The sequence below is a fragment of the Erpetoichthys calabaricus genome, chromosome 5, assembly GCF_900747795.2.
Source record: "Erpetoichthys calabaricus chromosome 5, fErpCal1.3, whole genome shotgun sequence".
Taxonomy (NCBI): domain Eukaryota; kingdom Metazoa; phylum Chordata; class Cladistia; order Polypteriformes; family Polypteridae; genus Erpetoichthys; species Erpetoichthys calabaricus.
Window position 1 is genome coordinate 194929897 of NC_041398.2, and position 117688 is coordinate 195047584.

At 38.1% G+C, this 117688-nt stretch overlaps 3 protein-coding genes across 6 annotated transcripts; all 3 read right to left on the reverse strand.

Annotated features, from left to right (window-relative positions):
* Nucleotides 1–14091: 14091 nt before the first annotated feature.
* On the reverse strand, nucleotides 14092–27540 carry wu:fa19b12 (uncharacterized protein LOC560551 homolog). Its single transcript, XM_028802356.2, has 2 exons — nucleotides 27108–27540; nucleotides 14092–14734 (listed from the first exon to the last, which is right to left on the reverse strand). The coding sequence occupies exons 1-2, from the start codon at nucleotides 27432–27434 to the stop codon at nucleotides 14570–14572; spliced, it is 492 nt and encodes a 163-aa protein (XP_028658189.1). The 5' UTR covers nucleotides 27435–27540; the 3' UTR covers nucleotides 14092–14569.
* Nucleotides 27541–34696: 7156 nt separating this feature from the next.
* carnmt1 (carnosine N-methyltransferase 1) lies at nucleotides 34697–77690 on the reverse strand. Its single transcript, XM_028802357.2, has 8 exons — nucleotides 77449–77690; nucleotides 71755–71950; nucleotides 64290–64456; nucleotides 61969–62109; nucleotides 52930–53108; nucleotides 49810–49923; nucleotides 46565–46668; nucleotides 34697–35118 (listed from the first exon to the last, which is right to left on the reverse strand). Exons 1-8 carry the CDS (start codon nucleotides 77598–77600, stop codon nucleotides 34933–34935), a joined length of 1239 nt encoding a protein of 412 aa, XP_028658190.1. The 5' UTR covers nucleotides 77601–77690; the 3' UTR covers nucleotides 34697–34932.
* A 9418-nt stretch (nucleotides 77691–87108) lies between these two features.
* On the reverse strand, nucleotides 87109–112944 carry LOC114652142 (alpha-1-antiproteinase-like). Of its 4 annotated transcripts, XM_051928460.1 has the most exons (6): nucleotides 103440–103456; nucleotides 96826–96938; nucleotides 95659–96344; nucleotides 89263–89530; nucleotides 87975–88122; nucleotides 87109–87667 (listed from the first exon to the last, which is right to left on the reverse strand). In XM_051928460.1, the coding sequence occupies exons 3-6, from the start codon at nucleotides 96326–96328 to the stop codon at nucleotides 87476–87478; spliced, it is 1278 nt and encodes a 425-aa protein (XP_051784420.1). In that variant the 5' UTR covers nucleotides 96329–96344; nucleotides 96826–96938; nucleotides 103440–103456; the 3' UTR covers nucleotides 87109–87475. The 4 variants fall into 4 exon arrangements, with proteins under 4 accessions (XP_051784420.1, XP_028658191.1, XP_051784419.1 ...); XM_028802358.2 differs by lacking the exons at nucleotides 96826–96938; nucleotides 103440–103456 and adding an exon at nucleotides 112813–112944; XM_051928459.1 differs by lacking the exon at nucleotides 96826–96938 and having other exon boundaries at nucleotides 103440–103556.
* Between the last annotated feature and the right edge of the window lie 4744 nt (nucleotides 112945–117688).

Genomic DNA, 117688 nt, shown 5'->3' on the forward strand with positions numbered 1-117688 from the left:
TGTTCAGCATACATAGACTTGTTCTAGTCGTTACCGTGAGACATGTCGAATGTTATTTGGCCTGCAGTGAACTCTGTATTGTCCTGCAATTATGTGACAAAAAAAACAATGAAGATTAAACTGTCATGACTCACAGCGGCCAGACTTTGAATGGTAATTTACCCTGTTCAAACATAAGACCCCACACATTTGGCCTCAACCTTTCTAAAGTACAGTATGTGTATGGCAGCTCTTATTATTTTAAGAATGGAAAAGAAGAAGAGTATTTGATATTGTGCACCATTCGTAAAAACCATCAGCTATACAATGCAATGCAGAAGTCATGTCATTGCCTTATTCCATTACAGAACACCAAATCTAAACTTCGTTAATAAGTATATTGGGTATAGGCATTCTCTAAAGATCAGAGTCTTCAGAGGAGTTTCTTTAAAAGGTGTGAGACTACAAAGAAGTGCGGAATGTGGGCAGCTTGTTCCACCAGCAAGTCTGTTATCAGTTATTATTGTTCAAGATGTTTTTAAACTTGCATTGTTCGACCTGTAAATCTATGGAATTCCTCAGTTGATGGTGGCTCTTTATTTCTGCTTTGGGAAGACAGTCCATAATTGTGTGCATGCGTGTGAGCAGATATTGCTTCAATGTTAGGCACACTTTTATGATCGCTTTGCTGATATGTGTGACATCTCCAACAAGAAAATAAAAGACAGAAAATGTCTATGATTTACATCGATGTCAGCTAAAAGCCACAGTGTATGACCCTGAACATGTCACGTTTAAGAAGGTTGCTCACATATATAAGCCACAGATGGAAAATGATAACGAGCAGGCCAGAATGTCTGATAAGGGTCTGATTACGTTTTGTTTTTTTTTGTTCTGGTCAGAATTTAGTGCTGGAGTTGTGCTTCTGTTCCAATTGTTCATTTAGGAAAAGGCACAACATTTTTTAACATTTCGTTGGCTTCTTCTCATTCTTAAATAGTACAGCTGGGATCAGTATTTCTTACAGGAAATTTATGGACATTGATCTTATGATTGGATGCTCTGCTACGTAATTACTGCGACCTCAAAGCATGAATCCTTCACGTTAAACCTGAGCAGGTTAGTTTCAAAATATTGGTTGCCCCAATAACAGAGCAAAATTTTGTCAAAATCTTTCTTTCTGGAACAGGCAAATCTTGAGCCTGTTCCAAAAGGCAAGAAGAGTGAATTATCCACATCTTTGACGTCACGTAATTCTGGCTTTAGCTTGTTCCGGAAACACAGGTTTGGCTAAATCCAGATTTTCCATGAATCCTGACTTACTTTAACCGGATGTCACACTAATCCTTCTTTCTGGAACAGGACTCTGACTCAATTTTTCATTGCTGTGGGTACTGATCTCGTAACAGTTTATCTGATTCTCTGGATCCCCTCAGTCTTCTGTCAGTTCTGTAAGTGCTCCTATGTATAGCCTTCTCAGTTGTCAGAATACCTGTGGTGTAGCGGGTCCACAGCTCAGATTGAAAAGGACAGTTTTTTAAATAGATTATCGCCGCACTCACAGCTTAAAGAGGGGGCGTGGTAATGTGGCTGGAGCGGTTCCCGGGCGCTTCATGATGCGAGCGGCCCTCACTTAAGTGCACAGGTGAGGAGTTCTCCACATCTGTAATTGATGCCGGGAGCTGCTAATCGCCACACCTGATCCACGACACGTCCCCATTAAATTTAATAGGATCACGAGTGTGGAGGGGGGAAAAAAGAAAAAATGAACGGAGATTAAGGGAGAAGAAGGCAGCTGGAAGAGACAGAAAGCGAACGCAGACTTGCTGATGTTTGCAGGCAGCTAGGAGAGGCGAGCCTAACGGGGTGTTTGGCCAACACCCGGAGGCCAACGGTAGTGGTCGCTCCTGCTGAGCGCTGGTGGGGAGCAGGAGTGACTGGGAGAAGGTTGGCTCGCCACAGCAAAGGCAGCGGGAGTCGGAGATCTGGAGTGGAACCCCAGAGTGAGTTCCTGGCCGTTGGGGGAAGCAAAGTCTTGGTCTGGAAGTTGGCTGAATGAGGCCAGGGACCGGGAGGCCACCAGATCAGCCAAGTGGAGAAGGTCAGCTGCAGGTAGGGTGACTCCCCTGGTAAATAGCTTGGATGGGAGAAGCAGGGGAGTCGCCAGTAGAAAGAAGGCATCGGCTTTGTTTTTAAAAGGACTGCTTCCAGTCATTGTTTTTACCTCGTTTTAAAAGGATTTATTTATTGGATTTTAACCTCCACAGTTCACTTGTTTTAATGGATTATTTATTTAAAGAATGTTTGAGACACTGCACTATTTATATGGACACTGTTTTTGGTTTGTTTTTAATAAAGGCATTGTTGCACTCTTTGCACCATCCCCTTGCTTCGTTGATGTCTTCACTGTCCAGCTCATCCTGTTACATTACAGACGGTGTCGGGTTCAAGAGCTCCCAAACTGGGAGCACATCATCACAATACCACGTCCTGACAGTCTGCACCTGATATACACACGGCCTGACCACATACACAACTTCATGGCAATGGTATTCCAAGATGGCAGTGGCATTTTTCAGCAGGATAATACACCCTGCCTCACTGCAAAAACTGTTCAGGAATGTGACAAAGAGTTCAAGTTGATCTCCAAACGCATCTGAGGGATGTACTGGAAAAACTAGTCCTATCCATAGAGACCCCATCTCTCAATTTACAGGACATAAAGAATCTGCTGCTAACATATTGGTGCCAAATTCCACAGGACACGTTCAGAGGTCTTGTGGAACTAAGAGCTGTTTTGGCGGAATGAGAGGGATCTACGCCAAATTAGGTAGGTGATTTTAATGTTGAAGCTGCATACATACATACACTCAACTGCTTGTTAACTTAAATATCTAATCAGCCAATCACTTAATGTATTTAAGCATGTAGATAATGTCAAGACGACTTGCTGAAGTTCAAACCAAGCATCAGAATCAGGAAAAGGGTAATTGAAGTGACTCTGAATGTGACATGGTTGTTGGTGCCAGACAGGCTGGTCTGAGTATTTCAGAAATTGCTGATGTACTGGGATTTTCAACCATCTCTAGGGTTTAAAGAGAATGGTCCAAAATAGGGAAAATATCCAGTGAGTGGCAGTTCTCTGGGAAAAAAATGCCTTGTTAATGACAGAGATCAAAGGAGAATAGCCAGACTGGTTCAAGCTGACAGAAAGGCAACGGTAACTCAAGTATCCACTCGTGACAACCAAGGAGTGCAGAAGAACAACTCTGAATACACAACACATTGAACTTTGAAACAGATGGGCTTACAGCAGCAGGAGACCACACCGGGTGGGTGCCACTCCTGCCAGCTAAGAACAGGCAACTGAGGCTACAACTCACACAGGCTCACCAAATTATGTCTGTGTTATTAAGCAAAGGTCTATGGAGAAAATGTTTCACATATCTGGAAACTGATTAGGAAAATATATATACACACACACACATATATATATATACAGTGCATCCGGAAAGTATTCACAGCGCATCACTTTTTCCACATTTTATGTTACAGCCTTATTCCAAAATGGATTAAATTCATTTTTTTCCTCAGAATTCCACACACAACACCCCATAAGGACAACGTGAAAAATGTTTACTTGAGATTTTTGCAAATTTATTAAAAATAAAAAAACTGAGAATGCACATGTACATAAGTATTCACAGCCTTTGCCATGAAGCTCAAAATTGAGCTCAGGTGCATCCTGTTTCCCCTGATCATCCTTGAGATGTTTCTGCAGCTTAATTGGAGTCCACCTGTGGTAAATTCAGTTGACTGGACATGATTTGGAAAGGCACACACCTGTCTATATAAGGTCCCACAGTTGACAGTCCATGTCAGAGCACAAACCAAGCATGAAGTTAAAGGAATTGTCTGTAGACCTCCGAGACAGGATTGTCTCGATGCACAAATCTGGGAAAGGTTACAGAAAAATTTCTGCTGCTTTGAAGGTCCCAATGAGCACAGTGGCCTCCATCATCCGTAAGTGGAAGAAGTTCGAAACCACCAGGACTCTTCCTAGAGCTGGCCGGCCATCTAAACTGAGAGAGAAGGGCCTTAGTCAGGGAGGTGACCAAGAACCCGATGGTCACACTGTCAGAGCTCCAGAGGTCCTCTGTGGAGAGAGGAGAACCTTCCAGAAGGACAACCATCTCTGCAGCAATCCACCAATCAGGCCAGTATGGTAGAGTGGCCAGATGGAAAGCCACTCCTTAGTAAAAGGCACATGGCAGCCCGCCTGGAGTTTGCCAAAAGGCACCTGAAGGGCTTTCAGACCATGAGAAAGAAAATTCTCTGGTCTGATGAGACAAAGATTGAACTCTTTGTTGTGAATGCCAGGCGTCACGTTTGGAGGAAACCAGGCACCGCTCATCACCAGGCCAATACCATCCCTACAGTGAAGCATGGTGGTGGCAGCATCATGCTGTGGGGATGTTTTTCAGCGGCAGGAACTGGGAGACTAGTCAGGATAAAGGGAAAGATGACTGCAGCAATGTACAGAGACATCCTGGATGAAAACCTGCTCCAGAGCGCTCTTTACCTCAGACTGGGGCGACGGTTCATCTTTCAGCAGGACAACGACCCTAAGCACACAGCCAAGATATCAAAGGAGTGGCTTCAGGGCAACTCTGTGAAAGTCCTTGAGTGGCCCAGCCAGAGCCCAGACTTGAATCCGATTGAACATCTCTGGAGAGATCTTAAAATGGCTGTGCACCGATGCTTCCCATCCAACCTGATGGAGCTTGAGAGGTGCTGCAAAGAGGAATGGGTGAAACTGGCCAAGGATAGGTGTGCCAAGCTTGTGGCATCATATTCAAAAAGACTTGAGGCTGTAATTGCTGCCAAAGGTGCATCGACAAAGTATTGAGCAAAGGCTGTGAATACTTATGTACAGTACATGTGATTTCTCAGTTTTTTTATTTGAATAAATTGGCAAAAACCTAAAGTAAACTTTTTTACAGACAATTCCTTTGACTTCATGCTTGGTTTGTGCTCTGACATGAACTGTCAACTGTGGGACCTTATATAGACAGGTGTGTGCCTTTCCAAATCATGTCCAATCAACTGAATTTACCACAGGTGGACTCCAATTAAGCTGCAGAAACATCTCAAGGATGATCAGGGGAAACAGGATGCACCTGAGCTCAATTTTGAGCTTCATGGCAAAGGCTGTGAATACATATGTACATGTGATTTCTCAGTTTTTTTATTTTTAATAAATTTGCAAAAACCTAAAGTAAACATTTTTTCACATTGTCATTATGGGGTGTTGTGTGTAGAATTCTGAGGAAAAAAATGAATTTAATCCATTTTGGAATAAGGCTGTAACATAACAAAATGTGGAAAAAGTGATGTGCTGTGAATACTTTCTGGATGCACTGTAAATATTGCAAATATCCAACATTAAAAGATAACAAGCCAAATGCAACTGTTCGTTTGGGCTTTGTAAAACTTTTATTGTCAAGGAAAAAACATTTAGCATTCAACTTTATTATTACCTATTAAAAGACACTAATTTCACAAGACACTAGCTCCCCCTGCTGGAAACACTTCCAGTACTTCCAGAAACTGCACAATTTCAACTGAAGCAATTTCTACAAGGTACTGTCAAAAAATAAAATAATTTTAGCAATGCTGTATTTACTTCAAACCGTGAAGTAAAAAAATATATTGGGCAGTTAAGTAAATTATTTATAACAGAAAATGCATTTACCAGATATTTTCTGTATGCATTTATATCTATATACTGTATCTACCTACATCTATTTATCTATACAAAGTATATTACATTACATATATACAGTATATATATTGTCACAGGCGGATGGGTGCCATACCCAGCCGGGACGCCTTTATAGCGCCGCTGCCAGGAGAGGACAGCCTCCCTGGTTGCTATGGGGGTCACGGAAAATGAGCTGGGAAGCTCAACCCTATAGGGGCCTGTGGCCACCACCACGGGGTGGGTGCTGGAGCCTGAAGCCCTGGAAGGAACGTATTCCAGGGTCACCCAGAGTGCTTCTGGTTGCTCAGCCGGCACTTCCGCCACACCAGGATGTGCTGGCGGAAGTTCATCAAGGGGCACCTGGAGCATATCCTGGGATGTATAAAAGGGGCCGCCTTCCAACAGTTGGGGAGCTGGTGTCAGGAGGAAGGAGACAAGGCTTGGTAGAGTAGAAAGAAGGTGGCCCGAAGAAGAGCATTGGGAGGCTCAGCAAGAAGGGTGATTGGTGCTGGAAGCATTGTGTGCTGTGCAGGACTGTTTATGGACTTGGCATTTGTAAATAGTTTAATAAATCGTGTGTGGTGGACTTAAGATGGTGTCTGTCTATCTAGGGTCGGGCTGGCTTCCACAATATATATATGGTAGAGTGGTAAATGATAAACTGCCAGAGGTTTAAAATATTTAGGTTAGAAAAAACTGAAACATTTCAGACCCAGACAAAAAGGTCCAAAACAAATAATAAATAATACATTTATTTAATAACTTAGATGCTTTCTGCAGCAATTGAAGTAAATTAAGCCTTGGAACAATTGCTAAAGGTGCCCCAACCATTGTGGATTACTTACAAACCCTCAGTATGTATAAAAACAGTGTTGGAACAAACTTTGTTTCTACACCCTCTGTAGTATTATATGGACAATATTGCACAGTAAATTATCATAATGCTGAGAAAAAGGTGATTAACAAAGCAAGGCAGATAGGCCATTATAACCCTTAAAAATGTGTCTTTCCTTTAGTGAAATCGCATAGAAAGTAAAGTTTCCTACACCACCAAAAGGAACTAGTAAAGTTTGGCAAATCCAAAGCCACAAAAGGATCAGAACATAAATTTCTAAGAGTCTACACCCTGTGTGATCTGATCCTCACAGGACAATTTATAAATAAAACATATCAATGAAACTTTTAAATTCAATTTATAATAACCAATTATATATATAGAATAGCAGCATCTAACATTTTATACTTGAGAAGGAGGATTTTAACATCAGTTCTAAACTGAAGTAATTTAACACCTGAAGCTATACAGTTATACTTTGTACTTTAATTTTGATCCCTACTGCCATGTTTTGATTTAACTATATAGACTAGTAAATGAATTATTTGAACAGCCTGACAATAAAACATTACAGTAGTCATTCTGGGTTGAAACAAATAAACAAAGTACATGCCTTTAAAATGTATTCACTGCTGGAAGATTTCTCATTTTATTGTTATACAACATTGAATCACTGTGGACTTAATTTTTCTTTCTGATATAATGATCAACAAAAAAAGACTCCTTAATGTCAAAATGAAAGCAAATCTCTGCAAAATGGTCTAAATTAATTTCACATGCAAAACTAATATTTGATCTCATAAGTAAAGTATTCACCAAACTTAATATGACACACCTAAATCATCACTGGTACAGCCATTTGGTTTTAGAAGTCATAGAATAAATTCAATGGAAATCACCACTCTACAGTACAAAGGCATCTTATCTGGAAGGTCCAACTTGTGATGAGTCAGTATGGTGGCCTAAACTAAACAATGAAGACAAAGGAACGCTAAATTGCCTCTGTGAAAAGGTGATTAATAAGCAAAAGTCAGGGCATGGAGATAAGAAAATATCTGTGTCACTGAATATCCCTTGGAGTCTAGGAAAGTCAACCTGTAGGAAATGGAATGTGTGGCACAGCGGTAAATGTGCCTAGAACAGGTTGTCCATGAAAGCTGAGTGATCACACAAGGACACTAGTGAGGGAGGCCACTAAGAGACCTCTGAAGGATTCACAAGCTAAAGTGGCTGAGACTGGGGAAACTGTGCAGAAAACAACTTTTACAGTAGTGCTTCACCTGTCTCAGGTTTATGGGAGAGTGGCAAAGTGAACAAAGACAGATGAGATCTCAGCTTGAGTTTGGAGGCTTTAAAATCAGCTGGAAGGGGATTCGATGGCCTGAAGAGACCAAAATTCAGCTTTTGGGCCATGATGCTAAATGCTATGTCTTCCATAAAACAAACATGACACATCATGAAAAATACACCAACCCAAGCATGATGAGAGCAGCATCATGCAATGGGGATGCTTCCCTGCAGCAGGCACTGGAAGGCTTGTGATGGCAGAGGATACAATGAATACAGGAAAAGACAGGGAAATCCTGGAGGAAAACCTGATACAGTCTGCAAGAAATTTCCACCTTGAGAAAAGATTTTCAGTCCAGCAAGACAACGACCCTAAACCATATAGCAGAAGCTACTGAGGAATAGCTTAAAACAACGATAACATCCTGGATATACAATATGTAATTTACAGTTGGTGAAGTCTTTACACACAGCACCACTGAATAAGCAGTATACTTAGGGCAATAGCTTTAGATTATTGTATTTTGCAAAATCTGAAAACTCTTACTTGCTTATTGCTGGATGTAAAAGTGTCAAAGGGTTTACCCTCTTCCTTGCTTCCTTTGTCATTACAATTGAACATTTTCAAGTTTACAGCTAATGTCTAATATTCAGTATAGGGCACCTGGGCTAACTCAATAAATGACAAAGGCAAAGAAAAAAATCACTGTGGTGTCTGTCCATTCAGGTAGCCTTTCTCAAATATTAGACTTTAGTGTCTTCTTGTTCTTCTTTCGGCTGCTCCCGTTAGGGTTTGCCACAGCGGATCATCTTCTTCCATATCTTTCTGTCCTCTGCATCTTGTTCTGTTACACCCATCACCTGCACGTCCTCTCTCACCACATCCATAAACCTTCTCTTAGGCCTTCCTCTTTTCCTCTTCCCTGGCAGCTCTATCCTTAGCATCCTTTTCCCAATATACCCAGCATCTCTCTTCTGCACCTGTCCAAACCAACGCAATCTTGCCTCTCTGACTTTATATCCCAACTGTCCAACCTGAGCTGACCCTCTAATGTTCTCATTTCTAATCCTATCCATTCTCGTCACACCTGGTGCAAATCTTAGCATCCTCAACTCTGCCACCTCCAGCTCTGTCTCCTGCTTTCTGGTCAGTGCCACCGTCTCCAACCCATATAACATAGCTGGTCTCACTACTGCCCTGTAGACCTTCCCTTTCACTCTTACTGATACCTGTCTGTCACAAATCACTCCTGACACTCTTCTCCACCCATTCCACCCGGCACTCTTTTTTCACCTCTTTTCCACAATCCCCATTACTCTGTACTGTTGATCCCAAGTATTTAAACTCATCCACCTTCACCAACTCTACTCCCTGCATCCTCACCATTCCACTGACCTCCCTCTCATTTACACACATGTATTCTGTCTTGTTCCTACTGACCTTCATTTCTCTCCTCTCTAGAGCATATCTCCACCTTTCCAGGGTCTCCTCAACCTGCTCCCTACTCTCACTACAGATCGCAATGTCATCAGCAAACATTATAGTCCACAGGGACTCCTCTCTAATCTTGTCTGTCAACCTGTCCATAACTACTGCAAATAAGAAAGAGCTCAGAGCCGATACCCTGATGTCATCCCACCTCCAACTTGAATGCATCCGTCACTCCCACCGCAAACCTCATCACTGTCACACTTCCCTCGTACATATCATGTACAACTCGTACGTACTTCTCTGCCACTCCCGACTTCCTCATACAATACCACAGCTCCTCTCGAGGCACCCTGTCATATGCTTTCTCCAGGTCCACAAAGACGCAATGCAACTCCTTCTGGCCTTCTCTAAACTTCTCCATCAACATCCTCAGAGCAATCCTCACTTCTTAACCTAGCTTCCACTACTCTTTCCCAAAACTCCATGCTGTGGCTCATCAATTTTATTCCCCTGTAGTTATTGCAGTCCTGCACATCCCCCTTATTCTTAAATTTCGGCACCAGTACACTTCTTCTCTACTCCTCCGGCATCCTCACTTTCCAAGATTCCATTAAACAATCTGGTTAAAAACTCCACTGCCATCTCTCCTAAACACCTCCATGCTTCCATAGGTATGTCATCTGGACCAACAGCCTTTCCATTTTTCATCCTCTTCATAGCTGTCCTTACTTCCTCCTTGCTAATCCATTGCACTTCCTGATTCACTATCTCCATATCATCCAACCTCTTCTCTCTCTCATTCTCTTCATTCATCAGCCTCTCAAAGTACTCTTTCCATCTGCTCAACACACTCTCCCTGCTTATGAGTACGTTTCCATCTTTATCCTTTATCACCCTAACCTGCTTCACATCTTTCCCAGCTCAGTCCCTCTGTCTAGCCAATCGGTACAGGTCCTTTTCTCCCTCCTTAGTGTCCAGTCTCTCATACAACTCATCATACACCTTTTCTTTAGCCTTCACCAGCTCTCTCTTCACCTTGCACCTTATCTCCTTGTACTCTTGTCTACTTTCTGCATCTCTCTGAATATCCCACTTCTTCTTTGCCATCCTCTTCCTCTGTATACTCTCCAGTATTTCCTCATTCCACCACCAGGTTTTCTTTTCCTTCTTCCTCTGTCCAGATGTCATGCAAAGCACCCTTCTTGCTGTCACCCTTACAACATCTCCTGTAGTTTCCCAGCTGTCTGGTAACTCTTCACTGCCACCCAGTGCCTATCTCACCTCCTCCCTAAACTCAACCTTGCAGTTTTCCTTTTTCAACTTCCACCATTTGATCCTTGGCTCTGCCCTCACTCTCCTCCTGTTCTTGATCTCCATTGTTATCCTACAGACCACCATCCTATGCTGTTTAACTACATTTTCCCCTGCCACCACTTTGCAGTCTTCAATCTCCTTCCTCCATTCTTGTACGTCACCCTATGTTCCTCCCTCTTCTTAAAATACATATTCACCATCCTCTGCCCTTCTTCATTCCTCTCCTTGACACCATACCTACCCATCACCTTCTCGTCTCCACTGTTCCCTTCACCAACATGCCCATTAAAATCTGCTACAAATACCACTTTCTATCCCTTGGGTACACTGTTCATCACTTCATCCAACTCACTCCAAAAATCTTCTTTCACCTCCATCGCACACCCAACTTGAGGTACATATGCACTAACAACATTCATCATCACGCCTCCAATTTCCAGCTTCATACTCTGCCTGACACTCTTTTGACCTCCTGTTCCTTCAGAATAACTCCTACCCCCATTTCTCCTCCCATCCACACCATGATAGAACAATTTGAATCCACATCCAACCCACCTGTCCTTACTCCCCTTCCATTTAGTCTGTTGCACGCACAATATATCAACCTTCCTTCACTCCATCATATCTGCTAATTCTCTCCCCTTACCAGTCATACTGCCAAAATTCAAAGTTCCTACCCTCAGTTACTCTCTTTACTTTCCTCCTCTCCTCCTGCCTCCGGACATGTCTCCCCCCTCTTCTTCGGCCAACAGTAGCCCAATTTCCGCCAACACCCTGTTGGCTAACAGTACTGGTGGCAGTCGTTGTTAACCCAGGGCTAGACCGATCCGGTATGGAAATTTGTATTGTTGTCCGCATATTGATTTGGCAAAATTTTACACTGGATGCCCTTCCTGCCGTAACACTCCCCATTTATCCGTGCTTGGGATCGGATTGGATTTATTGTTAGAAATATTAGACGTTAGTGTAAGACCTGAAAATGTACAGTGTCAAAAATCAGTAAGAACTGAGGAAATCTGCAGGTAGGGGTAGGTACAAATACTTTTTTTTTAGTACTTGTGTGACAATAAATCACAAAAACAGATAAAGAGTTGGGCCACTGTGTAAATCCTGTATAAATGGCAGATTGACAAAAAAAAACTAACATTGAATTGTGTTTTCAGACGCAAGTCTCCATATGATTGGCTCCAAGAATGTGTCAGAGCCGGTTTTCACTTGAGAGGACATGAAATGGAGGGTTCAGGAATTTGGGAACTGGTAGTGATGTCATCGGTGTTGCAAAAGTCAATCACTGCTTCTGCCAAGGTAGGACGAGAAAAGGCAGCGCCCACACCTGGCTGGGAGTGAAATTACATTTATATGAGACTTAAAAGTTGTCTCCCAAGTGCACATGTGTGAATTAATCTGATCAAATTTTCATTATGAATTCATCCACACCAGATTTATTTTCATTATAATTATTGAATTATAATATTTTCTTAACAGTTCTACAAAGTTGGTTTGGTTAAGTTCATACAAATAAAACACTAAACAAAACGTTAGAATAACAGTAATCATCATTCTTTAACAGCTCATAGACAACCACAATAAAACAAATTAGGACAGAAGACTTAAAATCAAGACCAAGTTGTGTTTTCCAGCTTGTATGTAGATATTATTAAATGTGTAAACTATTTTTAATAGAGCTAAACCAGACACATGGTAGTAAATGGAAGAGGGACAGGATTAAACAGTTTACACAAACCAGTTACTGCTTTATGTTTCATCCATAAAGAGAACAAGTTCACAGTCCTTATATGGTTTCAGAAGTACTGCACATACTGTTCTCAGTAGCTACTGCTGGTGCTCATTTTTATTGACCACACAACACGCTCATGGGGAAGGTCCAAATCAATTTCAATAACAGACCTATAAAAGGGCCACTGCTACAGTAACTCATGAGACTTCATTAATTTGTCTCAGAAGTAACAACCTATTCTGATCAGAATGTAGGTGCAGACTTCCCATATTAGGAAGGTCTGAATGGTGGAGCCCAAGAAGCCGAGATTCTCCAAAAGCTCTCCAGCCTCAGCACGTAAGTAGAGCAGTGAGAGTGTTTTATTTTTTTTTTGTGCCTTGCCTAAATTCCAGCACTAAATCATTTTATTGAGATTTAATTCTGTCATTAATACTTACTCTAATAAATATAGTACAATACATGAAGAATCAGCAAAAAAGGCAGACTGTATAGATTACACTATCAATGATGAACGAAATTATTTGTGCAAGAAGAAGTGCTCAAACTGCAACAATGAAGAGGCACTAGAAGTGTAAATCATTAAAGTAGCAAGAACAGCTGCAGAAAGAATGAGCTCAGAGGTTAATAATCTTTATGTCATAAAAGTGTAAAGCTGGTTATTAATTTCCTAAAATTAGTTTCCAATTGCATCTTTTTCAAACAACTTAAAACATGTTAAATAAAGAATCCAATAAAGAAACAACACATTGTTATAATTTTGACATTTCTGTTATAATTTCTGGATTCTAAAAGTCCTGTCTTATCTCAAAGTCATAACTTCAAATGAACAGTGTTGAAACATAACTTTTAGCACTTAGTTTTCCTTTTTTAAGCAGGTATCAGGACTATTGCACTTTTCCTGACACTTCTTAAAAGCAGTTTAAATGGTAAATTAATTAATGGTTTACAAAATAGGGCGGCACGGTGGCGCAGTGGGTAGCGCTGCTACCTCGCAGTTGGGAGACCTGGGGACCTGGGTTTGCCTCCCGGGTTCTCCCTGTGTCTGCGTGGGTTTCCTCCGGGTACTCAGGTTTCCTCCCACAGTCCAAAGACATGCAGGTTAGGTGCATTGGCGATTCTAAATTGTCCCTAGTGTGTGCTTGGTGTGTGTGTGCGTGTGCCCTGCGGTGGGCTGGCGCCCTGCCTGGGGTTTGTTTCCTGCCTTGCGCCCTGTGTTGGCTGGGATTGGCTCCAGCAGACCCTCGTGACCCTGTAGTTAGGATATAGCGGGTTGGTTAATGGATGGATGGATGGTTTACAAAATACAAAAGCATAAAACTTGAAGTTTGATTATTTTTACAGATTAGAATAAGAAAGGTGAGGCTTCCAAGAGTAAGTGGGAGGCTGTCCAAATATGATGACATTGTTCAATAGTAAGCAGACAACTTTTTTTTGGCCACATGAAGAGAATTGATTTGAAATGTGGCTATTATGACAAAATCCAAAGGTTTTATCATATGACAGCAACATTTAACTTTATCATTTTTCAAGTTTCTAATAATACTTTTATTAAAACAAACATTTGTCTTTGATGTTTAAAAGACAGAACAAAGCAAAAGTATAGAAAATGTTGAAAGTAGTATCAGTTATGACTTTCCATCAGAGATAAAATTATCATCCTTGTTTTTTCACTTTAAATAAGAGAAAAATCTATCAACTTTAAAACTGCTCACCATGTCAAAGTGCATATGAATAAACTAAAAAAATAAATGACAATCTTTAAATTAGAAGGATTTATTTAAAAAAACCAACACAAATACAACAAATTGGAAAAACATACAGTATGCTGATTAAGCGGTAACATCCAAAATTAGTTCTATGTCTGCAGTACACTGAACATAAATCTAAGAAAAATCCTGTCTTCATATTAATAAATACACGGTGTATTCTTTATGCTTTTTTATTCTAACAAGTCAAGAAAAGATAGTCCATAATAATGTAAAACTCTGCAATAGCATAAAAAAAAAATATGTTCTGAAATAATACACAAAAAAGTATTCCTTCTGGTCCAGTGTTAGTAACCTCAGATTTTACACCATCCAAACCCTCTTTTGTCAGCCACATCGCTCAACTTCATTGTATTACCAACGCTTGAAGCTAGGAGAGCAAACCTTTCGCCAGCATTATGCTTCTCAAACATGCTGTAGAATCAAACAAATCTTTAAAGATCCATACTTTCCTTCAGGTTTCCATATCAACATCTGTACATTCCTCATTTATCATTGTTGTTTTACAAGTTTTATCAGAATCTAAATCCTGAAGCTCAGATAAATCTAATTCTGGCAGTGGAGCTCTCCAGTACTGAAATGTATTAAAACATTCAAGATCTTCCTCTTCTGAAATTACCTACAAATAAAAGAATACAGATATTAAACTTACACAACTATTTTCTGAAAAAAAAAAAAAAAAAACTTAGAGTATGTAATGTATTCTTTTGAAAATACAAAATATATTAACACATTGTTGAATCATTATCATTCCTTCATGTTTTAGAATCAAATTGTTAAACTATTTTATATCAGGAACAATAAAAATATAAAGATGACAGTGTGTTTTATAATATTATGTTATCAACACATAATATAAAAAGACCTTGTTTACCTCAGCAATTTATAGAAACTATCTGCATAACAGAAATGCAAATACAGTAATTCAGAAAAATATACTGTATATTAATTTAAACAAAACATATGCTTGATGGCCTCATTAATTATCAAATCTAACCTAAGCCGAGTACAAATAAATCTACACACTTTCAACTGCTTCACTGAATAACAAGTAAGAAAGTGTAAGCACAGTGTAACATTCAGATGCATCTGGAGACTTGGTTAGTTGGTTTGAAGGTTAAAATTTTCTAGTCTTTTTATCCAAGAGTTTGAAATTACAATTATTTTTTATCATATATTTTTAAAAATATTGAGCCATATTTAAATATAATAGAACAGAAATATAATTAAATATATTAGTAATGAACAAATGTTTTTCTAATACCTTTAACAATAAATTGCTTTCACGGCAGATTCCAATTCAAATGCTGAGAAGATTCTCGTGATGTTGTTAGTTGTTGGATGTGTAGGGTCTGTGGATAACTGCTTTTCAAGTTTCTTAAGCATAAAACTTTCCAAATAAGTACCTAATGAAAAACTGAAGTCTATGCTGGCATCTAGCTGCAATTGTTGGCTACATCAAAACATGATATACAGTGGATCATTGTGACATTTTACCAATAATTTATAGTGCCAGAGAAATACTGAATCATTATAATATGTACATAATACAGCTGTGAGGTTGTTTTGAGATCGGAAATACGGAAGTACATGTTTAGTCACTGTATAAAGTGTCACCGAGCAATCTTTCATAAAATATAAGTTGCTTTAATCTTTTGCTTACATGGACTTTAAACATTATGCCTCTAATAGGCTTCGCATAAGATGCCACTCTGCTGCAGAAAGAGATGCATGGGATGGGGTGGAGGCAGAAGTCAGTCTATTAGCATATAACAAATCCTACCCCTGCATCCTAGTACACACTGTAAAAAGAGAAAAAGGGCTCTTTTTGATTTAATGTAATTTTAGTAGTTGTAATGAACTATATTAATATGTTTGTTCCCTTAACGTAATTTATTTTGAACGTAATTTATAATTGAACTTCTTCTATATTCTTGTAATGCAGGGGTGGCCATACCTTTTCGGCTTGCGAGCTACTTTTAAAATGACCAGGTCAAAATGATCTACCTACGTTAAAAATGCTATATTATATATACAGTAATCCCTCGCTATATCGCGCTTCGACTTTTGCGGGTTCACTCTATCGCGGATTTTATATGTAAGCATATTTAAATATATATTGAGGATTTTTCGCTGATTCGTGGGTTTCAGTGGACAATGGGTCTTTTCTGGTACATGCTTCCTCAGTTGGTTTGCCCAGTTGATTGCATACAAGGGACGCTATTGGCAGATGGCTGAGAAGCTACCCAACCAGAGCGTGTATTACGTATTAAATAAAACTCCTCAAATATATTGTGAGCACGGGGCTGTTCGCACCCCTAGACAATACGGACGCTCGTCTAAAAATGCTGAAAGATTACCTTCACATTGCTCCCTTCCTTGCTGGGGTTCCTTGCAGCTGCTTTGTCAAGCGACATGCTTCCTGCAAGGTGCTTCGCATACTTAAAAGCTTGAATGGCACGTATTGATTTTTGATTGTTTGCTTTTCTCTGTCTCACTCACTCTCTCTGACATTCTCTGCACCTGACGGAGGGGGTGTGATCAGAGGGGCTGTTCACACACTGGCATAGAGGATACGGACACTCCTCTAAAAAAAATGCTGAAAGACTACCTTCACATTGCTCCCTTCCTTGCAGCTGCTTTGTCCGGCGGTGCATTGCATACTTGAAAGCCCAAACAGCCCTATTGATTTTTGATTGTTTTTTTTCTTTCTCTCTATCTGACATTCTCTGCTCCTGACGCACACTCCTTTGAAGAGGAAGATATGTTTGCATTCTTTTAATTGTGAGACGGAACTGTCATCTCTGTCTTGTCATGGAGCAGTTTAAACTTTTGAAAAAGAGACAAATGTTTGTTTGCAGTGTTTGCATAAAGTTCCTGTCTCTCTACAACCTCCTGTGGTTCTGTGCAAATCTGTGACCCAAGCATGACAATATAAAAATAACCATATAAACATATGGTTTCTACTTTGCAGATTTTCATCTTTCGCGGGGGATTCTGGAACACAACCCCCGTGATCGAGGAGGGATTACTGTATGTATATATATATATATGTATATATATACACATACATACATATACACAGACACATACAGTATATATACAGTGATCCCTCGCTATATCGCGCTTCGCCTTTCGCGGCTTCACTCTATCGCGGATTTTATATGTAACCATATTTAAATATATATCGTGGATTTTTTGCTGGTTCGCGGATTTCTGAGGACAATGGGTCTTTTAATTTCTGGTACATGCTTCCTCAGTTGGTTTGCCCAGTTGATTTCATACAAGGGACGCTATTGGCAGATGGCTGAGAAGCTACCCAACTTACTTTTCTCTTTTTCTCTCTTGCGCTTTCTCTGATCCTGACGTAGGGGGTGTGAGCAGGGGGGCTGTTCGCACACCTAGACGATACGGACGCTTGTCTAAAAATGCTGAAAGATTATCTTCACGTTGCTACCTTCTGTGTGCAGCTGCTTAGTGAAGCTTTGCATACTTAAAAGCTCGAAGGGCACGTATTGATTTTTGCATGTTTGTTTTTCTCTGTCTCTCTCTCTCTCTCTTTGCTCCTGACGAAGGGGGTGTGAGCTGCCGCCTTCAACAGCTTTGTGCCGCGGTGCTTTGCATACAGCCCTATTGATTTGTTTGCTTTCTCTGTCTTTATGACAGTCTCTGCTCCTGACAAGCACTCCTTTGAAGAGGAAGATATGTTTGCATTCTTTTAATTGTGAGACAGAACTGTCATCTCTGTCTTGTCATGGAGCACAGTTTAAACTTTTGAAAAAGAGACAAATGTTTGTTTGCAGTGTTTGAATAACGTTCCTGTCTCTCTACAACCTCCTGTGTTTCTGCGCAAATCTGTGACCCAAGCATGACAATATAAAAATAACCATATAAACATATGGTTTCTACTTCGCGGATTTTCTTATTTCGCGGGTGGCTCTGGAACGCAACCCCCGCGATGGAGGAGGGATTACTGTATACACACATATACACACACACACATATATACACTGAGTATACTTTATACATAAAATATATGTTGTCGTACCTTGCATAACTGAATAACCTCTATGGCACAATAACAATTCAATACTATAGTATTTGGATTTAATAATCTTCATGTGGGAAAAGGCTGACTCGCATAAATAAGTAGAGCTGAATAATGCAGTCAAGGAGGTAGCACATTTCCTCATGTTTGGGTACTTTTCCTCTGTGAGTAAGTTCCAAAACTGTCCAAGAGCCCCAGACTTCAGCTGAATGTCATCCTGTAGTGTCACAATCTCATCCTCCACTGTACAGGAGTTTTAGGTGAAACAGTGTTGCAATTTTTGATGTGGGTGAATCACCCTCAACATCTTCCCTAAATAGATAGCACTTAAATGTAGCAATTGGCTCAAGTAAAGCTGAGTCTTGAAACCGTCTGTCAAAGTCTGACTTACAATTTTCAATCTGCTCTATGTAGCGTATGCTGTCAAGTTGCACACACGCCTTTCATTGCGTCTTCCGCTCTGACGCGAGGTTTTGGATGTTCCCCAAATCAAGGCGCTGAAGCTTTGAGGACAAATGTTGCATTTTTCGTTTAAAAGCATTAACTGAGCTAATCATATTGACCATGGAGTTCTCTTTTCCTTGCAGCTGTAAATTAAGCTCATTCAACATGTTGGTCACATCGGAAAAAAAATGCCAAGTCTAGCGGCCATTGATCGTTATTAAGTTGCTTGTATTCTGCATGTTTAATGAAAAGGAGAAACTCCTTTTTTCTCCAGCCAGGGATCTTGAAATCTCAGCAGGAATTTCTCCCTAGCCATCTGTCTCAACGAAGACCTCTTTTTATCATCTCTCCATCTTGGAAGGACTTCTTATGCTTAATGATCGAGTGACTCACCCGGAACGATGCTTCGGTGTGTCTGCCTTTGCTTTTGAATTCAGCCGAGTGAAAAATGACGGCTGTCCGATTAACTGCAATTTTAGTTCCCTCTCCTTTCTCCTTCTCAGAAGGAAGTCAGTTGGTAGTTTTTATTAACAGTTCGAAAGTGCCTTTCCACATTTTCCTTCTTTGGAATAGTAATGATAGATTGGCAGATCAGACAAACTCGCTTCGATTATGACATTGTGAGAAAAAAATCCTTTTCCAATTCCACATCAGCCCACACCCTCCCCAAACAATTTTTTTTTTTAAATCCATTCTTTAGTCGATATAAATTGGAAGGCTAACTAGATCACAGCCGGAGTTTTGCAGTAGCTTGCGCGTTTGATCATTCTTGCGGGATGACCAGTGTGTTAGAAGAAAAGAGATCTCAGACTGGCCGCCCTGTATGTCAATCAAGTGGCAAATGCCATAGGGAGGATATATGATAGACTAACGTTTAAAAAATTTCTTTTTTGAATGCAACGCGATCTACCTGCACTACCTTTGCGATCTACTGGTCGATCGCGATCGACGCATTCGGCACTCCTGTTGTGTTGTATGCAAAAATGGCTCGGTTTAAAATGGTAACATAGCGTGTCCTTTTATTTCTTATTTAATCGTTGCACTTGCCTCATTTGTTTCTGGACTGACGTGAGCAAAATATAAAATTACTATAAAGTTTGTTGCAGCACCCTCATTTCTGAGAGTTCAACTTTCAAGTTAAGAAACACATTCTAATGAGTTTTTGTGAAGATTTAACGCAACTAATCATCATCGTTATTTATGTTAAGTGCCATAACGTTAAAAATGTAGTTTTTTTATTCAGACTGAATCAATATGCCCCGTCATTTTGGTGTTATCCTACTCCATTTAAGGTGTACAGGACTAGCTGTATACAGTGCTAACCGGGGCTGTTGTGGTGACTTCTTTTCCACCCTCGCGATTACAAGCAATGTTTTCTTTGAGCATGGTGGGGTTAGGGTATCCCTGTTTGAATATATAGAATGCTGATATGCATATTCTGTACTGAAGAGTTGTTTGAGGTTAATGGGGTTGCCCTCTTAACGGTTAGAATGTGATGTTTCAGCAGCTGAAACTGGAAAATGTCCGTATGTAGTACCAGTGCGTACAGGCACACTGCAAACCCAGGTTTTAAGTATTAACCAGATAGAGTATCAATATTATTAAGTACAATAATTTAATACAATAATGGGCATATATATATTGCCTTGGTCATTCTAATGTAATCAAAATTTATTTTTGTTTTGTTAAAATTATTTGTTTTATATAAATTGTGCAAAAAGTATTAAAAAAAACATGGTTTCAGTCCAGTAATCCAGGAATAAATTTAGAAGTTCATCAGGTCATCATGAATATAGATGGACAGAAATGTATTTGTCATTGGGGGAAATTTGGCTTCTTACAGAAGTTCTTTAAATGAATAAAAACAAATAGGTAGATAAATTATTAAATATATAAATAGGTATGTAAATAAATAAATATACACAGACAATTTGGACTAAATACACACCAGAATGACTATAAAGCATAAAATTGAAAAAAAAAATGCTGACTTGGTTGTCACACTCACAGTGAGGCATTATACACATGTATTGCTGTTGGTATCAGGGTATAGTAACAATAACATAAACGCATTTATGTTGAGTAGACAATAGTTGCAAATGTTCAGTAATACCTGATGCGACTCTGATGTCTACTTTAGAAAGTGAAAGCGATGGCCTCCACTTTTCAAAGTGAATGAGGTACAGTGGGGCAAAAAAGTATTTATTTATACACCAATTGTGCAAGTTCTCCCACTTAAAAAGATGAGAGGCCTGCAATTTTCATCATAGGCATACCTCAACTATGAGAGACAAAATGAGAAAAAAAAAATCCACAAAATCACATTGTCTGATTTTTGAAGAATTTATTTGCAAATTATGGTGGAAAAAAAGTATTTGGTCAATAACAAAAGTTCATCTCAATACTTTGTTATATACCCTTTGTTGGCAATGACAGAGGTCAAACGTTTTCTGTAAGTCTTCACAAGGTTTTCACACACTGTTGCTGGTATTTTGGCCCATTCCTCCATGCAGATCTCCTCTAGAGCAGTAGTATTTTGGGGCTGTCGCTGGGCAACATGGACTTTCAACTCCTTCCAAAGATTTTCTATGGGGTTGAGATCTGGAGACTGGCTAGGCCACTCCAGGACCTTGAAATGCTTCTTACGAAGGCACTCCTTTGTTACCCGGGCGGTGTGTTTGGGATCATTGTCATGCTGAAAGACCCAGCCACGTTTCATCTTCAATGCCCTTGCTGATGGAAGGAGGTTTTCACTCAAAATCTGACGATACATGGCCCCATTCATTCTTTCCTTTACATGGATCAGTCGTTCTGGTCCCTTTGCAGAAAAACAGCCCCAAAGCATGATGTTTCCACCCCCATGCTTTACAGTAGGTATGGTGTTCTTTGGATGCAACTCAGCATTCTTTCTCCTCCAAACACGAGGAGTAGAGTTTTTTTCATCTAACCATATGACATTCTCCCAATCCTCTTCTGGATCATCCAAATGCTCTCTAGCAAACTTCAGACGGGCCTGCACATAATAATTCATTACATTTATATAGCGCTTTTCTCAGTACTCAAAGCGCTATCCACACAGGAAGGAACCGGGAAGCGAACCCACAATCTTCCACAGTCTCCTTACTGCAAAGCAGCAGCACTACCACTGCGCCACCTGTGAGGACTGGGAGACACGTCTGGCACTGCAGGATTTGAGTCCCTGGTGGCATAGTGTGTTACTGATGGTAGCCTTTGTTACTATGGTCCCAGCTCTCTGCAGGTCATTCACTAGGTCCCCCCATGTGGTTCTGGGATTTTTGCTCACTGTTCTTGTGATCATTTTGACCCCACGGAGTGAGATCTTGCGTGGAGCCCCAGATCAAGGGAGATTATCAGTGGTCTTGTATGTCTTCCATTTTCTAATAATTGCTCCCACAGTTGATTTCTTCACACCAAGCTGCTTACCTATTGCAGATTCAGTCTTCCCAGCCTGGTGCAGGTCTACAATTTTGTTTCTGGTATCCTTTGACAGCTCTTTGGTCTTGGCCATAGTGGAGTTTGGAGTGTGACTGTTTGAGGTTGTGGACAGGTGTCTTTTATATTGATAACGAATTCAAACAGGTGCCATTAATACAGGTAACGAGTGGAGGACAGACGAGCCTCTTACAGAAGAAGTTACAGGTCTGTGAGAGGCAGAAATCTTGCTTGTTTGTAGGCGACTATTTTCCACCATAATTTGCAAATAAATTCTTTAAAAATCAGACAATGTGATTTTCTGGATTTTTTTTTCTCATTTTGTCTCTCATAGTTGAGGTATACCTATGATGAAAATTACAGGCCTCTCTCATCTTTTAAAATGGGAGAACTTGCACAATTGGTGGCAGACTAAATACTTTTTTCCTAAGAAGTGTTTTATCTTACAGTATTTGAATTTTTGAAGTTCATTTCTTTAACTAATCTTTTTCCTCTAAGATTAAAGCGGAGTTCCAGCGGATTGCTACAATCCTTCTCCAGTTCAAATTTCTTGCACAGCTGGACAAATATACCAATAAACTAAAGAGCATCTTCAGACACAAAAGAGGAGCTGCCTGCTATAAGATTGCCACTTTCATTCAAGCCATAGATCAGGTACATTACATTTGTGAATTCCATTGAGGCAGCGATCTTGAATTCTTTGGCAAAAATTTAGATATTTTTTTTGGCCCAAATGAATTGTTTTTTTGTTTGTTATAAATTTCTGGGTCAGTGAATATTAATAAATGTGTACTTTTGCATCCAGAAAAATTAAGTTAACATCAGAAGACCGAGGTCCCTTATCATTTACCTTGGTGAGGATGACAAAGATCTGATCAAAGAATATTTGGTAAGGCTTAGTATGCAATTTACCCTTATTTACTTATGCTATTTATTTGTTCATTAACATAGATTTGTGTTTTTTCCTCAACTAAATTTCGCAGTATGTTCAGTCACAATTCTGATGTAATATTCTGTATAGTCACTAGTGCAAGATATACTGCTTTATTGTTTGGTATTTTGAACATACTTGTTATACAACACTAAGATATTAATATTCAAGTTTGCTTCCTGGGTCCTCCCTGCGTGGAGTTTGCATGTTCTCCCCGTGTCTGCGTGGGTTTCCTCCCACAGTCCAAAGACATGCAGGTTAGGTGCACTGGTGATTCTAAATTGTCCCTAGTGCGTGCTTGGTGTGTGTGTGTGTGTGTGTGTGCCGGCGCCCTGCCCAGGGTTTATTTCTTGCTTTGCGTCCTGTGTTGGCTGGGATTGGCTCCGGCAGACCCCCGTGACCCTGTAGTTAGGATATAGCGGGTTGGATAGTGGATGGATGGATGGATGGATGGCTTTAATGATTTCTAGGGTTTATTTATCTATGTCAAAGTTTACTATATCGTAATGGGTGAGTATTTGTGCATCTTTTTCTTGTAGGATACAGCAGGAGACAATGCTGAAAAAGAAATGAAGACACTCACAAAGGCCATATGTGTCACCCGTAAAGAGGGTGAAGGACCCTTTCACACACCTAAAGAAGTTGGCATTGTTATTGAAGGTGTAGAGGTGCTAAATGGGCTACAGTCTGTTGCAGCAGCTTGTGCAATGTTGTTTGGTCTAATGTATACAATAAATCTTAGACACCCTAAGGAATTAAAATCCACTTTTGAAGTTTTCCAAAAAGTTTTTATGGAACTGGAGAGAGATAAAAAATCTCCCAGAGTGCAGAATCTAAGCAACAAGCTTCTCAGCACAGATTAATGAATGATGAATATATTTATGTTCAAGTTTTATGACTACACCACAAAACAGTTTGTTGTTTGGATATTAATATTTTTGGCTTTTTGAATTTGATGTATACTTCATGTTTTTTTCCAGGACATTATTTAGTTTTTGTTTACAAGGGAAGTTGTTGTTGCTGTTAATCCCTTCCTTTTTGCATTTCCATCTTCATGGAGGTTAAAGAGGCACAAGTGTCTTGTATATATTGATCAACAAGTTCAAAATGTGAAATTATGTATTTAATTGTTGTTAATCAGCTACTTAGTCTGGTTTAGGTTGAGTACTTACTTTTATATAATATAATAATACAATATGTTATCGGGCCACAAGGGGGCAACCGCCCTGGATGTTGAGGGGACCATGGGGAAGAAGCAAGGAGGCCCAAGACCACTGGGGCCCGTGGCCACCAGCAGGGGAAACCCCGAGCATCGTGGAGCCCAGGATATCGACACTTTCTCCACATCTGGGAAGGTGGAGGAAGGACCTTCCAGAAATGCCCGGAGTGCTTCCGGGTGCAAGGGCAGCACTTCCGCCACACCAGGAAGTGCTGCCAGAAGAACGTCATCGAGCACCTGGTGCACATCCGGGTGGAAATAAAAGGGGCCACCGTCCTACAATCAGGGAGCTAGAATTGGGAGCGGGAGCAGGATGAAGCCCCCATGAGGAGAGGAAAGGCGGCCCACGGACACTGGAAAAGAGGCCTGTGGAGGGTGATTGGTGCGGGAGCACTGTGTGTTGGGCAAACTTTATTTACAAAATTAAGTGTGTTTGGTAAAGTGTTGGTGTCAGTCTGTCTGTGCTGGGCTGGCTTTCAGAATGGTGACAAGGGTGGGATCCTCCGCCTGTTTCAAGGCGGGAACCCTTAAAAATAATTTTGTGGGCAGCCTGGCCCTGCAGACAATCACACATATGCACTGCGAAAGCACAGCCCATACACGCACCGTCGGGGGACTGCAACTCACCCCACGACCGCCAGTGGTTCATCACAGCGCCGTCTCCAACCCAATGGGGGACAGGAACGGCAGGCGAGGCAGGAGAGCTGCGGACTCCCCAGTGTTCGTCGTTCCCGTGAAGACTGCAAATGCATCCCGGTATCGTGCGGTTTCGGTGACCGAGTACCCGCATATCCGACAGTGGAGGCGACGTGGAGGGCTGAATGCATGGTAGGGTTGGAGCCAAGACGCTGGCGGATAAGTGCCGTGAGTCTTACAGCCCTAATGCCAGAGCCAGCGTCAGTCTCACGTCGCTGCACAGGGGTGCAGATGGTGAGGGGTCTCTTCCTTTCCCGTAGGGAAACTCAAGCCGTCGGGGCACCCCAGAGGAAAAGGAAGAACTGGAGTAGTGAAGCCAGCTCTTCCCACAAAGTGAGACGTGAGCCTGTGAGCTCACGTCCGATGATGGGCCACCCTCTGCGGTGGCAGAGGGAAGCCCCCGAAGTCAGCGGGGAAGACGGTAGGGTGAGCGGTCCTGTTAGACAACCTGAAGACGGGGGCACGAAGGCCGCGGAACGGGTGCCGAGGTTTCGGCTGCCAGGGTGCCGGCCAAAGGGGGGAGCATTGGCCCTTAGGTTTGAAGGAGGACGCCAAGCAGTGGCGACAGGTCAACGTCTCTGCCTCTGTGTCTGCTTTATCTTTTGCAGGACCAGGCCCTGGACGAGCGCGAATTAGACCGCTTTGTGGGAGACCTGCCCTTGGGGCAGTGTCACAGGAGGCTGGGTTTAAGACCCAGCCGGGACGCCTGGAAGGACCAGGAGGTGGTATACACGAGCATTAAACCATTTAGTTCTTATGTTGATCACTCCAAATAGAAAAAGACTGGAAGCACTGCTAAACCAAACTACATGGCTCCAGTGATCTGGATTTGATACCTAGCAATTGCATAGGTTTGCACTCTTTTTCTAGGAACACTTCAGTCCCATACTCCAGATTAAGTTAACTAGCAGATGTATTTGTGTGCATACATGATGTCATGACTGTATCAGTACTTCAGTGGACTTTCCACCCTGCATGAGTTTAACAGAATTAAAAAAAAAAACATTTTGCTGATCATAATGAAAATATTATGAGTACTGCCCCCAGATATATAAAACTTCTGGAAGGACAGTGCCACGTGGCTAATTTGCATGCACAATTAGCCATGTGCATAGCTACTAGTCAAAACAAACCCTTGTCAGAAAACACTGGACACCTTCTGAAATAATGGAAACATTTATTACTATTTACAAACAGTTTCTTTCTTCATGATGGTAGGAAAAAGTTGGAAAAATCTGCACAGAAACATGGGAAACCAAAAAAAGATGTTCCAGCTGTGCCCGGAGCTGCCACTTCAAACAGCTTGTCTGTGCCCAAGACTGGAACTCTTGTGAGCACAATCATCTATACTTCATTTACTTCTTATTAGTTACTGGCCATTTTCATTATTTTTGGCTTGTGCTATTCTAACCATCTGTGTCTTTTCTTGTTTGAAGTATGGCAGTACAGTGGCACTACTGCCTCACAGCACAGATCACATTTTTGGCCACATTAATCAGTGCAGCACAGTTGGCCGACACTTTCCTAGCACTCTGGAACACTTACGACAAATACACCATTATAATTCAGTCGACCTGGTTCAGTTCCTCCTTCTACATTAGTATTCGATGAAATTCCCTAATATTTCCGCGGTTTTCCCAGGCTCACGTCCGAGCGAACTCTGTGGGGTTCGCACATCACCACTCACTAGTCCTGTGACTACCATACGAGAAATCATGTTGGATGAACAAAAGTCAAAGTTAATTATCTAAATTATAAGCTGATGTCTTTGAAAAGCAAAGCCTTCAATGAATCAACTTTAAACTCATACTGAACTGCAACTTGATAGGAATCATACAAGGATTTCATCAAAAGTCAAGAATTCTTATTCGATTTAAACTAAAATGTTACATCACTGAAATGTCACCAGCAATAATTAACGCAAGGAGGCAGCAGTAAAGACCATTAACGCTGTTTCAATAAATGCATTAAAAAACAATTAGCAGGCACGAACTCGTTTAGCAAACATCGAGGCTGTTTTCTTACAATTATGCATTTTAAAAAACTAGCCTCTATTAATGACATCTCGTTTTCTTCTTCAAGTAGAATTTGTCTGCTTTTGCCTGGCTGACTGATTTGTCGATTGTTTCACATGCGCGTGAGGGATGCTCTTTCTCGCTTTGCCTAAATGTTGCCGACGAGCAATATAGTCAATTAGATACCTTGTCATTGTGAAGCGTGTCCTCATTTGCCGTTTTAAACCCAATCTCAGTTTTCACAGCATCGGCCAGAGTAACTGCATTGGGCTCCTCTGCTCTCAGCTGATCCTCTTCCTTTCTCTTCCTACAAGGGACAGAATTCGTCCTCCAGTCACCGTCATCTTCGTCTAAGCTGCGTTGCCTCTTAATGGTGCACCGCCTCCCCTCGATAGACAGCACGTTTTCCACGGCTCTGCTGCGGTCTTTTACACATACAGGAGAAGACAGTGACCGCAAGCGTCTTTTCAGCGGAACTTCACAACAAATTGTCTCCGCTCTTCTTTTGCTCATGGATGCACGCTTTCTGAAAAAACAAGTAAAGCCGACAAACTTCCGGCTTCCGTACACAGTATATTTGAATGCTTCCCCTCCCCGCCGGATTTGCGCATAAAGGAATACAGTTTGCAAAGGAAGACAAACTTTGGAGAAAAAAATAAACTATTGTCAGAGCGCCCCCTTACAGCCTGTAGGTCTACTACAATATAAGAGTCGTTCATTAGTTGAATGTGTCAGTATTGTTTCGTGGACAGAGAACAGTGAACTTCTTAGTTGCATTTGCTAATCGACTTGCAACACGTCGTTACTCTCCTGCGTCATGATTAGTGAGTAGAACTACTTTACACAGAAACTTCTCTCTTCATTACCTGAAAAACCTCAGAACATCCATGCATCCATTTTCTTTACTCACTTATCCAGGGCAGGCAAGTGGGGAAGCTGGAGCCAATCTCAGCAAGCATCAGGTACAAGGTAGAAACAATCCCAGTTCATAGCAGGGTGAACGTATGCCAAATAAACAACAACCTATTCATCTAATCCTTATGTCTTTGCACTGTGGGAGGAAACTTGCGCACCTGGAGGAAACGCAAAACAACATGTGGAGAACATGTAAACTCTGTGCATGCACCACATTAACATCATTATATCAAAGAAGAAATCTGAGGATCAGTATAACAGTACACAGTGCATTCAGAAAGCATTCACACGCCATCACTTTCTGTAAAATTTATTATGTTGTAGATTTAATTTTAAGCGGTTACATTTTTGCTCAACAATCTACACTTAATAATCTTTTTCTTTCAGCTGCTCCTGTTTGGGTTCGCCACAGCGGATCATCTTTTCCCATATCTTCCAGTCTTCTACATCTTGCACTTTCACACCCATCACCTGCATGTCTTCTCTCCCCACATACATAAACCTTCGCTTAGGCCTTCCTCTTTTCCTCTTGCCTGGCAGTTCTATCCTTAGCATCCTTCTCACAATATACCCGTCATCTCTCTTCTGCACATGTCCAAACCAACGCAATCTCTCCTCTCTGACTTTGTCTCCCAGCCGTCCAACTTGAACTAATGTACTCATTTCTAATCCTGTCCATCCTCTTCACACCCAATGCAAATCTTAGCATCTTTAATTCTGCTACCTCCAGCTCTGTCTTCTGCTTTCTGGTCAGTGCCATCTCCAACCCATATAACATAGCTGGTCTCACTACTGTCCTGTAGACTTTCCCATTCACTCTTGCTGATACCCATCTGTCACAAATTACTCCTGACACGCTTCTCCACCCATTCCACCCTGCCTGCACTCTCTTTTTCACCTCTCTTCCACAATACCCATTTCTCTGTACTGTTGATCCCAAGTATTTAAACTCATCCACATTTGCCAACTCCACTCCCTGCATCCTCACCATTCCTCTGACCTCCCTCCCATTTACACACATGTATTCTGTCTTGTTCCTACCGACCTTCATTCCTTTCCTCTCTAGAGCATTTAGAAAACATATACATGTACATAAGGTCCCACAATTCACACAGCATGTCAAGACAAAAACCAGCCCATGAAGTTTAATGAAGTTCTCTCTGTAGAACACCATGATTAAATTGTGGCAGGGCATAGATTAGGGCAAAGATATACATACACACATATATATAAATAAAATGTGTGTGTTCCCAGGAGCACAGAGACTGCAATAATTCTCATATGGAAGAAGTTTGGAACTGCCAGGTCAGGGAGGTGACCAAGAACCTAATGGTCACACTAATAGTGCTTTGGAAGTCCTCTGTTGAGATAGGAGAATCTGTTGGAAGAACAATAATCTCAGCAGCACACCTTCACTCAGCCATTTATGGTAGAGTGGTAAGACAGAAGCCACTCTTGAGTAAATGGCATTTGGCAGTTTAAAAGACTCTCAGAGTGTGAGAAAAAAAGTTCTCTGGTCTGATAAAACAAAAATTTGGGTAGAACTCCAAACACTAGGTCTGGTTGCAGTGGTCATCACCTTCCTAATACTATTACTACAGTGAAGCATGGAAAATTCTCAGGGTGTTTAAGGGTATTTTCCACAGGTGAAATTTACCAAAAGATTGGTGACAGCATTGCAGATTTACTAGACATTACATTCGGTTGGATTTAACATCGAAGCAGGAGATTAAGGATTGCTGTGGTTTTGTCTTTATGGAGTCCTGGCTCACCGACTCCACAACCGACACTGCTATTAGCCTGGAGGGGCTAACGATTCATCGGGCAGACAGGAGCAGCAGTCTCAGCGGCAAAACACGGGGCGGAGGTATAATCGTCTACATAAACAACAGATGGTGTGTTGACTCAAAAATAATCCACACATGTTGCTCTGTGGACACTGAGTTTTTGGTAGTTAAATGCCGGCCTTTTTATTTGCCACGGGAATTTTCCGTTGTACTTATAGTAGCTGTTTATATTCCCCCTGACGCTGACACCAAGGCAGCCATTGACACACTCTGCCACTGTATCAACGATTTGCAAACCACACATCCAGAGGGAGTAGTCATCGTTGCTAGGGATTTTAACCAGGCAAACATGAAGAGAGGTTTACCCCATTTTTACCAACATGTGGATTTTGCAACTCGAGGAACCAATATATTGGATCATGTCTACACCAACATTAAAGGAGCATTCAAAGCATCCCCACGTCCCCATCTTGGCTCATCAGACCACATCTCTATTATGCTAATCCCAGCATATAGACCTGTGCTCATCAGATCAAAACCATCACTCAAACAGGTGAGAGTTTGGCCAGGAGAAGCCATGAATGCACTACAGGATTGTTTTGAGTGCACTTACTGGTCTGTGTTCAGTGAGGTAGCTACCACAGATCAAAGGATAGACATAAATGAATATGCAGAGGCTGTGTTTGGCTACATAAATAAGTGCATGGAGGATGTCTGCGTCACCAAATACATCATTGTCAGGGCAAACGATAAACCGTGGGTGACTGCTGAGGTGTGAGTTTTGCTGAAAGTGAGAAACTGTGCTTTTAAATCTGGAGATATAGCTGCCCTTAGAACAGCAAGAGCCAACCTAAATAAAGCTATGAGAAGAGCTAAAAGGGCTCATGGAAAGAAAATAGAGAGTCATTTTCAAGATCACAGGAACAGCAGAAGATTGTGGCAGGGAATTAAATCTGTGACAGATTACAAAACAGTTTCTTACCCCTGTGATGATAGCTTCAACTTCCTGAATTACCTAAATAAGTACTTTGGACGGTTTGAAGCATTGAATGATACATCACCAGTGAAGGCCACCCCTCATCCTGATGAGAAGGCACTGTGTTTGGAACCGGATGATGTTCTACGGACTTTGAGGAGAATTAATCCAAGGAAAGCTGCGGGACCAGACCAGATACCAGGTTGTGTACTCAAAGGATGTGCGGAGCAGCTGACACATGTCCTTACGGATATATTTAACATCTCTCTGTGTCAGGCTGTTGTGCCATCTTGCTTTAAAACCTCAGAAATCATCCCAGTTCCGAAAAAACCCATAGTCACAACCATGAATGACTATCGCCCTGTAGCCTTAACATCAATAGTGATGAAATGTTTCGAGAGGCTGATCAAGGACCACATTACTTCTGTCCTACCCTCCTCATTTGACCCACTCCAATTCGCCTACCGCTCCCACCGTGCCACAGAGGATGCCATATCTATTGCACTCCATTTTTCATTGGAACATCTGGAGAATAGAGACGCTATGGTCCGTATGCTGTTTGTTGATTTTAGTTCAGCTTTTAACACCATCATCCCTCAGAATTTGATTAGCAAACTGGGCCCATTGGGACTGGGCATACCTCTGCAAAACTGGATATTGGACTTTCTAATGGATAGGCCACAATACGTACGGGTAGGAAAGAATAAATCAGATACCATCTCCTTGAGCACAGGTTCTCCACAGGAGTGTGTTCTAAGTCCCCTCCTCTTCACGCTCATGACCCACGATTGTTGTGCCAAGTTCAGCACAAACCAAATTATTAAGTATGCGGACGACACAACAGTGGTGGGTCTCATTCGAGGTGATGGGGAGGGGGATTACAGAGTGGAGGTGAAGTCATTTGTGGAATGGTGTGATAAAAACAATCTGATACTGAATGTCGAAAAAACAAAAGAACTGGTGATCGACTTCAGGAAGAAACAGCTGATACACATCCCGGTCTACATTTAGAACACTGCTGTGGAAATTGTGCAGTCTACTAAGTTCCTGGGAGTTAATGTGACGAACAACCTCACCTGGTCCCTGCACACCTCCTCCGTCATCAAGAAAGCTCACCAGCGCTTGATCTTTCTGCGGAGGCTAAAGAGGGCCCATCTCAGTAAGTCAGTCCTCACCACTTTTTACAGAGGGACCATAGAGAGTGTGCTAACCAGCAGCAGCTCTCTGTGGCAGGAGAGCTGCAGCGCTTCGGACTGGAAAGCACTGAGGAAAGTGGTGAGGGCTGCAGAGAGGATCATTGGAGCCCCGTTGCCAATGTACAAGATTTGGCAAAACAACGCTGTCTGGCCAGAGCTGTGCGGATTTCTAGAGACCCTACTTATCCTGCCTCTGAACTCTTTTCCCTCATGCCCTCAAGCAGAAGGTACCGCAGCCTGAAATGTAGAACTACCAGGTTTAAAAACAGTTTTTTTCCTACTGCCGTTCGTCTTTTAAATGAAGCATTTTAGTATTTTATTGTAGGCTGATTTTAACTATGTGTTTTTATTATTGTCTTGTGCATCGTATTTTCGTTCTGCAGCACATCTTGGATGTTCTGCTGAATGACAAATAAATCTAAATTGATTGAATTGACAGTGATCATACATGGATTTGGGTAGAAGTTACATTCACCAAAACCGCACATCAATTAACTGCTAGAATCATCCTGCTTAAGAATGTGGTGGGGAATGGCAGTAATAAAAGTTTGCAAGACTAAAAACCAAGCAATTATTCTAGTAGTGCTCAACATCTAGAGTGTGCTTTTTACTTGAGGTGAATTGACACACTTGATACTACTACTAATAATACATTGAGAGAATAAAGTTAAGCAAGTGTAATGGAGCTATGTCTGTTACACTGTCAGGTTTTCATAAGCCACTCAAGCATCTGTGCTTGCACCACTGGTCGTCCGCAAAATGACTTCAAGATTTCACATGTTGTGAGTCCACACTTACTCTCCTTGTCAGATTTTCAAGTCCTTTAATATTTCTTCACCTCACATTTGGATTTTTGTAATTCAGTCACTAAGTATCAATATGCATCTGGTAAAATTTCTGAACAAACATACCCTTCACACTTACACTTCAGCTCCCTTTAAGTATTTAGGTTTTCTTTGTTTTGTGAACAATTTTTTTCTTGACTTCAACAAAGGCAAAAAAAGTAAAACTAATACAACTGAGTTTAAAACAAAAAAAAATGTATGGACCCCCATACTAGCCTTGTAAGGAGAAATGGAGAAAAATGGGAAACAATGTCAATGCTAGGATAACCACAATAGAGAGAGGTAGCAGTATCACCAACCCAGAAAAAGGCCAAAAAGTTTAAATCCAACATTACCAATCACAGGCCATTCAGCTATTGGTTTTATATCAGATATACAATTGTTTATTAAGTCCAATTCACATTCAATATGGTCAACACCAGCAACTAAGACTCCCAAGCAAAGAACCATAAGGCAGGTATTACCATTGGACACAATTTGTTAAACATTTATCTTGTTTTTTTGGTTGTCTACTGTATCTTGGATGATGAGTCTGTGAGTTTTAACATTCAAAAAATAGCTAAAGACACTCTTCATCACCTATGTAAGTGTTCTGTCTCTGTGAACCTTCTGAAGTGGACTGGATCGGGTTTTAGTCTGCTAAGCTGTCTATAGTTTGAATTGCTTTCTTTGTTTCCACAGTGAATGTTTCTCTTTTCTGGGTTTCAAGTTTTTTTTTTTTTTTTAATGCTTCTAGTGTTTGCCAGTACTGTAATTCATTTTTGTTTCTACTCAACTGAAGTTTTCAGATTTATCAATTTGAAGGTGGACTTTAACCTTGTCTACTCTGTACACAATTTTTTTTAATGATTTATGCCATAAAGGGTGCTGTGTAAAATTAGTCAGAGGCTGAATTGACAGCCTTGAAGTTTAGATTACACTAGGCTGCACTGTCTAGCGTGACTGATCTTGAAATGTATGTCATACTAATTCAGTTACAAATATTTTAAATGCTCCTTTGTATATTTCATTTTCATAATATTATTGCTGTTATTAATGTTACTGACTTGCATTTAAAGTTCAGTTTTAGGAACTGGCATAATCTGTGATGCACATATATTTTTAGAATTAATTCAACCAAAATCAAAATAGGCATTTTTAGGGTTTTAATTTATTTCAAGGCATTTAATATAATTTTGCTTTTGATACATAAATTTAACTAAAATAATTTCCCATGGAGCCCCTATTGAGGTGCCTGAACGTATTCATTCAGTAGCCCAGTAAAAAGACTGTAGTGTGTGAAGGAGTTGCTACTTCTAAATAGCTACCAGAGTTTGTATTGGCCCCCTCACTGTGCGAGGAACTATACACTGTGTTTTAGAAAGCCATCCTCCACCTCTGAATTTTACAATCTCTTAAAAAAAAAAAAAGTTGCACACACAGGGCATCGTGGCCCCGAATCTCCTTTATTAGAAGATGAAAAACAAACACTTTCAAGAATGTAAAATTTGTTATAAGATACAGCATTATGCTATTTTATTCTTCTACATAACTTACATATGGGTTATTCTTTTAAAAAAAACAGGCTCCCCATTGCATCCAAAGCTGCCAAGATCTGACTCGGCAACCATGGACTGGATTACTGTAATGTAGGATGAAAATAGGTGGGTGGGTGAATAGATTTTCAAAAATATTCAGGGCAATATAATTTTAGCAAATAAAGTCAGTCATCAATAATTTTTAATAAAATAGATTTTAATTGAAAGAAAAAAGAATTTTTAAGACCACTTTAAGAAGTACTTGCTTCAGAAAAGCTAAATAACACCAGATACATTTCAGACTAGACCTAAAAAAAAACAAAAATCAAAGTCTGTTCTCATGATTGAAGAAAAAAAACCCAAAAAACATACGACTGTAACAGTCCATTAATGAGGTACTTATTTTAAAATACTGATGTAGTTACTCATTTTTTATTCTTGAAGAAGTTCAAAAATGAAGACTCTTCTAAATCCATTCAACTTCTACTCAAAGCTTATGCTTAGTGCAGTACAGTTAAGCTGCTCAGATAACAAAAGGCACACAATTGTGTATCTCACCCAAAAGGTAACAAAAGAAAAATGTTTTCAGTAAAATACTATTTCAGCAATTCATGCTGATTCACGTGTAAATATGGAGCAATTTGCTAGATAAAAATTAATGATTTGCTTTAAATTCACAAATTCATTTTGAAAACTTCACACAACAGAAGCTTTAAAAATATTTTACCCTCAATGCCTTTATTTTGTCTCTGCCGCTGTTTTCAGTCACAGCCTGTCATGTTCTTTCAGATATTGAACCTTTCAAAAAGTCTTGCATCACTGCACCATTTGTATTAGGCAATCCACTGGGAGCGAACTGATCAAGAGGTTTTCTCACAACAAAAAACACACAATCATAGAGGTATTTTAACATAGAACGGTCATTTTCTGTGTATGTTGTTGGCACCGATTGCTTTTCAATCTGTAGGGAAAGAAGTTTATAGAAAGGTAAAGATATAAAAAAAGAACACAATTTAATTATTTAGAGACATCTGTTACAGTAACATATCAGCATTACACATACATGTAGCAACTGCAGAAAGCTTACTTTCAATAAAAATATATTTTAGGAAAAACAGAGACGACTCAATACCACATTTTTGTTTTCCAGAGCTGATACCAATATTGAAATGTTCAGTATTTGAACAATTACTAAATTTTAATTAAGCTGCATTTATCAAAGTGCCTGATTTAAGACAAAGATCTAAAGTACTTTGCTCAGACTGGTAACATTTTCACTCTGCTATCGTAAAGGTAAGAAACACAACAACATGACTAATGAAAACTGAAGCTTTGTTTTACTCAAATGAACTATAAAAATATTAAGAGTACTTTTGTACAAAATTAAATTTTTTTAATAAAGGAAATGTAATTCTAGTTTGATATTTACATATCAGGAAAATCAAAACAAAAATAATAAAATCTTTATATAGCTCAACCTAAACACACATGTACACGTAACTGCCTTTTTATAACTTTTACAGGAAATAAACCGCATTTTTTTGTAACTATTCAACCATCAAAAAGGAGTGAATAATGTGAATCTGAAAAAAGACAAGTGTGGAACTCTTTAATTTACTGAGGTAGTGGCCTTACCTTTAACAACTTTAAATCACTAGTAATCAACCTTTTTTTTAATATATATATTTCACTGTGAATGCTTTCTCTTACTAGGGAAACAAATTATACCTTAAAAAAATCGGCTTTTCAAGTTTTCTCAGCTGTCTGCCTATTTATTCCTTCATCAATTATATTTGAGGCAATGCCTCTTACTTGCCACACTAGCGCTGTCAAATAAATTTGAAAATAGTTTGAAGACTCTTGACACTACAGGTAGAGCTGTACCATTATAAGAATTTTTACCTTTTTCTCACAGTGCGTTTGTAAAGGACACAATGTTAATGACTCAAGAACTGTTGCTTAAAAGAAGCAAGTTAAGACATAAAAACATAGTCCTAAGCAAAAATGCGATTCTCTACGTACACAAAGTGCTGGAATTAAAGAGAAAGCAGAGATGGAAACACTCTGTACTACCTGTAATGCACATAACCATAATAGACAAAATTGATCAAGATTGTTCAATCACATCATCAATATTTTTTAAATGAACTTAATTGATTTATACATATTTTTTCACCAGGTATGCTTCTTTTTGCATCTGTGAATGAGGAATGGTGTAAACTACAACTACAGTTTGTAATTCTGACATTGAAATTCTGGCTGCCGTTATTCATCTATGTATCAGGTAAACAAATAACATCATTCTTATTAATGTTTATGTTCCTCCATCTGCAAATGGTGACTCAGCAATGGAAATGATTCACTCATTTTGAAATCTGCAGGAATAGATGGAGTCATTTCTAAGGTCTTTGCTGACAAACTTTGTGGTTTCTTCTGTCACCTGTTCATACTGACTCCAAGGCTCCAGAAAGCACAGCTTCTATGGAAAATATCCTGCATTGTTACTGTTCCAAAGAAGGCAGGCACTTCTTCACCTAATGACTATAGACCAGTGGCAATTACATTTCACATGAAGACCTTTGACAGGCTGATCCTGGACCTGGTCCTCTTGTGGTAGACCACCTGGAGGATCTACTGAAGTTTGCCTATCAGACAAAGATTGACAAGGAGGATGCAATTATCTATCTGCAAGGTTTATTTTCACCTGGACAAAGCTCAGAGATATGCAGGTGGATGAACCTATCATGTCCTGGATAATGGACAATCTGTCTGGCAGACCGCAGTTTGTGAGACTGAAGAACTGTCTCTGATACAGATGTGAGCAATACCAGAGCACTACAAGGAACAGTCCTATCTGCTGCACTTCCTTTCTTTGACACACTAGCACTGAGTTCATCCAGCAAACAAATTATTCAGTGTAAGTGTGTGAAGAAACATTACTGGAACTCCTTTACAACCAATAGCAATATGACTGCATAATGCTTCACTGAGACTGTGACTACAAAGTCAGAAGTTTTACTTTCTTTGCAATTTTCTTCCTTGTCATTTTGGTGTGTATTCAGACCATAATGTTTGTATGCTTTAAAAAGGTAAATTTCCTTCTTGGGGCAAATACAGTCACTTAGTTCTTTCTTTCTTCTTTGTTAAGATGCTTTGTCAAGCACATTTGTACCGATCTCTCTTTTGGGCTCCTAAAACAACAAAACAGATGTTTAACGGCAGACTTTGTGCCGTTTGTATTAATTCATCTGTACTTTTATATCTTCACACATTTTTTCCTAAAAAAAATTGTCTTTTTTTTTAAAATTGCATATTTTTCTCACTCATGGTAAAAAGTGCCATACTCATTGATTTTGTGAAGAAAAAAAAAAAGTTAAAAAGTTTCAGGTATCTCGTGGAAGACACATGCTTTATTAATGACACATAATTATCTAATTGTGTAACAACCTCCAAAATTGCTGATCGTGATTGTCCAAAAAATGTTACAAAGGGTGTAAGCTGTCATGTTGATCTGTAATCTAGGTGTGGTGTTATGGGTCCACAGCTCTTCCAGCAAAGGCCAGTTTGTTTAAAATAAATAATCACCGCGCTAGCGGCTTACAAGGGGGCGTAATGGCTGTAGCGAGCCGCAGGGCGATCTGCGGTGTGGGCGTTTCTCACCTAAGTGCACAGGTAAGAGACTGCCCACATCCGTGATTGTTCCTGTAGCTAATGTGCTGCAGCTGCTATGTCCTTTGGCATAAAGGGAAACACGAGCCGGTTAAATAGAAAAAGAAAAGAAAGGAAAGAGAACGGGAGGTGGTGAAAGAAAGCAGGAAGCAAGCAAGCAAAAGAGAGAGAGAGAGCATCCGCCAGTGCGAGTGAGTGAGTGAGCGAGCGAAAGCAGGCTTGCGGCAGCCGAGCAGACAGCCTGGGGTTAGGCCGACACCCAGGGCGTAGTAGTGGTTGTCGCTCCCGCAGAGTTTTGTATGAAGGATGGGAGTGTCTGGAAGGCGGAAGATTCTCCGCGGATGGCAGCAGGAGTCAGGACTTGGGATGTGGTGTCCTCCAAGTGAGAGCCTTGGCCGTTGGAGGAATTCCCAGGTCACTGTCAGGGGGAGCCAACCGGAGCCAAGGATCGGAGAGGCAACTGACAGTAACAGTAGAAGTAGGCAGAAGGTCAGCTGCATTAAGAGCGTCTCGCCTGTTGCAGGGCCCGCATGGGAGAAGCAGGTGAGACGCTAATGCTAACAGAAAAGGAGCATCGGGCATGTCATTTGTTTTTTTTTAAGACTGCTTCATGAAGTGCGTTTTAACCTTGTTTTAAAGGATTGTTGTTTTGTATTTTAATCTCCACACGTTTCTTTTTATGGATTATTTATTTACTGAAGACTTCTGAATTGCACAGCACTTTATTAGAACACTGCTTTGATTGTCTCTTAATAAAAGCACTTTGCACTTTTGAACCATCCCCTTGCTCAAATGTTTTTGCCTCACTGTCTAACTCATCAGTGACATTACCGACGGTGTTGGGTTCAAGGGCTCCCTAACAGCCGATGGGAGCACGGAGCTGAACCCGCATCGTCACACTAGGGTGAAGCAGATGTTTTAATTTTGATTTCATTTTAAATGAATGTAGAGAAAAGCCAAGCAAAATGACACCTTTTATTGGCTAACTAAAAAGATTACAATATGCAAGCTTTCGAGGCAACTCAGGCCCCTTCTTCAGGCAAGATGTAATACAGAGACTGAAGTTCCCTATGTTTATATACACACTCTAGGACCGGGGTACTCAATAGGCGGACTCCGGTCCGCATCCGGACCCAAATACGGTTAAATCTGGACCGATGCCAAAACAAACATGCAAATTTAATCATAATCCAAATGAGTTCTCAATGAAGTGCGCAATTGTGATTCCGCGCGATATATCTTTGAGGTTTCCACTCGGTTTGGTTGCTTCATCTATGTCCAATCACAGCAGTTGTAACAGTATCGTTCCCACTACTCCCCGCCTCCCCCCCCAATACTCGCTCGCTCATTCACGGCAGCCAGATTTATGTACCGGTCACGTGCTCTGGGTCAGGCCGGTGAACAGGCAGTATCATCACTCGCAGGCAGTGCAAATTTCGATAACTGAATTTTTTTTTGCTGACTGAAAGTGAAGATGGCTGGCTCAAGACAGTACATTGATAAGAAAAGAAAAGTTGATTTTGAAAACCGCGAATTTAAGAGTGAGTGGACAGAAAAATATGCGTTCGTGCTCCCCATGGGAAGCAGAAAACCAATGTGTTTAATCTGCAACGAGACGGTAGCAATAATCAAAAGTGGTAATGTGAAACGCCATTATGAAACCAAGCATGCACATTTCGAACAAAATTACCCTCAGAACTCAGAGGTAAGGACCATAAAAATAAACCAGCTGAAATCATCATATGAAGCTACAAGCAGTGTAATAGTTAGATCAGCCACACAACAGGAGCGGGCAACAGAATCCTCACTTAGAGTAGCATGGGTCCTGGGAAAAAACAAGAAACCCTTCTCTGATGCTGAAGTAGTCAAAGAGTGTATGAGTGAAGTGGTGACTGCTCTGTTTGAAGGGACTCAAAAGGATGAAATAATCCAGAAAATAAACCAAATACCCTGTTCTGATTCCACTGCTGCAAGACGAGCTGAAATACTCGCTGATGATTTGCTTGAACAACTTAGTTCTGCTATAAAAAAAAGCCAAATTCATTTCATTGGCTGTGGATGAATCCACAGATATCACGGACAATGCACAACTCATGGTCTTTGTCAGATTTTTTGATGAAGAAAAGGGAGAATTTCATGAAGATGTTTTGGGTCTCACAAACCTCCATGGACACACAAGGGGGGATGATATCTATGAAGCATTGACACAGATGCTTAGAGACAGAGTGATAGACCTGAAGCATGTTGTTTCCATTGCTACTGATGGCGCACCATGTATGATTGGGAAAGAGAGGGGATTAGTGTCACGCTTGAGAACTCACCACCCTGACCTCATGGCATACCACTGCATAATTCACCAGATGGTTTTGTGTGCCAGCCTTGGAGAAAGGTACTCAGAAGTCATGACAACAGTCATGAAACTAGTCAATTATCTGAGAGCATCCTCTGCTTTGCAATATCGTTTATTGCGCTCATTTCTAATAGAGGTGAATGCAACATTTGATGATTTGCTCCTTCACAACAATGTCCGGTGGCTTAGTAAAGGCAAGGTACTGGAGCGTTTTTGGGCACTGCGGAAAGAACTGGAGACATTTCTGTTGGATCAGAAGAGTGCAAAAGCCAAACCGTTTGTGGATTTCATGAAGAATGATGAGAAAATGGAAATTGTTGCTTTTCTAACGGACATTACTTCCCATCTTAATGACCTTAATATGAAGCTCCAAGGCAAAAACAGCACAGTGTGTGACCTCATGTTAGCTGTCCGTGCTTTCCAGAGGAAGCTGGAGGTGTTCAAATGTGACTTACAGCAGGACCTGCTTCACTTCCCAAGACTTTTGGATCAGACTGCAGGAAAACATCACCATCACAATTATGCTGAATTCCTGGACAAGCTGATTAAAAATTTCCAAACTCGCTTTGAAGATTTCCCTTTGGGAAAACAAGTCTTGCTGTGCATCGAAAATCCATTTCTTGTCAAAAATATTGCAGAATTCTCAAACGAAGCCACAAAAGTCTTCCAATGGGCCAGTGCTGCTTCTCTGCAAACAGAGTTAATTGAGCTACAAGAAAACCTAGCACTGCAGGAATCTCACTGTGACCTTGTCACCTTCTGGACAAAGATGGTTACTGAGGCAGGTGTTCCTCTCCTGCAGAAGATGGCCCTTCAAATTCTTACAATGTTTCCCTCAACGTACTGCTGTGAATCTGCCTTTTCCACTATGAACATGGTGAAAAACACATACCGCAACACCCTCACCAATGAACATTTACATCAGTGCCTCCGCCTTGCCCTCACACCTTTTATGCCCAAGTTCAAACAATTGGTGGCACAAAGAAGGTGTCACCTTTCACACTAAAAGGCCTACCATTTCATTTTTTTGTGTATAGTTCTAAAGTTTGGGGATTGCCTTTTTTTGGAGTTCTCTATTTGGAATTTGACTGTCACTTTTCCGGACCTCAGACTGAATGGAAATTTAGTAAGTGGACCTTTCAAATTTATATTTGAGTAGCCCTACTCTAGGACAAGAAACAACATTGGTAAATCTTTAAATGAGAAATTTTAAATGTAAAAAATTAATAGATTCATTCAGGCTAGGGTTAATTTAACAAGAGAGAAAAGAACAATGTATTGTCAAGATCTCTGGATAAGATAACTGTCCAACAAAGTCTTTTGAAGCTTGTAATGAGTTTTTTTCAAAACAATGTGGACCTTAGACAGGTTGTCTGTCATTCTGAGAGACGTAAACAATCCTCACATCTGGCCATAAAACTCTTGTCTCTATTCAATCCATGTTGTAATGTATTAAATTTTAGCATGAGTTTAACTTCCCATTCTTTTCTCTCTTGCTGTGTTTTGAAGTTGCCCATAAGCACTGTGACTTTAAAGTCCCTCTCACAGTGTCCATGGCTGTTGAAGTGGGCCGCTACAGGAACATCTGTGTTGCCGTGTTTAATGTGGAACCTGTGTAAATTCATTCTCTGGCGGAGTGTTTGTCAGTTTCTCCAGCCTGAGTTGCCTCGAAAGCTTGCATATTGTAATCTTTTTAGTTAGCCAATAAAAGGTGTCATTTTGCTTGGCTTTTCTATACATTCATAATGACTAACACGGTACAACACCCTTGTACTACAGATATTTTAAATGAATAAAATATTGTGCAATTTGGTTTTTATATGTTTTTTTTTAATAAGTTGTTAATATTTTTTAATTCTAACAGCCCAAGTTACAAAAGTGCCCCATTTAAATCTAGAATAAATCATGAATGAATTAATGATGACACTTAATAAACTTAAGTAATTGATAAAGGGTGTTTTGATGTACAGTCTTTCTTTTATAAATCGTAATTTTCTACTTTTATCTATTCAGAGAGAAACAACATTTTTGAGAACTTTTGTAACCTTTATTCTAGGTTAAGCATATTTTAGAATAATTGATCAATTATTTATTACCAGCAGAGATCCGTTTGGGGTTAATATATACTTCAGAAAAATGTTTCTGAACATTTTGATGGTCCATGGTGAGCAGAAAAGAATCCATTCAGTTAGCGACACTTCATCAAAAACTCACAAGAGACAATGCATGTTGGGACAGCTTCATGAGTGCTCAGCGCCCAGTGGAGTGTCCCTGAGATGGTTCTATTTTTGTCGTTATCGCTGGACTGTACTGTAACTTGATTTTAACATTTAATCCTCAGAATATTACATGATATGTTTAATAAGTAGACATTTTTGCTTATTCATTTTAAATGTTTTCACATGATAGTCTTGCAAGGATAAAACATTTTTTTCATTTTAGTGATAAATATACAGTAATTGTATTGTGATGTCTTCATGATTATACACTGATAGTGTATAATGCTTATACTTTAGCCTGATATGGACTATTATATTATAAAATGGACATTTAGTTTACCAAAAAACAGGATTATGTTTTGTGAACAGAGGAGGATTGTTGTGAACGTACATTTTCACGTTTATCATTTAATTTAAAATGAATTGTATTTGTTCATTTTCTGTTGAAATTTTAGATTTTACAAATTTGACTTAAACTAGTTGTTGAAAATTAACAACTTTGCATGGTGACATGAAGTCTTTGTACTGTAATAATACTGTAATGGTTCCTCTGTTATGTTGCCATTTTTAAACATAGTTTATTTGTGTTTAAATATATTTTAAGGATTTCAAAACTTAGAAATACTATTGTGCATTTTAAAAGAGAATTAGTCATTGCCTCACATTCCATGATTGCACTTCTATGGGGGTGTGGGACTGTTCAAAGTACTAGGAAAAGAAATGTAAGCACAATTGATGACCACCACTGACCTGCTTGCCTTTGTAACTGAAGGCAACCTGATTCAAGTGACCATGCATTACAGTGAAGAAGAAAAGAAATTCAAAATTTCTACAAGTTTTCAGTAATCTGTATTAATCAATAACCTGATATAACTAAGGATAAATCTAATATTTTTACTTATTAGAAAGCCAAGCTGGCCACATTTGCACAAGGCTTGTCTCCATTGAAGTTTTAATTTGCTTTCTGTATTTTAAAAGTATGTAGTCTTAATTATAGTGGAACATTACCTAAAGCAGTCACATTGGTCATGTGGTGGGGCCAAATTTTTAAAAAGTAGAAATACAGCAGTGTCGGACTAATCAACCATGTCTTTGTGAGACTTCATGTTCTTTACTGGTATGCAATTGATCACAAAAATAAACAAATACAAAATGTATTTTACCAGTACAGCACATTGATTTTTTTAAAGTTAAAAGCCTCAAATCTCAGCCCATGTAATAGTCAACACCTAAACAATAATCCATTAGCCTAACAGTCCAGTTTATCTCATCTTTGCAGTGAAGAGAAAAAGAATGAGGGGCTGGAGCTTGATGCACAAACACACTCCTGCTAGGGTTACTACAGCCACAGTAGGATTCTCCCAACTTTATAGTGTATTACCAAAGGAGAACTGAATCAGAGCACTGAAATAAAGGACTTCACAATATTGAGCCATTAACGCCTCTCCTGCAGCTTTAGTAATGCAATTCGGCATTCAAACACTATCGCGCTGACAATCAAAGATTTTAAATTTTGATTCATTGGTCCAAGAAACTTTCTTCAGTAGTCCACAGATGGTATTTTAAGGCCCTATGTTGTAGTCTAAGGAATGGCTTTCTAATTGTCACTTGCCCTGTCAAACCTGCAGCACAAAGTCTCCTCTTCACAGCAGAAACTGAGACTTGCTTTTTCTGACCACTGTTAAAAACTGTTCTTGAAGCTCTTGTGGTATGAGGCGCCTATCATGCAAGCTGGCGAACCCTCAAAAACTTGTCTTCTGATTGGGTTTTTACTTTGGGTCTGCCGGATCTCTTCCTTCCAGTTTCCAATTGCCTTTAGATTGTGTAGGACACCATTGTACTCACTGACACTTTGATTTTTTTTGCAATTTCTCAAAATGAAAGGCCTGTACTTCTAAGGGTAATAATGCTCTGTCACATTTCATTTGTTAATTGCCGTTTTCTTGTCATTATTACTGGAATTTACAACTCTCTATAGTGTAATATTGTCCAAGTAGTACTTCAAAGGGTGAGTAACACAGTCTGTTCCAAGTCTGCTTTAAGACAGACAAGGGTTTTTAAAGTAATCAACAGATGTTGGGACACCTCTGCAAATTGTTTTACTTCAACTTTCAAGCCTTACGGTAATTTACTTTAACTGCTGCATAGTTTAAAAAAATCACATCTGTTTATTAAAAATGTAGTGTATCCAGAATAAAGTAATATGGTGCTATGGCCTTTCCAACAAACAAGAGGCTAAAACCAGGAACCTACTCAGATTAATATTAATTTTCAAAACAAATCTAAATACGATTTAAAGTTACAAAAGTTCCTTATTATAGTTACAAACATGCCATTTACAGGTTCCAAAAAGGCCCTAACATCCATCGGTCAGACCTCCTTTGTAGATACATTTATTAAGTGAAATGACTGAATTTGTTGGAGAACTGGATCAGATTCTTACTTTTCTTTTTTCTGATATTTGATTCAGCAAACTTTTGCTAGTACTGGCCTGATACTCATACCATGCATGGATTGGAGCCATCTAAAATTACAAGATGAATCCCATTACACTTGCATAAATCTGTGTGACATTTCTCTGCCTAAAATTATAATTCATAACACCTTCATAAACAGACTTGAATTCTAGGCATAAAAATTAGATGTTTAAAACAAATTAAATAAAAATATAGATACATCCCTAATACAAGCATATAAAAGAATGAAGCATCATGATCTGTGTTACACTTGTCCTTATGGCAAGTGTGGTAGCAACATACTTAGCTACCATACTTTTTGGGGGAAGTACCCAGATGTTCTCAGGACAGTTGAGGGATTTAACTCCTTCAGCATATCCTGGGTCTTCTTCCCAAGGTCTTCTCCCTTGGGATGATGAAGTGTTGCTGCATTTTATGCTTGCTGATGGAGACTTCAAGGGTACATTCTGAATACATGCAAGGCCAAACCATGGCACATGTTTTCCTCCACAAGCAGTCACACCATGCAAATGGGACAAAATGGATAGGTCCTTAAAATCTTTTTACTGAGGAGATGTCAAAATAATAGGCCAAATGTTTGCCTTGAATGCTACTGTTCTTTAAAAAATATTGACATTAAATTTTTTTTAAAAGTTTATTTAGAGTTTTTTTCTTATGATGTTAGTATACTGCACAGGAAAAAGTCTACATCTGTCAGTAGAGTGTTTCCATAAAACTTTTTCAGCCTATAGGCTTTTGAATATTTTGCTAACACACACATCTGCTATGCTTAGAATAATATATTTTAAAATATAGTTTTGATAAAATTTCAAAGATGGTCACAGTTGTACGTTTACTGTTGGATTGGTACTGACAGCAACTTTGGCACCAAGGCAAATCCTAGCTCACAGCTGCTTTGTTTCTCCAGCCAACACAGTTAATGTGATTCCATGCCTCGCCTTACTCAAGACATCACTCAGAGGACCACGGTTGTTGGTCTCCCTCACAGTTTCAAAAAAATAAACATAAGAAAATTCATTCTGACAAAATACATATATTTAACTGAAGAGCAAGAGAAACTCACCTTAATGCAGTTACCTTACAGTACCGGTATACCACACAGGGCGGCACGGTGGTGCAGTGGTAGCGCTGCTGCCTCGCAGTTGGGAGACCTGGGTTCGCTTCCCAGGTCCTCCCTGCGTGGAGTTTGCATGCTCTACCCGTGTCTGCGTGGGTTTCCTCCGGGCACTCTGGTTTCCTCCCACAGTCCAAAGACATGCAGGTTAGGTGGATTGGCAATTCTAAACTGGCCCTAGTGTGTGCTTGGTGTGTGGGTGTGTTTGTGTGTGTCCTGCGGTGGGTTGGCACCCTGTCTGTGATTGGTTCCTAACTTGTGCCCTGTGTTGGCTGGGATTGGCTCCAGCAGATCCCTGTGACCATGTGTTCGGATTCAGCGGGTTGGAAAATGGATGGATGGATGGATGGGTATACCACACAGCACTAATATATACACACTTACACACACAAAAATTGCTACAATGATGGATTTTCATTTTCTGAATTATCTAACCATTCTGGTATTTTTTTTCTACCCAAAGAGTATTCTTTATTTGTCTACAAACTACAAAATATATTTCTCACATTGATCTGTAGTTTATTAGTAGGACAACTGATAATGTATTTTTCGTTTGCTAGCAGACAAAATATTCTTACCTCTATTTTGAATCCAAACTTTAAAATTACAGATTTTATAGCTTCATAACTTAATTCTATTGACAGTTCATTTGCCATGTTTTCAAAGTGATACAGCAAAGGTCCTAGAATGAATATAAAAAATAAAATGTTATATAAAGTTGGAAAAAGAGATTATAGAACTATTTTTTTCCAATAGTAACAACAATACTTAGAAACATGCCACATAAACCTGATAAAAAAGCAACCAAGAAGCATATCAGAAATGATGATTAGTGTGTGATCTGTGATGTTTGGCATCTTTTAAATAGCAGAGATAGCAACTTGAATGCCAAATGCTACCACAGTTTCACATGATAAGCAGAAAAGGAAAGCGGGAAGCTTATGTGAAAAGATTTCAGAATTTGTACCCTTCAATTCTGAACAGACCATGATAAAAGTAATTTCTTTCATTGTCCATTATTTTTATACCTACAGGAAATGTGTGATTGTCCAGTAATGATGGCATTTTGTGGTGTCAGACTCTTCTTAAATGGTACATACTGGTTGATAGTGTGGGAAAACGATTAGTAATCTGTATTGGCTTTGGCAAGTCTACCTCAGTGCACCAAAATATACATGAAAACTACAGAACTCTCCATGAAAGGAAAGCAAGAAAGTTGAATGATGAATAAAAAAAAATCGATCAAGAATCTAGCATATATAGAATGTTTTGATAAAGGAACAAACACTGCTAAATTTAGCAATCAGTAACAAATATTTTGTCATTTCCAAATAGCAACAACTAGTTTCTCAGGGAAACCCTACTACAATTAACTCTTTCAGGGCGGATGTCGACTTTTGTCAAAATTCAGGGGTAGAGGACAAGAATCAGCTGCAAACTGTGACTAAACTCACTGTTCTATTTTAGTTTGACTCTCTTTCCTAGAAGGAAAGTTAGCTTCAGTGATCTGACCTTGATTCCCTGTACGTACATGAGTAGCGAAGAGATCTGGCGAGAAACTAAAGTGAATGAGCAAAGCAAAATTCTCCGTGAATGATGTTTTGCACACTATTGTTGAATCAGACTCCGATTTTGATGCAAGTGATCTGGAGTTGGAGATCGAAAACAAAAGTGAGGTACCAGCATCAGCCGATTGTGGTGCTGAACACGTTTCTGTAGCTGATGCACTTACAGCAATGTTCGCCTGGGAGGATCGCCACTTATGATCACACGAGGTACAAACCGGATTGTCCACTGGACCCACACAACTGCTGCTGTCAGAAACCATGAACAGACACCAATATCAACTACAGCATGCACAGCAAGAGACATTTTATGTTGATTTACTGTATGTATGAAACAATTTCAGGAAACTGAGATCTTTGGAAAAAATATTCAGCCCTCCAAGAGTTAACAAAAGAAAATTTCAAAAAGTGTATGGCTCAAAGAATTGTATCTATCTATCTATCTATCTATCTATCTAAACTATTGTTTGTACAGATCTTCAAAAATGTGTTATGGACAGTTGAGAGACTAATAATATTGCACTCAAATAATGACCTATGTAATCCCAAGCACATTACATTTCACCTATGAAATATGGTGGAGGTAGTGTCAATGACGAGCGTGATCATGTCTGAAACCAGCTTACTCCTTTTTATTGATAATGCAGTTGATTACTGTACTAGCCAAAATAAGCAGTCAGCACACACATTATGTTAGAAAGAAAACACAGGGAGTCTCAGTGAAAAGAACTATGTTATATACAATTACAATGACGCAAAATACATTGCCAATGCAACCAAGGTGCACACTGGTAAAGAAACAAAAGGTAAAGTATTAGATTCACAAAGCTTATTGGTTGATATAGATCTAGTCAATCAAGTTTTAATACTGCTTTCATTTATGTCAAATCATAATAGTTTTGAAAAATTAAGTATAATAAACATTCACCACATATGCACAAAAATACTCGGAAACAAAATGCACCATAATATTTTATAATTTTTATTTTATATAATAGTCATTATGTAATTTTAGGTTGCTGATTTTGTTGCCACTGACACATTGCTACCATTTTACTTCAATAATAGACACAAGAAGTCAAAGAACTTTAACAGCAGTCAGCAAAATACGGGGAAATAAGTCTTATCTTTTAGAAGACAAAAAATGTATAATTTCTGCTGCACAGTTCTAAATCACCATCACATTTCTATATGTACTGTATAAATCATGATCTGACACTGTCTTTTACACAGCTGTCCTATTAAAAAAGTGTATAGTGAATATGTTAAATTAAGAGATTAGAAACAAATTATTTTAAATCCTCAATGTGTGCCTTCATGCTGCTGTTTTTTCTACCACTCGGTACTGGATAGAGATGATTACATTTTCACATTTACTTGTTCTGAAATGTTTATATTGTTTCAGTTTGTTGTCGGATGGGAGAACATTATCCAAACACATATTTTCTAGACTGCATGCCCTTACCTGAGGTGATGATGAAGAGGTTATCAATAAAAAATTAATATTGCCTAAAACAGCACAATTGTTATATTTCTTTTGCAACAGAAATAAAATGGGCTTCCATACTTATCATCATCTGAACTTTATCAAGGAAAGAACAATGCCATCTCTATGCAGTATTTTCAGGAGATGAACTGCAACATTCATACTTCTAGAAGCTGGGCTTTGTTTACAATTAAATAAATGCACACAACTGTTAAAAAAATATTAAGGATACTTACATATGAATCAAACATTGTATTATGTATGTTAAAATTAGTACTGGGTGAAACAGCAGCAGACTTCATCAGATGAGACGATCAGTCATGACCATATTGAAATATTCAAGTAATTAAGATATAATATTTTTAAAAATTATGTAAATAGATTTGCGCAACACTTGTAAACACTTTAAAACATACATTAAATCAAAGGTAACTTGAAATCTGTGTTTTATTTTTTAAATTAGGAAATGGTATGTAAGATATTTTAAGTTCCAATTTGCATGAATAAGGTATAAAGTACTTCGAGATGTCAGCAACACCCAAAAACCATTAAGAAATTTGTTTTTATGTTATCAGTGATATGTTTTTATTTCACTTCTTTGGTTGAAAATTACGCACATCAAATAACTACAGTTAAGAAGTAAAACCAAGTAAATAAGTGATATTTTCTTTTCGTATAAATTTTCTAAAAAACGTTGTGCTCCTTATGTTACATTGCACGACTATTACTTTTTCTATAATTTGAAATGCAAATCTTGGAAAAAAAACATTACCTAAATTAATCCACACTCCTCCTGGTTTGAGAATTTTCCATATAGTGTCAATGTAATCAATGACATTATGTGTTGTGTCAATAAAGAAGCAAGTTGCAATGCAGTCCCAGGAACCTGTCAAGTTTAAAAACACATTAAAAGGTCAGATGAAATGCCGACTTGAATGTTCACAAATGTGTTGCTTCAAATTGCTTTGATTTTTATCAAGAAACAAAAGCTAGATAATTATAATACAAATATTGTACACATGGAAAAAAGAGATACAATACATTTACAAAAAAAAAAAATTTACGTATAAACAAGTCAGCAAACTGAGTTCACTTTTTGTACAATTTGATGCTAAGATCATTCAGAAGAAAGTCTTACAATAAGAGACTAGGATGCACAGTGATAGATGCACTACGAATATGGTGCTGTTGCCTTGCTGATGCACTACAAGGAGTTCATACTGGGTGTTCTGACCAGGACTGAATTAGATCTGTCACAAGACAGTGTCCATACAAATTATATAGGTTAATAGTACAATCCCTAAAGCAAACATAATGTGGTGGTATTTTCTGAAGTAATTTGTTTATACAAGTTAGACTGAACTGAGCAGGTCATTTACCACATGGCTCACATTTAACTGTGGGACAAGTCGCGTCAGGTTTAGGGAGCACCAAGGCCTCTTTTGGGAGAGACTGTGATGTGTACCATCATAATGATTTGAATATGAATCAGAGGGCAACAAATGCATTTGGGAGGGAGTATGTACAGTTATTCAACAAAGGCAACAGGCCATAAATGGTCACTGTTCAATTGTACTTTTTTGTTGATAAGAATGATGTACAAGAAGCATGCGGTATAAATCTCCCTGAGCCCAAAAATACCATTTTTGAAGTTATGTCTCTGTGTGTGTGTAAACAAGACAATTTGAGTACACTTTTACTTGGGTCAACCAAATTTTGCATACAAGTATTAGATACAAAACCTAGATTTCTATCAACTTTTCGTAGTATTTCCATTAACCGGAAGTGGTGCCTTACTTTTTATTCATGAAGCTGCACAGCCCAATTTATTCAACTTTACTTTTATAATAATTGTTCAATACTGTATATTATTAATTTGATTTCATTTGTTGTTGATGGTTCTTTAATGTACATAATATAAAAATATAATCATTGTCTTGCGGTTTACTCCTCAAATATTTGTGTATATGAGAAAGTCTAGGGGAGACCACTCTCGATTTTGCCCCTTTTTTCATACAATGTATCTAAATATTACATAACATGTTCTCAGAACTGAAAATGCCTAATGCGAATAAAATAATAATACTCTTACATAAGAAGAAGAATAAAAAGAACTGAATTGAATTAAACAGCAATAACTATGTAATATATACAGCACAATACATATTCTTGATTATAAGTTGTGAAATTGCAGGTGTTTCAAGTTTCTCCAAATCTATGGTTCAATTTATATCACGCTACATTTGGAATGAAAAATGTTTGTGATTACAGTGTCTTATCCACTGTTGGGAGAAATTCAATCCAATGCATAGGTTGTCTAATGGGGGAGCATAACTGTCTTACCCAATCTCAAGAGCTTCACTAGCCTCACAGTATATTTATATTTAGATCCTTCCACGGCAAGCAGCCAAAACACAGCAGTCACATTGCCATATAAATAATGACAACTGGTTACTTACAGGCAATGCAACATGTGCCCCTTTCCTGTTCCTCCTGCTATCCAAAATTTGTTTGCTCTCTTCTCCAGAGAATGACAATGATGTTTGATCAAACAAGTCTACCTGCATCTGTACTCTTTACATAATTTATCTGCTGTGCATTAGAAAGCCTTTTTTCAAATTAAATCAAGCTATACATTCATATCAAATATGCCAGTTATTCTGAAAAATTTTCAGGCTCTGGCACAGTGCATATCCACGTCCACATTAAAAGCAGACAGAAGGAATACCTTGACTGGATACATCAAAATTAATGCTCTCTTTGCCATTAAAACTAATTTTGTGCATTATAAGTTACATTTTCCCATAACAAAGACAGGATCAGAACACCTAAAATACAACATTCAAGTTATTTTTGTGTTTTCATTTTCGAAATGCCCTCTATAAAGGCGTGCCACTAGATACCAAATACAATTTTTTTGCAAAGTAGATGAAAAAAGACAATATTAATTCTTTCATGAGGTTGAGAATTTGTGACACATAGAAACATTATATGAAAGAGTTTTTAAATTAACCTAGTAATAATAAAATAATACCTAATCCAAAAATTAGTGCTACAAGAAAACTTTAGTTCTGCTCTATGACCATATCAAAGCAAACAATATATTTTCATATATGTTGTGGTTCGAAGCTAGATATCAACAAATATCTAAACCAGTTTTGTATTTAATATTCTCAGTACATTTATTTCCTGACTACCATTATTAAACAATGTACAACAGCCACTGAAGATAAATAAAAGAGAATAAAGATATTTATTAATGGCAAAGTTTTCTGTCGCTGATGGCCAGCAAGCTTAAGAAATAAAGTCTGTGTTTATACTGTATCTATGGGGTTTTGTAAAATATTTATTTCAGTTCAAACTTTTAAAACTGCAGACTAAAAAAAATTCTGAAGTTCTCTGCAATATTAGAAAGTTTAAAGCTGACTTGGTTGTGCTAAATTCATATGCATTTTCTTTGAGAGTGACATACTTGGGCTTCTTGGGTGTATAATACCATAAGTACATTTTATTTAACAGTTTTCCAGTTGAAAAAACTAATTGGACCTGTATGAGTTAGCCTTAAACGGGTAGTAAAAGGTATTTTGAAAACTTACTATCCATTCCCATTACAAAAATACAACTTTAATCACAGCAAAATACATGGCAACTCTGTCCAACTGAGTAAGAACTTTTTTAACCTAATATAATTTAGAACAATTTTTGAACCTAATGGAATTTATCCTAAGTGTAGTAGCAAAGACCTCTTCTACATCAACAGCAAAAAATTGTATATTTTAAGCTGAGAAACAATTTCTGTCCATTTAGTCATGCCTACCTTCTCTACTTTATAAAGCCAATTTTGATAATATAGTTTACTATATTATAAAAAAATAAAATTATAAACACATACAAGGTTCTGTATAAACTTCCAGAAAATCTCCTGCTACCATGGAAAAATCAGAATTGGGTGGGAGAGACTGTGGATTGACATCAGGAAAATGAACAGGCCGAGTCTGGTCAGCAGACTGCTTGTTGTTGCTGAACTGATGAATCCAAGGATATAACGTCCTAGAGTTAACTTCTGAGCATCTGTTGAAAATCAAATTCAAAGTCACAGGTCAACTATTGCCTCTAAATGTGAAATGTAATCGGACATAAGCAATACCGTAAAGAGATATAAAAAAAAATCAGAGAAAAGAAACAGAAAATACTTTATATAGTAAACTGGAAACACTTTTAAGGATATCTGCAACAGTTCTTGTTGAGCTATTCTTACATACACATTATCAATTCTTTCTAATGTACAGATGATTTCTTGTAACTCACGATTTAAATTCTGCATTGCAGGACTTTATTGCTAGTCAAACTGCTAAAACAGAATATATAGTGGATTACAAAAGCTTTGTTAGGACAGGTTCTGAATATAGCTATTCCACAAACATTTGTTCATCTCCAGTGTCTTCTCCAGTAATCTCTCAAATATGTCCACATGCATTTTTATTAAACTGGTTGGTTAAGGGCTGTAGAGGAAACATTATTACTGTTTCCCTCATTTGTAATGAAATTTTATTTTAATAAGCTTCATCATATCTAATTCTATGTATCTAATATTATTATGGCTATAAAGTACTGTTTTTATGACTATATTCTTTACTTTTCTATTCTTCACAGTTAAGTAAATCCTGATTCAGATGTTTCTAAAAACATTGACCATCTATAACAAAAACAAAAGTTAACACTGTCCTCATTCAGTTTATGTAAAAATAAAAATCTGAAAAGATTCTACCTTTCTTAACAGTGCATAATCATAAAATCTTAATTTATCATCAACCTGAAATATTTGTAGGATGTGAATATAGTTTTCATTTACTTGGACTGGTTTCTTTTTCCTATTAAAATCTCTTTCATTCCTTCTGAACTACCACAGAATTACAGGTATGCAGCAGTTTGCTTCTCTTAGTCATATTAAAATTGCTTTCAAGAGTACTGTCAATTTTCTTTCTGACATATATGGAATAGTGGATCATGTTATTTGTTATCTGTAACTTCTAAAGACACTTGCATTTTCATTTGGCTTATTTGTCATTCTCATCATTTACTATGATATAAATACAGTAAGTCTTAAGACAAAAAAGAAAATAAACAAACACAAACTTTAAAACTTTCATTATATTTTTCAATCAGAAAATGGTGGCAAAGGGGTAAGAATTGTTACCCAGCAAGTCTTAAAATCCAAACAGAAAACTTAAGTGCATATGTAACTTTTTTAATGTATGAATAAGGAAACTCATGTATTATCTAGGTTACTTGCACTACCTAGGTACTTTGGCTATTACCAGTATCTCAAAGATTAGGTTAAGAGTGACTGAGGCCCAGAATGAGAAACTGTGGAGTTACACTCAACAAACGACTGGCATCCCATCTGGTTTTGATTTTTACTTTATTGTCACTGATGTCTGGATAAGCTTTAGCACCAACTAACCCTGCATCCTTAAGCTAGTGGGTTGACCACAATGTCTAATAAATTATGCTTCATTTACAAAGAAAACTGCAAATATACTCAAATGCATTTTTATTATTTATAAGGTGCTAGGCCTCCCAGAAATACTCATACACATTATATCTCTGAGTATTTCCACCTTCTTTAAAAACTACCTACTTTCTCTGTGTCTTTGACTTAATCAATCTTGCTCAAAATGTAACAGTTCTAAATGTACTGTATAACTCCCATGAGTGCTGCAGCTGCACAGTGGTGGGAGATTCAAAGATGATGCCTTATGAGTGTGTAACAATAGTGGTACTGATTTCTGTTTAGTCATTAAGTGGTCACACTTGACAGTTTAATCCTTATTTTGTGATGCTGGTCGCAGTGATGTTAACTCTTCTGTGAGACAAAGATGCTCCTGCGACAGCAGCATTAGAGTAATCATAGTAGTTGCACTGAAACGTTCTGTCCTGATGTAGCCCTTTGTGGTTTTTGACATTTTCATCTGATAATGAAGTGAATGAATCGCTGTACCATGTCTTTCAAAAGTTATTGGAGGGCTATGAGAATGAAAGTGTTACCAATTCCAAGGAATTTTTAAATGATTAATGGGAGAGTCTAAAAATCTTTCAATCAACTTTTAATTTAATTGTAAACCAACTGCCAATTCCAATATAAACTGTCACATTTCTATCCTCACAAAGAAAGCTAACAAGTAATACTGCTGGGGAATATATATTGTTTTTTTAAATACCACTAAAATTGAAAATAAGTTTAAAAATATGGAAATTGTGACAACTTAAAAAATTCTGATACACATTGAGATGGATGGATGGGGATCTTGCTTTCTCTTTAAAAGGGCGTCCCGTCCGGGAAAGATCCCCATCCGTCCATCACAACATATATAGTTTAAGTTTAGACATTGACTTTCTAAACCCACCCAAACTGATTTGATGTAAATATATTTGCCTGTTTCAGGTCATTATCTTACTGTATAAGGAAGCCATTCCTCAGCTTTACCTCATGTATTTATGGCCAAATATTCTGCTAAAGATACTAAGTATAATAGATGGTTCCTTCAGTGAAGACAATGGGTACAGATCATGATGCTGCAAAACATCCCAAACCACGACACTACCAGCCACATATATGACTATTCCTATGAGGTTCTTATTAGAGTCACAGTTTCCCCTATACACAATGGTGCTCAAAGAGTTCCACTTTTACCTATTATGACCACAGAAAATGTATCCAAAACTCTTTGTCAATTATCAAGATGCATTTTGTCAAATTTGAGATAAGAACTATTGTGCTTACTTATTAGCAGTTCAAGCTTTGCCACTACACCATGGGCTCATTTTTGGCCCATGCCTTTATTAACACCAACCTTAGCTGAGGCATGAAAAACAAAGATACACAGATATTACCCAACAGTTCTTACTGACTTTATGAATGATTGTATACCTTATTTTCACAGAGATTTTGGTAGGGTGTCCCCCTGGTGTAACCATGTCAAATTTTGTCTAGACCGAGGTGTTTTTTTTTTTTTTTTTTGGCCATGGAGTGATGTATGTCCCTTTAGGTCCTCTGTGTTGAAAACTTTGCTTTGCAAGATGGGTACTGGTGCAAGAATGGCAAAAATATATAGTTATTGCTAATTAAATTATTTAAATAGATCACAAAGACTATATATACATTTAATCTGGCTGAATTTACCACAGAGATACTTTTTCACATCAGGATTAAGAAATAAAAAAAGACTGATGAAGTGGCCACTGGCTTTTCATCGGCCATCCTCTCTTACTGAATAGTCATGCTATCAGTGCATAAGGAACACATGCCTGAACTATGTGTACTTTATACTAATATTTATATTATATTAAAGTGTGATTGGAGAAGGCTAGATTGTTCCATCACAATTCAGACTTGTTTTACAGAATACATGGCAAAAATGCACTAATAAGACATAGTTTATAATTTCTAAAGTACTGGACAATAAGTGTATTTATTATAATATTTATTATTTATATACTGTTATATTATTATTTATTATTATATATATATATATATATATATATATACATACTGTACATATAGATACATGTATATACACACACATAGATATATACATATATACATTTATTTATAACACTTTTTACTACTATGATTAAATGAAAAAGTCAGAAGCAAAATTACATTTATATTTATGAAGCATCACACTATGAATAACTGAAAAATTCAGTATTGTTGTATTTGTTCTGAATGATGTAATCAAGCAAGATACACGAACAAGGCATCAACAGATAAAGAAAACTGTCACACTCTTACCACCTGATGCAAGAATGTTGGAGAAGGTATTCTTGGTTTCCAGCAAACTTAATTATGCTGCACACCCAGCTTATAGGCACCCAGAACCCAGCTTGGACAAACACATCATCTTATTAAATAAATAATAACCGCCATGACCAACTTACAGTGGTGTGAAAAACTATTTGCCCCCTTCCTGATTTCTTATTCTTTTGCATGTTTGTCACACAAAATGTTTCTGATCATCAAACACATTTAACCATTAGTCAAATATAACACAAGTAAACACAAAATGCAGTTTTTAAATGATGGTTTTTATTATTTAGGGAGAAAAAAAATCCAAACCTACATGGCCCTGTGTGAAAAAGTAATTGCCCCCTTGTTAAAAAATAACCTAAATGTGGTGTATCACACCTGAGTTCAATTTCCGTAGCCACCCCCAGGCCTGATTACTGCCACACCTGTTTCAATCAAGAAATCACTTAAATAGGAGCTGCCTGACACAGAGAAGTAGACCAAAAGCACCTCAAAAGCTAGACATCATGCCAAGATCCAAAGAAATTCAGGAACAAATGAGAACAGAAGTAATTGAGATCTATCAGTCTGGTAAAGGTTATAAAGCCATTTCTAAAGCTTTGGGACTCCAGCGAACCACAGTGAGAGCCATTATCCACAAATGGCAAAAACATGGAACAGTGGTGAACCTTCCCAGGAGTGGCCGGCCGACCAAAATTACCCCAAGAGCGCAGAGACGACTCATCCGAGAGGTCACAAAAGACCCCAGGACAACGTCTAAAGAACTGCAGGCCTCACTTGCCTCAATTAAGGTCAGTGTTCACGACTCCACCATAAGAAAGAGACTGGGCAAAAAACGGCCTGCATGGCAGATTTCCAAGACGCAAACCACTGTTAAGCAAAAAGAACATTAGGGCTCGTCTCAATTTTGATAAGAAACATCTCAATGATTGCCAAGACTTTTGGGAAAATACCTTGTGGACTGATGAGTCAAAAGTTGAACTTTTTGGAAGGCAAATGTCACGTTACATCTGGCGTAAAAGGAACACAGCATTTCAGAAAAAGAACATCATACCAACATGCCAACAGTAAAATATGGTGGTGGTAGTGTGATGGTCTGGGGTTGTTTTGCTGCTTCAGGACCTGGAAGGCTTGCTGTGATAGATGGAACCATGAATTCTACTGTCTACCAAAAAATCCTGAAGGAGAATGTCCGGCCATCTGTTCGTCAACTCAAGCTGAAGCGATCTTGGGTGCTGCAACAGGACAATGACCCAAAACACACCAGCAAATCCACCTCTGAATGGCTGAAGAAAAACAAAATGAAGACTTTGGAGTGGCCTAGTCAAAGTCCTGACCTGAATCCAATTGAGATGCTATGGCATGACCTTACAATGGCGGTTCATGCTAGAAAACCCTCAAATAAAGCTGAATTACAACAATTTTGCAAAGATGAGTGGGCCAAAATTCCTCCAGAGCGCTGTAAAAGACTCATTGCAAGTTATCACAAATGCTTGATTGCAGTTATTGCTGCTAAGGGTGGCCCAACCAGTTATTAGGTTCAGGGGGCAATTACTTTTTCACACAGGGCCATATAGGTTTGGATTTTTTTTTCTCCCTAAATAATAAAAACCACCATTTACAAACTGCATTTTGTGTTTACTTGTGTTATATTTGACTAATGCTTAAATGTGTTTGATGATCAGAAACATTTTGTGTGACAAACATGCAAAAGAATAAGAAGGGGGCAAATAGTTTTTCACACCACTGTAACTGCAGAATCTTAAATTCGCCACATGAATTTCCCAAACATAGAAATACTGCAAGTTACATCACTCTTACCAACTATGAACTGCTGTAACAAAAGTATAATGTACTGTACATTACAAATCACTCAACTGCATTAATTTCTGAGTTCTCAATAATGTATACTTTCATAAACTCATTTTGAAATTAGTTTTACAATCTATTTACTAAGCACCCAATCGCAAATTTCTAAGCACTGGTACAGATCACAGATTGTCACAGACCATCAGAAGAAAATGTCTACTTTACAATAACTGCTCTGTTGATACTAGGGGGCTCCGCCCCCTGCTCGCTTCGCTCGCCAACCCCTGGCGTTGGGGCATGACAAAGAGTGAGATGTATGAATTAGATATAGAATAGTGTGCATGTTTGGATGTTTCGTATAGAAATAAAAAATAGAGTGTTTGGCATAGAGTAATGTTTTATTGGAATATTTCTTTGTATACAACATTAGTAGTAAAGATGGTGTTTTGTCCTTGAATGAGTCTTCCTTGGCATGGATCATTTATAATTTTAACTTTAACGTAAGATGAACGTCGAACATGTGAGAAGGCAACATAAAGTTGTCCATGTCCAAAAACGGGTTCAGAGAGGTAGATGCGAACCTTGTCCATGGTTTGTCCTTGTGATTTGTTGATGGTCATGGCAAATGCAGGTTTAATGGGGAACTGTCGGCGTTTCAATGTAAAAGGTAATTCTAGGTCAGAACTCGTAAGGTCAATTCTAGGAATGAGAACAGTATTGTTAGCATGTGATCCTGTAAGAACCGTTGCTTGAATAACATTGTGTGTCATGGTGTTGACGACTAACCGTGTGCAATTGCATAAACCCTGTTTAGTGTTAAGGTTTCTTAATAGCATGATTATTGTTCCGTTTTTAAGGGTAAGGTTGTGTTGTGGTAATCCGGCCGGGTTAGTCTTGGATCTTGTTCTTTGTCCTTTATCAAGACCAAAGCAATTGTAGTTGCTGCTATACCTTCTGCATTTGCTTTTGTATTGGCCTCCTTTTCAACTTCATGTAGCATTTTTATAGACTTAGCTAATGGGTGATTGTTTATGACATGAGTGACGTTTCTCATTATAAGCTCTGTGCATTGTTTGTTTTCAGGAAGGTTCATTCGTTGATAGATTGCCTCATCTGGATCTAGGATGTAGATTTGTGCATATTTGCGTTGTTGATTTGTTTCAGGGTGCACTGTTCCAATGCGATGCAATATTTGTCCACATATGCGAAAGCAGTATGGGCCATTGCCTTTTGGTGGCCTGATATGTACTCCGGTAGATGCAAAAGCAAATGAACTATTGTAGGATCTAATGCAGTTCATAAAGTTTTTACTTTCAGGCACATCGTTAGTTAGAAGCTTCTGTAGATATTCAGGATATGAATGTAAAGGAGGCAGTCTAATCTGCCCCTTTTGACAACAACGTGTAAATTCATTATTTGTATTGCCAGTTGTTTCTTCTGGGAAGTTAAGTGAATGACAATGATTGCAAATGACATTCATTAATCCCATTGAATTTTCCTCAATAGTGGATTCATTATTGAAGGCGTTTTCAGCCACTTGGCGTAAGCGTTTAACATGTGTCTGGCGTTGATGTCCGCGACGTGCATGTTTTGCTTTTGGCGTTTGTGTGCCGCGTTGTTGCATGTCCATTATTTGGGACGCGCTATTTTTTTCTTTTAATTTATTCGCCTCCGCTTTGCGCAAAGTCCGTTTCAGTCTACGTCGTGCATTGTTTGTATCGAGCCTTGTCCGTTTTTGTATGTCGGTCATTTGAGCTTTCTGCTTTTGGAGTCTTGCTTTCTTTTTTTATGGCAGTTTATTTACGCGTTGTAGACGTCTGCGTTCATTTATTTTTTCTCTTCGCTCCCTTTTTTGTATGTCTGAGACACGAGCTCTTTCGTTTTGAAATCGTGATTGCTTCGATGCAGCACTTTGAGACGCGCACTGTATGCGTCTACGTTCATTGTGTCTGTCCATTTGGGCACGTCTCTGTAACGGTGTTACTTGTGCTTTTCGTTTTTTGATCGGAGACATTTTTTCTCCCGGAGTTTCAGAAGCGCGTTTTATGCTCCGCCGTCTATTTTGTTGTTTCTTTCGTGTTCGTGTGTTTGTTCCTGTTATCCTTTCCGAATCATTTTGTACCCGTGACCGTGTATTCATGACTTGTTTCTTTCTCAGCATGCGAAATATGGATAAGTAATAAGGAGGATCGCACTCACTGTTAATATGTTTCCTTTTCTGCAGTTGAACGGTTAATAGTGCTTTATTGTAAGGAGATCCACCTATGCTGACACCTATGCTGCCTAGTGTGAAGGTGTTGACGTTCACTTTAGAATATGTGGCTTTGGGTGTCACTTCTTATGGATGTGTGGGGGGGGTGGGGGGGGGTGAGGATTGTTGTTGCGCGAGCGTCTTCTTTCTTTTTTATGTTCCTGTGTCTTGTTGAATCCCCCTCTTTGTGTGTGTCCCATCCCTTGCTTGTAGGGTCTGTGGGGTGGTTTTGTATTCTTTTTTTTTGTGTTCCATGGGCTTGTTGAATCCCCCTCTTGGTGTGTGTCCCGTCCGGTGCCTTTAAGGGGGGGTTGGTGCCTTGCTGTTGTGCGCGAGCCTCTTTTTTTTTTTTGGGTCTAGTTTCGTGTGCAATGTGTTTCGTGCTTTGCCTGCGTTTGACTACTTTTTTATGTGCCTTTTCCTTTTTTCGGTGCTCGTTGTGCCTCATTTCTTTGACTCCTTTTTTCTCTTTTTTCTGTGCTCACTCCTTTTTTCTGTGGTCTTGTCCGCCTCTCGCGGCCTCTTTTGTCCGCCTCTCGCGAACTCTTTTTGCGCCTGCGCAGTACGTCTTTCTGCGGCTACGGCCCATGGCCGGATGTCCCTGCGTCCATCCGGTTTAGCATTCTCGGTTAGTAATATGGATAAACTGCATTAGCAAGCTAGAATGCAGCTACTAGAATCTGACAAAACACCATAATACAGAATTAACTGTAATCTAAATAATCACAAAGTACCCAAATTTTCAATATAACATATTGCTATTTGATACAATATGAATCCTGGGTAAACATTGTCATAAAAGCTTGCACTTTTCAAATTTTTTTTCAGTAAGATCTATTAGTGATTCTTTGGATTACTGTTTTCCAGAGTGTTTGCACAATTACAAGTGAATAACCAAACCAAAAGGCAAATACAATTACAAATTTAAACAAAACAAGAAAAAAACTAAATAATCAGCAAAAAGGTATCTGTTTTAGTCAATGGCATAACAGTACGATAGCAAATAAATTAGACTTCAATAATAGTTTAGATAATTTCATAGCAAAAAATATATACATTACCTGTTTAATACAAAATTAGAAGAGAACAACATAAAAAAGCTCCACTCATTTCCTTGGCATGCATATCCCAGTTTGGCGATCTCCCAAGCTAGCCTTCCAAGACCAGCTCCAGGAACAAGAATACGGACTTGCCTTGGATCACTGTAAATGTTAAGAAATATTATAAACATGAATAATGTGTTATTAAGTACAATAAAAATGCACTATGTGAATAATATGATTGGTACTGCATCTGTATCAACATTTACTTTTTTAAATATGATGTAGTTCCAGGCATGTTAGACATTGAGATAATGAAATGCTGAAGATCCATTTTATAAAAACTGACTCAGGGTTGTTTTGTTTCTAAAGAAGGACAAAATGGTTTTATATTGCACCCTAGCCTGATCGTTTGGCACATAAATAGTGTAAGCTATTATAAGCTAGTCACATCTAGTGACAAACTATAGAGACTGAAGGCTGCGTGAGACAGCCAAGCACCAGTCAACTACATCTTAAAAATATTTATAATGGTAGTATTACTAGCTGTATATTTTAAAAATTATTTCAGTACTTGCATTAATGGTGTGATTTTTTTTCTACTGAACTATGGTTCTACTTGTATTCTAAGTATGATCTAAAAAGGTGATATAATGTATACAGTATGTTAACTGCCATTGCCCTAATATGTCAAAAGGCCAGACTATCACTATCAGCGAAACTCAGAACTGTAAAGACACTTTGGAAGACTCTTCACAGTATCTTTATTATGACTTTGCTGCTCGTCTTTTTATTTTTCTCCTCAAAACCCCACCAAATTAAAACATAAACTGTGTCTGTACTCATTTGAATAGTGCTATTTTATACTTTCTGTCTTAAAACAACTATTTTTAGTGCTTTTATTACCAATTACAAAGCCAGAAACTTTAACAAAAACAAAAGTGGGGAAACTCCTTCACTTTCATGTCATTTGACATGAGCGTCAGGCAGGAAAAAGCAAACGTTTTAACAAAGATATAAATTGGCACAGGGGGAAAGTAATCTTTCTCACACTTTACACTGGTTATGTGTTATGCTTCACTGCAAATACTGTACTTACATTCGGGTAACATTTCTGAAAAATTATATGTACTCTGATTTCTATGTAATTGGTCAACTACTTATGTCAGCACAAAAGTTGATAAGTTTCCTCTCTACATAAGAGCCAGGTCAGGGAATGTGAAGCCTATTGCATGATAGAAGTAAACATGTTCCATGGGAATGTAGGTGCTGCATTATTTTAAATATGGCAGAGGATAGAAGATGGCAGCCAAAGAAAGAAGACCAAGAAAATATAGACATACAGCCAACAGAAGAAATGACAATAGTGAAAGGAGACAGATAATTATGAATCCTGTTTCATGATCCTAAATAGTACAAAATGAGAGAGAGTCACCTACTTTCCTGGTCTGTTTAAATACACCTTGACCCATTCACTATAGAACTGAGCAGTTTCTTTGGTTCTTTCATCACCCATGTACAGAAGATTACTTAAAATATCATGCGCATTGTCAATAATGTACCTTTTTATGATTTACCATTTGCCACACATGGTTAAATTACAAACTCATTCAGAATACACAGAACTATGGAGTACAAACCAATTGATTACCTAAAGTACGCTTGACTAGCTATCAACATGTAAAGTAGATAGATAGATAGATAGATAGATAGATAGATAGATAGATAGATAGATAGATAGATAGATAGATAGATAGATAGATAGATAGATAGATAGATAGATAGATAGATAGATAGATAGATAGATAGATAGATAGATAGATACTTTATTAATCCCAATGGGAAATTCACAAGAATTACAATTATTACAAGTATTAGAATCCTACTGAATATCCATCCATCTTCTTAACCCATTTATCCAGGGCAGGGTCACGGCGAAGCTAGAGCCTCTCTTAGCAAGCATAATTCGCAGTCCAGCACAGGGTCTGCACACACACGCAAGCACGCACACAATGGCCAATTTAAAAAAGTCCTATTCATTTGACCTTTCGATTGTGGGAGGAAACTGGAACACCCAGAGGAAAACCACAGGGACGTGAATCGCAGTCTTCTTGTCAGAAGGCAGCAGCATATCCACTTTGCCACTATGCTCTCTTAAATCACTATAACTTTAACTTAATGGTTTGATATTTTTCAGCTAATGAGACTGACAAATAAATTATGACATGCAAGGCACTTACAGAATCCAGATGATCAAAATTACTAAGATAAAGAAACAAAACATACACGTTACCATAATAGGATCACTAACTGTGTACAGTAATATCTAAAACTGAAAGTACCAGATGTCCTTTGGAAAGATTTCCACAATTTCATCAATAATGGGCTGATAACAAGCATCTCTTTCAGCTTTTCCCATATGACTCCAGTCTCTCACAAATTGTTTAATTGTTGATTTCAGCTTGTCCATGTCAAATGTCGAAGCTGGCTGCATTTTCCTTATATCATCCTGCAATTGCACTAAATATCAGAAATGCAATCCAAATCTTTACAATATTAACAAAAATGTAAAAAACACATGCTGTTAGATTACAAAATACAAACTAACAATTACTTGATTAGTCTATTAATACATGTACTTACTTTTACACAAAATGAAGATTTTTTTCATACAAAAACATTTTACAAAATCAATGTATAAAAACAAAATCAATAAGATGGGTAGTTAAATCGATAGGTTGATCCTCCTTGCTATCCAAGTCTATAAGCTCGTTGTGAATAAGATTAGTTACTATACTATATAGTAAAATTTGAGATGTGCATCATCTTTTAGATTGGAATATTGCTGAGTACTGGAATCAGACAGATAAAAAAACTCATTTACCTGTCCATTATTTTGCTTGCTTTGTGAATAAACAGAAATGGATATAATCAATGTCACAAAAACACATACATTAATATTAAAGGCAAATATAAAAGAGGCAACCAGCAATCTCTTCTTCTTCTTCTTCTTTCGGCTGCTCCCGTTAGTGGTTGGCACAGCGGATCATCTTCTTCCATATCTTTCTGTCCTCTGCATCTTGCTCTGTTACACCCATCACCTGCATGTCCTCTCTCACCACATCCATAAACCTTCGCTTAGGCCTTCCTCTTTTCCTCTTGCCTGGCAGCTCTATCCTTAGCATCCTTCTCCTAATATACTCAGCATCTCTCTGTGAGCTCTGTCTCCTGCTATCTGGTCAGTGCCACCGTCTCCAACCCATATAACATGGCTGGTCTCACTACTGTCCTGTGGACCTTCCATTTCACTCTTGCTGATACCTGTCTGTCACAAATTACTCCTGTCACTCTTCTCCACCCATTCAAATCTGCCTGCACTCTCTTTTTCACCTCTCTTCAACAATCCCCATTACTCTGTACTAGGGGTGGGCGGTATGACCAAAATTCTATATCACGGTATTTTTCTAAATTATCCCAGTTTCACGGTATTTGACGGTATTTTTTTCCCATGCATGAGTGGATGTTAAACACATTTTCCACTGCAATTACTGGCTAAGAATAACCTATTCCACTGTCAAGAGCATTGTACAAAAAAAAACATTTTAATGCGCACACAAGTATTAATACAGGTTTGCATTGCCCCATAAAGTGATACTTTTCAAGGGGGTGACACTAATGAAGAGAAGGAAATCACATTGCATGACAGATGCAGCCAAAATATAGAACCTTTTTATTTAACAAATTTTGCAAAAACTTAAATTATAATTTTGACAACATATTTTCAACCATCCAAAGAGGTATTTAGACTTAGGAAAATATCCAGAAGTGCTTGTCAAAAGTTGTATTGCACTGAACATGTCTTAGAAAAGGAATAAATAAATATTTTTTGTAAAACAACTACACTTTCTGTTAATGTTAACAATCTCTGTCCACTGACACGTTAAAGTGACTTTTTAAACAACTTTACCATCATTAAACTGCATAATATTTAAACTAATAAATAATAACAATAAAATAAATAATTGTATTATTACTGATAGTTGCACTATTACTTCAAGGCTTCAAAAGCCCAGGTGCATTACACAGTATTCACCAAATTAGAATAAAATAAAACAAGTGCAATCTTGGTGATGACATCTTTACCAATTGAACTATCATTTAGGCAAACTGCATTAATATGGACCTTGCTTCAAGCTAAGCTATATACATAAATAATACAACTGCAACTTGCATTTATAATTGTATTTGTGGTATAGCCCTACGGAATCGTATTAGAGCCACGGTGAAGAAAAAAAAATACGGACACAGGGAAGAAAAAAAAAAACTATACGTCGAGATTAAAGTCGACATTTCCACTCTATTCTCATAGTTTACTTTATAATTAAAGTAGAATGTCGTAAACTAAACTTCATCCTAAAATCATTGTTTAATTTACTAGATTTTCTCAAACCCCGTCATAAGTTAATGTAGCACATTAAATGCTTTGTGTTGTGTTCCCCGACCCAGTTGTTAATCACTACGCTTCTTAAACTGACTTCCTCCACACTAAGCGATCACCATACAGAATCCATTCACTGTATGATATTCCTGCTCTCTGAAAATTTAGAATTTATATCAAGTATTTATTTATATCAAGTATTTATCTTGGCATTCTAAATGTTCAGAGAGCATGAATATCATGTGAATGGATTCTGTGCGGCGATCGCTGCCGGTGCCTCCTCTTAGTGCAGAGGAAGTCAGTTTAAGAAGCTCAGGGAACACTTAACACAAAGCATTTAATGTGCTATATAACTTATGACGGGGTTTGAGAAAAGCTAGTAAATTAAATATTCATTTTACGATGAAGTTTAGTTTACGATGTTCTACTTTAATGACAAAGTACGAGAATAAAGTCAGCATGTCGTCACAATATTACACAGTACCCAGGTACATTACACTGTATTGAAAACAAATAAAACAAGTACAACTTGGCTTGCAGTATTATCCAGTAGTATAGAAACAGTATTTACACATCTGACCTTTTAAAACTAAAGCATCTCCAGGCGACAGACGTGACTCATTTTTTTCGGCTCTCTGTCCATTTTCACTGCGCGGCATACCTATGCTACCGCCCACTATTTGGTGGTGTAGCAGTGAAAAAGAGCCCTAGTGCAACAAATCTGTGTTTAGCGGTGTAGCAGTGAAAAAGGTCCCCACTTGAACAGTTTCCCACTGCGCCACGTTCCGAACGTCGTTTAGGCAATTTAAACCGGTGTTGCGGTATAAGAAAAATCCATATCATAAAAAAAATAAAAAAACGGTTTTCGGTATGAACGGGTATACCGCCCAGCACTACTCTGTACTGTTGATCCCAAGTATGTAAACTCATCCACCTTCACCAACTCTACTCCCTGCATCCTCACCATTCCACTGACCTCCCTCTCATTTACACACATGTATTCTGTCTTGTTCCTATGGACCTTCATTCCTTTCCTCTCTAGAGCATATCTCCACCTCTCCAGGGTCTACTCAACCTGCTCCCTACTATCGCTACAGATCCCAATGTCATCAACAAACATCATAGTCCACGGGGACTCCTGTCTAACCTCGTCTGTCAACCTGTCCATCACCAATGCAAATAAGAAAGGGCTCAGAGCCGATCCCTGCTGTAATCCCACTTCCAACTTGAATGCATCCGTCACTCCCACCGCAGACCTCACCACTGTCACACTTCCCTCATACATATCCTGTACAACTCTTACGTACTTCTCTCCCACTCCCGACTTCCTCATACAATACCACAGCTCCTCTCAAGGCAACCTGTCATATGCTTTCTCCAGGTCTACAAAGACACAATGCAACTCCTTCTGGCCTTCTCTAAACATCTCCATCAACATCCTCAGAGCAAACACTGTATCTGTGGTGCTCTTTCTTGACATGAAAGCATACTGCTGCTCACTAATCATCACCTCAATTCTTAACCTAGCTTCCACTACTCTTTCCCATAACTGCATGCTGTGGCTCATCAATTTTATTCCCCTGTAGTTGCTGCAGTCCTGCACATCCCCCTTATTCTTAAATATTGGCTCCAGTACACTTCTTCTCCACTCCTCAGGCATCCTCTCACTTTCCAAGATTCCATAAACAATCTGGTTAAAAATTCCACTGCCATCTCACCTAAACACCTCCATGCTTCCACAGGTATGTCATCTGGACCAACGGCTTTTCCATTTTTCATCCTCTTCATAGCTGTCCTTACTTCCTCCTTGCTAATCCGTTGCACTTCCTGATTCACTATCTCCACATGATCCAACCTCTTCTCTCTCTTGTCCTCTTCATTCATCAGCCTCTCAAAGTACTCTTTCCATCTGCTCAACACACTCTCCTTGCTTGTGAGTATGTTTCCATCTTTATCCTTTATCACCCTAACCTGCTGGTATCAGGCGAGATTGCGTTGGTTTGGACATGTGCAGAAGAGAGATGCTGAGTATATTGGGAGAAGGATGCTAAGGATAGAGCTGCCAGGCAACAGAAAAAGAGGAAGGCCTAAGAGAAGGTTTATGGATGTGGTGAGAGAGGACATGCAGGTGATGGGTGTAACAGAACAAGATGCATATATGGAAGAAGATGATCTGTTGTGGCAACCTCTAAGAAGAAGAATGCATCATCTTACAACATTTTGGTTAACAGAGCTATGCCTGCCCTGCACGAAAATCAACTGTGTATGTTTTATGTCTTTGGATAAATAAGGCAGATTTAGTTTTGAATGTAGGCGAACAGAAGATGAGACGCTGTTAAAATACTAAGCCGTACTTCAGTAACCAAAAGTCAACCCTATCTTTAAGCAAACTCTAAATAGTAATCAAAAGTCATAGTCATTATTTTGAAGCAGAAACTTCTTAAACAATGAGGCATATCAGCGAGGCTAACGAAACACCAATGCATAGGTGTGGCTTTATCTAATTCTGAAAAAATTCGGAAGTATGTTTACATTTTCTATGCTTTCGCTGTTCTAACTCAAAAAAGTGTACAAACAACCATGAATGCATCTACAATCTTTCAGATCAAAAATATAGAAGGCAGGGTAACTTAATTCAGTTATCTAGCAAATGAGCTTGGAAGCTATAATTGGGAATAAAAAAATGATAGCCGTACAATATTAGGAGTATTTTAATCACAATATATCATCAATATACTGGTAGTTAGAGGGACCATATAAGATTCTCAAAACAAGAGTATGTGTCTAGGGACTACTTGTTCTGGTAGTTGACAGCAGCGAAATCTTCCACTGAAAAGTCAGTGCCAAAATGTCTACTGGGGTTCTTTTTGAAAACCTTTTCAACTCCATAACTTCACTCAGTACATAAACTGTAAACATTTAAGATATTCCAAAAACACAAGTGAAGCACTATCTTGATGGCTAACAAACCTTATTAAAATTCTTAAGGCAACATTAGTCAGATCATTATCCAACCTGCTATATCCTGACACAGGGTCACGGGGGTCTGCTGGAGCCAATCCCAGCCAACACAAGGCGCAAGGCAGGAACAAATCCCCGGGCAGTGCGCCAGCCCACCGCAGGGCACACGCACACACACATTAAGCACACACTAGGGACAATTTAGGATCACCAAGGATGTTTGGACTGTGGGAGGAAACCAGAGCACCCGTAGGAAACCAACGCAGACATGGGGAGAACATGCAAACTCCACACAGGGAGGACCCGGGAAGCAAACCCAGGTCTCCTTACTGCGAGGCAGCAGCGCTACCACTGCGATACCGTGCCGCCCTAAAGCAACATTAACTGTAAAATTAAAATTGGATGTCCTAAGAATAACATTTCATTCTGTACTGTGCTCTGTATATAACATAATACAGTATGGTACCTTTTGAATTTACAAGTTATTGGTTTAGATTTTCAGTCTGAACTTGGATGTTGTGCAGCCTTGTCTGTGTTTTTATGATATCAGTGTTGTTATGAACATTTACTATTTCAGGGATACTGACTACAGAAGCAAAAAACACTTGTATAACCATACTTTGTTTCACCTCCTTTTAACAGAAAACTGTTTAACTGAAACACACATTGAAGAGTTCATCTTTTCCTGAATATAGCAGGCAACTCTTTCAAACTCAACATTTACTCTGACTGCACCATCATAACTGTTACCAACACAGAACACATTCAGCCAACAGCAATGCATTGATCACTTTTATCACTAGTTCTGTGTTATTTGAATACCAAAGTACAATCTACAGAATGGGTTTTCCCTTGCAACAGGATACATTTATTTTTAACACATACAGTATAATGTGTTCTCTGCACACATGACGCACATGTATGAATTTAGCAGGAGTATTTTCGGGAGACTTTTCAGTCATTAACCACTAATAGCCACAGGCTTACTATCAAACATTGACTAGAAAACCACTGCTCTCTGGTGTTTAAATCACCAAACCTACTTTGAGCTCCTTCCTTCATAAGATATTGGAATCATTTAGTCATATTGCAATTGCCTACAGAAATATAATATATACACTGGCCATACGAGATTAATAAACTGGGGACAAGAAGTTTTTTTTTTGCCGCTATGCATATGAACATTAATCTATGACATAGCGGTTACATTTCCATTGTTCTATAAGATATTATCATGAGCATGTGTTCTAAGGATCTTACAAGGAAGAAACTGAATTTGCTGCCTAACGTACAAGTTTTGCTGGGCGAAAGAATTTGCAAAACAGCAGACTGCCATTGACTCAAGAGGAAAGCTGTTTAGTTTTAGATATAAAACCTTTCTTCCACCTATATTTATATCTGTAACACTTTTCTACATGTACAAAAGCATGGGGATTTTAATTTCTGGTGCATGCACAATTGGTTTCGCACGGCTTCAATGGCATTTCTAACTTTGTACCTTCATGTTTTTATCTTATTTACAAGCAATAACTTGTGCAAGTATGGGGCCACCATATGCTATGCTAACAAAGGCAGACATAAGAAATTTATATTGCAAAAAATTTAGTGTTACTGTTCTCACTTATATCCCTAAAATCCCTACCACCTCGACAAAAAAGTCCAGTAATAATAATAATTCAATAATAATTGAATATTATTTCTGAAACTTCTGCAATACTTGGAAGGTATAAAAGTACTGACTGCCTACTATATGAATCATATGGCTGATGTGATGTGCAATAATCTAAACTGTACAGACCAAAAGAAATTTTCCAATGTTGAAGGAAATTCTGTCTCTCCCATAATTAAAAGTTAGACAAACTGGATGTTAAAATCAATTTTAACTGAATATCCCAAAGACATAAAGGAAATTAAGTCCCACTAACAAAACTACTTACAGTAAACTACTTTTTAAAGAGTATTCTTCAGGTATAAAGTTAAATATTCAGAAACTCATAGACAAACTTAAAAAAGTCTCATTGATTACTTATCAACAACAAATTGTTAATTGATATTGTACATGTCCTGAGACACAAATAGTTTATATCTTTGAAAGAATTCTTATCTTCAAGTGAAAAGTCAAACTGTAAATACAGTTCAAAACTTATAAACAACAATATATTTTACTTCATTATTTTCTCATGTTTCTAAAAAAAATACATGTAAAAGAAAAACTACATACTACTTAATTTTTCATTTAAAATTATCTAAAGTTTTGATGTTTAGAACAATGGACTCAATATCTACAATTACACATATATTCTACAGTCAAGGGAAAATATAGCATTAAGGGTGTTTAACATTAACTAATAGCCAGAATAATAATAATAATAAAGGCAGGTAAAAATACGTTTACCTCATTTACCTACCTCTTCACCATATTCCATATTTTCAAACATATGAATGCAATTCTGTACAATAGCTTGTAAGACTTCCTGATTATGATCAATACACTTGCGAATTCTGTTGAGGTTGGGAATAAAATCCGTAAGTAACATCTGATGTTGAAGGGGAAGGACGAAAAACTGTCGCTCAGCACGACTTACTCTCTCATGAACATGAGCACTAAAAGTATTAAAAATACATACTTAAGTATCTCTAAAGCAAAACAAAACAAACTCTCAGAATTAGTGTATTTCACAAATGAAAAGTATAAACTTGAGTTAACAAAGCAGTATAATTTGTAAAGGTAAGTTATGACAAGTTCTTATTATCAAGGATAAAATATACAGAATAAAAAATACATTTAAAAAATGATTGCACATAATATAAAAAGAGAAACTTCAAGAAATAATTATTTTAACAATTTTTTTTAAATATCTTGAAAAAACTGCACTGTTAAATATTAATTAAAACATGGGAAAAAAAAAAAAAAAATTATGGCGTATGCCTACAATGGATCGGTGTCCTATCCAGAGTTGGATCCTGTGTACAACAGTGCAGGGACAGACTCTGGCCACCCATACCAATGTAATGGTATGAACAGGTTTAAAAGATTAATGCAGAAAAATTCATTTTTTAAATATTTTATTAAAAATGTAGTAAACTCAATATATTAAGGCAGTTTAAGCAGCTTCCACGTGGTAGAAATATATGTTCTGCAGTTTCAATAAATTCTAACATATTACATTTACCCTTAAAATGTTTAAGGACTCGCAAATGAAACAAATTGTGTTGATGTGAAAAGATAATGGGGGTCCTAAACAACCATTTCTTTTTTTCATAGTTTTTTAAAACAACACTGAGTAAACAGCTATAGGTCCTGTGGTATTAATGTACAAAATTCTGCTAGGCCACAGTTTTCTTATCTATGTAATAAGGTATTTTCTACCGTTTGTGTGAAATCTGTAGTTAAAAAGCTTCCAATTTTATGATGCATCTTAACAGAACATAATTACAGTTGTAGATTAAATCTGGTTATGCATAATATCTCAAAACTAGTACTTCATAAAATATAATATGAACCTACATAGTCCAATTTGCCTTTACAGTCTGAACTATTGGATGTATTACAGTTGATGAGTCAACTGTGACTTTTAGGTCTTTTTGATTTGATATACTTTTTTGAATTAAATACATGCTGGAAAAACATTACTTGTCCATTTTTACACTACTTGGAAAGAATGTTTTTTAATTTATAATATGGAGGCCTAAAAAAATGTCACCTGTTTCAATAAATTATATTTATTAAAATGGCCAAAAGGACTTAAGTGCAATACATGTACATTACTTCTGTGGTGGGTAAGGACACAGCAGTATTACTTGTCAAAACATATAATGAAACCAAATAATATTTCTGCATAATATTCATGAATGGACATCTTAAAATGTTTGTCTTTTACAGAAATTTCAAAACCTTTTTCAAACAACCCATTATCTCCACATTTAAGCCCATCAATGATCCAATTTTGACTAAAGCCTCTAATGTTTTAAAGCATTAGGGGTTTCCATCATCAACTAAGAAACCTTCCAGATAACTACTCACATCCACACCTACAGCTTCAACATAACATGAAATAAAAATGGGAGTGTGCTCCTCTCGTCTTTTTCGTAAACTGAGATAAAGAAAAGGTCATCAGAACCACTTTCAGTTGCAAAATATTTCTCAAATATCATATAACTGATAATATCAATACACAATCATTTATCTCTATTTACAATCAAACTTTATATTAAAATATTTTTGCACTTAGGGAGGTCAAAAACGGTGGTGGAATTTTTTTATGATTACATTTGCATTACCTAGATTACGTGTAAAGTAAAAAGAGTTATAGTCACCTCTAAACATAGAAAAAGTGTTAGTATTATATAATATTTGTTGCAATAAATTTCTATAGAAAAAACTGCATTTAGCTACATTTAATTATGATACTGAGGGCGGAAATAAAAAGAAAGAATTTCTTATTTTTGATATAAAGCAGGCGTACAAAATCTCACTGACCTAGGTCAAAGTGTTTTCGAGTTATTGTGTTTACACACAAACAGACATAATTTCAAAAATGGTATTTTCAGACTCAGGAAGGTCTAAAACGTCAAGATTCGTCAAAATCTTGGTTGAATTTTTTCATAATTCCTATACTTTGGCATTTTCAGAATTAGATGGGTCTAAAACGACACGAATTTTTACACGATTCCTATACTTCCTCTATACTATGTACAGTATACGAGAAAGTAAAAAGTGTAAAACTTTATGCTGCTACATTGCGCCTTGCTTTGCATAGAACTAATTCATACTGTAAATAAGAGGAATCTTAATTCACTACAGCAAATGACCTTTGTTTATCTGTTGTGTCACAACATGAAACAAGATTAAAATAACATGGACTTGCAAGCCAATAATAAAAGGAAAAAAGTCACCAGTGCTCACCCACCATGAACATTCAGGATTTTTTTATCTCCACTTTGGAAAACTATGAAAGTCATTGTTTTCAAGTAAGGAACACAAAACTATATTTGATTTACTTCTAAAAGTGAAATCAATCTGTATATTTACTATAGTGTTAACTGTTTTTTTAAGATATTGATCACGAAACACATAACATGTAAGTGCTCCATTTTTACATTTATATTTTTAATCTGCCAGTGCTTCTGACTACCAATTATCAAAAAATTTTAAAAACTGAAAGTACAGTACAGTACAGTGTGTCTGTCAAATGCTGCTCAGCAAACTCTTCACATTGGTTTTAAACAAAAATATTCTCTAAGAATCACACCTTGCATTCTGCCTTTATAACTGAGCCCAAAATGCTAGTTCCCCGATAATGTTATTAATCTCTGCTGTATTAATAATTGAAGCATTTCAAAACTTGTTGACATTATTTACAACAGCCATATTTAAACTCTACTATGTCAATATTTATTCTTCAGAATGGTTAAGAAACCAATGACGACTTTCAAAGTAGCTCTTCATTTTCAGCACATGCCTGCTACTTGTTTTTCATGATGCATCACAAGGTGACAAAACCTAAATCAGAAAAATTCAACCAGCCAAAGTTCTCCGTTTCAAGAACAGGAACCCAGGTGCCTGTATAGGGTGAACTGAATAAGTTGGACTTCCTAATTGTGCTTCTCTTCATGCATATATATCTGCCACTTGTTTCACTGCAAATCACTTTGAGAAGAAATGAACAGTGCTGAAAATCAGAAGCTATTTAACAATTAAGAACTGACCTTGGTGTTTCTCTCTGTATGCACCACACCTGCTGTTTAGGGTTTCAAAAAAATGTTAGCCCAGACACTTTACATGCAAACTGGGAACAATATTTTAAAACTTTTATGCATTACAATGCACACTGTTGATGCATACACACTCACATAGGGCCAATAAACTTAACCTGCATTTCTTTGAGATGTGGACGGAATGTCGACATTGAGAAAATGAGTACATAATAAGACACATAAGAAACAGTGCTATATGTGGGGAATGTGTTAGCACTAACCCTTGTGCTGCCATTGCCCAATGATGATTTGAAAAAGAGGCATGTTTAATGTTAACATATAAAAATACAGTAAAGAAATGCAATCATACAGACAAACAACACACCATTTACCAGACATACTGTAAACAAATATTAAAATAAAGGGATCCAATAGTTATACACTTTAGCACTGAACTAGAGTTTTTTTTTTTAAATATCAAATAAGTTGCCAAAAATTCTATAATCAAAGGGTTTTGATTATTTTTAAAAACAAAGTCTAAGGCTGTGGTGGAACAGCAGTTTATTAATTTTGTTTATAAAAACACTTTTTGAAAAACTGAGTTGTACTGAAACATTTATCAAAATAATCAGAAAATTCACTGATGTATTTTTTTCCCCCAATAATCTAAAAAAATGCTTTTCTGTAAGCCTGACATTTGTTGATCAGAATTAAAGGCAACATTTTTTTTTAAACAAGCAACTGCACAGCTGCACTCGGCTCCCACTCTGGGTGCTTCATTGTGTGGTGGGTGCGGCAACCTTCTGCAATCAGCTCCCAACCTCATCATCAATGTTATACCATGTATTCTGGTGAATGCACTTAATAACTGGCGATCATAATTAGCATGTAGTTTTGTACTGTTGCAAATATTTATGCAATGGAATATGGAAATAAAATGTTTTCATTTTGAACATGTGTCTCTATTGCATTTTCATATCAATCATACAACGCAAAAAACCAAGAGCCCAAGTTCTTTATATGCTTACTTGATGCAGCACGGATAGTACTGCAGCCTCATAGGTCCAGTATCTTGAATCCTACACTAGTCTGTTGTTGTGTCTACGTGCTTTTTTATCCACTTCAATATCTTTAAAGACATGTTTGTTTGGTTAACTGGTGTTAAGCTGGCCTTCTGAGAGAGAGAGTGCTTGCTTAAGTCAGCCCTGCAGTGGAGTGGCACCTTATCCAGGGTTGTGTCCTGCCTTGCACCCACTGCTGCCCTCATTAATTCTGAATTGGATTAAGTGGTTTTGAGAAGGTTTTGAAAGTGTGTGTGTATATAGATAGATAGACAGATAGATATATACACACACATACATACATAAAAAACACACATACTTCTATAAATACAAATATAGTTTGTGCAGTTGTAATTCCACAAAAGGACTAATCAAAAGAAAATACATTTATTCTATATACTGAATCACTGTGGAAATTGAAAGACTTTGTGGCGCACACTGAACAGTAGAAATACTGACACAAAGCAATTCACAAGCAAACAGGCAAATGTTAAGAAATATGGGGTACTTAGTGTATACAAAACTTCATTTAATATAGCATTCGTACATGAACTGATATCTGTTGGATCACTCTAATATCACTGAATTTATTTAAAAACCAGACATTAAAATCATACGGCCTTACTTTTGAAGCAAGGATATGCATAACCCTTTCATTCTACATTTAAATCATGTAAAAACTGACTATTAACTGTCGATCTTTTACTTTTCAAAATGTACATACTTTACATTAACACAGAATAAAGTATACGAAAAAGTAATGTTTCTCTACACAATAAATTGGGAATTTTAAATACTTATTGTTGCCATACTTTTCTTGTTAACCTCAAACTTCATATTTTTTAATACTGCATAAACTGTAAAATTCCTCATACTCAACTCGGTGAAACGCCTAAGTTTGCAGATTTAATTGTAAGTGCAAGCTCAGCACTTAGCATTCAAAATCAATTTCCATTAGGCTGAAGCTTGAACTATTTAGCACGGAAATGTTCATGAAGAGTACGATCCCTTAGTGAATTCCTCGATTTCTCTTAAACTAACTTTGAACCTCAAGATATTTTACTATGACCTGTTTAATTAAACACACGGAATTCTGTACACGCATGGCTCACTCTCTGTCTAAATAAGTGCCTATAAAACTGCAGGCGACTGAGGATACTACCTACTTTGACAAGTGAAATCCACATCAATGTTTTATTTCATTTATTTATTCATAATTTTTTATTTATTTCAATCTTAAACTGTTCACGCTTCTGTTTTCCCAGTCCGATAAAGCATGACCATGATTTTCCCCAGACGAATGCTTCGCTTTTTTGCTTTCTGGTATAACTCGAATGGTGTTACCTATAGTATCTAAAGACGTTGATTATTTTCCAAAAGTGCAACCTCTCGAGCCTCTCTTCTTCCTCGGGGCTACATTTTATTTTCTCCTTATACAAATACGTCTCTTTCTGCTCTTCTTCAACACTCGATTCAGTCTTGCTTTCGGCCATCATTGAAATGAAGCGAGATTACCAAGCCAGAGAAATCAAGAGCCGAGTACTGAGGCAGGGACTAAAATCGAAATCAGAGTCCTGCCGAGCGACTGACGTCAAAGGTGAGAAAGTGACGCGTTTGGGACTTGATATGGGCGGAAATTTTATTCTTTTTGTTACCATAGATAACAGGTTTTGTAGAAATAAGCATTTACTGTAGCTTTCAGAATAGAAACGCAAGTATTGGTATTTCTATTAATTGTTATTTTGCAGGAAGTGCTATTAGCAAGAACAACTAAGGCTGATTCACGATGTACCGATTAAAACTAATAATAATAATGCCACTTATCTGAATAAATTCATTGTGCAGAACAGCAGATGGAGTTTTCCCCACATTTTAATTTTTTTTAAATAAATTTTCAATATCAAAATTTAATCGTGATTGTTTGAAGAAGCCATTATATATGTAATTAAAATAAAAACAAAAATATATTTGCACATTTTCTATTGATATTATTTTTTTAAATACTAATAGGTAACAAAGCAATCTTCATAGACTTAATCTCTTGTTTGTCAGATTTCTTACGTTTTTAGGGGTTACATTTACATTTATTTTCTTAGCAAACGCTTTTATCCAAAGTGACTTACAAAAGATGTCATCATAATGGAGTACGTATCAGATGTTTTGGGAACACGTGTTGCAGGAGGATACAAAATTGATCATCACAAGTGAAGAGCACATAACAAAATACAAGCGAGTTACAAGTCCTAGCTTACAAAAACCTAACAGCAATTAGACAGAAATTTGCCAAACAAGGGAGTCTTCAAACACTTCTTGAACACATTGCAGAAACCAGAATCGAATGGAGGTGGGCAGCTCGTTTCATCAGCTAGGAGCTACACAGGAAAGGAGTCTGGACTGAGATTTGATACCACACAGAGGTGACATCACCAGACACTGTTCATGAGCAGACCTGAGTAGGTTGAGAAGGAGTATGGGATCTCACAAGTGTCATCATATACCGTATGTACTGTAGGTGCTGAACCATTGTCTATGCTGTAGGCAAGCATGGAGGATTTGAACTTAATATGTGTCACTACAAGAAACCAATACAGTGATCTGAAAAGAGGAGTGACATGTACCTCCCTTGGCTGGTTGAACACCAGCCATGCCGCTGCATTTTGAATCATCTGCAGTGGCTTGGTAACACATGCTGTTGCTCCTGCCAGCAGAGAGTTTCAGTAGTGCTGACGTGACAATACCAAAGCCTGGACCAGAAGTTGTGGTGTATATTCTGTCACATATGGTCTGATCTAGAAAACATTACATGTAGTAAATCTGCAAGACCAAGAGACCATAGCAACATGGTCCCTGAAGGACATCTGGTCATTGATCACCACCACAAAGTGCTTGATGGAACCTGCTGAGGAGGTATATAGAGAAATGATGAGAGAACCTAGCATCGACCCTTGGAGAACCCCCGTGCTTGTGTGGTGCACTCATTACTTCTGTCCATGCCAGGCCAAATGGTAGCATCTGCCCAACTGAAACTATCTGACGACAGACCCAGTGATGCCAAGTTCAGAGTGGGTGGCAAGGAGGATCTGGTGATCTGGTGAACGGGGGAAACACACTGCAGTACTCAGTCCAAGGGTGGGGGCCTTGGGTATGGAGTTTGCAGTCATCGTCACAGCGCTGGAAGGATTTCTCGGACCAATTCGACGTAGTCTCCTGTAGTCCGGCCGTCGAGTCTCCCAATGGCTGGCAATCCTCCAAGATGCTTTTTAGTGTTTTGTCCACATGCAAGCCCCCAGGTGGCACAGAGCCCATTTCCAAACAAGGATACAAAATTTTAGCTGACATCAGACAGTAGGTTTAAATAACACACAGTTCTCCTTTAGGCTGACACAGTCCTCCAGCTGTCCCTGTCTGTCTTATCGTAATGCTTGGCCCAGCAATTCTGAATGCTGACACCCTGTGCTAAATCTGGCTCAGCTCTGCATGCTTACAGAAAAGAAATGCATTTATACAGTTTACAGATAAAGTGACAATAATCTCAATATTATAAAAAGATTCATATAACACTGCCCCAATCCTTAATTGGATTGAGTGGGTTTGAGAATATTATATTTTTCCATATACACATACAACTTTATTTTTAATTCCTTTTATACAGTCTAAATGTATCTATTTAAAACAATTCAAGTATAATCAAGTTAAAGCTCAATAGTTGTTTTAATGCCCTGTGGTGGGCTGGTGCCCTGCCCGGGGTTTGTTTCCTGCCTTGCGCCCTGTGTTGGCTGGGATTGGCTCCAGCAGATGCCCGTGACCCTGTAGTTAGGATATAGCGGGTTGGATAATGGATGGATGGATGGATAGTTGTTTTAAACTCTTTGTTTGAAATCTAGCATAAGAGTAAAGACAGATCTTAAAATATCTTATCAAGAATAAAATACATGATATTCTTCTGATAAAAATTAATCATTCAAGGTAAAGAACATGTGGAAAAGTGTTTAACCCATCATTTTTAAATTAGGAAAAATGACATGTTTGACTAAATGAAAATCTGTGTATTATTTTAGTGGGTAATCTTATTAAACCAGTACAGTGCTTATAGTGGTTATAGTGTTGCTACCTTACAGCTCTATTTGACCTTGAATTCTGATCCACAGTCAATAAGAATTTTGGATGTTCTCCCCATATCTCTGTGGATTCTTCTCTGCTTCCTATTGTTTTCTTCCTACTTCTGAAGGCAAAAATGTTAAGTCAATGATCTTAAATTGATCTGTTGTAGATACATAAGTCCTGCAATATACTCATTCCCTGTGCAGACTGATTCTTGCCTTGTGGCTATTGCTACCTTCAAGTGCTATGGAACAGCTGACAAAAAGGACCTTCTCACTGTAAAATTTCACATGAACACCCTTCAATGTGACATTACCGATTACGTGGATTAACTGTGGTGATATAATATCTTGGATAACTATAAATGGCATTGTTATAGTCACATTGCATTTGGAGCAGATACATCCCTGTTCACATAAAAAAACAGAAAAATATTAGAGCTAATCCTAAAATTGTTTTTTTTTTCTTGTATGGACTAAGTGGCTGATCAACAACAACCTCACTTTATCCTCAGAATGGCAACCAGTATGTGGATTGTAACACCCGGGGAAATAGGACTATTGACCTACTGTATGCAAACATTAAAGACGCATACAGCGCCACCCGCTGCCTGTGCTTGGGAAAGCAGATCATAACCTGGTTCTGCTTCAGCCTCACTACAAACCAAGAGTGAGGGTCCTACCTACAACCACACGCTCATTCAGGAAGTGGTCCCCTGAGGCAGAGCAGGCTCTGAGAGACTGCTTTGGAACTACAGACTGGGATATCCTGCAAGGATCATATAGTGAGAACATTGAGGAGTTTGTTGACTGCACTACTGACTACATCAACTTCTGTATGGACATTGTAGTTCCAATAAGAACTGTACGCTGCTATGCTAACAACAAGCCATGGATTACAAGTGACATCAAGGGCCTTTTGAACCAGAAGAAAAGGGCTTTTAAAGGCGGTGATCAGCATGAGCTTAAGTGCGTGCAGAAGGAACTCCGAGTCCAGCTCAGGGCGGCCAAGGAGCAGTACAGGAGAAAGATGGAGCAGAAGATGCAGAATAACAGCATGAAGGAAGTGTGGGATGGGATGAAGATCATCACTGGCTGCAGCTCGAAGCAGGGTGCCACCATCGAGAGAGACTTGGAAAGAGCAAACCTGATGAACAACTTCTTTAACAGGTTTGACCACCCTAACCCACTCTCACTCTCACCTCAGAGTACTGCACCCTCCACCCATCCTTCTGCTGATACCAGCATTGGAGAGTGTGTGTCCCCACCCACAATTACAGCAGCCCAGGTAAGCAGAGAGCTGAGGAGACTTTGTGCCAGCAAAGCAGTGGGTCCAGATGGAGTATCGCCACGACTGTTGAAGGCCAGTGCGTTGGAGCTGGGGAGTCCTCTACAACGTATCTTCAACCTGAGCCTGGAACAGGGGATAGTCCTGAGGCTTTGGAAAATATCTTGCATCACCTCAGTCCCAAAGGTATCACGTCCTGGTGAGCTGAATGACTTCAGGCCTGTCGCCCTGATGTCACATGTGATGAAGACCATGGAGAGGCTGCTGCTTCACCACCTGAGGCCACAGGTCCGCCACGCCCTTGACCCTCTGCAGTTTGCATACCAGGAGAAGGTGAGAGCGGAGGATGCCGTCATCTATATGCTACACCGATCCCTCTCCCACTTGGACAGAGGCAGTGGTGCAGTAAGAATTATGTTTCTGGACTTCTCTAGCGCCTTCAAAACCATCCAACCTTTGCTCCTTAGGGACAAGCTGACAGAGATGGGAGTAGATTCATACCTGGTGGCATGGATCGTAGACTATCTTACAGACAGACCTCAGTATGTGCGTCTCGGGAACTGCATCTGACATTGTGGTCAGCAGCACAGGAGCGCCGCAGGGGACTGTACTTTCTCCGGTCCTGTTCAGCCTATATACATCGGACTTCCAATACAACTCGGAGTCCTGCCACTTGGAAAAGTTCGCTGACAACACTGCTATCGTGGGCTGCATCGGGAGTGGGCAGGAGAAGGAGTATAGGAACCTAATCAATGACTTTGTTAAATGGTGCGACTCAAACCACCTAGAGCTGAACACCAGCAAAACCAAGGAGTTGGTGGTGGATTTTAGGAGGTCCAGGCCCCTCATGGATCCCGTGATCATTAGAGGTGACTGTGTGCAGAGGGTGCAGACCTATAAATACCTGGGAGTGCAGCTGGATGATAAACTGGACTGGACTGTCAATACTGATGCTCTGTGCAAGAAAGGACAGAACCGACTATACTTTCTTAGAAGGCTGGCGTCTTTCAACATCTGCAATAAGATGCTGCAGATGTTCTATCAGATGGTTGTGGCGAGCGCCCTTTTCTACGTGGTGGTGTGCTGGGGAGGCAGCATAAAGAAGAGGGACGCCTCACGCCTGGACAAACTGGTGAGGAAGGCAGACTCTATTGTAGGCACGGAGCTGGACAGTTTGACATCTGTGGCAGAGCGACGGGCACTGAGCTGGCTCCTGTCAATCATGGAGAATCCACTGCATCCACTGAACAGTATCATCTCCAGACAGAGCAGCAGCTTCAGCGACAGACTGCTGTCAATGTCCTGCTCCACTGACAGACTGACGAGATCGTTCCTCCCCCACACTATGCGACTCTTCAATTTCACCCAGGGGAGTAAACGTTAACATTATACAAAGTTACTGTCTGTTATACCTGCATTGTTATCACTCTTTAATTTAATATTGTTTTTTATCAGTATGCTGCTGCTGGAGTATGTGAATTTCCCCTTGGGGATTAATAAACTATCTATCTATCTATCTATCTAGTCACAACTGACCTGCCCAAAATTCCCATAGCACATGAACACAACATGGGGCGGCATGGTGGCGCAGTGGGTAGTGTTGCTGCCTCGCAGTTAGGAGACCCGGGTTCATTTCCCAGGTCCTCCCTGCGTGGAGTTTGCATGTTCTCCCCATGTCTGCATGGGTTTCCTCCGGGTAGTCCGGTCTCCTCCCACAGTCCAAAGACATGCAAGTTAGGTGCATTGGCGATCCTAAATTGTCCCTAGTGTGTGCTTGGTGTATGGGTGTGTGTGCCCTGCGGTGGGCTGGCGCCCTGCCCAGGGTTTGTTTCCTGCCTTGCGCCCTGTGTTGGCTGGGATTGGCTCCAGCAGACCCCTGTGACCCTGTAGTTAGGATATAGCGGGTTGGATAACGGATGGATGGGTAGATAAACACAACATACATTGTGTTGGTTTAAGTGGGTAAGAAAGTTAAGGGACATGATTTTTTAATAATTTCTAATAATTACAGTTATGATGGCTACATATTCAAACCACCATTTTGTTTCATTGCACTCACAGCCATTTTTTCTTTTGGTTTTGATCATGTGACATGATTATGCATTGTCATAACGTCATGTCGATTTCCCTGTAGAGATGGCAGTGCTGAGGACTGAGTTTGCTGTTTCTGACTGCATATTTTACCTGTTCCTTTAACTCTTTATCTACTGTTCATTTTCTTCTCGATAAATAACTGAGCATAACAGAGTTACAGTGTGTACACTAGTCTATAATATCAAAACTATTTGCTTGTTGGGAAAGATCATGTCTTTGCTAGATGTCTAAATTGGCACTCAATTCTACCTTTTATCTATTTACAAGTTTATATACCTTTATATATTGGAAAACACATATCCATATGTAAGGATTAGTCCACGGTTGGCAGCAGGAAGTCTTTCACGTTGTTCTTGGCGAAGACCGTTTATATTTTTGGACAGAATCCTGTGAGCTTGCTGGGATAGCAGGTTCCATTATGTGAAGATTTTTGCTTTAGTGTCCTTAACCCAGAAATGACTTTGAAAGTACTTACAAGTGGAGGTTTACAAGGGTTTAACTTGGACATGTGTGAGCTGAACAAAAGCTGAATGCCAGATTCTTTAGCAATAAGGTATTGTAGGTGAGAGAAAAGATTGAGTTTGTGTTTTTTGGAGGAGAAAAAAATGCTGTAGGAACTGATTTAGCTAGACAGGGGCTTTGTCTGTTAGGGAGGACCTGCAAGGCTTGCAGCATTTTAGTTTTGTCCCTTTATTTGGTTCTTTAAATTCTCCCTCATCATAGTCCACCTGCTATTTATTAGTTGTTCAATATATCAGTAGTCAGTGCTTGAAAGTGAATACATTTCCGGGACACTCATTTTTGTTGGCTTTTTAGACCTCATTGTGATGTGGTGTAAATTTCATACATCCCCTCAGAGTTTTGAGCACATTGTTGTATGTATATATTTCATCGAAGAGGGGCTTGGTCTACCTTGTTATTTTGAGTGTGCTGATAAGCATATAGGTTATCAAAAAGTCATCTGGGTTGGATTCAGAGTATGAGGTGCCAGTACAGTACACAACCATTTAATGCAAGCACTCAAGGCACTGAAATGGAATACTGCCAATACTGACGCATACTGCCTCACTTTAAGCTCTATCCATAGTTGTTTGATATCTTGTCGTGTTACTTCTGCATATGGGACGGCCCACTAAGTGTCCCAAGTATACATTCCATATAGGAAGCAAAAATAGTGCAGAGTCGGGGTTAATTTCATGAAGCATGCTTATGAAATCGAGACATAGCTGAATAAGCTTTGTGTTAACAATAAAGACTCAATCGGTTCCACAAAGTGTTTCTCGTTAGGTTTAGGCATTCCACAATTATGTACACATTCATCATATTTAAGCAGTCCTGAGAATCAATTTCAGATAACATCCATCAGTTCAAAAAGCACAGAGGAAAGCACAACATCTGCATATTGAATACCTGTGACTAAGTGTAAAACTTATGGAACGCGTGGTTTGACTGATGCCAAAGTAATGTATATTGCATAATTTAATGGTAATGTCATCATTCAAATTGAATGATTCCTTTGAATTGTCCAGTTCGATTATAAATGTACTAATTTCAGAACATGCTTGGAAACCTTAAAACAAGCAATTATTCAGTGCCAGTGTGAAGCCTATTTGGGAGCAGTGGAAAATTTTATGGAACATACTTTACAATTACTAGAAAATTGTATACACACACACACACCCACATCCCAGAATGACAAAAAAAAGTAAATTAAAAAGAAAACTTCTGACTTGGCAGTTACAATCACCTAAAGGTGTAATGCTGCTGGTATCAAGGAGCCCCAGTAGCATTTCTTGACAAATTTCTGCTGAATAATTTGTTGGTTGAAAGTACTCAGTGTTAGTGTGTCAGAGGGAGGTTGTGCAGCATTGTTCACAATTGCACTCAACTTTGTTTTAATTCTCTCCTTTGGTAGCATTTCTGGGAGGTCTAGAGGGTGTCCTAGAACGGAGTCAGCACACCTACTATATGCATGCATACATACATGATCCGCCAGCACACCTATCTGCATACATACATGATCTAACACTAACACACACAAATGTAAGAATATACTGTGTAAGTGACAAGTAATCCTCAGTTTATTCAGAGAAAATATGTAAAGATCTTCCTTGGTTCAGAAGATATGAAATCTCACAAAGACTTCCAAATGCTAAAAAATTGTGGTGTCCAACCTCTTTGAAAGGGGCTAGTAGGGAGCAGGGTAGGGGAACATTTTTTTCTCCCCAATCCACCAAATGATTGGGCAAATTTTCAATTACTTTAAAAATCATGTAGCATACCACTTAGGTGAACCTAAATTGAATGACTCGTCAAAGAATTGGTGGAATTCAGCAAGGAAAAAAAAAACAAAAAAAAACAGGTGACTCCTGCCTTTACTAAAGAGAAGAGAAGATTCCTGTCAAGATGAAAATGTGCTGTTTTGTGCGGTTCTTATGGCGTTTACTAGGTGCACTTTTTCTTAAGTTTATATGTGAGCAAATCCAATAATCTAACAACTCTACGTATGTAAAGTTAAACCCATTTATATATATATATATATATATATAAAAAAAACTCACTTATTGTCATTCCTGCAAAAGTATGAGCCATCCACTGTCTGTCTCTACTCCACCCTGCCTGAATTAGATGCGACATTTGAGTATCATTAAAAATAAACTGTTTGCCAGAAAAATGTATACAAATAAGATGCTGGCACACAACCAGAACCAAAGAGCTCAGAAAATTCTGAATTCATTCATTAGAACGTTGGGATTAAGTTGCTTATATTGCTGATATTCAGTTTGATTCAGGAATGCTGTTTTTTTTTTTTTAAAGAAAACTTTGTAGAACACCAATTTTCTTACTGACTAATATCTTCTTTTCATTTTTAACAAATGAAGCAAGAATTTCACTTGCACACAAGTTGGTAACTAGAGCTGAGCAGACACCATTACAAATTTGACAGAACAGCTAAATCATTAGCTGTCACTGTTTAGATACAATTAAGACCATGACATCCACAGAGTGAGCGAGTTAAAAATAAAATTAAACAGAATTTAAAGATATGGAAAGAAATATAAATATTCAAGTTCATATGCATATAGAGCTCATGCTACTGCATTTTTCTAAATGCAAAATAAGAGAAGTTGAGGGCAGCAACTTAAACAATGTGATAATTATAGAGTTAAAATATATCACTGATTGTTGAACTGGTTAAAACAAAGATCTGCAGCTACAGGGACTCGGCAGAACTGAATTTGAGAACCACTGTTCTAGAATGAGCCTGAAGCGGAAAACAATAGTAGATGGTAATATTACATTTAAAATACTTGGAAATAATGACTCTTAAATAAATGTGAATACGCAATGGTTCACTTTGAAAGGTTAACTGGCAAGAATGACAACATATTTTGTGAATTTTCTTCCCCATTCTCTGTACAATAAATATAAACTTTTAGACTTTACAGTATATTGCCCAATATCTGCCTGCATCATTTGCACATTGAAGTGTACATTTAGAAATAATTCACAACCAATAAATTATTCTATAGGAATTTTAATGTAACCTTTTAAAACAATGAAATATTTCATGTTACATACATCAGGTGAAAGCAGGTGAAAAGGCAAACATTCGAGGATCAGTTCACCCAAAATGTCCTCCAAATTGTGAGTTGTCAATACATGCGATTCACTGTACTTGCATCCCAAAATAGACCCGAGAAGAGCTTCTTGACTTTTAACACTCCATTTTAATACCATTTTCCATTGATACTACAACTACTTTACACCTTTTGCTGGGACTGCTTTACAATTAATACCACAGTGAACATAAAATGCAGACTTTGAATTAAGGAGGCTATCTGACCTCTCAATGTTTGATGTTACTTGCATCATCATTCACATTGGTTTACTTTGCTGTAGGATTAACTATTTTACCCATGAAAAGAATGCTCTTGGTATTATGGTCAAGAATGAGAATCAGGAAGGGCCTATCAAATGTTATTGAAGGAGGAAGTGACATTGGGATTATTTCAGCACCAGTGCCTGCTGCTGCTTCACTTCCTGTCTCATCAACATCCAACACAGCTTTGTGAACAATCTGTAAAGACAAACAGATTTTTACTTAAATGTTACATTTCATCTCAGAAATAAATTCAAAAATTATATTTTCAAATGATCATAATCAAAACATTCAGATGTGTAATAAATCCCCACATGGCTGACACTATTTTTTGCAGTATATACTTACTACACACTCTCTCTTCACCCTGGTACCACTGAACACCCATATTTCTTACACTTTTACATCTTAACCAAAATGGTTTTGTGACAAATATAGGCTCAAACCTTTATTAATAATTCATTCATGTTCACGAAATAATTGTTCAAAATTAAAAGTATTTTACCTTGGATACTTTCAGTTTTGTCTCATCAGTAATACCTGACAGGTCAGCTTCATCACTAAATATATCTGTGATTCCCATTTCAGAGAGCACTTTTTGGAGAGAATAAGAAGCACTCACTGAAAATTTTGGCACATAAATTGCTAGTCGGCTGTAAAAGATAAATCAATTACTGTTAGTTGTTTTGAACATTTTATGGCATATTTTTAAAGGTATGGGAAAAAATAGGACTTTATAAAATCATCTTAATGGTTTCTGTTTAATACATTACTATGAACAAGGTACTTCTGTACAATTTACAGTGTACATCTTTTGGACAAATAGTCAAATGTGAAAACTTTAATAAGATAACTTATGAATAGCTCTAATCATGTTATTTTTCCTTTCAATTCAAGCAAATGTGGGAAGAGAGTAATGCATTAGAAAAAAGAAAAAAGCTGGTCAGGCAAATGATAAACCTTACCCCATTACATTGTGAAATAAAAATATTACCGGTATTCAAGATTCTGTTTTAAGTTTTTGATTGGATTTGGTAACAGAAATATTTTTATATACAATATTTTGGTGCTAACACTCCATTTATCCAATGTTAGTTCTAAATACAGTATATACTGTGTATGCATATAATTTTAATTCCTCTATGGTGGTGCTCCACAAGGCTTTCTAAAAAGTTAAATGGCTAAACATTTTAGACTAATTGGGTCTTTACCAAAACACGTGTCAGCAGAAATGTCACACACATTGTGTTGCTTTTTGTTATATTAAGATCTGTGTCGATATTCAAATGATGTGAACCTGGGAAGTCTCTTTGTAGTACCAATGTTTGCACAAATATTGTTAATAGGTGTTGTTTTGATTTTTAAAGCTGAATTTTGGTATATCTGGATCTTTTTCAAAAGAGAGAGAACATGCTGAAATCTCTTACTAAAAATCTAGGTGGTGCCTAGACAAAATGAAAAGGGTGATAAGGACTGCTACAGAGAGAATGCAACAGCTATATGAAAAATTTTGATTCTATGGATAGCTGGAATGTTGTAGCTACACAGTCTACTTGGAGTTACTGGATGATATACAACACAAGGAGATATGTTATTACCTATTCATGTGTAGTTTATGAAAAAATGACATCAAAAGAAAAGGAATATGAAAGGCGTTCTATCTACTCATCCACTTAAAAAAAAAAAAAAAAAAAGGTGCAAGACCTTTGCATGTTTTTGTAATGTGAATTCATTAAGGCATTCATAAAACAGATAGCTTTAAAAAAAAAAAAAAAAAAACAGCCTGTGTATACCTTTTATGCAGATTTTTTTTCCACTTCTTCAGGTGTTGCTTACACCATAATTTTTCTACTTCATGAATATCCTTTGTGGGTTTAACAAGCAGCATAGAAGTACCAGAGTTGTAGGGGAGTTTCAGCACCTGTGCGCCCAGATCAGTGTCCTCATAGTTTTCAAAGTAAGAATCCTTATACATCATATCAACTACCACTGTAGTTTCATTATTAATGTGGAAATCATATTTTCGGGTTACTTCCTTCAGAAAAGGTTTTTCCCATTTTCCTAGAAGAAGTACATTCATTAACATTTATGTACAACTAAATAAAACAATATATTGACTGAACCTATTTGTATCATTCCATAGCAGCTTTATCAACGCTAATGGTAAACATAAGAATACAAATTTTAAAACAAACTGGCACATGGACATAAGGCTTAGAAAGTGATGGATTTCTGACCGATTCAGACATGGCACTAAACTACTGAATTATTATTGCTGAAGTTTAAAGTGATGTGCAAGTAATGTTGAAAAAAAAAACTGGAAATCATCTCAGATGATAACAAACACCTATTACAGGCAGAACTTACCTATAGTAAACCAGGGAGGATAGTTTATTCATAAACCAATACAAACATTCCAGAAATTCCTTTTTAGAAATACTGGAGATAATAAAAATTTAGAGGTGGGCAGGTTTTCAATATGTATTGAGTAACTGTCTAAAAAAATATTTGTTTCCCCCAAATGATGTAAATATTTCTGAATTTCTGCTGATTTCTTTTCCAAGAAGAAAAATGTTTTCTCATGTTAACATTTATAAATAAAAACATTAAACGCTATTATGCTAAATGCTGTTGGCACAGGCTGTAGTTTCATATAGATCTGTACTGAAAAAGCAGGCTGATTTATCTGGGAGGTACCTATTTTTTTGCTTAAGAAAATGCTACATACAACAGGGGTAAGTCAATTCTGGTCCTGGAGGTCAGATGTAGCTGTAGGTTTTCATTCCAACCACGCTAGTAGATAATGAGACTTGGTATTTAATTATATAGCTTGTTAGTGTTTACATTCTTCTGAGACAAATTTTTATCATGGTGTAGATTTGTTTTCTGAGAACATATTTCATGAGTTTTAGGGTCCAGAACAAATATGTATGTCTTCGTCCTTCTTTTCTCTCATATACAGTGGTACCTTGAGATACGAGTGCCCCAACATATGAGTTTTTTGAGATACGACCCGTCACTAGGTCGATTTTTTGCCTTGAGTTACAAGCCAAAATTCGCATTACGAGCCTTCAAATAGATTGTCGCCGCACATTCTGAGGTACTGACGACAGAGGAGTTGACGGACCTACAGACGCGGCAACATACGGAAATTCTGCAGGAGATCGGTATCGCGGAGGAGGCAGAGGCGGAGGAGGTTACCTCGTAAAGTGAGATAAAGGAAGTATTTGCAATGTGGGAAAAAGTTTTGAACTTTAAAGAAAAGAAACATCCTGAAAAAGTTACAACTGATCGTGCAGCGGCGCTATTTAATGACACTTGCCTAACGCTTGACTTTATTGAAAAGAAACATCCTGAAAAAGTTACAACTGATCGTGCAGCGGCGCTATTTAATGACACTTGCCTAACTCATTTCAGAAACATTCTAAAGGGGAGGACTAAACAAAGCTCCTTGGATAGGTTTCTATTGAAACAAATTTGAGAAAGAAAGTGAAGAAAGCGTGGCAAAAAAGAAAAAAAACTAGTGAAGAAAATTAAGTTAAACAAAAGTGAAAGAAAAAAACATTACAATACCCTAATTGGCTTTGCCAACATCTGTTTCTTGAGATTCTCTTTTATGTATTAGGTTTTATTTTGTTTGTATTGTGAAGGACAGCCAGGTCCCATGCCCGGCAGGGACACCCCTACTGCATCTGTTCCGGGGGAGCTACCATGATTCCCCAACCTAGCGCATGGCTCCATGGGAGATGGAGTCCTCCATAGCCTGGTTGGGGGCTCGGATGGCCGCCGGGGGAGCTGCATGGAGTCTGCAGCCCAGCTGGTCAAATCTTCAGCCCCACCCGGAAATGCAATTAGGGCCAGGTGATCAAGCACCTGGAATGTTTCCGGGTGGCGTATAAAAAAGGCCAGCCACCACCACTCAGGAGAGCCAGAGTAGGGAGGAGGAGGACTAAGCCTGAGGAGGAGTGGTGGAGCCAGAAGCAATATTGTCGTTATTGTGAGTGTTTTGGGACTGTGTTGGGCCTGTGGGACACGAGGAAGGCGTGCCCCACGGCTGAAGAAAAATAAAAAAGTGTTTATTTACGTACATGCCTCTGCCTTAGTCTGTGCCGGGTCGGGTGCTATATAGCGCCTTTCACAGTATACAATATTTGTTCATTATAAATAAATTTTCTTGTGTTGAAAACATTTAACAAAAAATTGGGGTGGTTTTTTGGGGGTTGGCACAAATTAATCTCATTTCAATTAATTTCAATGGGGAAATTTGATTTGAGCTACGAGCATTTTGACTTACGAGCTCGGTCACGGAATGAATTAAACTCATATCTCAAGGTACCACTGTATTTCAGAACATTGCATTAGCACATAAACTTCATGATACATGCATATGGGTTTAAATCGAAGCACGTTAGCTGGAGATCTGGTACTTCTTTTGTCATTTTCACCTCGTTATTAACGAATAGCTGGTTAACCCAGCCACAGGGGATGCACAGTGCCAGTCCCAAGCCCAGAATAATGGAGAGGGTTATGTTAAGAAGGGCATCTGGTGTAAAATTTTACCAGATCAACATGCAGACAACAATACAGATTTCCATACTGGATCGGTCGAGTTCCGGGTTAACAACGACCACCACCACTACTGTTAGCAAACAGGGTGATAGTAGAAATTAGGCTACTGTTGATCAAAGAAGGAAAAGAAGAGGGGGGAGACATGTCCAGAGGAAAGAGGAGAGGAGGAAGGTAAAGAGAGTGGAACTGAAGGTAGGAACTTTGAATGCTGGCAGCATGACTGGTAAGGGGAGAGAGGTAGCCAATATGATGGAGAGAAGGAAGGCTGATATATTGTGCATGCAAGAGACTATTTTGGAAGGGGAGTAAGGCCAAGTAGATTGGAGATGGATTCAAATTATTCCATCATGGTGTGGATGGGAGGAGAAAAGTGGTAGGGGTTATTCTGAAGGAACAGTATTGTCAACAGTGTCTTGGAAGTTAAAAGAGTGTCAGACAGAGTGATGATTATGAAGCTGGAAATTGGAGGTGTTATGATGAATGTTAGTGCATATGCCCCGCAACTTGGGTGTGCGATAGAAGAGAAAGAAGATTTCTGGAGTGAGATGGACGAAGTGATTGGAGCAGATTTCAGTGGACATATTGGTGAAGAAAACAGAGGAGACAAGGAGGTGATGGGTAGGTATGGTATCAAGGAGAGAAATGAAGAAGGTCAGATGATAGTAGATTTTGCAGAAAAGGATAGGCATGGCTGTGGTAAATACGTATGTTAAGAAGAGGTAGGAACATAGGGTGATGTACATTAGAGGGTCAGCTCAGGTTGGACAGTTGGGACACAAAGTCAGAGAGGCGAGATTGCATTGGACATGCGCAGAGGAGAGATGCTGATTATATTGGGAAAAGGATATTAAAGATAGAGCTACCAGGCAAGAGGAAAAGAGGAAGGCCTAAGTGAAGGTTTATGGATGTGGCGAGAGAGGACATGCAGGTAATGGGTATAACAGAGCAAGATGTAAAGGACAGGAAGATGTGGGACAAGCTGATCCCCTGTGGCAACCCCCAACGGGAGCAGCCAAAAGAAAAATAAGATTAACTAATAGCTGGTTACAACAAACAGCAATAATTAAAACCTTAATAAAGCTGTTCAAAACTAAAATTGGCAATTAAAGGTTCTGAATTGTAACCAAAACTTTAACTAAAACTAAACCCTAAAAAACATATTGCTTTAGTAGTAAATAAATTGGATCTAATTAAACATTTCGTCAAATCAAAAACTTGTAGCCACTATGGATCTTCAGGACCAGAGCTGCTATATAATAACCTGCTATATAATATTAAAAACACAAACAATAAAAAGCAAAATTAATGGTTTTTAAAAAGGGTTGAGTTCCATAGAATGGTAAAACAAAGCAATTCACTTCACAATTTTTTCCAGTAGCCCTGAAGTAAATTAAGCTTTTCGCAGGATTTGTCATTACTCTTTTTCAGAGTTTTTGTTCTTTTCCACAGCTTCATTTATGTTGAAGTTGGGCCTCTGAGGATGCTAATCGAATACTGTTAGTGTTCCATTTGCAGACTCCTCTGCTGGGGTAGGCCTTAATTGCATTTGCAGGTTATTTGACATTAACTGATTTTACTATAGGTACAGTATAATTAATCAAAACCTGCATTTTTTGCAGTCATCATTCGATTTATTTTGACAGAATCAGACACCATTGGATGAAAGGTTAGCCTAGATAATGACATAACATCCAGTAAGCTTTACATAAGTCCGTATACAGAGTTCAATTCCATTTGTTGGGCTTCCATTAAGTTTCATGGCTACAATCCACCATGAAAGACCATTTCTTTTAGGAGTTCTTTACAGTGTGTAATGAGTGCACTTCAGCACAAGATGCCTTTCCCTGAATTTCCTTTTGTCTGGTAAGGACGTGGAGTGAACTACTGTTTATCAAATGCAGCCAATTTTTGGATCTCCACTACACTGTTTCCAGCCTGTCCAGTTTTTTAAAATTCCTTTATGACAGTTTCATTTGAAAATCTGGCTTGGTAAGCTATTGCTTACTAACAATAACCTTGTTGATATAAATTATGACTTTACAGTATGTCCACAGCGTGTTAGCTTAATCAAACCTCTCCTTGGGGTCCCCATCTATCTGTGGTTATCATCCAATACACCCTGTGTGATATATGGCCGGCCGTTCCTCCCGGCCAATACCCCCAAGCCGCCAGGTGGAGTCCTCCCTGCAGCATGGAGGTGCCCCGAATGCCAGCAGGGAATTATGGACATTGGAGTTTTCCTTTACAGTCCTGCTGGATACCACGGGGGCCGCTAGAAGGCACTGCAGGGAGGAGCAGCGACTATTTGCCCTACGCCCCGGAAGTACATCAGAGTCACATGGACAAGAGGAATGACGTGCTTGAAGAAGAGGACTTTTTATCTGACCCGGAAGTGATAAGAGTCACATGGACTGAAGGCTGGGAAACACTTCTGGGTCAAGGACTATAAAAGACTCTGAGAAACACCAGAGCGTTGAGCTGAGCTGGGTGGAAGGGTGGCAACGCGTCAGGGAGATTGTTTGATTATTGATTAGTGTATTATTGTGGATTTATTGAGTATTGTGAAGAGGAGGGTGCTTTGTGCACTTATTTATAATAATAAATATTATTATTGGACTTTTACCTGGTGTCTGGCATGGTGGCCGAGGGTTCAAGGGAGCAATAGCGCCCCCTATCTGTCACACCTGTTACATTTCACCACTACCACACCTTGTCTATCTAATCACACAAGATGCCAAAACATCTTTGGAAAGCACAATAAAAGTTTTTTACTTTATCAATGTTTATTTTTATTTACTTTAATGTTATAAAATGCTTTTATGAGCAAGATAACCTGCTTTTAAAAATTATTTTGTTGGGTGGCCTAAGACTTTTTGGATATATGTGCTAAAGAATTTGCCCATTCTTTGAGACCACTTGTGCCTTATTTGCAAAAAAAAAAAAATCGGTCTCATCCTTGATGTAGGTCCAATATAATGTATTCAGTATACAACACAGCCATGCAGCTGAGCTAATGAGCTTTACAGATTTGAGAAATGCATGAACACATTTAAAACTACACTTGTGCACTCTTGGCCATCATTGTTTCATTTTTTAATAGTCTAGTAAACTTTTTATCATACTAAACTTACTATTTTCAGTAAAGAAAAATATATATCCACCCATTCTTCAATTTTCTAAACTAGCTTATTCTAATACAAGTCGGTATCCTGGGAAAAGCACTAACTAAGCAGGATCAAACTCCAGGCAATCATACACAAACCCACAATGAGTCAAATAAGTTGCCTTAACCTTCTCTTTCCTTGGTATGTGGAAACTGGTCTACCATGTGAAAATGCAGGCAAAAGTAGAATGTTCAAACTCCATATAAATAGTGATAATGCTGGGATTTGAAAACAGGATCCTGGAGCTGTGAGTTAGCAACACTACTACTGTGCAACCGTTGAAAATTTGTTTTTGCTAAAGAAACATCACATTAACACATCATTCACAATACCGATATTTCAGTTGAGCACATACTTTGGATGATACTCAGCACTCCTAATGCTGTAGGAACAATTTATGCTTTTGTCGCATTTTAATACAAAATAAATTATAATCAGATTGCATTATAGTCTTACCTTTGAAGAATATATAGCTAAGCAGATACATTACAGTCTGTGGGTCCAAATCTTTGACTAAATCAGTAATTTTGCCGTGGGTTTTTTTTGCTACATAGTTATTGATTACAGCAGTGGCCTCCGTTGAATTTCTGAAGTTTACATTGAAACCTTCTGCATGATAATGCCTCTTAATCTCTTCCAAAAATGTGGGTTTTGGCTTAAAGCTATCTTCCATGAAGACCGCACCCCCAGTTGAAAGCTCCAAATTTTCATGCTTTGCTTGGGTTTTGACAAGATGCTCAAAAGCCTCATTCACCAATGTTTCATTTAATTCGGTTTGGTTGAATCCTAATCCTTCAAACATCTGGTCATGAGATTCACCCTTCGCTCCCAAAGATAACATTGAAAGAGCAAAAGAGATTCCCAGTGGAGAAAAAAAGATGTTTTTGGAAACTTCATCAGCTTGCGATGCTATTTTATTATATAATCTGAAGGCAAACAAGGCATTGGGTTCTGCAATCCGGAATTCCTTTTCATCATGCTTATGTGGATGTTCATGATGATGTTTGTGCTCGTGATCACTGTGATGTTTATCATGCTGGTGCTTTGAATGTTCACCATGGTGGTCACATAATACAGAGCAGCAAAACACAGCTACTATGAAGCAGAGATAAATGGTTTTCCCCATTTTTATTCCTCCTTCTCTGTTAAATTAAAAATATTAAAATACACAAGGTTAACAATACAGATTTTTTGTCTACTAAATATATTAATACATTAAGCAATACATAAAGAATGTGAGAAAGTTAAAGAAAAGGCTCTGGTCACTCGGAGGGAACTTTTTTCTTAAACTCTCTGGAATCACAGATCAACATGCATATAGTATGCATTTTACATTTTAAATGTGGTCTGCTCAAAGTGCTTTATATCAGACATATATGTATTACAACTACAGGGATAAAGAGAAGTGCATCGAGCATACAGAGTGAATAGTATAATGACTTAGAGGAAAAAAGAGGTATTACATTTGTACAGATGTATTGTTATGAAGAGAGTGGGAGACAAATTGATGCATTTCAGTCTGCCCACTTGCACTAGTAACTGCTAAGGGCAAAGTTTGAAAACAAAGGCGCTCAGCAGCTGATCCTTAATGCTTTGAGCAACAGAGGATGATGCTTTGCTTACATGAACAGGAACAGTCTTTAAGCTGCTGTAAGCAGTGTGCTTCCTGCTGACATCCGCCAAGCTTTCAGTCCATCCCCATCCTGCGTGCAGAGTCAACGGGCCACTACTGTAGGCTGTACATAAAGGCCATAATCTTAAATTAATTTAAAAGGATAATAAAATATTATATCAGGAATACTCTAGTCATTAGTTCCTACAAAAACTAACCAGACTACTAAAATATTTACTTTGTTACTCTAAAGCCATTCAAGTATCTACCATTTGGAATGTACAAGGATGACACCCATGTCCTTTCAGTACTTTAATAAATAGGAAATAACTAATAACATTCAATCCCAGCCAACACAGGGCGCAAGGCAGGAAACAATCCCCGGGCAGGGCGCCACCCCACCTCAGGGCGCACACACACCAAGCACACACTAGGGACAATCTAGAATCACCAATGCACCTAACCTGCATGTCTTTGGACTGTGGGAGGAAACTAGAGCACCTGGAGGAAACCCACACAGACAACATGCAAGCTCCACTCAGGGAGGACCCGGGAAGTGAACCTGGGTCTCCTGACTGTGAGGCAGCAGTGCTACCACTAAGCCACCGTGCCGCCCATAACTAATAACAGTGAATGTGAATTCAGTAGGTAAACAAGTAGAACTACCTGACTTGCATGAACACTGGGCCATTACAAATATATGAATCGGATAGTAGAGTTCACAAAAAGTATTCTTAAATTAAAAAAAAAAAAATTTTAAAATAAAAATGACTGCTCGAACACTCAAACATGAAGTCAGTAAATGGTAAAATTATTGCTAGTGTAGCAGCGAGCAGATGAGAGCACATATTGACTGGGTGGCCCCATCCTACTGCAGTATTTTTGTAAAACAATCAGTATACCCACATCTGTATTTCCTGTCTCAGTGCTCTTTAAAATTATGAACATGAACATTTACATTTCTCCCCAAAACATTATATAGATGCATTTCAATTTATTTCATTACATGTCAGGATTTGGCACTACAGTTTTAGACAAGACACATACAGGTTCTTTGATCAAAAGGCTGTAAATCACAAGGGACAAAAATAAAACGTATATTAAGTTTATTATATTTTAACAATAAAATTCCTAGAAACGTACTACCATTCACTTTGCTTTATCTGCCTTAAACTAGAACTAATTTCTCGTCATTAAACATGTTCTTTCAATGTGTTTAAACTGAAAAGATGCCATCTTACAAAGTAAAATTTGACACGTATTCCTTAACAAAGTTAACCAAAATATAATTCCTTAGTAAAAATAAACCATCATGAAATGTATACGCTGTAAAATAACACATAACTCTGGCAGTATCATAAAATTCAATTTGCTCTACACTCAAAGTTTTTTTTACCTTATGATCCTTGTTTTCAGGAACCAATAGAGTTCCTGTACCACTTGTGGCCCCAGGCCACTTTCTTGTGATGTGTTCCTACTGCACAACAGGAATTGTAACCTATGGATGTCACAAAAATCGATACTTTGGTACTGATTCAATACCAAAGTTCAGAAAACTTAAAATGATACTAGGGTTTTTTTTGTTTTTTTTTAAATAGTATCGCTAGTACCTTGAAAGCCAATACAGTATTCATGCGGGACTGCAAGTAGACAAAATTACTCCAGAAGGCACAATAATGCATGATAAAAACAGAATAAAAACTACATATAAAAAGGGCTCCCTGTGGTAATGATACAGCACTACATCAACACGCATCAAAAAACAGAAGAAGTCATGTTTGGAAATGCTTTTGTGCTTGTGAATGAAAATTTCAACACGGAAGTGCAAGAATCCTATTTAAAAAAAGCAACACACACATAGTATTGAGTTTTTGCCACATTTATCCCATTATGGAATGAATTCAGAAACAGGTCTATATGTGCTTTGAGAGCAAAATAGCATCCATGATCAAATGAGGTATAAATTGTTTAACTTGCCTTGTCACAGAATTGTAAGAGAAGATTCAAAGATGATGAGATCAAGCCATTCAAAACAGCACCCTATACAGCCCTGGTAAATAAACACATTCATTCTCCGATCCTAATGAGAATTTCTACAGATGTCCATCTAATTACCATTCATTTGTATAACCCGTAACTGAAAGCACATGCTATATATTTGAATGGTACCTTAAGAATGTAATACTGTCTTAGTTACAGAGAACTAACTTTTTACCAGATTTAATTTATAATATTGTGTACGTTTTTGGTGCATATGATGGTGGTGTAGTTATGAAGTTAAATCTCTTGAAAACAGTCTGACAGTTATGAAAAGTTTGGTCCTATTGTAATACCGACCTATGTGAAGATTTGCAGAAGTACTCCTGGGATTGCTGGGATTTGCAGTCCATGTAAGTAGCACTACTCGTATACAAGTCTCAGTTTGTATTAACAACATTATATCAGACTACTTCAAATTAAAATGAGGTACTTGACAAGGATGTCCCCTATCACCATTGCTCTTTGCAACTGCCATTGAGTCATTGGCTGTTAACTTTCAAAATACATCAGAGATAAAGGGAATTCTTACAGAAGGACTTGAACAGAAAATATCACCATATGCAGATGACATGGTACTATATATCTGACCCACAAAATGTCATGGCAGCAGTCTTAAAAGCACTAGCAGATTTTTAAAAGATATCTGGACTCAAAATTAATTAAATAACAGTATACTTTTTCCAGTGAACTCTCTAGAACACAATATTAGATTGAATAACTTCCCATTTATCTTAGCAGATCAGTTTAAATTTCTAGGGGTAAATATCACATGTAAATATAAAGATCTTTTTCAACAAAATTTTGCTGTCTGCATGGAAAAAAAATAAACAAGCTGTCCACCCTCCATCTCACATCACCCATGCTGTGTTTTCTATTTTCTATTTCTTAAAAATTTTTTAATTTAAAAAATCCACACATGCAAATGGTGATGCACAACAACCTGAAGCAGAAGGGGGCATGGCACTACCTAACTTTCACTTTTATTACTGGGAGGAAAATATATAGGCCATAAAGACCTGGACATCGACATAAACTGATGAACATACAAAAGCATGGTCTACAATAGAATCAAAACTTGCAGTACTTCTTTACTCTTCTGCTCTGTGCTCCAGTAAATACAAACTATCAATACACCAATGAGCAAATTGCCCTTCATTCATTCAGAATATGGAATCAACGTTGGAAGCACTTTAAGACAGAGAAGCTCTTATCTGTTGCACCACCACAAGACAACCACATTTTTCCACCCTCTCAGACATACACAGTATTTAATGTTTGGGAAATGTCTGGGGTTAAAACATCTACAGACTTGTACATAGATACATTTTTTTGCATCCTATGAGCAATTAAGCTTCAAATTTAACTTCTAATCAACAAAATACTTCTACTACTTTCAAGCTAGAAACTTTTCCAAAACGGAACATGCCCAATTTTCACTCACCTTCCACCTATTTCTATTGCAGAAATATTGACCAGTCTTGAAGACTCGGATTGCATCTCTACAACTTATAAAAACATTTTAAAGTCCCTTCCTTTCAAAGATCCCAGGATACAACAGCAAAAGGATCTTTCACTTAATATTTCAGAGAAGGAGTGGAAGGCAGCCACGCACAGAATATACTCTAGTTCCACATGTGGAAAACACTCAGTTATTCAACTTAAAATATTCTATTGAGCACATGTATCTAAATTAAAACTATCCAAAATGTTTCCAGTGCAAAATTCACCTGTGAACATTGTAATATAGCTCGTCTACTAGCACGTAGACTTCTTGCTCAATTGAAAGAATCCCAACCCATCACTTTTAAGTCAGTGGGTAACTGATGTCCTATTTTTGAAATTGGAAAAAAATCAAATTCTCACTTAGAGGATCTGTTCAAAACTTTTTTTAAATATAGCAGGATATAATCAATAACATTTATAAGAAGATTGTGTATCAGGGAAAAAGATACTCTTCCTTGCTGCTTTCAAAGATTTGCTTTGTTGACTGGCTCTCCTCTCTTTCTTTTGGGTGGAAGTTGAATTTTGCAGTTTTTAAGTTTAATTTGATTGTATGGAATGTTACTTGCTTTTAATTAAACTCAAAAATATATGGAAATATCTGGAATTATCTTGTAATTCACTAATTCAACAGCTAATATATAATAATGTTTGACATTTTCTGTTCAGTAACTGAAAAAGTACTGCTTAAAATCCATACTAAATATAAAAATTCTGAATGTGCACATCCTAAGATAAATAAGGTAGTTAAGGACACCACATTCTTTATAAACCAATGCTTAAATCCAACCCCCCCCCCCCCCCAAGATTACAAGCCCCATTTGTTGTTACACTGTATTTTGATATTTATGAATGCCAATACCAGTTTACTGGAGTTAGTTTCTATATTTTAATTCATTACAGAAAAAGGCACAATATTGTTCACTTAAATAAACAAGTACTTTACTCCACTGAATAGGAATTTTGATTTTGCTTGGTATCAAAAGGTTACTGCAAATTTTCAAATGGTATTGAATACAAAAACTTGTGACTTGTATTGTGACATCCCTACTGTAACCTTTACAGAAAATATGTATTGTGCAAAGAAGAGTAAGGCAAATTCAGAGGTTCACGAGGGATGCCCGCACCTTACTGCTTCTAACCAACTGCAACTTCACAGTGGAGATTATTGCTTTGATACCGTGTATAAATGCAGCACACCAAGGACGAAGCTATGAAGAATAATAGGATGCACATGGTGGCACGATTGGGAGTTCTTGGGGGACACTCCTAGCTTATTGCTTCAAAATAATCACGTCTTCACTGGGGCGATTACTTCGATGTGGAGTATGGCACAGCACACCATCAAAACTACTAACAGATTTGTAAGATGGTGTAAGTGCTTGTGGCCAATCAATTGCCACAATTAATCACCTGAACCCTACCCACAATACCTGTTGCTTGAATGTAAAGTACTTACCCTGGAGTAGGAGCTTTCAAAAGGTGGGGAAAAAAAAAAAAAAAAAAAGAACTAGGAACTACAAAACAGGCAGGGAATGCAGATCAGGTGTCCACACTCACCTCTTGAAAGTTATTTGAGATGGAATTCCTGCCCTTCTAAGGCATTTAAAATTGTAAAATTGGCTTACAAACATGTAACATAAGTAACAAAATTCTACAGTAGGTAAGTCAGCAACTGTAATGTGATTACAAGAAGTTAAACTGCACTGTTACTTAGTACTACATTACCATTAACTCCGATTACTGGGTTTTTATTATGTTGCAATTAAAGGGGATTACATTTTTAAAAAGGATCCATCAATTTAGCTAATCAAGTTAAAAGAAAGTGAATAAGCAGTCAATGTGTATAGGGTACTATGACAAATTTTGGGAAAAAGAAAAGGTGTTACGATTTTCACAGCTCCAGCCAAATGTCATTGAAACCTGGTCCATTCACCATGGGGAGTCTGCATGAGTGAGTATGTGAATAAGCATGCCCTGGGATTGACTGGTGCCTCACTCTGAGATTTTTCTCGCATCGTGCCCAGAGTCTTTTGGAATAGACCCTTGTTTCCCCAAGATCCACAAATGGATTATGCATGTTGAAGAAATTGAGAGATTATATTTAAATAAATCTAATCATGCAGCATGAAACTACAATAGGGCATTTGACAAAACAGACAGTATAAGTTTTGCAATTACAAAAAACTTTTCATGGAAGTTGTATTAACATATTACATGTAATAATAACTGAATATACACTTCAACTACAAAAAAAAATCCATTTTTTTCAATTCATGGCTACCCAAATATAAAAAATAGAATCTGAAGTCTAACAGGAGTCTAATCTAAAAACAAGATAGCCTTCTCAAAACTGATACATTTAGATACTAAGCTAATCGCAGAATACTGAAATACACACTTGTGTAACACTAAAATAATTACAGGGCTATACTTTTGGCAACACAACTGCTTCATTGAGGGAAGGGCAGCATAGTGAGTGATTCATGCTCCTGCCTCACAGCTACTTAACATCTGTCTGTACAAAATGTCACTTTCTTCTTTTATGTGTTTGGTTTTACCCAGGAGCTCACATGTCCTTCCAAATCCCAAATATATGCAGTTTATTGCCATTTCTACTTTGTTCAGACATGAATAAGTGTGGCTATGTGACTGCCTACATGGCTTTAGATCACGCTGGGTAGGCAATGGCTCCTTGCAATCGTGAATTTAATGAGTAGGCTCAAAGGATGGATGGATGAATAAATGAATGGAAAAAGTCTTCAGACACACTGACTATAATTTCACTATTATCACTATGATTAAAAAAAGTGCATGCTATGTTGACTGATTAATCTAAATTGGCCCAATGTGTCTAAGTCTGGGTAAAAGTACATCTAGAGATGGACTTATTCCCAATTGCTGTAAGCATATGTCCCAACAATTTGTGGCCCGAAAACTGGATTTAGAAGATTTAGCAAATTGATCAATGAATGGCTATTTCTCACTACACAAAAAATACTAGCAGCACACACAAAATCAATTAACATCAAATCTGTTTAAGACTGCAAATCAAAATTATGCAGAAATGAAAGACAATGCTTACCTTGCAGAAATGTTTCACTGCTTGCCTCGATTTGTCATTATCTCTTTTTAAATACTACTGAAGAGCTTACGCAACACTTATTTACACTATTCATTCAGCAACCTTTGTGACCAAGTCAATGGCCTTCATTTATATTTATTCTTCAGATCTCCTGACTATACATTTGTTAAAGTTTAAACAGGGTGAAAGGTTTGGACATATATTTAAATGGTGAGAAGCACAACTAAATACAATTGTTTCCTATACATATTTTAACAATTATTAGACATTAATTTTAATTCCAGTCATATAAAGGCAAATAAGCTTTATTCGTGCAATTATTTAAATGTAACTTACCATATATAACAAAATTATATCACAGGTTTGTCCCCTTATTAGAACGTATTCTATATGCAGTCAGGAAGATATTACTTTATGAATAGTTCTTGTTATCAAAAATGATTATAAAGTTTGGGCAGCCAAAATTTGACCTTGCATTTTGAGTCTGTGAAATTGAAAGCACAATGTTCACTGGGTTAATTGGACTTACTTTACTGGAAGACATCTTCCCATAAAATGACTAGCATGTATTTTATCACTTGCTCCAGCTTAAATGCTAAGATGTATCAGGGATACACCCTATTTCAATATGGCTCATTTCAGATTGGTTATGTTGGGCTGCAGGATTTTTTTTTTTCCATTGGAAACATACAAAGAAAAATGTGAGGTGGATAAACACATTGCAATAAATAAATAAATAAATAACTCAGAGTTTATTCTAAGCTTAAATTCTGATGCTGCCACAAAAGTCAATGAAGAAAGGAGTCTAACTTTGGATACTATATTAACAAACTAACTGAAAATCCCATCATTATGTTGCATGAACAAATACAATAATGAAAAATTTAAGAAATAAGCAAATTAGTTGTGCTTAGTGTATTGTGAGGAAAAAAAATAATAATAAAAATCGTCAAAAACAGTACAGCTGGTCTAAAGCGTTTTTGTCTTTTACAATAAAAGTGTCCTAATTCCATGGACAGAAAAAGTACAATGAGGAGAAGATTGCCAAATGTGGTACTCTCTCAAATCCACTAATACGTGAGCTCATCTCCACCTTTCTTTGATGTAGCAGTAATGCCAATCAGCGGTTACAATTTTATCGCAATCCATTTGAAATACTATAGAATGCATTTTCAGAAGAACCAACCCCCTTAATAAAATGACAAGTGTCTGTGCATGTACAGTGCATCCGGAAAGTATTCACAGCGCATCACTTTTCCACATTTTGTTATGTTACAGCCTTATTCCACAATGGATTAAATTCATTTTTTTCCTCAGAATTCTACACACATCACCCCATAATGACAACATGAAAAATGTTTACTTGAGATTTTTGCAAATTTATTAAAAATAAAAAAAATTGAGAAAGCACATGTACATAAGTATTCACAGCCTTTACCATGAAGCTCAAAATTGAGCTCAGGTGCATCCTGTTTCCCCTGATCATCCTTGAGATGTTTCTGCAGCTTAATTGGAGTCTACCTGTGGTAAATTCAGTTGGTTGGACATGATTTGGAAAGGCACACACCTGTCTATATGAGGTCCCACAGTTGACAGTTCATGTCAGAGCACAAACCAAGCATGAAGTTAAAGGAATTGTCTGTTGACCTCCGAGACAGGATTGTCTCGAGGCACAAATCTGGGGAAGGTTACAGAAAAATTTCTGCTGCTTTGAAGGTCCCAATGAGCACAGTGGCCTCCATCATCCGTAAGTGGAAGAAGTTCGAAACCACCAGGACTCTTCCTTGAGCTAGCCGGCCATCTAAACTGAGCGATCGGGGGAGAAGGGCCTTAGACAGGGAAGTGACCAAGAACCCGATGGTCACTCTGTCAGAGCTCCACAGGTCCTCTGTGGAGAAAGGAGAACCTTCCAGAAGGACAACCATCTCTGCAGCAATCCACCAATCAGGCCTGTATGGTAGAGTGGCCAAACGGAAGCAACTCCTTAGTAAAAGGCACATGGCAGCCCGCCTGGAGTTTGCCAAAAGGCACCTGAAGAACTCTCAGACCATGAGAAAGAAAATTCTCTGGTCTGATGAGACAAAGATTGAACTCTTTGGTGTGAATGCCAGGCATCACGTTTGGAGGACACCTGGCACCATCCCTAAAGTGAAACATGGTGGTGGCAGCATCATGCTGTGGGGATGTGTTTCAGCGGCAGGAACTGGGAGACTAGTCAGGATAAAGGGCAAGATGACTGCAGCAATGTACAGAGACATCCTGGATGAAAACCTGCTCCAGAGCGCTCTTGACCTCAGACTGGGGCGACGGTTCATCTTTCAGCACGACAACGACCCTAAGCACACAGCCAAGATATCAAAGGAGTGGCTTCAGGACAACTCTGTGAATGTCCTTGAGTGGCCCAGCCAGAGCCCAGACTTGAATCTGATTGAACATTTCTGGAGAGATCTTAAAATGGCCGTGCACTGACTCTTCCCATCCAACCTGATGGAGCTTGAGAGGTGCTGCAAAGAGGAATGGGCGAAACTGGCCAAGGATAGGTTTGCCAAGCTTGTGGCATCATATTCAAAAAGACTTGAGGCTGTAATTGCTGCCAAAGGTGCATCGACAAAGTATTGAGCAAAGGCTGTGAATACTTATGTACATGTGATTTCTCAGTTTTTTTTTCATTTTTAATAAATTTGCAAAAACCTCAAGTAAACTTTTTTCACGTTGTCATTATGAGGTGTTGTGTGTAGAATTTTGAGGAAAAAAATGAATTTAATCCATTTTGGAATAAGGCTGTAACATAACAAAATGTGGAAAAAGTGATGCGCTGTGAATACTTTCCGGATGCACTGTATGTCCATCCAGTTGCGCCATCTGTTCTATAACAGATTTAGCATCACCAACATTAGCACTGCTTTTATGAATCCCATGCCAAGTGGCATAGAAGAAATGAGCAATCTGTTGGAATGACAAATGCAATGCATTTTATTACTATTTGCATTACACAATATATTCTAATAGTTGGTGTACTGCAAATATTAACACTAAGGTCTAAGTTGATTATCTAGATTTGAACCCATCTTAAGACAAAGGCAAATCTAGTTTAAAGCAAAAAAATAAATAATACAGAGCATTTTGTAAAATAATTGAGGACATATTTATAATATGAAAAGAAAAATCTGAATCATTGTCTCAATTTACAGTACAACTTACATAGATGTCCAAACATCATCCTATATTAACAAGAAGTATTAATTCCTAAGTAATTTTCTTTACTTAGTTATGTCTGCGTTCTTAACTTAAATGACAAAATGTATATTAATATAGTATAAACTGTTGAATAGATTACCATCGAGATACTTCTTGGCAGGATGTTGGAAGTATTTGCGAAGGTAGAAAGACCAAGCCTTATTCATTTGATTTACTAACCAAACACCTATTCACAGTTGCTGGTTTGTAGGGCTTAGCATATGAAACGTTCAGTAAAAGCAACTCAAAAAGCAACTATTTTTTTTCCTTTTATCCAAGAACATAAACTCTACATTGCAAACAAACACAGATAAATCACTACATTTAGTAAATTGGAACATTAAATGTCTCAATCATGAACTGAAAAGTAGTGGTATCACATCAAACCACACAAATCAAAAAACAGACTTTCTGCAGTACACACATTTAAAGAATACTTGAGACAGAAAAGATGTTGGATTGACTAGGTATTTTACTCCAACTACAGTGAAAAGATTAAAGGATTTCAAATATTGATTCATAAAGCAACTGTTAGTAGCTACTGAGGTAATCTATGATTCAGATTCACCATAATGTAATAGATGCGAAAATAAATTGTACTAAATTAAAACAGGCTAACATACTGTATTCCCAACATATGGAAAAATTAAAAATTACTTTTTTCTTTAATCCCTACAATAAACACTGAAACTCGTATCCGAATATTTCAATTGCATTTTGTCAAGATTTAGAAGAAAGTGTTGTAATAAAATCCAGAAAACTGTCACTTTTTTCCATTTCCTCCTTAGGTCTCAGATCGACCTGCACAGAAAATAACCTGATCCCAATTGTTCTAGCTGCAGAACATAGTCTTCCAGACTGCCTTTAAAACTGGTTCTGCAATTAAAAGGCAAAATTTAATACTTGGCACAAGCATTCAGTATTTAGGTCATACAAGTAGTCCCATCATAAAGACATTTATTTATTCATATTAAAGACAGCATTTTTTTTTTTCTTATCCTGAATATTCATTTACTCTCACCCAGCTCCCCCATTAACAACCAGTTTTTCTACATGTCTTGCCATTATCACTCCATTATTTCTGACCACGCTATTCTTATCCTGATGTTCATAATTTTAAACACCAGCATTCCAAATTGCAACTGTAAATTCAGGCCCTTATTAATAGCAAATGCTGAAATCAAACTTTGTTTCCACATAAATTTGTATATTGTTTAAACTAATAAGGTACCAGCTGGAGCACACGAATAAGGTACCAGCTGGAGCACTATGGAAAACAAAGTTTCTATGAGGAGACAACTTCTTATGCTTTATAGACAAATCTCATCTCTCTAAAACTGATGCTGAATATGCAAAATGTCCCACTGCTGATCTATTAAAAATACTCATATATACATATACACTGCAAACAAAATTTAGCTGTGACTACAAGAGACACAAAACAATGAACTCAAGTTAACAGTCTTATTATAGGTGGTGAAGACTAAGAAGAGAATGGTCCTGCAACTACATAAGGAGGAAATTTGAAACTACGTTACTGAATATAAAACATACGTAGTACTTAAGGAATGCAATAAGATACACACATACATACATACATACATACACACACACACACTGCGGATGTACATTTACAGGTAAAAATTTATTAAACAATGATGTTTACATTTTTCTAAACACCACAGCAAATGAATGGAAACACTCCTTTCAACTATAATTTCATAAGAACAAACATCTATAAAGGAAAGCAAATTCACTCCAAGTGAACCTTTAGTATAAGCTAGATGTTATGCTGCCACTGGGCAACTCAAGGTCTTACTGTTTGTAGATACCAAAAAAAGTCTGGAGTTGAATGGGGTCACAGTCATATGAAAAAGTTAAAGACAGCCTCTCAGCCTGCATAATAATTTACTCGACTTTCAACAAAAAAGATAATAGTGGTATATCTTTCATTTCCTAGGAACATCTGAGTACTGGGGTGTTTTCCAAACAAAGATTTTTAGTGAATCAGTATTTAGTTGTATGAAATTAAATCAAATGTGAAAAACTGGCTGTGCAAAAATTTGGGTACCCTTGTAATTTTGCTGATTTGAATGCATGTAACTGCTCAATACTGATTACTTGATCCAAATTGGTTGGATAAGCTTGTTAAGCCTTGAACTTCATAGACATGTCCCATCATGAGAAAAGGTATTTAAGGTGGTCAATTGCAAGTTGTGCTTCCCTTTGACTCTCCTCTGAAGAGTGACAACATGGGATCCTCAAAGCAACTCTCAAAAGATCTGAAAACAAAGATTGTTCAGTATCATGGTTTAGGGGAAGGCTACAAAAAGCTATCTCAGAGGTTTAAACTATCAGTTTCAACTGTAAGGAATGTAATCAGGAAATGGAAGGCCATAGGCACAGTTGCTGTTAAACCCAGGTCTGGCAGGCTAAGAAAAATACAGGAGCGGCATATGCGCAGGATTGTGAGAATGGTTACAGACAACCCACAGATCACCTCCAAAGACCTGCAAGAACATCTTGCTGCAAATGTTGTATCTGTACATCGTTCTACAATTCAGCGCAATTTGCACAAAGAACATCTGTATGGCAGGGTGATGAGAAAGAAGCCCTTTCTGCACTCACGCCACAAACAGAGTCGCTTGTTTGCATGCAAATGCTCATTTAGACAAACCAGATTAATTCTGGAACAAAGTGCTTTGGACTGATGAGAGAAAAATTGAGTTATTTGGTCATAACAAAAAAGTGCTTTGAATGGCAGAACAACACATTCCAAGAAAAACACCTGCTACCTACTGTCAAATTTGGTGGAGGTTCCATCATGCTGTGGGGCTGTGTGGCTAGTTCAGGGACTGGGGCCTTTAATTGATTATCATCGAAAATCTATGGGATGATTTGTTACATGCTGTCCATGCTCGGCAGCTATCAAGTTTAACTGAACTGGAGAGATTTTTTTTATGGAAGAATGGTCAAAAATACCTCCATCCAGAAACCACACTCTCATCAAAGGCTATAGGAGGCGTCTAGTGTCTGTTATATTTTCTGTTAATCCAATAAACGTAATGTCACTGCTGAAATACTACTGTTTCCATAAGGCATGTCATATATTAAAAAGGAAATTGCTACTTTGAAAGCTCAGCCAATTATAAAAAAAAATTCAAAGAATTACCAGGGGTTCCCAAACTTTTTCATATGACTATCTATTACAATACTACATAGAATAGATTTGGTTTGGCACCCAACTTATGTGCTTGGATGTACTTTATCTTTTGTGTTAAAAAAAAAATTTGCTTCCTCCAATCTCGCATGAGTTTCTCAGACACATCAAATTATTGTGTGGTCATGTAGGCACAATACATAGGGAAAAAAAAGGCAGTGTGCTCCATGGTTACTCTCTCAGGTGGGTGTTAGCATGTCAATCTCTTGGATAAATAGCGTGAGTTTTCTGCATTCGACTTATATGACCGACATCATAAAATACCAGAAATTATACAGTAAAATCAAGCCCCGACTTATCCGCGGGAGAAATTAAACGCGAGTATATATGGTAATCGCTGCAACAAGCCATATGATATATAGTCTCCTTGCTTTTCAATGTACTCGGTCCAGCATTTTTGTCTAGTCTCTCAGCCAGGCATACGCTTCAGAATCTGGGAACCGAGGTCTTGGACCATCATCTGTATAGCCCTGAACTCGCTCCCTCAAATTACCATCTATTTTGTCCAGTTGAAGATGCTATAGGAGGTCAGTTTCCTACAGACCAAAGTGTGAAAGAAGCAGTGCATTCAGGTGGTTAGATGACTGCTCTTGTGCTCCTCTATGAGCAGTTTCTGTACCCATCTTGCACAGACTTTTATAAAAGCCAAGCCTCTTGTGGATGTTATATGCAGAGCCATGACTAATTTGCAAATGACTCTTATTCTGTGTTAACTAATGTCTTATTTTAATTTATTTTGTCCTTTATTTTTCTTTTCTTCACTATGTAAAGCACTTTGAGCTACTTTTTTGTATGAAAATGTGCTATATAAATAAATGCTGTTGTTGTAGAATGTAAAGGGGCTGAGAGTTAAAAATTGATACTGCAAAGATCTAAATCAGAAATGGGCATGTCACTGCCTAACATTGACTTTTGGGCTGTGAATACATGTATTCTAAAAGTTTGGAAGGAAGCAGAAAGAAATTAAAATTGGTTAGCTATAGACTATGGAGTTTTTCTAACTATTTTTTGTATGCTTTGCTCTCTGCTCCTTTTACCACTAATTACTAATGAGTAAGCAAAAAATCTGGTTGTTCAACACTCACTCAGAAAGTTACCAGTTCTAAAGACACTTCAAATCTGAGACAACAGTGTCAACTGTACGCATGCATGACTCACATTTTCTAACTGTCCCCAATTTACAAAGTTTCTAATATATGATAGATGCTCAGCTAACCTTCAGCGATTTCTATAATCATGTTTGCCTCCTTTCCATCTAGATACTACATATTCTCAATAGAACTTGGGTCAAAACTTTGACTGCGTCAGTGAAGGGAATTGTTTTATTTCCCAAGTCACTTCGGTAGATTTTGAATAATTTCTCTGTTTTAAGGTGCAATTCATCTTGTTTACTGAAAAATAAAATGTTTTGCTAATACTGTGGGCAAATGGACACCCTTTCCTATGAAAAACAAAATGCACAAGCTAAATAGCTTACAAAACTGAACTGGGTACACTAAGCAATTTGTTGAAAAGCACATTAGGCAGACATTTGCAAATACAGAACATAAAGATACACAAAGGTGCAAAATGTGAGCCTGCTACAATGGAAGATCCAAATAGCTATCCTCCACACATGGTCTGATCTATTAAGCTGGCACTTATGGCAGCTTAGGCAATGGTTCTGAACCTTTGTCTGGTGTTTAGCATGACTTCATTTGGCTTAAAAAAAAACAAAACAAAAAAAAACAAACAAAGTAGTACAAATAAGGTGCCCACAAGCTGATAAATCACTTCCTTTTTTGTCTTGTATTGGAGAAGAAATAAGCTTGGCCTAGACATTTCAAGCTGATAATGGCAAGTTTTAATAATGGTCTTCTGAAATTTGTTGTTTACTAAAAATTATTTAATAAGATTTAGCCAGCAACGATGTATATTTGCATTATCCATCATTCTGTCTCATTTAAAACATGTCCTAGTCCTTTCTGAAGGGACGAACACCCCTAAAGTGATAGCAGTCGTGCTTCATTAAAGGGATGCTCTAATACTGTGTACTCAATGCACAAGTTTGTAATTTCAATCAAATGCTGTCGGCGCTTTAGTTTTACCAGAAAAATATACATGTTTTTATATCAACTATTTATACCATTAACAAAATTTCCAGGTACGATTCGGGAGGTTAATTGTAATAAAATGGGAGGGTTTCTCAATACTATGTCTCCATTGATCCGTACAGCTATCTCATCGTCTAATCTTTCCGTATCGATTACATTTGTGATGTAGGCCTACGTTAAATTGTGAGAAACAATGCATGTCAGTTTTCCTAAATCCCGTAATCGCTATGTAATGCTGTAGGAATACTCAATTGGGATTTGTAGGATGAGAATTAACGGAATTGCTATTAAATTAAGTGGCTGGTTTAGCACAGATACCTGTCGGCTCCAGTCCTGGGATTGAGTCTTTTATATGTTAGGTTTGTACACCTTTCTCGTGTACATGTAGGTTTTCTCTAGGTCCCTTTTAAAAAAGTAATATAAACAGTGTTTCAGGTCGACAATTCTGACGTGCACAAGAGTGTGCCCTGGAATGTACTGGTGTCCTGTTCAAAGCAGGGTCCGGTCTTGTACCAGATGCTAACGCGAGAGATTATGCTTCCCCCAAAATCCTTTGATGGAAACCTAACATTTTTAGGTTAGGACGCGGTGCCGTTGACGACGGATAGAGATAGCTCTCCACATTTATCTTACCTAACAATTTGCAGCCTACGCGCCAACACTCTGCGTGATAGCAGAGGGTTGTTGTTTGTGCGTTATCCGCCACATACGAAAAACACACTCCAGCAAGGAACACAACTTGACAAAAATTCAAAGACAAAAGTTACAAGTCCACTCGGTGCTCTTAACAGCGAATAGAGGGAGTTCGTCACTTCCATCTTACCCAACAGTCTGATGTCTGCTGCTTCTGAGCGACCTCGACAACGTAAATAATATACAGGAATGCTGAGAGAGAAGATCACCCACTAATCGCCAGGTTTTACAGTGACAAACGACGGACAAATTGCTCTTCCTTCCGTTTTTTTAATATAAGTACTGAAACTTTATTGACACATCAGTATCTTTACAGAAATAGTAAAGAGTTTATAAAGAATCGAAGATTCCGTAGGAAGAACGTGTTTCTTTTGTTATAAAGGTTTTAGAAAGTGTTCATTTAACCTCATCTTTATAGAATGCAGCTTTGAAGAATAGCAAGAGTATACCGCTTTATAACTGTATTGAAGTCAATTTGTCATTCTAAACGGGTTCCAATTAGTTAAGCAGCGGTTTGTAATCGACGAAAATATTTTCAGTTAAAGATTACTACTCGCTAGGATTTAAAGTTTTTCTCTTAAGTAAAAATGTTATTTCATCTTTAGTTCACACTCATTTCAGAAATACATTGTGTTTAGGACAATGTTAAGCAAGGAAGTGTTAAATATGGTAACTTTATGGTGCAGTAGGCATTGAAGTTTCACCAAAAGACATTTTGTTTCTTTTTTTCGTTTTGAGGGAGGAGTGAAATTTGGCAAGAGACTCAATGTCACTTCCAAAAATACATGCCAGTGACATTCCCACCCCCAGGACTGGATAGCAGGGCAAACATTTTAATAATAATAGTAATTCTTTACATTTATATAGCGCTTTTTTCACTACTCAAAGCGCTCTCCACACAGGGAGGACCCAAGCATACCCACAACCTCCTTACTGCAAAGCAGCAGCACTACCACTGTATTTCACCACCACGTGTATTTAATTTTTTAAGGGTTAAAATAACTAAAGCATTGGACCACTAGTACATTGCAAGTGGAATTTTTATAATAAACGTAATAACACATTCCAGTGTACATGTGTGCAATATACTCCTACTCATTTTGCAGCTCGTTATTTTTTTATTATAAAGGCATTAGAGCTGTAAAAGTTGTACATAAATGAAAATCTGAAAATTAAATACACAATCATAGTTGTTCATTTCTTTTCACTGTCACTGAGTAGTGTTCATTTCAGGTCAACTACTTTATAAAATAAGTTCCAAAGCAAATATGGAATAGTTATCTGACTTAATGATTGTGAGTCACAAGAAATGTTTTTTTAGAGTCTTATTTTACACAGTCATTATTTTTTGTTTTTAAATGAATGTTTAATATGTTTTAGAGTAAGTGCAGCACAAGGAGAATGGATGTTACTGCAAGCTCACAGTCCTACTGACACAGTTTTCAATCCCAGTCTGTCTGCAGTTTGCATGTTTTGTCCTGCTTGTTTAATAAGATTTATATATACTGTACATAATAAGAATTTTTAAGCAGACAGAGACCCAATGCAATATGGAAAAAAGACAGGAGGGGGACTGGTCATCTACATGAATGATGAATGGTGTAAAAGGGAGCATATCACAGTTCAAGGTGGAGTGGTGGCTCCGAGACTAGGGATCTGCATTGGCAATTGGAAGGTTGCCGGTTCGAATACTGTAAAATGCCAAAAGGGACTCTGGTTTGTTGGGCCCTTGAGCAAGGCCCTTAACCTGCAATTGCTAAGCGCTTTGAGTAGTGAGAAAAGCGCTATATAAATGCAAAGAATTATTATTATTAAAACTACAGTTTGTAACTCAGACACTGAAATTCTGGCTATCGGTTTATATTCCACCCCCTGCAAATGGCGACTTAGCAACGGAAATGATTCAGTCTGTCACCAACACTTCAAAGATGACTCACTCCTAAACTGTAGTTATAATATGTGGTGACTTTACCCATGTGACTTTGGAATAAACAATGCCAAATTTATACCAGTTTGTGACAATATTTTACTCGAGAAAATAACAAGTTGGAACTGCTGTACTCAAGTGTTAAAGATGCCTTTGAGTGTAGTTTAACATGACTACAACCTGATTCATCTTATTTCCAGTTATAAGCCTTTTATTAGACAGCAACCTGTTACCACCAGAACAGTGAGGAAGTGGAGTCTGGAGGCTGAAATGCTCTGAATGACTGATTCCAAATGATAAACTGGGAAATGATGTGTGAGTCGCATGGGGACAATATGGTGGGTGTTTGTCACTCCATCACAGGCTATATTAACTTCTCTGTTGACACAGTGGTGCCCACAGAGACAGTGTGTTGCTTTCTAAAGAACAAGCCTTGGGTTACAAAGAAACTAAAAGGTCTCCTTAATGAGAAAAAGGGGGCATTCAAATCTGGTGACAAAGAGGCCGTGAAGGATGTACAACGTGTGCTAAAGAAAAAGTTAAGTGAAGGGCATAATTACTGGACTCAAACAATCCAAGGCTCAAGTAGAAGGGGATGTGAACAAAGCTAAGGCCCGGAATCAATTTTTTAATAGATTTTCCCTCTCATTGCCACCTTTTTCCAATGACCAGTCTCCCCACACCATCCCTACTATATCAACATCTCCTACCACATCAAGTCGAATGGCCAGTAACAAGTCCACTTCTGACCATCAGTGTGGACTGTCCATAACTGAAGACCAAGTAAGGAGACAACTGAGGAAGTTACACACAAAAAAGCAGCAGGACCAGATGGAGTCAGTCCTTCTGTTGTTTTTGAATGTGCTGTACAGTAATCCCTCCTCCATCGCGGGGGTTGCGTTCCAGAGCCACCCGCGAAATAAGAAAATCCGCGAAGTAGAAACCATATGTTTATATGGTTATTTTTATATTGTCATGCTTGGGTCACAGATTTGCGCAGAAACACAGGAGGTTGTAGAGAGACAGGAACATTATTCAAACACTGCAAACAAACATTTGTCTCTTTTTCAAAAGTTTAAACTGTGCTCCATGACAAGACAGAGATGACAGTTCTGTCTCACAATTAAAAGAATGCAAACATATCTTCCTCTTCAAAGGAAACAGAGAGGAAAGCAAACAAATCAATAGGGCTGTTTGTTTTTAAGTATGCGAAGCACCGCCGGTACAAAGCTGTTGAAGGCGGCAGCTCACACCCCCTCCGTCAGGAGCAGGGAGAGAGAGAGAGAGTCAAAAATCAATACGTGCCCTTTGAGCATTTAAGTATGCGAAGCACCGTGCACCATGTCGCTTCACGAAGCAGCTGCACACAGAAGGTAGCAACGTGAAGATAATCTTTCAGCATTTTTAGACGAGCGTCCGTATCGTCTAGGTGTGCGAACAGCCCCCCTGCTCACACCCCCTACGTCAGGATCAGAGAAAGTCAGCGCAAGAGAGAGAAGAAAAGTAAGTTGGGTAGCTTCTCAGCCATCTGCCAATAGCGTCCCTTGTATGAAATCAACTGGGCAAACCAACTGAGGAAGCATGTACCAGAAATTAAAAGACCCATTGTCCTCAGAAATCCACGAACCAGCAAAAAATCCGCGATATATATTTAAATATGCTTACATATAAAATCCGCGATAGAGTGAAGCCGCGAAAAGCGAAGCGCGATATAGCGAGGGATCACTGTATAAATAAAATTTGACTTGACTCGAGTTCTTAAGGTCTGTGCTGACCAACTTTGGTGGTGTCCTCTGTCACTTGTTCAGTCTGTCCTTAAGGCTTCAGAAAGTGCCACTGCTGTGGAAAACATCCTGCATTGTTCCAGTATCAAAGAAGGCAGGCGCCTCTTTATCTAATGACTACAGACCAATGGCACTTACAGTATCTCTCGCATCATGAAGATCTTTGAGAGACTGGTCCTGCACTATATTAGTCATCTTGTGGTAGACCACCTGGATTTGCAGCAGTTTGCCATGCAAAGATTGGAGTGTAAGATTAAGATTTAATTATCTGTCTGCGCCACAAGGCTTATTCTCACCTGGAGAAAGCTGGCAGCACTATGAGTATTATATGTTTTCTGATTTCTCCAGTGCCTTCAGTACTATCCAGCCAACTCTGTTAAGGGGTAAACTCAGAGATATGCTGGTAGAGAAGCCTATGGTATTCTGGATGACAGACTGTCTGTCAGGCAGACCACAGTTTGTGAGACTCAAGGAGTGTGCTTTTGATATGGATGTGAGCAACATTGGAACACTCTGTACATAAATATAACACCAGGTCATGTCACTTGCAGAAATTCTCTGATGATTCTGCAGCTATGGGGTATGGGGTGTATTGATAAAGGGAATGAAAAAAGAATATAGGAGTCAGGTGGAAAAATTTGTTTCTTGATGCAAAGAAAATTGTCTGCATCTTAACATCAACAAGCCCAAGGAACTGGTTGTTGACTTTCACTGCACGAAAGAGCCTCTATGTCCAGTCACTATTCAAGACATGGATGTAGAGGTGGTCCATTCCTACATGTACTTGGTCCACATTAATGACAGGTTGGATTGGTCTTGGAAAACAGAGGAACTGTATCAGAAGGGGCAGAGCAAGCTCTTTTTTTCTTAGGAAACTGTGTTCCTTTTATGTGGGAAGTGACATCCAGTGTGATGTGCTGGGCTGGTAACATCACTTCAAGAGAGGTTCACTGAATCAATAAGCTAATTAAAAGGGCAAGCTCACCTATAAGACACACTTGGAACCCTCTGGTGGTAGCAGCAAAGGAGACTTAAAACAAAACTGAGTGCCATTATAAACAATGCTGCACATCCTCTCCATGACACACTAACACTGAATATTTTTAGCCAACGAATTATTCAGTAGAAGTGTGTCAAACACTGCTGGGGCTCCTTTATACCAAAAGCAATACACCTGCATAATGCTTTACTGTGACTATGACAGCCAAGATGGAACGTTTCTTTCATTTTAATTTTCTTGCTTTATAGGCATAGTGGTGTGTGTTCAGACCAAAGAATGTGTGTTTGTTTATTTA

Coding starts and splice junctions, on each gene's coding strand:
- carnmt1 (XM_028802357.2), bottom strand. CDS start 77,600: ATGATGGCCGAAAGCAAGACTGAATCGAGTGTTGAAGAAGAGCAGAAA. Junction 49,924..52,929: donor GGAAGTTTATACAGAACCTT/GTATGTGTTTAT, acceptor TAAACTTGACAG/GTTCCTGGGACTGCATTGCA. Junction 46,669..49,809: donor AGGAGTGTGGATTAATTTAG/GTAATGTTTTTT, acceptor TATTCATTCTAG/GACCTTTGCTGTATCACTTT.
- LOC114652142 (XM_028802358.2), bottom strand. CDS start 96,328: ATGGGGAAAACCATTTATCTCTGCTTCATAGTAGCTGTGTTTTGCTGC. Junction 89,531..95,658: donor TAGCTATATATTCTTCAAAG/GTAAGACTATAA, acceptor TACTTCTTCTAG/GAAAATGGGAAAAACCTTTT. Junction 87,668..87,974: donor CAAAACTGAAAGTATCCAAG/GTAAAATACTTT, acceptor TTGTCTTTACAG/ATTGTTCACAAAGCTGTGTT.
- wu:fa19b12 (XM_028802356.2), bottom strand. CDS start 27,434: ATGAGCAAAAGAAGAGCGGAGACAATTTGTTGTGAAGTTCCGCTGAAA. Junction 14,735..27,107: donor ACACGCTTCACAATGACAAG/GTATCTAATTGA, acceptor TTTTATTTGTAG/GTAATTTCAGAAGAGGAAGA.